The sequence below is a fragment of the Mauremys mutica genome, chromosome 13 (assembly GCF_020497125.1).
Source record: "Mauremys mutica isolate MM-2020 ecotype Southern chromosome 13, ASM2049712v1, whole genome shotgun sequence".
Classification (NCBI taxonomy): domain Eukaryota; kingdom Metazoa; phylum Chordata; order Testudines; family Geoemydidae; genus Mauremys; species Mauremys mutica.
Genome location: NC_059084.1, coordinates 43,049,253 through 43,178,316, shown reverse-complemented (window position 1 = coordinate 43,178,316; position 129,064 = coordinate 43,049,253). Strand labels below are relative to the sequence as shown.

At 43.0% G+C, this 129,064-nt stretch overlaps 9 protein-coding genes and 2 pseudogenes across 9 annotated transcripts; 1 reads left to right on the top strand and 10 right to left on the bottom strand.

The window, feature by feature from the left end:
* Positions 1-8,274: 8,274 nt before the first annotated feature.
* On the bottom strand, positions 8,275-9,216 carry LOC123347403 (olfactory receptor 12D1-like). Its single transcript, XM_044984819.1, has one exon. It carries the CDS (start codon positions 9,214-9,216, stop codon positions 8,275-8,277), a length of 942 nt encoding a protein of 313 aa, XP_044840754.1.
* Positions 9,217-18,857: 9,641 nt separating this feature from the next.
* Positions 18,858-19,799, bottom strand: LOC123348834 (olfactory receptor 12D1-like). The gene has a single exon (XM_044986496.1). The coding sequence runs from the start codon at positions 19,797-19,799 to the stop codon at positions 18,858-18,860; it is 942 nt and encodes a 313-aa protein (XP_044842431.1).
* Positions 19,800-29,724: 9,925 nt separating this feature from the next.
* On the bottom strand, positions 29,725-30,687 carry LOC123347402 (olfactory receptor 11A1-like). The gene has a single exon (XM_044984818.1). It carries the CDS (start codon positions 30,685-30,687, stop codon positions 29,725-29,727), a length of 963 nt encoding a protein of 320 aa, XP_044840753.1.
* A 9,633-nt stretch (positions 30,688-40,320) lies between these two features.
* LOC123347401 (olfactory receptor 11A1-like) lies at positions 40,321-41,262 on the bottom strand. The gene has a single exon (XM_044984817.1). The coding sequence runs from the start codon at positions 41,260-41,262 to the stop codon at positions 40,321-40,323; it is 942 nt and encodes a 313-aa protein (XP_044840752.1).
* A 5,280-nt stretch (positions 41,263-46,542) lies between these two features.
* On the bottom strand, positions 46,543-47,490 carry LOC123347400 (olfactory receptor 10A7-like). Its single transcript, XM_044984816.1, has one exon. It carries the CDS (start codon positions 47,488-47,490, stop codon positions 46,543-46,545), a length of 948 nt encoding a protein of 315 aa, XP_044840751.1.
* Positions 47,491-53,377: 5,887 nt separating this feature from the next.
* On the bottom strand, positions 53,378-55,024 carry LOC123347399 (olfactory receptor 11A1-like). Its single transcript, XM_044984815.1, has 3 exons — positions 54,928-55,024; positions 54,450-54,542; positions 53,378-54,370 (listed from the first exon to the last, which is right to left on the bottom strand). The coding sequence occupies exons 2-3, from the start codon at positions 54,450-54,452 to the stop codon at positions 53,378-53,380; spliced, it is 996 nt and encodes a 331-aa protein (XP_044840750.1). The 5' UTR covers positions 54,453-54,542; positions 54,928-55,024.
* A 21,257-nt stretch (positions 55,025-76,281) lies between these two features.
* LOC123347398 (olfactory receptor 11A1-like) lies at positions 76,282-77,229 on the bottom strand. The gene has a single exon (XM_044984813.1). It carries the CDS (start codon positions 77,227-77,229, stop codon positions 76,282-76,284), a length of 948 nt encoding a protein of 315 aa, XP_044840748.1.
* A 9,530-nt stretch (positions 77,230-86,759) lies between these two features.
* Positions 86,760-87,743, bottom strand: LOC123347397 (olfactory receptor 11A1-like). The gene has a single exon (XM_044984812.1). It carries the CDS (start codon positions 87,741-87,743, stop codon positions 86,760-86,762), a length of 984 nt encoding a protein of 327 aa, XP_044840747.1.
* An 8,220-nt stretch (positions 87,744-95,963) lies between these two features.
* Positions 95,964-96,908, bottom strand: LOC123347396 (olfactory receptor 6N1-like). The gene has a single exon (XM_044984811.1). The coding sequence runs from the start codon at positions 96,906-96,908 to the stop codon at positions 95,964-95,966; it is 945 nt and encodes a 314-aa protein (XP_044840746.1).
* Positions 96,909-111,211: 14,303 nt separating this feature from the next.
* On the top strand, positions 111,212-112,205 carry LOC123347978 (annotated as a pseudogene).
* A 4,995-nt stretch (positions 112,206-117,200) lies between these two features.
* On the bottom strand, positions 117,201-117,918 carry LOC123347395 (annotated as a pseudogene).
* Between the last annotated feature and the right edge of the window lie 11,146 nt (positions 117,919-129,064).

Genomic DNA, 129,064 nt, shown 5'->3' with positions numbered 1-129,064 from the left:
ATAATATCAATTAAATAATTAGAAAATAATAATATAGGGATTGTCTCTTTATATGCACATTTCCACTGAAGGTGGTAAACCTTTGGGTTTTCCAGTTGTGGATTTTTTTCTATATAAAAATCGGAATGTACATGTTTATCTATTTATGCTTTTCATAGTAGGACTTATTTTTGAGGGGTATGTTTTAGGTTTTATTTAAAATGAAAGAATTCCTGACTACATTTTATTTTTGTTTACAATTTGCAATTCAGGATGCTGTGCTCCAGGGACTTCTTGCGGCTAACTGGCAGAGGGTACACAGGGTGCATGGAGATTTATGGGGATACCCTGGTTCGAATATACTTAATAATTCAATAAAGGGTGGCATGTGAATTTCACCAAATTAAATTAATAGGCAGCAGGTTTAAAACAATCAAAAGGAAGTATTTCTTCACAGAATGCACAGTCAACCTGTGGAACCCTTTCCCAGAGAATGTTGTGACGACTATAACAGGGTTCAAAAAAGAACTATATAAATTCATGGAGGCTAGGTCCACCAATGGCTATTAGCCAAGATGGGCAGGGATAGTGTCCCTAGCCTCTGTTTGCCAGAAGCTGGGAATGGGCAACAGGGGATGGCTCACTCAATGATTTCCTGTTCTCTTCATTCCTTCTGAAGCACCTGGCATTGGCCACTGTCAGAAGCCAGGATACTGGGCTAGATGGACCTTTGGTCTGACCCAGTATTGCCATTCTTATGTTCTTATGTCTCTACTGACAGCCAGTAGCCCACAGATCATCATCATCATCACTGTAAAATGTACATACAGACAATATTTAAGGAGTTATGTACCTATACTGAAAATTATGTTCTTAAGGTATGGGAGTTAAGGCAGGTCATAAGGAGGTGAGTGTGGAGTTTGCAGTGTTATATTTCTGGAGCCAGCACAGCAGGAGACAGACAAACATAGTTGTTTTATGTGCTAATTTTATTGTTCCAGGGAAGTGAGACTTTGCACTGGGGAGGGAAGAGTGCTCAAACATTGAAAAGGACAGACACCACATTCCTCCACCTTACTTTAAAAAAAACATTCTAAACACATATACATTATTGTTTACATGGCTAACAATAAACAATCTATAAAGTAACTAAGAGTTGCAGGTGGACTAGGGCAGACTCTTAAATTTCAAGAGATTATTCTGCCCTGGACTAGCAATTTACTACATAAAAAAATATATATTCAGGCACACAACTGCTTTGTAGACTCTCTTGCAGTAACATGGAGATAATGGTGTGGTAGTGTCCTAAACAACAGGAACAGTTGATGGTTAGGAATCAACTGGATTTGGTATAGAATCAGCTGGACCCGGTACAAACATTTCTTCCTCCAAGTCATTAAATTAGGAGTTGTACCATAAGAAGGTTCGATCTGAGAAACAGAGATCCTACTCTAACATCCTCAAATGCTGGTACTAGTCTTGGCTTCAACTGGTCCATATGTCATTTTTGTAAAATACCATTGGATAATTTCACCATGAATGAAACAGATCCTGTTTCACTCCATAATCGTAGCTGGGCAAGTCCACACTAAGTCTCCAACTTGAAAAGGAAATTATGAGTCTCATGTTGTCAATTAATTTAGGATTTAACAGTACGAGGCAATATTAGGACATACCAGGTCTCAACAGGTACACAAAGAGCACTTCAAGAAAAGAATTGCAGGTGACTCCTGGGTAGTAGCATGTGGGGTGTTCCTGTAGATGAGCAAGACATTGTGGTGTCTGCTGATGACTTAGCATAGACTTATTAGCTTTTAAGGCATGCTAATGTTTGTAGAAAACATTCCACTTCTCCATTTGTAGAAGGATGGTACAGAGCTGAGCATATGTTCTGAATTCCATTTGAAGCTGGAGACGTCTGAAATTCTTCAGAACTGAATTGAGCTGCATTCTCACTCACAAACTGTATTGGTAAACCAAATTGGCTAAAGAAGGTACAAAGATGTCCAGTGGTCTTTGGAGCTGTAGCACAAGTCAGTCTGAAAACTTCTGGCCATTCTGAATGGATATTAACTACACCCAAAAATATAAAACCTTCTAGAGGTCCAGCAAAATCCACACAAATACATGTCCCAGGAGTCTGTGGTCACCATTAATGGTATTGATGAACTGGGCTCCTCCTTCTCCCTCCATCTGTCCATGTCCCTGGGCTGCTTCCCCTTTGGCCCCTTGCACCGGCTAGGCTCTTCCTCTCAGGGCCTGAAGCCTGGCAGACACTGGGCTGGAGTTCCCTTCTGCTCCCTCAGGCCTGCCCAGCACTGCGCTGTCCCAGGTGCTAGTCTCCCAGCTTTGGAGACAGACCTTCCCCTCTTGAAGGCCTGGGACAGAATGCCTCTCCTCTCCCTGAGCAGCCTTTTTATAGGACTGAGCCTTGCCCTGATTGGCTCCCTCCAATCTGGGCCCTGATTGGCTCCCAATAAGTCCTTCTTTGATTGGCTGCCTATCTACACAGGCACACTGGCCTGCTTCAGCCTAAATTCTCAGGGAGTGGGGCAGCTGCCCCACTACAGAGGGATTATAGATTGATCATTCACATCCACATAAAATACAACCACGATTCACAGATAATTCAGACTGATGTGACACAAATTGTGCAAACTAGGGATTCTTTGGATCCCACAGTGTACCCTGTAGTACCACTCCTTTCACAAAAGAAAGTACATTATACTTAGATATTTCTTTGTCAATGTCTGTGCTAGTGATGGGTAAAATATCCATCAAATTCAGATAGAACACTTTGTCTGAACTTTCTTCGGGTTGACGAGAACTTGGGCATGACAGGTGCGACAGTCCATCAGCCTTGCTGTGCTGAGCCCCTTTTGGAAAGTGAATAGCATAGTAATGAGCTGAAAGTAACTATGCCCATCTTTGCATACGGGCATCAACTAATGACAAAAACCCAAGTTTTGGTCCAAAATTTCACCAATGTGATGCAGCTGTGAAAAAAGGCTAATGCAGTCCTAGGATGCATCAGGAGAGATTTCCAGTAGAGACAGGAAAGTGTTAATTCATTATACAAGGCACTGATGAGACCTCATCTGGAATACTGAGCAATTCTGATCTCCCATGTTTGGGAAAGATGAATTCAAACTAGAACAGATGCAGAGAAGGGCTCCTAGGATGATCTGAGGAATGGAAAACCTACCTTGCAAGAGAAGACTCAAAGAGCTTGGCTCCTTTAGCCTAACTGAAAGAAGACTGAGGGGAGATATGATTGCTCTATAAATACATCAGAGGGATAAATACTAGGGAGGGAAGGCAGTTATTTTAGTTAAGTGCCAATGTGGACACAAGAACAAATGGATATAAACTGGTTATCCACAAGTTTAGACTAGAAATTAGGCGAAGGTTTCTAACCATCAGAGGAGTGAAGTTCTGGAACAGCCTTCCAAGGAGAACAGTGGGGGCAAAAAACCTAACTGACCACCTTATTTGGGGTCAGGAAGGAATTTTCACCAGGTCAAACTGACAGAGACCCTGGGGGTTTCCACCTTCTTCTGCATCATGGCACATGGGTCACTTGCTGGTTTAAACTAGTGTAAATGGTTAATTCTCTGAAACTTGAAGTCTTTAAATCATTATTTGAGGTCTTCAGTAACTCAACTGAAGCTTAGGGGCCTATGAGAGGAGTGTTTGGGTGAGGTTCTGTGGCCTGCAATGTGAAGGAGGTCAGACTAGATGATCATGATGATCCCTTCTGGCCTTAAAGTTTATTAATCTATGAGGCACATAGAGGTATTTAGGTGCCTAAAAAAGCAGCTGGGTGTCCAGAGGGATATTCAAAAGTGCCCAAGCCCCTAACTCCGACTTGCATGCCTTTAAATCTGGGTCTTATGCTCCTAAATCACATAGGTGCTTCTGTAAATTGCACTTGTTAGCCTCAAGTTTCCCAAGCCCTTACAAAGTCCTAAGGGGGGCTGCAGCTGCAGCTGCCATGATACAAACAATAAATTATAATAAAATATAGCTGTTTGGCTCAATCTGCCACAGTCCCAGTGATTTTCCCAGTGACCATTTCTGCCCAGCAATTCTCAGCTGTTAGATCAGTTGCAGAGCTTCTCAAGGGGCTTTCCCAGTACTTGTATACATTGAAAACACCGTGAATGACCCAGCTCGACTCAAATCGCAGGCGGTGCACAAGGGGATGGTGGTTTCACATTTAATTTAATTACGGGTTCTGGCCAGGCATGCAGGACCCACAGTGAGAGGTTGATTAGATGTGAAATGACAAGCAAAGGGAGTATCAGTCATCGCAGTTACAGACACATCAAAGATGCTCCCAGCTTTGCCTCTGGGATGCCCAGCTGGTAAGAACCCCATTCATCTAGTCTAATTAGACCTCACAGGACATGCACAGCTACATCCCTCCTTGCCATGGGTTCCTACCTTAATTAGCAGGAAGGCAATTATTAACCAGGCTCTAACAAGTCCCTGTAGACCCAGTGTGCTGACTGGGCTTAGGGCCAAGAATATCCTTCACATAATGAAACACTCAGAAAAAAAATTGGCTTTTGATTTTATTCTTTCACAGCTTGGTTCCAAACTAACAAAAGTCAGCAGAGAGACGAATCTCTGTTAACATGCCTGCTTACTACACTAGGTGAAAGCAAGGAGAATAATCACAATACAAACATAAGCCTATTGTCTTCATTATTAATAAATTGGCCACATCTTACAACAATAGTTTACTTTTATAGTCTTATTGTTGCCAAGTTTGTGAGTATTGATGATGATCAAAAATTGACCTATGTTCATATGCCTATTGTCATATAGCAATAATAATAATTGGGATTGTGCTGTCTCTCTGCACAAGGGATGGAATTTTCAAAAGGACCTAAGGGAGTTAGGCACTTTACTCCATTGTGATGCATTAGGATTTTGGTGTTTTAACAGCTTGGGGAATTTCACCCAAAGTGATATCAAATGTGTGTATTAGACAAAGTGACTCAGTTGAGGAAAAGACAATTTTCCTCTTAACTCTTTCCATTCTACCAATCTTAGGCATCTGTCTGACAGCTCTAATAGTTCATATTTAGGCTCAGAATGATTTTAATTTTATTAGTAAAAGTCAATTTCACCACATACACACAAATTGATGTGAGGTCTGAATGGAAAAGTTACAATCCATCAAATATGATTATCCTGGTTAAATCTATGTGTCATCTTTATAGCTAAAGTAATTAAGATTGACTATGTATTTGTATCTCAAATGTGTCTGTTCTTAGATAACCTCTCACAAATAAAAACAACGAGGAGTCCTTGTGGCACCTTAGGGACTAACAAATGTATTTGGGCATAAGCTTTCATGGGCTATAACCCATTTCATCAGATGCATGGAGTGAAAAATACAGTAAAAAGAATATATATTATAGCACATGACAAGATGGGAGTTGCCTTACCAAGTGAGGGGTCAATTCTAACAAGCCAATTCAGTTAAGGTGGCCCCAGAATCTATGAATCGATTAATGTTTTGGGGTTTTTTTTCCATTTTTTTTCAAAACAAAATTCTATGGAAATTGACACATTCTCACAGAAAGTGTCAGTGTCACTGTGTCAGTGTCAATGGAAAAACATTGCATTGGAAAATTTTTGACCAGCTCCAGTCAAAACCGGCTTCAGTGAGGCACTGACTGCACACAAGCCTGCACTATTTTAACTGAAGGGGTGTTTGTAAAACCAATGTCAGGTGAGATTTTCCACGGGACCTAAAGGAGTTAGGAGCAGAAGTCTAATTGAGATTAGCCTCTCTTAAAGCCAAATAAGAACATCCGTACATAGTTTTACACTGGGTCTGCTAAATAGGTTTTAAACCAATTTAAATAGAAACCAATGCAACTCTGAATATGGACAAGGTTGGGCCTTGGCCCTGAGAGAATAACATCAAACAATAATCTCACAAAACGGGCAGTGGTAAACTTAAAAGGAGTGGAGTATATAGATACACATATTCCAAGGCCAGAAGGGACCGTTTTGATCATCTAGTCTGACCTCCTGTAGAACACAGGCCAAAGAATTTCCCCACAATAATTCCTAGAGCAGATCTTTTAGAAAAACATCCAATCTTGATTTAAAAATTGCCAGTGATGGAGAATCCATCATGGTTCTTGGTAAATTGTTCCAATGGTTAATTACTCTCACGGTTTAAAATGTACACATTTTTCCAGTCTGAATTTGTCTAGTATTAGTTTCTATCCATTGGATTGTGTCATACCTTTCTCTGCTAGATTGAAAAGCCCAGCATTAAATATCTGTTCCCCATATAGGTAGTTGTAGACTGTAATCAAGTCACCCCTTAACTTTCTATTTGTTAAGCTAGCTAAATTTGAGCTCTGTGAGTCTATCACTACAAGGCAGGTTTTCAAATCCTTTTATCGTTCTCATGGCTCTTCTCTGACCCCCCTCTCCAATTTATCAACATCCTTCTTGAATTTGGATGCCAGAATTGCTCATAGGATTCCAGCAGCAGTTGCACCAGTGCCACATGGAGAGGTCAAGTAACCTCTCTACTTCTACTCGAGATTCCCTTGTTTATGTATCCCTGAATCGCCTTAACCCTTTTGCCCACCGCATTGTGATGGGACCTCTTGTTCATCTGATTATCCACACCCCACCAAATCTTTTTCAGAGTCACTGTTTCTCAGAATTGTGCCCCCCATCCTATAAACATGGCCTACATTCTTTGTTCTGAGATTTATGTTTACATTTAGCCATATTAAAATGCAAAAGTTCTCCCACATTTGTTCATTGATCTTGGAAGACATCTGCATCCAATTTGAAAAGTAAAAGATTTTCAGTGGAGCCCAAGGGAGTTGGGTGCCCAAATATAATTATAATGTAGAGATATACCTATCTCATAGAGCTGGAAGGGACCTTGAAAGGTCATTGAGTCCAGTCCCTTTACTTCACAGCAGGACCAAGTAAGGCCCCTAACAGACTTTTTCCCCCCCAGATCCCTAAATGTCCCCCTCAAGGATTGAATTCATAACTCTGGGTTTAACAGGCCAATACTCAAACCACTGAGCTATCCCTCCCCATTGAAATTCAGTTGCCTATGATCTCTATTTTTAATCATCTCTGTTGTATAGCCCTTCAGGAGTGAGACCTTGGGAATGAGATGTCTGCATGTTCTATATTGTATATCTGCTGATAGATCACTTGTAGGTAATTATAGACTATGATCAAATTACCCCTTAACCTTCTCTTGCTTTAGCTTTAGCTCCTGATCTATATCACTATAAGGCATGTTTTCCAATCCTTTAATCATTCAGATCCGAAGAGCATATGTGATTTTGTCAACAGGGATCCAAATAAAGGTCAAACATTCCATTCAACATTTATTTTAAAAAGTGGTCAGTTTTGACATCTTCAGCCTGATCTTCACCAAGACAAGATGAAAAATGAAAATACTGTTTCATTTTTAATGCCCATGCTATGTTTTGATGATGAGTGTATGTGATTTTTACATTTCTTAAATCTGAAGGTTTATAAGTCCAGTCAAAACAAAAATCTGTCATGACCTTCTCTATATCATCACTAGCATCCTCGTTAATAAACATAATAATTCATAATAATGGTTCCCAAGTGGAGTTGATCTAAACTTATCCATCTTTTTTTTTAATTCTTTTTAGGAAAAGCTGGGGTTTGACTCAACAAAATTGTTCATGAAATGTGTCTGCTTTCCTTTGAACTGTTCAATTTTTCACCAAAATATTACAAAAAATCATTTGAAATCCCCCCCCAAATTCCCCCCCCCACAGTTTTCAGCTATATTCTTTTCAATATTTGGTTGTGAGAAACAAAAACATTTTTGGTTTTCAGGTTCTCAATGAGCAGTCAAATTTTTCCACTGAAAACTTAGCCAAAAATGACCCCCCCACACCATTTTCACTAAACTTTTCCATGCTGGGGAAAAATAAATATCTGCCCACTGCTATTCACAACAGTAGATGTACTAAGCACAACCATAATAAAAACACTAACATCAATGATATTGTAGAATTCTAGGCATAGCTGTAATACAATTAATAATGACAATGGTCAATTAGAATGGTTCTCTAGAGTATAATTTCTAGGCAATACTGTAATGCAAATAGTAAAATATCCAATAATTAATATGCTTCGATATAGTGTATTTTCAAGTGCATCTTGCAGGATTTTCCCTTACAATATACTGTCCATTTCTCCACTTCCCTTGACAATATCAGAAATACTTTTTGAGTATTGTCTCTACTTTATTCATTTTTTCCCAGGGAGAAGATTACTTTCCAGTGCTTTCCTCAGGGCAGATTTCACCTCCTGGTTCCTCAGGGTGTAGATCAGGGGGTTCAAAACTGGGGTGACGATGGTGTATATGAGGGTGATGATCATCTCCCTTTCTGAGGAGCCTCCCATGGAGTGTGGCATATAATTGAAGAGGACCGGCACATAGAGCAGTGCTACCACGGTGAGGTGAGAGGTGCAGGTGGAAAAGGCCTTTCTCCTGCCCTCCCATGACTGGACCTTCAGGAAGAGGAAGGAGATGATGTAGAGGTAGGAGAGGAGTGTGATGATGAAGGGAGTCAGAGCGATGGTCCCAGTAACGATGTTGAGGAGGCTCAGGTTGAGGCGGGTGCTGCTGCAGGCCAGGCTCAGCAGGGGCTTGATGTCACAGAAAAAGTGGTGGACACGGTTGCGGCCACAGAAGTGCAGTCGGGAGGACATGACCGTGTGCAGCAGGGCATGTAAGAAGCCGATGGTCCAGGTGGCTGCTGCCAGGAGCAGGCAGACCTGTGGGTTCATGACCAGCATGTAGCGAAGCGGGTTGCAGATAGCCACATAGCGGTCGTAAGCCATGACAGCCAGAAGAATGACCTCACTGCTGCCCAAGAAGTGGAAGAAATGGAGCTGAGCCAGGCAGTCAGTGAAGGAAATGGTCTGGTACCCTGAGAGGAAACCAGCCAGCATCTTGGGCACAGTAACTGTTGAGTAGAAGATGTCCAGACAGGAGAGGTTGCCCAAGAAGAAGTACATGGGGGTGTGAAGCCGGGGTTCAGCCATTACCATGGCCATGATGGCCCCATTCCCCAGCATGCTGGCCAAGTAAAGCATCAGGAAGAGAATGAAGAGGAAGCACCGCAGCTCCTGTTGATTGGTCAGGCCCAGGAGGATGAACTCGCTCATCTCAGTCTGGTTCTCCATCACTGGAATATACAGGAAAAGGAGACAGAATAGCTGCAGGGTGTCTTGTATCGCTCCACACGAGGAGTAGAGCTGAAAGTTTTCTCTTTGGGAATAAAAATTTTAAATGAATAATTTCAAGAAAAAAATAATTCTTTTGAAATTTACTTCAGCATTCTCTTAGTTTGATAGAATCAGTTGTTATACTGGAGGCTAGCAAATGTTTTCCCTACATTTTTAAAAGGCCTTAGAGGTGATCCAGGGAATTAAAGACTAGTAAGACTAACATATGAGCCCGGTAAAGGGGTTGAAAGAACAATTACAGATAGATTAATAGAAGACCCAGAGGATCATGATATGATAGTGTCTAAGCAGCACAAATTTTGCAAAGGAAAATTGGGTCTCACTTATCTGTTAGAATTACATGAATGTGTGACTGAAACATTAGATAAAGAAGAATGGGTTGACATTTATTTAGACCTTCAAAATTCCTTTATGTGCCTCACAATAGGCTATGAAAGGATCGCTGAGGTCACAGGGTGAGCAGCAAAGTATGAGAGATAAGAAAGGGCAGCATTAAAGGTCTAATTTTCATTAGGTAACAAACTTAGCAGCTCTTCACTCTTTGGATCCATCCATTGGCTTCCCTTTGGATATTGTATCAAAGCTCAGCTTCTAGGCACTAGTTGAAAAGCTCTAAGTAACTCTGCCTTTCCCTGTATATCCTCCCTTGTCATGCTTTCTGTTGCCTCCAGTTCCTTCCACTCCATCAATGCTCTCCAGTTCATAGTCCTTCTGTTTGTCCTATTCTCACATGTTCAGGTACCATGTATCATAAACCTCTGCAAACTCATCCGGAAATCCCCTATTCTGCCCGCATTTAAGTCCCTCTCACAGCCCCATTTCTGCTGTGTTGCCCGCCATGATCAAAGCTGACTTGTGCATACACTAAAAAGTTGGAGAGGGTGCACAAAATGATTTGAGATGATGCCTTACCATGAGGGCTTCTTTACACTAAAGCTGTATGTTGACCCAAGTTATGCAGGCCAAGACTATAACAGGGTTCAAAAAAGAAATAGATAAATTCATGGAGGATAGGTCCCATCAATGGCTATTAGCCAGGATGGGCAGGGATGGTGTCTCTATCCTCTGTTTGCCAGAATCTGGGAATGAGTGACACAGTATGGAGAACTTCATGATTACCCATTCTGTTCATTCCCTCTGGGACACCTGGCATTGGCCACTGTCAGAAGACAGGATACTGGGCTAAATGGACCTTTGGTCTGACCCAGTATGGCCATTCTTATATATAAGTTACATAACTGAAGTTGACATAACTTAGGTCAACTTACAATAGTGTCTACACCACGCTATGTCGACAGGACACACTGTCCCACTGACTTACCTAATGTCTCTTGGGGAGGTGAAGTACAGACTTTGATGAAAGAAAGCTCTGCCATCAACTTAGCTTCTCTTCATCAGACCCGCTAAATTGATACCGCTGCATTGATCACAGCTGTACCGATTTAGCTGGAAGAATAGACAAATTCTGAGTGACTCGAAGAGCTCAAGACATTTAGTTTATCAAAAGGTAGACTGAGAGATGACTAAGTACTTTCATGGGGAGGGATAGCTCAGTGGTTTGAGCATTGGCCTTCTAAACCCAGGGTTATGAGCGCAATCCTTGAGGGGGCCATTTAGGGGTTTGGGGCAAAAATCTGTCTGGGGATTGGTCCTGCTTTAAGCAGCACGTTGGATTAAATGATCTCCTGAGGTCCCTTCCAACCCTGCTATTGTATGAAAATACTAGGTACTAAAGGGCTCCTTAATTTAGTGGATAAAGGTAGAACAAGAACCAATGTCTGGAAGTTAAAGTCAAAGAAATTCAAATTAGACAGTTAGGCACAATTTTTTTTAACAGTGATGGTGGTTAAAGATAAGAAGAGACTAATAAGGAAATCACTAACAAGAGATGGATTTCCAGTCTCTTGATGTCTTTAAATGAAGACTGGCTACCTTTCGGCAAGCTATGCCTTAGCCAAACACAAATTATTGGGCTATGTACCGAGACAGCAGGGTGAAACGAAATGGCTTGTAATATAAAGATGGTCAGACTAGATAATATATTGGTCCCTTCTGGATTCACACTCAATGAAATTTCCTGTTGTTATTCCCCTTTCTTTGATTTCTTTGTATTCATTTGACCTGAGACTATGAGCTCCTTTTGAGCAGCGACTGTGGTTCTTAAATATAGGAAAAAGCTTTGCACATAGTGAAATAATTTAAGCACCACAAGGTTCCCTAGAGGAGCTGGTGCCATTATTTTATAGAATCATATATAGAGATATATGGAGCTACACCTATCTCATAGAACTGGAAGGGACCCTGAAAGGTCATTGAGTCTAGCTCCCTGCCTTCACTAGCAGGACCAAGCACTGATTTTGCCCCAGATTCCCTAAGTGGCCTCCTTAAGGATTGAACTTACAATCCTGAGCATAGCAGTTGGAAGGGACCTCAGGAAGTATCTAATCCAACCCCCTGCTCAAAGCAGGACCAATTCCCAGCTAAATCATCCCAGACAGGGCTTTGTCAAGCCTGACCTTAAAAACCTCTAAGGAAGGAGATTCCATCACCTCCCTAGGTAACCCATTCCAGTGCTTCACCACCATCCTGGAGAAATAGTTTTTCCTTATATCCAACCTAAATCTCCCCCACTTCAGCTTGAGACCATTCCTCCTTGTTCTGTCATCTGCTACCACTGAGAACAGTCTAGATCCATCCTCTTTGGAACCCCCTTTCTGGTAGTTGAAAGCAACTATCAAATCCCCCCTCATTCTTCTCTTCTGCAGACTAAACAATCCCAGTTCCCTCAGCCTCTCCTCATAAATCATGTGCTCCAGCCCTTAATCATTTTGTTGCCCTCTACTGGACTCTTTCCAATTTTTCCACATCCTTCTTGTAGTGTGGGGCCCAAAACTGGACTCGGTACTCCAGATGAGGCCTCACCAATGTTGAATAGAGGGGAATGATCATGTCCCTTGATCTGCTGGCAGTGCCCCTACTTATACATCCCAAAATGCCGTTAGCCTTCTTGCCAACAAGGGCACACTGTTGACTCATATCCAGCTTCTCATCCACTGTAACCCCTAGGTCTTTTTCTGCAGAACTGCTGCCTAGCCATTCGGTCCCTAATCTGTAACAGTGAATGGGATTCTTCCATCCTAAGTGCAGGACTCTGCACTTGTCCTTGTTGAACCTCAACAGGTTTTTTTTGGCCCAATCCTCTAATTTGTATAGGTCCCTCTGTATCCTATGTTTATTAACAATCCAGACAGGAGGGTGAGCATTGACAGGGACAACATTTTACAGATGACACAAAACTACGAAGAAATGTGGGAGATGACCGTGACAATAATGATGATGATGATTGTGCACTGATACGGCAGTTTCACCTGGAGTCTGCAAGACAGCGGGTTGAAATATTTGGCTGAGAAACATTTTCATACTTATTTAAGTTCTTGGGTAATTTCCTTTGCTTAAGTATCAGAGGGGTAGCCGTGTTAGTCTGGATCTGTAAAAGCATCAAAGAGTCCTGTGGCACCTTATAGACTAACAGACATATTGGATGCATGCATCCGACGAAGTGGGTATTCACCGACGAAAGCTCATGCTCCAATACGTCCAAGGCATTTAAACTCACAGGGTACTCACAGGACAATTATACCTCACCATACTAGTGTACACTGCAATTCATGTCCCCGTAGACCAAAACACGGGGCCATGTAGACAAGTTCTTACTCAGCATCTCCTTTTTTATAATGTACTTGAAAGAAAGAAAGAAAGAAAGAAAGAAAATCAGTAATTCCAAACATCAGGAACATACTTGCATTTGTGGATTTAGAAAACTAGGGGGCACTTTCCTGCTATTTCCTTCCAGCACATACCTGAGTGAGACTGGTCGTCTTTCTAGATGAGTTGTTTCAACAGTGACAGGTGACAAAGTGTGTTGTGGGAGAAATTTCAGGCATTTCAGTCAGCTCAGACCATATGAGAGGAGCGAGCCCTGGTTGTTCTGAAAACCTTTGATGACTGAGCAAGCAAGAAAGCTTTTTATTATGTCCACATTCTATGGAGTACCTGTGGCATCATCAGGGAAGCAAGTTTTCCATTCAGTGGATGGCTCCTCTGGGACAGGATCCATGCACCAATGAAGAGTTACTGAATGAACAAACAAGCCAAGCATTCCTGCAAGAAACTGGGGTCGGCAGAGATGAGCTGGTTGAACAGTAAAAAACAAACCACAAGGTTACAGCCCTGGCTGAGTCCCCCAGGCAGATGCTTTGAAATCAGTTGGGTCTAAGCAGAGTCTAGACACAGTCTCTAGTTCTGACCCTTACTCAGTATCGCTCCAATCTGTTAATAAACTCTTTGTTTCATCAGAAATAGATCTCAGTGCTGTAACATTAAGCAAAATGTGACTGCATAGCTAGATCAAACAGGCTAACGTGTGAACTGTCTCTTTGGAGGCAGAAGACTTGGTAATTACTGTGAGCATCCAGTGGCAGGGACTGGAGACTGCAGAGAGTATTCCAAGGACTCAGAGGTTGAGATGTAGCCTACACAGAGAAGGTGAGGTCTGCAGATACCTGGAAGGCAGAGGCTGTTGGTTTCCAGGAGCAGAACCACAGCAGGCATAGACAAAGATTGCTTCACACTAAGGGCAGGCAGTGGCAAGGCATCTCACAACCTTGAGTACCCTGAGAAGTGCCACACACAAATGTCAGCAGGGGATATGATTTTTTTGGTGAAGTGTCCCATTATACCCAATATCTCAGTGGTTACAGCACTCAGCTGGGATGTGTGAGACCCACAGCCCTGGATCTGCCCCCCCCCCCGCCTAATTTGGAGGTGGGTCTGTGTGATACTAGACCCCATATTCATCATAGCCTGGCCTCTGACCCCTCCCACTTCCCACCTCCTGAATGCCCCCCTCAGAACCCCTGACCCATCTAACCCCCCCAACTCCTTGTCCTCTAACTGCCCTCTCCTGGGAACCCCACCTCTAACCACCCCCAGGACCCCACCTCCTATCCAACCCCCCTGCTCCCACTCCCCTGAGTGCTCTGAACCCTATCCACATCCCTGCCCCTTGACAGCCCCCCCCGGACCCCATCCCCTGATCCCTATGCACACCCCCTCTGCCTGAAAGCCCCCCCGGGACGCCCATGCTTATCCAACCCCCCGATCCCCATCTCTGACTGACACCCAGAACCTCCACCCCATCCAACTGCCCCCTGCTCCTTGCCCCCTAATTGCCCCCTGGGACCTCCACCCCTTATCCAACCCACCTGCCCCGGCCCCTTTACCGGAGCCAGACACGCTGCTGCACTGCTCAGCAGGAGCTCGCAGCCCAGCTGCCCAGAGAGCTGGTGTGGTGACGTGGCTGCGGGGGAGTGGCCAAGGTCTAGCCTCCCCGGCCAGGAGCTCAAGTGCCAGGCAGGACAGTCCCGTGGGCCATGTGTGGCCTGCGGGCTGTAGTTTGCCCACCTCTGAGCGAGACAGTGCTAATGGTCCATCAGCAAAGACAATGGACCATGGAAAAGGTTTGTCCTCACTTGGGAATGCTTCAGCCAGCCTATGAATAATGGGCGCTATGACTCTGCAAGGGCATGTGGCCAGACCACAGGATACTGAACTCCATTTTGGTACCTGTATTTTTCCACAAACTCAGCTGAGAACTTAGCTTGAAACAAAGAGTTCCCGCCATATGGAGAAATTCTAAAAGGTGGGGAGTGACATCATGGTTGTTCTCCCCCACAACTCAACACCTGAAAAAAGTTCTGGAAGATCAAGGTCTTGTAACGAGGGAGGGGAACCCAAACTGCAAGACAAATGACGCTTGTGCCTCAAGAATCTACAAGATTGTTTGTATCATCAGACAGGGTGAGATAATGCTGATTCAAATCCTGTCTAGTTTGTAAAAGACTAAGTTTGCAGTTTTGTTTATCATAGTAGATTAGGGTTGGAAGAGACCTCAGAGGTCAGTTTAGTCCAACCCCCTGCTCAAAGCAGGACCAATTCCCAACTAAATTATCCCAGCCAGGGCTTTGTCAAGCTGGGCCTTAAAACCTGAGGTAACCCATTCCAGTGCTTCACCACCCTCCTAATGAAATAGTTTTTCCTAATATCCAATTTATACCTCCCCCACTGCAATTTGAGACCATTGCTCCTTGTTCTGTCATCTGTCACCACTGTGAACATCCTAGCTCCCTCCTCTTTGGAACCCCCCCTTCAGGTAGTTGAAGTCTGCTATCAAATTCCCCCCTCAGTCTTCTCTTCTGCAGACTGAATAAGCCCAGTTCCCTCATCCTCTCCTCATAAGTCATGTGCCCCATACCCCTAATCATTTTTGTTGCCCTACACTGGAGTCTGTACAGATTCCTGTGCAGTGCAAGATGGTATAATTCTGGGTTTATACTTCAATGGGGGTGCAAGGCTGGGGAGCTGGGAAGCTGGCTGGGAGCCCCCTGTTTGTCCATGAGTGGGTTACATAAAGCACTCAGTTAACTCAGGTGTGTGTGTGTAACCACCTGCTGTCATGCTGGGTGATAACAGGGCCTGGAAAGGCTGGCTGAGTCACCAGAAGAGCAGTGTGAGAAAGGCCAACCCAGCTGAATTGTTAGGGGGCACAATTCCAACTGCTCCCAGACTGCACTCCAGAGTGACAACCTGTCACAGTCTGAAACCCATTTCTCTTGGTTCCCAGTAGAATGCCCTAACCACCAGGCTATTGGGTGGGACGAGGTCTCCTTCTGGTTTTGTTTGTGTGAGGAAGGGCTGAGCTGGTATGACCCACCCAACCTGGATTACACAAGTACCCATGATAATTCCATTTTAGAGCAGGAATGTCTAGCAGGTCCAGTCTGTTTTCACCATGGCACTCCCACCTGTGGATAATACCACAGCAGATAAATATGAAAATTGGGACAGTCGTGGATGCCTGTACCCTGAATTGCTCCAGTTTGGAAGAAAGAAACCACGGTGTAGCAAAGGGGCTCAGACTAAAAAAAATAAATCTAGATATTTAGAGAGGACAATTTGAGAGTTATTGAAGACTCCTCATAAATCTAAACATCATCTTCTTATTACAGCAACACATGGGTACTATGCAAACAAACAAATAATAGTATTTAACACACAGATTTTTTTGGTACCAGACCATACACAGGCCACATATCCTATGCATTTAAAACATGCAGCACTGATTTGGAATTAATGTCACCACACCGTCCTGAGCTGAACAAGCAGCAATGGCCTAGTTCTTTGAATAAGATGGTGTCCTTATCCTTGGGCTCATCTTCTTGCTTCAATTAGTAAAAGCAGGTCTGTGAGCATCAGTCTTCCCTGTAAGCCCATATGCACACACACCCTCTGCCCTGTCCCAGTTGGCATCAAGAAATCCCTGGGTTACAGATTCTTCCACAAAGAATCCATCAGGTACCGAAGGCAAAGCATGCCCTTTGGCTTGCTGCTCCTGGTACTGAATCATTAAGAGACACCTGAGCCATTGACTCTGGTGTCCTCTCAGGGACTGTGGGATCTGGATAATTCTTTGACATAGCAGTCTTTCCTGATCACTGCAGGTCCCCAGGCCACGCTGGTACTATGTCAGACGCTTATCTGTGGCTAACGACTTATTCTGCCTGACGGTATTGCTCTTGCCTTTGCTTCAGCATGAAGACCCTCATCTGGCATGTCTTCTATATTGTCTGCACTGGGTTGCTTGACCATGGCATCATGTTCCTCTGGCTCAGTACCTCCCCCTTCCACAGGACCAGCTCCAGATCCCCACCACCACATGTTACTGGCAGCCAGGAAGATGCCCATTCTGCCACCAGTGCTGTGCTCCTGGCATGGGTTCTGTTCAAGGTCTCCATGTACCCTTCCAAGCATTGCGCCACCCTTGTTCTCCAGGTACTCCGAGTCATCACTGTACTCTCAAGCTGACTCTTGGTTTTCCCAGTACCGAGTGCGTAGAGCTTATTCATAGAATCCTAGAGTCATAGGACTGGGAGGGAACTCAATAGGTCACCTAGTCCATTTCCCAGCACTGTGGCAGGACTAAGCATTATCTAGACCATCCCTGTCAGGTGTTTGTTTAACCTGTTCTTAAAAACCTCCAATGACAGATATTTGACAACCTCCCTTGGTAATTTGTTCTAGTGCTTAACCACCCTGATAGGAAGTTTTTTCCTAATGTCTAACCTAAATCTCCCTTGCTGAAATTTAAGCCCATTACTTCTTATCCTGTCCTCAGTGGTTCCGGAGAACAATTAATCACTTACCTCTTTATAACAACTTTTTACATACTTGAAAACTGTTATCATGTTTCCCCCTCAGTCTTCTCTTCTCCAGACTAAACAAACCTAGTCTTTTTCAACCTTTCCACATAGGTCATGTTTTCTAGACTTTTAGTCATTTTTGTTTCTCTCTTGTGGACTTTCTCCAATATGCCTTTCTGTATCTAGTCCAAAGCCGCCTCTGTGAGGAGCCTCAACTGTAGAAGAAGCTCCACATATCCCTCTTCCTTTTAGATCCAAAATAGCCCTGTTCTGTTGTCCCTCATGGCACATTGCAAGGAACAACTATTTGTGTGTGCTATTGTGGGTGGGGACCTATGGGGGCTTGATATAGGTTAGATCTATGTGGGATCTCGATGTTTTGTAGGGCTTGAGTTCTGCAGTCTGTTGGGGGCTGAACTTGTTATTCAATGGTATGTAAAGGCTGAAATTTTCAAATATACTTAAGGATGTCCAACTCTCATTAATAGCAAATGGGATTTGAGTGTCTTACTGCACCAGACACCTTTGAAAATCTCAGACTCCACCTATAGATGCAAATGAAGAAGGCTTCTTAAAAGGGATGAATGAATTTTTCCATCAAAACTTTTCTGATGGAAAATGGGTTTTTCAACATACTTTTTTTTTGACAAAACTAATTTTTGTGCTAATTGTCTGCTTTTCTAAAAAAAAAATCACTGGGAAAACAACACCCCTGAAACAGAAAAATCCTTGGTTCTAGGCAGCACACTTTTGAGTTTTTGCCATTTTCATTTCTTCCATGAATAATCAAGATTTTCTACTGAAAATTCTGGCAATTGATTTGTTTGTTTCTTTTTGTCAAACAAAAAGATTCCCCATCAATTTCCAGCATATTGTTTATTTCCACCCAGGCTTCTTATTCCCTAAGGTCAACTTTCTGCTGCCCAGGGCACAACTAGTGTCAAGGGTGAATTCTCTGTAACTTGAAGTCTTTAAACCATTATTTGAGGACTTCAGTTACTCTGCCAGAGGTTGGGGTCTATTACAGGAGTGGGTAGGTGAGGTTCTTTTGCCTGCTTTGTGTTGGAGGTCAGACAAGATCATCACAATGGTCCCTTCCGACTTTAACGTCTATGAACTCTCCCTTACTATTAACCTCCATTTTCCAGTTTAGGAAGGTTATCTACAGCCTATTTCCCAGTGCCCAATGCATAATGATTCCCTACAAACTAATGGCCAACTCCCAGTGCACAATAGACTCAATGAGAGAAAGCACATTGTATTGTCCATTACCCACTCTCGTTCTCAGCCTCAGAGACAGAGAAAAACATTCAGTTTTTTTCATGTCCTTCCAGGGAATAGTTTTCTTCTTACCGCTTTCCTCAGGGCAGATTTCACCTCCCGGTTCCTCAGGGTGTAGATCAAGGGGTTCAGGACAGAGGTGACGATGCTGTACATGAGGGTGGCTATCATGTCCCTGTCTTGGGAGTCCCCCTGAGAGGGCAGTACATAGTTAAAGATAACAGGCACGTAAAGTAAAGTCACCACCGTGAGGTGGGCGGTGCAGGTGGAGAAGGCCTTCCTCCTGCTCTCCCGTGACTGTACCTTCAGGAGGAGGAAGGAGATGATGTAGAGATAGGAGAGGAGTGTAAGTATGAATGGGCCTATCACGATGCCTCCAGTGACGATGTTGAGGAGGCTCAGGTTGAGGTGGGTGCTGCTGCAGGCCAGGCTCAGCAGGGGTTTGATGTCACAGAAGAAGTGGTGGACATGATTGGGGCCACAGAAATGCAGCTGGGAGGTCATGACTGTGTGCATCAGGGCGTGCAGAAAACCACTGGACCAGGTGGCCACTGCCAGGAGCAGGCAGACCCGTGGGTTCATGACCAGTCTGTAGCGCAGTGGGTTGCAGATGGCCACATAGCGGTCGTAGGCCATGACGGCCAACAGCACGGCCTCGCTGCTGCCAAGGAAGTGGAAGAAATGGAGCTGGACCAGGCAGCCGGTGAAGGAGATGATCTGATGTTTTGAGAGGAAGCCAGCCAGCATCTTGGGTACGGTGACCGAGGAGTAGCAGATGTCTAGCCAGGAAAGGTTGCCCAAGAAGAAGTACATGGGGGTGTGGAGCCGGGGCTCAGCCAGTACCACGGCCATGATAGCCCCATTCCCCAGCACACTGGCCACATAAAGAAGCAGGAAGAGAGCAAAGAGGAAGCACCGCAGCTCCTGGAGCTTAGTTAGACCCAGGAGGATGAACTCGCTCACCTCCGTCTGGTTCTCCATCTCTGCAGCGGGAAGAGGAAATGCCATAATAGAATGAAATGCAGCAATCCCCGTGGTTTTTATTTCTATATGCATCTTCCATCTAAGGGCCCCACAGTGCCTGCCAGTTATTAATTAACACTTCCCATGGCTGCTGTGGGGTAACATCCCAATTTCACAGATGAAATAATGGGGGCTAAGAGGGATAATGTGCAGTGCATATTTATATCTACATTGTGGTATTGAGGACTGCATTGGAATTGCAAGTTATCTCTTTAAGTGTGTTTGTGTGTGGGGGTGTTTTTCTTGTCATGCTCACATGCTGGGGGAGAGGGTTCAGTAGGAAAGTATAAGAGGGGTAGCTCAAAATACAGTGCGGTGACTTGTGCCTCTCTGCCTCAGGGAGTAGCCTGATTTGGCTCTCTTTGTTTTTAGATTATTGTATGCAGTCATTCTACATTCCAAGAAATAAAATAGTGTTATGTTGCAACCTAAAAAAGCTAGCTAAGGAGGTCACTGGATATCTAATATTGATTTTCCTTAACTTTTGGGACACTGGGTTAGTTCCAGAAGACTGGAAGAAATCTAACGATGGGCACATTCTTAAAAAAAGATAAAGGGGATGATCTGAGTAACTATAGGTCTCTCAGGCTGACATAATTTCCAGGCATGGAGTGGCTGATACAAGACTTGATTAATAAATAATTAAATGGGGATAGCATAATTTATTCCAGTCCACGTGGGTTCCTGGAAAATAGATAGATTGATAGCACAATTTTGGCCGATAAAAGAAATAGAATTCATGCAATATACTTAGACTTCTGTAAGTGTTTGATCTGGTAGTGCAAGACAATTTGATTAAAAATCTAGAAAGAGACAAAATTAATATGGCATATATTAAATGGATTACAAACTGGCTAAATGATAGGTCTCAGAATCTCACAGTAAACAGGGAATTATGATCACATGTGTTTGTAATGCTGTTGAACATTTTTATCAATGACCTGGAAGAAAACATAAAGTTTTCAGAAGACACAAAAATTGGGGGGTGTTGCACGTTTTAATTTAATAATGATTCAAGATTGTCAAATAACAGGTTCAAATGGCATTATTTAATATAAGATTGTTAATCAAAGATTAATACAGTACTATGCAGAATACAGAAAGTATAGACACTTTACCATCCCCTGTAGATGGTGAAAAAAAGGTAGTTTGGAGTCTTCCTCTGTACTTGATGGAATGCTGACAGTGTTCATACCCAATCCACCTTTGCTTTTATAGGGTGTCAGACAACTAAACTCCTTTTTTGGGGGGAAATCCTTTCCTGAGCTTAACTCCACCATGTGCTCTGTTCTGTTTTCCTAATTACTGATAGACTTTCTTTTATGGTTCTCGGTTTACCTGACTGATGAGTAAAAAGGAATCTGTAACCTGTACATTATAACTAAGAGCTGTGACAACCGACAGTTCTCAATGAGTTAAAAACATCTTTCAATGGGTCATTACTTTCCTCCATGACAGAACCCCTGTGCAATTACAAGTATCCCTTGTCAACCAGCCAGTTTTCTTTATAATGTACCTTTGTAGACATTTTCATTAGTTTGAGGGTTTTTTTTTTCCCTAGACACCTGGACTGTATTAGTAAAGACAGGGTAAAAATGTTACATACATTCCATTATAGAGACCATTTTCCCTTCAGGTTAAATTGAAGGACAAGGAACTTCTTTTCATTGAAATATATATAGGGCAATAAATGTATAGATACACAACATGAAAAAGGCTGTTGGCTTTTAAAAGAATTCTCAGGGTTTAACATACAAAAATCATAAAAAGTGGCATTGTAAATAATGAAGAGGACAGGTTGCGGATACAGAGTCATCTGGATCAGTTTGCAAACTGGGTGAATTTTTAAGTTGCAAAGTCAAGCCAGATGGTATACACTTGCCCGTGCAGCCATAATTCTGCCCCTTGTGCATCCATCCTATGCACTGAACTGCACAGCTCTCATGTGGAACAAAATAGCATATGATCAAGCAAGGAAAGAGTGCACCATAATGCATAAGCACAAGGGGGGCAGCGTTAAGGTTGCACAGCCATTGTAGAATCTGGCATTTCCCAGCTGCTGTGTGTAGTGTTTGGCTTTGCAATGTAAATAATGTTCTTTTGTTCATTAACTATTCTGTGCAGCTATAATAGCCCCCCCCCACTTCCTGCCTCCTCAGAAGGGTTTAGCCCTGAATCCCGAACTCTTATCACTTAAACTACACAACAAACTACATGAGCTGGCAGCAGATGGCTGCTAGTCAAGAGATCAGGGGAATGGGAGAAGACAGGAGCTTCCCACTAGCTCATCTGCCTTGGGCTGCTCTTTCTACTCTGCTGTGGATCAAACAGATGTAGGGCATCTGTGGCACAGCCAGGGAGCTACTGGGTGCTAAATATGGATTATGGGCTGGAAGTGAGGCACCCATATCCCTGTGACTTTCAGTTTGAGGCTGGCACCGAGAGCCCTTAGGACTTTTCAAAAGTCCCAGCCTATAAGCTTGTCTGAGTTTTGGGGGGTTATCTAATGCCACATATCATCATAGTTTCTTTTGGTTCCTGTGATTGAACATCTTGGCCATGGCATCAACTGCCTGAAGGCAATGAATGCATCAGATCTGTCTGTCTGACAGCCCCTCTTTGCATGAATTTGTCCCTCATATCCTCCTCCCTTGCTCCCCCACACTCTCTCCTCTCAAACAAAAGTGTAACAGGAAAAAACAAGCCTTGCTAAGAGGGCAAGATGAGAGAAGGACATTATCCACATGCTGCCTTCAGCAAGGCTGTTGCAAACTGAGAGTAACTCCACTCACTGTGTTGGAGGTCAGGTGGGGTTTCCAAAGGAGCCCAAGGGAGTTAGGCTCCCAACTGCTAATGAGGGGGCTATTTTCAAAGACTCAGGCGCTTGGGTGCCCAAATCCTGTTGGAATCCAATGGGAGTTGGATAACAAACTCCACTAGACTTCTTTGAATCCCAGCATATAGCAAAGATAAGAGCCTGAGTTGAAGCAGAGTGTTTCTTCCTTGGTATCTAGAAAATGACCTGGTCAGTAGGATGGGAAAGAAAGAACGAAAAAACAAAAGAAAGAAAGAAAGAAAACCCAATTATTTTACCTATGGTAGCACCTAGGGCCCCGTTGTGCTAGGCACTGCACAAACGCAGAGTGAGACAATCCCTGCCCTGAAGAACCAGCCTAAACAAAGAAGACTGAGAAATGGAAAACAAGTTTTCCAAGGTCTTACACCAGCTAGTCATGGCTGAAGGGGGGAAACAGACCCAGCTCTCCTGATTTGTAACCCTGTGCTCTACTCGCTGAGCCAGGCTGTCTTGCAAGCATTGGCTGTTATGGCTACTTTCCTTTGTGGAGTCAGGAGCTTTTCAAAGGAGTCTGAGGCAGTTTGAAAATCTTACCCTTGGTGACTCTCTCATGCTGTTTCCTTAGAGCTCAACCCGGGTGGTTTTGGTCCTCCTTGCAATGGAAACAATAACAATCGCTGGCATGAAAGGGCACTGAGGAGAAATAGCAGGAACTTCTGTCTGTTCAGAAAGCAAGAGAGATGCGAGCGCCTACTGACTTGAATATCTGGATGGTTGTGCTGAACCTGTGGAACAAACGAGCCTTTTTATCATATTCACACCATGGGGGGAAACCAATTTCCATTCTCTAGATGGCTCCCCTGCGGCGGAATGTCTGAACAACATGAGGGTTACTGGTCTGTGAATAACAAGCCAAGCGTTCCCTACAGAGATGAAAGTAAAGCATTATTGTGCAGACAAGAGGTGCTGGGAAAATAAGTAAACAAAGCAGTGATCCTAAGGGAATTAAGTGCTCAAATCCTTTTGAATATATTCGAATATCCCAATCTAAAAAAAAAAAGACTCTGGTTTGCAAATATTGTACTTTATTTATTTATTTATTTTAATTTTTACTGAAACCACTGAATTTGGTCCACCGTGATTCTGAATGTGGTTCCTTATGATTCATTATCCCATTCAGCCATGGAAGGTTAAAGCAGATGTAGCAAATTAGATGCAGTTTTCAGAGGGTTATAGTATCTATGAACACTGGCTGGAACCCCATCATGGTTCAGTGATGACATGAAGGAAGCAGAAATATTTTTTTTAAATGGAAAAAATGGGGCAGGTGGTAGCAATCGATGTAAAGTGGAAGTTCTGAATGTAGAAATTTGATAAATACAACTGGAAAGAAATTAGAGTAGAGAATAAGTGTAGAGGTGATTTTCCATCTGTGGACTTCATTGGTGAGATCGATATTTGAATTCTGCATACAGTTCTGGTTGGAGTGCATATTTTAAAAAAGGACGTTGAAAATCTAGAGAGGGTGCAGAGAAGACCCCATGAAATATATCTGAGATCTGGAGAAACACCTTACAATGATACACTTAAAGAGCTCAGTTTGTTTAGCTTACCAAAAGGGAGATTGATTGAAGACTTGATTACACTGTAAAAATTCCTTCATGAGGAGAAAACAGCAGGGCTCTTTAAGCTAGTAGAAAAAGGCAGAACCAACCACTGTATCTCAAGTGATACAAATTAAAAGGAGAAAGAAGACACCCATTTCTAACAGTAAGGTTAATTAACCACAGGAACAAACCCTGAAAGGGAAGTGGTGGATTCTCCTCTTTTGTATCTCAATTCCAAAAAACAACAAGTGCTCAAGTGGGGCCTAAACGCTCTACTGGAACAGCATCCAGCACTTTTTCTGAGCGCTACAATGGCATTCTGGTACTTCTTCCAGCGACAAAATGAGGGCTCTGATTGGAATACTGGGGAAGTGTTGGGTCCTCACCTCCCAGTCCACAGCATCAGAACTCTGGCAGGGGCTTCCCATTGGGCAGGGATGCGGATGCCCTGTCCCATTATGTCCTGTGTGGGCAATGGGTCCTTGCAACTTGTTGGGTCTGAGTGGAAGAGGAGGCGGCTGCTGGGTCTCCATTCAGAGCTAGCCAAGGAAGGGGGCCTGCCCTTCATTGTGCCCGTATTCCTGGCTCTCCTGTGGTAAGAACCATAGGCACCCCTTCTTTTACTGTTGCTCAGAGTGAAGGGACATGGAGGGACGGATGAATCAAATCTGAGTGGCTCTGTAATGATGCCATTCAAATTTGGCCCTCTGTCCCTCTGTCTCCATCTGTGGAGGGGTGGACGCACCAAAACTGGGTGGCACTGTGACCACATGGACTTCATTTCAATTCACAATTACCGTGAACACTATGATATCTGTGCCAAAATTGTAGCCTTAATCATCAGGCATGGCTGCTGGCCAGCCAGCACCAGAAAATGAAAACTTTTTGGTACCCTACCTTCCCCATGGATGTTGAATCTAGTTATATTGTGATGTCTGTTACTTAGTGGTTCAGCCACAGTTATACTGAATTAGTTCTTCTGAATTAGTTCTAACAATCAGATTTATTTTAATCCTCAGCATGATGCACCGTCCTTGCTGCTGATGGATGTAAGAATCAGGATCTGCTTTTCACCCTCACGGTGTCACACGCTCACATTTTCTCTGCAAAGATACCTTCAGCTTGCTGACGGGCTGCACTGCTCTTACTTGATTCATGCTCCTGTATATATCACACAGAACGTTAATGCCCCCTGCCCTATTCTTACAGAGTTTGTAGGTTTTTGTGGGCTGTCGGGATATCCCATGAAGCCGCTGGTAGGATCACTTTTAAATTGCCCGCAGGGGGGAATTATCACCAGCTTCCTTGTTAAAACTAGTGTAAACATCAAAGCCATTGCAATCTCCTTACAAACCTCATGGGAAATCTTCCTCTTTGTCATTTCCTCTGTGTGTGTGTGTGTGTGTGTGTGTGTGTGTGTGTGTAGAATTCAATGAGTGAGAAACACGCATCCATCACTGTATTGTACTGACCACCTACGAGCCCAATTTATTTCATAATTCTCAATGTACTTCTCAGCAGCAGGTAAGTGTCAATGTTGCTGTTTTACAGGTGGGTAAACTGAGGCACAGAATGTGGCCCAGATTTGGGATCACCCAGCAGATTGGGGCAGAGCCAGGAGCAGAATCCAGGGGTCCTGACTTCAAAGCATGTGGCATAGCCACACAACTATGTAACACATTAGTTTTGTTAAGAGGTGGTGCCAAGAGAAACAAAAGATAAATAGACATTTCAGGTATGAGCTATGCAAAATACCAATACAAGATGAGGTGGGAAGCATTCAGAAGAAATATTTTGTCCGGCCCTATTCATGTATCCTTTTCACACCATAGTAATTGAAGTTACCCTGCATATTTCTTGGACATTCTCCATCACAGCTGCAGGACTTCAGAAAGCTACCAAGCCCACAGAGCTACCAATGAGTGACGTGAAACTAAGGCATGATGGAACTGGGCACTAGGATGAGGTAATTGACACTGTGACATGTGTACATACAACAGGCCAATTCCATTTGAGTGGAGTAATACGTTTACATTTATTTTATTAATTAAACTTGATATCTGAGTTGTGGATCTGATACCTAACACACTCTCAAATGTTAGCAACAATTCTCTGCTTTGATACCGTGTTGTTGTATTCCAGGCATCAACTCCACTCCTCGGTACAGTCTCATTCTCTCAAAATATCACTAGTTACACCCGTAACATTGATAATCCCCCAAATGTGTAGCCTCCTATATATAGATGCTCTAGAACCCAAGACAAAATTCATACTGAGTAGGATGATACTTCTAGAGTTACTCCTTTGAAATTAATGGAAACATGGATGCAGTTAGGCACTACTCAATCTGAGTATGTTATTAGCACCTGATTCTCAGCTACTGTTGTGATGAAAGCCATGGAAGTACCTAGATTAGATAGATAGATAGATAGATAGATACATTTGAGTATAGAAATATAGGTGAATTGATGTGTATGAGAATAAAAAGAGAGAAAGAAGTGTTTGAGGAACTATTTTATATATATGAACATAGGAACATAAGAAAGGCCATACTGGGTCAGACCAAAGGTCCTTCTAGCCCAGTATCCTGTCTTCCGACAGTGGCCAATGCCAGGTGCCCCAGGGGGAATGAACAGAACAGGGAATCATCACGTGATCCATCCCCTGTTGCCCGTTCCCAGCTTCTGGCAAACAAAGGATAGGGACACCATCCCTGACGATCCTGGCTAATCCTCCATGAACTTATCTAGGTTGTTTTTTTTAACCCTGTTTTGGTCATGGCTTTCAAAACATCCTCTGGCAAAAAGTTCCACAGAGTGAATGTGCATTGTGTGAAAAAATACTTCCTTTTATTTGTTTTAAACCTGCTGCCCCTTGCTTTTTGTGTTATGAGAAGGAGTAAATAACACTTTCTTATTTACTTTCTCCACACCAGTCATAATTTTATATATAGAGAGGTGTGTGTTTACGGTGATAGATAAATAGATTGATGGAGGGCTGGATAGAAGGATGGATGGGTGTGTATGGGAAAAGTGTGAGAGAGAGAAAGAGGTGTTTGTGTATGGATGGATAGATAGATGGCTACGTATTGATGTAGATAGGTGGTTTGATGTGTATGGGATTGGATTCCCAAATATTAGAGGTGAGAAGATACATTATCCTGTAACTGATAACTCCAGGTTTTCATGCACCTTCTTCTGAAATATCTGGTTCTGGCAACTGTTCAAGATAGGCTACTGAGCTAGCTGGACCACAAGTCTGGTCCCATACGTGTAATTGCATGTTCCTTTTAAAGTCCCACCCATAAACTGAAGGCAGAAGCCTACTTACTAAAGGGTTTTATCTTGGCAAGATCACAGGACATCATTGCTCTGGAATCTACCCTGGCTGCCCAGTGTTGTCAGAGTAGGATTCCAGGAGTTAGACGTCAATAGCTTGGGATCAGCCTACATGAGAAATCACCTGTGCCTCTGAACAATACTGTCTGAGTTGTAATCAGCAGAAGCAATTAGTTTGGGCCTATATTGATATGAATGAGAAGGGACTGCTTGAGGAGTATTCTGTATAAGCAGCTCTCTGTTATGAGTAAAATTTGGTAAATTACCTAAATACCTTACGTGCCAGTCTCATGTGTAAAAGTGATTCTCACACTTAGGATTCTAAGTCCCATTGACTTTCAGCAACACTTAGGCCCCTAATTGCCTAAGTCACTTTTGAAAATGGAACATGTTGTCCTTGGTCATTTGTGAATGGCGCTAAGAAGATAAGAATGGCCATGCCATGACCAGAACAATGGTCCAGCTAGCCTAGTATCATGTATTCTGGCAGTGACCAGTGCCAAATGTTTCAGAGATGGGGAGGGATAGCTCAGTAGTTTGAGCATTAGTCTGCTAAGCTTATGGTTATGAGTTCAATCCTTGAGGGGGCCACTTAGGGATCTGGGGCAAAACTCAGTACTTGGTCCTGCCTAGTGAAGGCAGAGGGCTGGACTCCATGACCTTTCAGGGTCCCTTCCAGTTCTAGGAGATGGGTATATCTCCAATTCCTAAACTAAAAGGGAATGAACAGAACAGGGCAATTATTGAGCAATCCATCCCCTATTGATCAGTCTCAGTATCCAGCAGTCAGAGATTTTGGAACATTGGATTGTGTTTCTGACGATTATGGCTAATAACTATTGATGGAGCTATTCTCCAAGAAATTATCTAGTTCTTTTTTGAACCCAGTTATACTTCTGGGCTTCACAACATCCTCTGGCAACAAATCCACAGATTGACTGTGAGTTTTGTGGAGAAATACTTCCTTTGGTTTGTTTTAAACCTGCTGCCTATTAATTTCATTGGGTGAAATTCTTGTGTTATGTGAAAGGATAATTAAAACTTCCTTATTCACCATCTCCGCACCATTCATGATTTTATGGACCTCTAGCATACCCCCCCTTAGTCATCTCTTTTCTAATCTGAACACCAATCTCTTTCATTCTCCTCATATGGAAGCTGTCCCATACCCCTATTCATTTTTGTTGTATTTCTCTGAACCTTTTCCAATTCTAATATCTCTTTTTTTCAAATGAGGGCAACCAGACCTGCAGGCAGCATTCCAAGTGTGTGTGTGTACCATGGATTTGTATAGTGGCATTATGATATTTTCTGTCTCATTGTCTGTCCCTTGCTGTTGTTTTGTCCCCTAATAATCATAGCAGGCCATGAAGTTTGATAATGTATTTAGTGGCTCTTACAGTGTCCTTTGCATGGAATTGATCCATGGTACCAATGTGTCAAATCTGACAAGCATCACTTTACTTATAATGCTGCTTTCAAAAGTATGGGCAGGTGTTGAAGTCCACTACCAACACACTTTGCAAAGTGGATAGATCTTCGCCCCATTCCTATGAATTTTCATTCCTGAGGTGGACCCTCTTCATTATATCCTAAGAATGGAGACTTCTGGCAGTGTCAATAGTCTTACGAATATATATTTTTTAAATACACAAGAAAAGAAAGAGGGGGGGAAACCATGTTAGTATCACTTAATACTTGATTACCTTTTCATTGGACCAAGATGTCACTTTTTACTTGGTTTGTTTTCCTGCAGGATGAGCAGTCAGAATCAGAGTCAAATGTAAACCCCCATTTAGAACCAATATTTTTCAGGTTGGGCATTTTCATTTTTTTGAACAAATAATTTAAAAAAAAGTTTTGAAATTTTTCACAGGAGTGTGTGTGTGGATTGTGTGTGTGTGTGACTGGAATCGTCCACCAGTTCTACTAAACTGATCCCTGCTTTTGTTTAATTTGAGAAAGAGGGAAGTTTTCCTAAGACTGGAACAATTAATGAAGAATCTAGTAAATATAAACTAGAAAGATTTTGTGTTACAACACAAATAGTTATGCTCGGTAGGCCTAGAATTTTATTAGTAAATGTCAATTTCACCATTCACAAAATGGTTCTATCCAGTTCTATGATTCTATGATTTCAATCAATTTCTCAGAATGTATGGGAACACCAGATATTTCTGCTGAGCTCTCCTCAGGGCCTCCTTTACCTCTTTGTTTCTCAAGCTGTAGATGAGGGGATTGATCAGGGGTGTCAAGACAGTGTAAAGCATAGAAACAAATTTGTTCAGGATTCTGACTGTTCCGGTGTTTGATAACATGTAGACAGTTATTAGAGTCCCATAGTAAATTGTCACCACGATAAGATGGGAGGAGCAGGTGGAAAAGGCCTTTTGCTTCCCAATGGTAGAAGAGATTCTCAGGATGGTGGAAACAATATAAACATAAGATGTCAGGGTCAAAAGAAATGGTAGAATGATGTTTGTGGAAGAGAAGACAAGGGTCGCCAGGTTAACCAGACCGGTGTCACTGCAGGAGAGGTTAATCATTTGGGCGAGATCACAGAAGAAATGATCAAGTTCATTAGGGCCACAAAAGGCTAATTGTGACACCAAATATATTATTGTAGCAAGAATGATGAATGAGCTTAGCCAAGATCCAGCTGCTAGCTGCATACAGAACCTGACATTCATAAGTGTTCCATAGTGCAGGGGTTTGCATATCGCTAAGTACCGATCGTAAGACATCAAAGCTAGCAGATAACACTCAACAGTCAATAGGACACCAAACCAATAAAACTGAACCATGCAGCCAGTAACAGAAACAGTTCTGTCCCCAGTCAAGAAACTGGCCAGCAGCCTGGGCAGGATGGTGGAGCTGTAGCAGATTTCCAAGCAGGACAAGTTCCCCAGGAATAAGTACATAGGGTTGTGAAGGTGCTGATCAGCCACAACTAGTGCAACAATGAGCAAGTTTGCAGCCATGGTGACTATGTAGATCCCTAGAAATAGCAAGAAGAACAGAATTTGCAGTCCAGGGAGATTCCCGAATCCCAGCAGGATGAATTCTGTGATAGATGTTTGATTTTCCCCTTCTCCTTTCTCCATTCTCCATCTGATGCAACTAGTGATTGAGAAAAAGAAGTGATCAAAAAAGGAACTTGCTGTACAATGCTGTGGTTTCCCTCTATTTGATTTCTTATAAATTGAGTGTGGTATCTAAGGTCAAGATTTATATTCTCTCCTTACTGAGGAACTACTTCTCACCCAGGTATTGCATAGAGCTAAGGATAGAATTTCTCCACCAAAGAGCAGGGTCCCAGCCAAAGGGCAGAAACACAGTGAATTTCTCACTTTCCTACACCTGTTCTCAACTTCTTTCATTCAATGATTCATAGATTTACTGTCCAAAAGGTACCCTGAAATCATCTCGTCACATGTCCATTACAAAAACACGCCAAAGGATGTTCCTAGACAGATATGCACTCAACTCAATTAATTGTGTACAGCTAAAACATATTTTCCAGGAATGCAGGAAATTCATAGATATCTAAGCAGAAAGATAGACAGAGGGATGTGAAATGGGTTTGGCACAGGGATAGATAAAAAGGACAGGTACAGAGACTGTGTCAGAGGCTTGACACAGGGATAGGTATAAGGGATTAGAAACATGAATAAAGGGTTTATTAGACAGATCAATAGACAAGGAGGGAGAGAGAGCTCTCCTTGTCCCTCATCAATCTCTCTAGAAATAAATCATGATGAGATTTTAAAGTCCTGACTCAGGAAAAGCTCCCAATGAGTGACGACACTGACCAAGAGTAGTGTCCTTCAGTTTGAGGGCTGAGTGAGAGGATTTTCCATGAGATTGGTCACACTCACCTTTAATCCTCAGCATGAAGCAGTGACCTCTCTATCGACAGTGACTGGATCTGGTCTCACAGTCAGTCTTGTCCTCTCAGCTCCTGGGAAAATAGCTGCATGTTGCTGTTGGGATGGGGTCTCTCCCCTGCTGCCCAGCATGCCTGTCTACATGACACAAATCCATAATGTCCCCTGCTCTGCATTCTTGCATCCTTTATTGAGAAAAGAGCCTCCCTTTGGTCACCTCTGCTGCTGGGATCTCCCTTGGGCCCCCTGCTGGTGATCACTTAAAATTACCTTCCTAGGGAAATTAACACTGTGCCTTTTATTAAAAGAGTAACAACAAAACTGATGGCATTGGCATGTGGCAGAGATGTCCCCCTCGGATGCAGTCATTAAAGAAGGGACTCCATATCGTAGTATAGAAGCTAGGTAAAGTAGAGGCAGGTGGTAATGAGGAACAGTCACATTTAAAAATCACACTTAAAGGTAATCAACTGAATATTGACACCATGTACAAGTGCTTATATACCAAAGCTAGAAGTCTAATTACTAAGATGGGTGAAAAGGAATGCCTGGCATCAGGTGGAGATATCGATATAATAGGCATCATGTTGTTGGTGGAAATTTGGAGGAATGAGGATAATCAATGGGACACCTAGTACCAGGACATAAAATATGTAAGAATGGCAGAGTAGGATGCACTGGTATGGGGAGTGACATTATATGTTTAAAGCATAAAGTCAAACAATATAAAAATCTTAAATGGATTGAACTGTACCATAGAATCTCTATGGATAGAAATTCTGTGCTTTAACAATAAGTGTTTAGCAGTGGGAATACACTGCTGACCATCTGACCAAGATGGTGACAGTGATGGTGAAATGCGGAGGGAGCTTAGAGAGGCAAAAAAAAATAATAGAAAATGCAAGTGACCTGCAAGCAGAATGGGGCTATTTAAAAACACCATAATAGAGGTTCAGATTAAATGTATATCCCAAATCAGCAAGGACAATAAGAGGACCAAAAGAATTCCACCACGGCTAAACAGCAGAATAATGGAGGTCATTGGAGGCAAAAAGGCATCCTGTAAAATTTGGAAGTCCAGTTCCAGTAAGAATAGTGGGAAGTAGCACAAAGTCTGGCAGATTAAGTGTAAATGTACCATAAACAGGCCATGAAAGACAGGGGCGGCTCTATGTTTTTTGCCGCCCCAAGCACAGCAGTCAGGCAGCTTTCAGCGGGGTGCCTACGGGCGGTCCTCTGGTCACGCGGATTCGGCAGCATGCTTGCGGAGGGTCCACCTGTGCTGCGCCATCAGCGTGCCCACCGCCGAATTGCCAGAACCAGGGGACCGCCCACAGGAGTGCTGCCGAAAGCCACCTGCCTACCTCCCTCACAGCGACCTGCAGGCCGCCCCCCCACGGCTTGCTGTGTTAGGCATGCACTTGCTGCGCTGGTGCCTGAAGACACCCCTGATTAAAGAATTTGAAAAGCAAATGCTGAAGATGAAAACAAACAAACTATATATATATAATGGAAGTGAATCAGAACCAGGAAGCCTGCCCAAGATGCAGTGGGGACTTTAGATGACCAAGGTGTTAAAGGAGCACTCAAGGAAGACAAGGCCATTGCAGAGAACCTCAATGAACTATTTGCACTGGTCTTCACTGCAGAAGATGTGGGTGAGATTCCCACTATCAGAGTTACTCTTTTTGGGCAACAAATCTGAAATAAGTCCCCACACTGATGTGTCAGTAGAAAAGATTTGAGAATTAATTGATAACACTGCTCTACAGCCAAAATGCTTCTGAAATAAGTGTAGTCTAACTTTACTAATTCTGGGTCACTGAGAACGAAAATGATGCTTAAAATTGTTGATTGGCTCTAGTTTTCAAGATATGCTATTGGGTCAGTATATACGACCCTTGACTTGGGAATAGCGAAGGATAAGTGAGTTATAAAGGGAAGGGATCTCAATTTAAACCAGAAATGACTAAAATACATCTTTGACTGGATCTATGAATAAATCTATGACTGGGTTTGGACAGTACTTGCTTTTTAGGCAAAACAATGAATGATGCAATCGGAAGCCGGTATTGCGTCATACATGATATGAATTGCATCATGTTATTCCTAAAAGTCATGGATGATGCAATCATAACTAAACTTACATCACTCTGCTGAACAAATTGCCCTATATCAGCTCTAGAAATCATACAGTGTCGTGCTCTCTTATTTGTCAGTGTTTGATTTTGCAAAGGGACACATTTCTGTTTAGCCAAAGTGAGCAGAGATGCCTCGTACTTGTGTGAACAGTGCAGATAATTTCTGCTATGTTTGTGGTGAAGTGACTTTTGCATCACAAAAGCGCAGTATAACCACTATGGTTAAGAAAGCCTATCACCTTTATTTTGGCTGCAAAATTGGAGATCAGGACAAGAGGTGGGCCCCACACATATGCTGCAACACTTGTGCAACAAATCTTCACCAGTGGTTGAACAGGAAAAGGAAATCTATGCCTTTTGCAGTGCCAATGATTTGGAGAGAGCCAACAAATCATACCAGCAATTGTTACTTCTGCATGGTGCCTCCAGTTGGGAAAGGTGTGTCAAAGAAGAAAAAGTGGACTGTGCATTATCCAAACATTCCATCAGCTATACGCCCAGTACCCCACGGAGAAGGACTGCCGGTTCCTGATGCACCACAATCATTCTCACTTGAGTCAGACGAGAAAGAGGATGAAACTTCTGGTCCTGGACCATCAATGTCACAGGACCCACATTTTCTCCCATCCTCCTCCTCTGAACCACACCTCATAACACAAGGTGAACTGAATGACCTTGTCAGGGATTTGGAACTACCCAAGAGTAAGGCAGAGCTGTTGGGCTCCAGACTACAGCAGTGGAATCTCCTGGCAGGTGATGTTAGGGTTTCCATGTTCCGTGACCGTCAAAAGGATCTTGTCCCATTCTTCTTCATGGAAGGGGATCTTGTAGCCTGCTACAACATCGATGGTGTGATGGCAGCCCTCAACATCATTCATGATCCAGATGAGTGGAGACTGTTCATTGATTCATCGAAGACGAGTCTTAAAGCTGTTTTACTGCATAATGGCAATGTTTTGCCATCAATTCCAGTTGGTCATGCAGTCCATATGAAGGAAACCTATGACAACATGAAACAACTTTTGAGGTGCATAAACTATGACCAACATCAGTGGCAGCTTTGTGGCGATTTGAAGGTTGTTGCTCTCTTGCTTGGTCTGCAGACTGGATACACAAAATACTGCTGTTTTCTCTGTGAATGGGATAGTCGTGCAAGAGATTCCCACTACATCAAGAAAGATTGGCCACTCCGACAGTCATTGGAGCCTGGGAGGAAAAGTATTCAGCATCCACCACTTGTTGAATCAAGGAAGATTTTGTTACCACCCTTACACATCAAGCTGGGTCTGATGAAGAACTTTGTCAAGGCCATTGACAAAATACAAGCAGCTTTCAAGTACCTCCGTGGAAAATTTCCAAGGTTAAGTGAAGCTAAGATAAAGGAAGGTGTCTTTGTTGGTCCTCAGATTCGTGAACTTTTTCGAGATGATGCATTTGACCATGCACTGCATGGCAAGGAAAAGACGGCATGGAAAGCCTTCCAGTTAGTGGCAATAAATTTTCTCAGAAACAACAAGGCAGACAACTACAGGTTGTTGGTGGAAAACCTTCTCAAGGCATACAAAAGCCTTGGTTGCAACATGTCACTAAAGATACATTTTTTGCATTCTCATCTAGATTTTTTTCCACCGAACTGTGGAGCAGTGAGCGACGAGCACGGCGAGCGATTTCACCAGGACATTGCAACAATGGAGAAATGCTTTCAGGGCAAATGGAGCCCATCAATGCTTGCAGACTATTGCTGGACAGTGACAAGAGAGGCTCCATTTAATGAATAAAAGAGACAAGCCAAGAAGCGCCGAGTAGATACTGAATAGGACTAAACTATGTACATAATAGTTTTTTGCCTTTTGTTTCATAATAAATTTTAGTTAGATAACCCTTTTGCTGATTTTTAAAGTGTTACATAAACAGGACAGGTGAAATATTATCATGTAAAGCAGCCATAAACACATGAAAAGATCTAGGTTTACAATTTATGATTAAAACTCTACTATCTACACAATATACATAGACACAAAATGTAAAAACTTAAATGTCTTAGAAACAGTAGCCAATCAGTTGTTTTAATTGTCATATTTGAATTCAGCACATCAAAATGCATAATAAATAGCACATTTTATCTCTGAAAAAGACGACTTCTCAAACATTGTAGACCAGTGTAAATTAAACAGTAATAAGTCACCAGGACCAGATGAGATTCATCCTGGAGTTCTGTTGGACCTGAGATATGAATTTGCAGATCTCTAACTGTGTGATGTAACCTTCTGCTGAAATCAGCCTCTGTACAAGATGACTGGAAGGTAGGTAATGCAACACCAACTTTTAAAAAGGGGTCCAGAGGTGACCCTGGTAATGACAGGCTGGTAAGCCTACCTTCAATACCAGGCAAACTGGTTGAAACTATAGTAGAGAACTGAATTATCAGACTTATAGATGAACACGATTTGTTGGGGAAGAGTCAATACATCTATTCTAAAGGGAAATCATGCCTCACCAACCTATTAGAATTCTTTGAGGGTGTCCACAAGCATGTGGACAAGGGTACGGACAAGCATGTGGACAGTGGAAATAGGGTACTTGGACTTTCAAAAAGTCTTTGCCAAGGTCTCTCAGCAGAGACTCTTAAGCAAAGTAAACTGGGTAGACTGCATAGACTGTCTATCCTTCATCAGTTAAAATGGAGCCAATCACAGCATGTCTTCCAATCTTTTCTTTCTCTGGCCATCCTTCGCTGTGCTTGTCCATGTCTCCTTGTTAGGAAATCATCCCACCTCTTTGGAGGCCAACCGAGTGGTCTTTTCTGTTCTCACGGATACCTCTCGGATATAGCTGCAGTCCATCTGTTGTCTCTGAGTCAGACAAAGTAAACAGTCATGGTATAAAAGTGAAGGTCCTCTCATGGATCAATGACAGGTTAAAAGACAGGAAACAGAAGGTAGGAATAAATGGTAAGTTTTCACTATGAGACGGACCCCCAAGGATCTGTATGCTAGATAAAATATTAATTAATGATCTGGAAAAAGGTGTACAGTAAAGTGGCAAAGTTTGCAGATTATAAAAAAATATATATTGTGGTTAGTTATTTCCAAAGCTGACTGCAAAAAATTACAGGGAGATCTCATAAAATTGGGTGACTGGGTAACAAAAGAGCAGATGAAATTTAATATTGTTAAGTGTCAAGTGATGCACGGGGGATGGGGAGGAATAGTCCAAAGTATGCATACTTAATGATAGGTTCTAAATTATCTGTTGCTCCTCAGTAAAGAGATCTGGTAGTAATCAAGGATACTGTGGAAAAAGTGAATAAAGAAGTGTTATCTACCCTTTCCCACAATACAAAAACCAGAGGTCACCTGATGAAATTCATAGGCAGCAGGTTTAATACAACAAGAGGGAATACTTATTTTTACACAATGCAAAATTAACCTGTGGAACTCATTTCCATGGGATAGTGTACTGGCCAAAAGTAAACCTGTGTTCAAAAAAAAAGGGGGGTTAATGGGGTTGCCAGTTGTATATCTATATAATATAGCATTCCAAATGTGTCCTCTTGTAAGGCCATTCCACTCCAGTTGCTTTGTGTACACACCGGCCTGGTTTGAGATGGAAAAATATTAGCTATGCCATTTGGTTCCCTCTCTTCTATTATGAACCTTAAGAGATACCATCTCCCTTAAGGAAAAATCCAGTCTTTGCATCTACATGGGGCATCCTGCAGTGTGTGAAGAGCATATTAAGCAATATGGAAACAGAAGTCCCTTTGTAGGAATGACTTGTAGGTGGCTTAATGCTTTGCATTACCCTCTCAATCTCAGTCTTAAAGAAGAAAATGGGGAAAGGAACATAGCCGTACTATCACAAGGGAACACTGATACTTCAAGTTCTTTGTCCTTGCAATTCTTCCAGAAAAATACATTAAACAGGTGCTCCTGGATTCCAGAACATTTGTTTAAACCTAGATTGGCAACAAACACAAATGTTGGAGGTGCCAAGCCCCATGCCAACCTTCCGCATGTCCTCTAAATGTTATACTTAAGAAGCACATGGGATCTTTATAAGGGAGAAGGCAAAAACACCGCATTTATTGAGAATACAGCAGTTAGCATAAGCTTTTTAGTCTTACACACACATACACACACACACACAGAGCGTTGCCAATTGATGTTTATAGTTACCAGTCCAGTGTCTGGATCAATCTAGTGGCCAGCCATATTGGTCACAGAGGGGAGCAGAGATCTGTCAGTCATGATCCGATGCTACTGGAGTATGGCAAGATGAACCCAAAGTCCCATGGCAAAGCACCCTGTTCTTATAGTCCTTTTTCTCTGTTGAAGTCTATGGATTTTGTTGTGTCAGTTTATGACCCGTTACGCCTTTATTGGTGGTATCTTTTTATGTAAATATTCCAATACACCGCGGAGAGGGTCATCCTGTCCTTAGGCGTGCTAGCCTTCACCTCAGGGTCATCAATCTGCCCTTCTTTCATTATGGATCCGCATTGATAGTTCTCTGGTATCCTTAAGTCTCTTCACTCCTTCTTCTTTGACCATCTGGGTATAACAACGGCCTTCACACCTTATTTTTTTTCCTGATGCATATATTCACACAAACAGTCTTTTACAGAGGCCTTCATATAGGAAAAAATTTTGGAAAGGATTATATGGTTAACCTTACACAACTTAGTTTGCAATGCATACAAGAAGCAAAACTTATAGCAAATACTGTAATTAAATCTTACTTGAAAACAAAAGGTGACCATAATCAGCCATAAGGACTATTCTGGTCTATTCCTGCCTTGAAATAAAAAAGGGTGGCTGGCAGGATCAAATCAAGTCACACATTAATTCTCATAGTACAAGTATAAAATCCTGCTCCTACATATACCTCTCAAAAATGTATGTGTTCTGGAACATCCTAACTGTCAGGGTGGTTAAACACTGGAATACATTGCTTAAGGAGGCTGTGGAATCTCCATTATTGGAGTTTTTCAAGAGCAGGTTAGACAAACACCTGTCAGGAATGGTCTATAGTCCTGTCATGAGTGGAGCTCTGAGGTCTCTTCCAGTCCTATATTTCTATGATATAGTGCTCTTGCAAAAACTTAAAGATTTTTCCTTCTGCAAATTTGTTTATTTTGGGGGTGCTGGAGGAGTTCATACTACCGGGCAGTAGTTATTATAGTGACCAAAGAGTTATTCTGAGAATCTGCAATTTCTCCCTCCTACACAGACAGGCTTAGTGAGCTCTCTATGATGGCATTAATGGAAAAATGACTGTCTCATAGGCCATGTCTACACTTACCTCCAGAGTGATCGATCCAGGGGGAGCATTAGCAGTCGACCTACCGCAGTGAAGACACCGTGTTAAGTACCTCTAAATACGTCGACGTCAGCTACGCTATTTTCATAGACCGACTTAGCTCGCCCCCACCCCCTTGTGCCTGTGTAGACCAGGCCATAGAAACACTTGGAAAACATATAAAGGTATGGTCACACATGAAACTATTGCATACTTTTGCAGTGCCTTTCGAAAACCGGTCATCTGCCTTCCACGAGGCCTGAGCAGGGAAGGAGTCGAAGTATGCCCTGCTGGCTGAGACCCTGAGAGCCCAGAGCTATGAAGTCCAGGTACACGCCCTGATCGTGGGAGCCTTGGGCTCATGGGACCCCCGCAATGAGCTGGTTCTGAGACCATGTGGAATCAGTCGACGCTACACCCGGCTCATGAGACAGCTCATGGTGTCCGACACCATCAGGTGGTCCAGAGACATTTATGCCGAACACATCACCAGATACCACCAATACCACACTGAGTAATTGAGACAGCCGACCAGGGAAATAACCCACTTCCTTCTCTGAGGGACCAAGGGACGCACCCCACCCATGTACCTATCTGCTCCACTGATACTGATTTGGACTCCTTATTCATCCCATGGGTGGCGAACCCGAGCCCACTTATTCACTGACACTTTAAAAACCCTTGCACCCCAATCTGTGTCTATGCCAGTTATGCAATATGTATGTATCTTTTCATCCTTGCAAACGATATCTGTGACCCTCCATAACCCAAGCCTGACCCCAGATGTACAGTACCTTCCCTCTCAACCTGTGTATATTTCATTTTAAACATCTACTTTAATAAAATTTTTAAATCTGTTTTTATTAGTCTTCAATACTCAGAGGATATATTCTCACATATTTACCTATTTAGTCACTTTAATAGTTGATGCCCTGGATGACCTCTGCAGGTTCAGGGTTTTTCTTTGTTTACTTGTTTGGTTCCAGGTTTACCAAATAATGAACATTGAATTGAATTATTTATATGCTATTTCCATCTCGGGTACGTATTTATAGATGTTTTGTTTTATCTGTTTATATGTAATGTCAAAACAATAAAATTAAGGGTTAAAGAAGGCTCACTCATTCACACCATGGCTACCCACTATCCCCATTCTTCCTATTTCTCATTGCAAAGGGAGAACCACTGGCTATTAGGGTTAGAGAGATTGAGATAACATAGGGAATAACGACCAATGCAACTGTGTCAATTTACACCTGCTAAAGATCTGCCCAACTTACCTAAATAAATTCAACTGACTAGGAGATGAAAATGTAAAAAATGCTGAGTATCTTCTTGCTATAACTCAGGAGGACTGACAAGGTCATTTCAGACCAAAACTGATTTATTACCATATCAATCACCCTCTCTAAATCCTACATTTCTGGAGAGCTCTCCTCAGCGCCTCCGTGACCTCCTTGTTTCTCAGGCTGTAGATGAGGGGATTGACCAGGGGTGTCAAGACAGTGTAAAGGACAGAAAACACTTTGTTTGGGGCTCTGAGTGCACCGGTGTTGGGTAACATGTAGACAATCATTAAGGTGCCATAGAAAATTGTAACCACAATAAGGTGGGAGGAGCAGGTGGAAAAGGCCTTTTGCCTCCCAGTGGTAGAAGGGATTCTCAGGATGGTGGAGATGATATAAACATAAGATGTCAGGGTCAAAATAAATGGAGGGAGAGTGTCTATGGAGGAGAATATGAGGGTCACCAGGGTAACCAGACTGGTGTTGCTGCAGGAGAGTTTAATGACTGGGGTGAGATCACAAAAAAAATGATCAATTTCATTAGGGCCACAGAATGCTAATTGCGACACCAAAGATATTACTATTGTAATAAGTATGAATGAACTTATCCAAGATCCGGCTGCTAGCTGGATACAGAACCTGCCATTCATACGGGTGACATAGTGCAGCGGTTTACATATTGCTAAGTAGCGATCAAAAGACATCACAGCTAGCAGATAACATTCAGTGGTCAGCAACAGAGCAAAGCAGTAAAACTGTGTGATGCATTGGCTGACAGAAATGGTATTGACTCCTGTCAGGAGACTGGGTAGCATCCTGGGCAGGATGGCTGAGCTGTAGCAGGTCTCCAAGCAGGACAAATTCCCCAGAAAGAAGTACATGGGGGTGTGCAGGTGTTGATCAGCCACAACTAGCACCACAATGAGGATGTTAGCAGTCATAGTGACTATGTAGATCACTAGAAACAGCAGGAAGAAAAGAATGTGCAGTTCAGGGAGGTTCCTGAATCCCAGCAGGATGAATTCTGTGACAGACGTTTGATTTTCCCTTTCTCCTGTCTCCATGAGGTATACGTCGGTTTCCTCTTTCTCCTCTCTCCATGTGACATATCTAGTGATGGAGAAAAAGTAATAATTAGTTAGGATGGATGCTGTACAATGAAGCTGGGTGGATTTCCGTCCCTTTGATTCCATCATAATTCACACTACCAACTGGGTTTATATTCTCTCATAGTCAAAAAAACAAACAAACAAACAAACAAACCCTGTGTCACATTCAAACTTTGCACAGAGTTTTAGAACAGAGAATTCCCCCGCCTACACACACACACACCTGTCCAATAAAGCAACAACACAGTCAACTGATCACTTTCTTCCCTTGTCCACTGGTTTTTGTTTTTTTCATGTATGGATTGATAGATTTTAAGGCCCCAAAGGGCTATTAGATCCTGTATAACACACACCATGGTTTCCCCCAGTTTTCCCCACATTGAACTCTATAACCTGTGTTTGGCTAATGAAGATCTTCTAGAAGGGCATCCAGGGCCAGATCTTTAAGGCTATTTAGCCACTTAGTAGGAATTTAAAAGAATCTAGGCTCCCAAGGAGTAGCAGCTTCAATGGATGTTTGCCATCTTGATGCCTTTAAAAATCTGACCCTCCGTCTTGATTGGACGGCATCAGGAGACAGGGAATCCACCACTGACCTTGGTAGTTTGTCCCACAGGTTAATCACCTGCACTTTTAAAAATGTGTGTTTATTTCTCATTTAATTTGGTCTGACTTTAACTTCCAGCTATTGGTTTTTGTCCTTCCTTTGTCCACTAGTTTCAAGAGCCCTTTAGTACCTGCTCCTTTCTCCCTATTCCCTGTAATCAAGTCAGCTCTCAGCCTTGTTTTTTGATAAGCTAAACAGTGGGGCTCTTTGAACAGTTTCTCACTTTGAAGCATTTTCTCCAGCCCGGCACCATTTTTGTGTCTCTCTGAGTTACAATCATCTGTGATCTTGCAACATTCTTCTTAAAATGCGAACCCCAGAACTGGATGCATTATTCCATTGCCTGTCTCACCAGAGCGGTAGAGAGAGGTGATTACACTTTCCTGCTCCTTATTCCTCTGTTTATCCATCCAAGGATCCATCCGCTCTTTTAGCCATGGCATCATACTGGGAGTTGCTCGGCCAGCTATGACTCCTAAACTTCTTTGAAGGGGGATAGTGTCATATGGACAGACGCTCTAGGACATGAATGTGTTTGTATCCATCTAGTGCCTGGAATGAGGGCAGGATACTGATCAGCAGCATAGAAGATAAGAGACTGTATAGAGGTCCCTGCCAAAAGCACAAAGGAAACTCCCCAACCAGGCACACATGCAGATTCCTCTCACTCTTATTGCCTTAGTGAGAGATCAAGGAACACTAAGCCCTCTTATTAGCTCTCAGCAGTTGTTTGACTGTCATGTGTTAGTTGGGGTGGAGCTGACGACCAGCTCTGTGTAGCAAAAAGGCGCAGCAGTAACTTAGTACACTGGGCCACTCTCTCCGTTCAGTAACATCAGGAGCTCTGAAGGGATATAGCTGGGGGAAGAAAGGAAAGTGCACCCTTATATGGTACTTAGATAACCCCATTACAGCAGCACACCTCATAATATCTCTGTGAGGTACAGCAATGCTGTTATCCACATTTTATGGATGGAGAGCTGAGGCAGAAAGTGAAAGAGACAGATTTTTAAAGGTATTTTGTGCCTAGTGCAATTTTCAAAAGCAGCCAGTGTCTAGCTCCCAGCTCATTAAGTGCCTACATACTTTTAAAAATTGGGCACAGAGTGACTTGGTTGGTACTAAAAGTTTGTTATCCAGGTGTCACTGCTTCCCAAGCTGTCAGGAATGCCAAGCTCCATTCAGTGCATTTCTAATGTGAACCCCTTTCATCGGTGGTGCTCAGCACCTCACAAGAAATGCTGAGCAGCTTCAACTCCTATTGTAATCCATGGAGAAGATTCTCAACAAGAGACATGTAGCATCTCCCAGGACTGGGCGGGGCAGGTGAATCCTGAGAAAATAATGGTCTGCCAGGTAGAAAGAGAGAGAGACAGACAGAAGGTAAAAGAGGAATATATTGATAGAGGGATGTGTAAGGAGAAGGGTGGATAGAGCGAGGTTTTGGTCACAGAGACAGGTACTTGTTCAAAGGTTAGATAGATCTGTAAAGAACTCAAAAGACAGATGAACTCATAAATAAGTAGACAGATAGAGGGATGAGTAATTATATCAGGAGAGAGAGAGAGAGAGAGAGAGTTAAGGAGCTTAACACATAGATCTCCTCTGTGTTTCATCCATTTCTCTTGCAGTATCATGATGAGATGCTTAAGTCCTCATTTAGGCAAAGCTGCCAGGAGGTTATGACCCTGTCTACTAGGAGTCAAGTATCAGAGGGGTAGCCGTGTTAGTCTGGATCTGTAAAAGCAGCAAGAGTCCTGTGGCACCTTAAAGACTAACAGACGTTTTGGAGCAGAGCTTTCGTGGGCGAATACCAACTTCGTCGGACGCATGCATCCGACGAAGTGGGTATTCACCCACGAAAGCTCTGCTCCAAAACGTCTGTTAGTCTTTAAGGTGCCACAGGACTCTTTGCTGCTTCTAATAGGAGTGTTCTTCTTAGTGAGGTAAAGTCTAAGGAAGAGTTTGAGGGTTTGCCCTGAGGCTGGTAACACTCACCTTTAATCCTGAGCATGAAGCAGCGACGTCTCCATCGATGGTGACTGGGTTTGGTCTCACAGTCAGACTTGTCCTCTGCTCAGGAGACACTTATATGTTGTGGGGGGATGTCTCTCTCTCCTGTAGCCCAGCATGATTATTTACCTCACTCAAGCCCTTGTATGACTCCGGTTCTGGATCCCTGCAGGGTTTATCAGGTACAGCAGCCTCCCCCTGGCCCTTCCTGCTGCTGGGATCACCCTGGGGCCCTACTGCTGGTTATCTTTTACAATTACCGTCATAGTGGAATTAACACTGTCCTGTTGGTTAAAACAGTGAAACACCAAAGCTGATGCCACGAACATTCGAATCCCAGAGGAAATCTCCCCTTTCCCCATGTGTGCTGTGTCTGTGCCAAGAGCCCCAGAGAATGGGAAATAAATTTCTATCCCTTTAGTAATAACATTGGGTTCTAACAGACCATTTGCCATCCATAGATCTCAAAGCACTTTGTACCACATGGCCAGTATCTTTATCCCCATTATACAGATCTGGAAACTGAGGCACAGGGAAAGGAAGTGATTCCCAAAGGGTTGTGAAACAGGACATTGGCATAACTGAGTACAGCTTCCAGGCTTCCTCAGTCAAAGTGTATCGCTGTGGCTGCTGGACCAGACTGACTGAGAGCCTTTGTCTATTAACGTTCACAGATTTCCATATGTGTCACATGGATTTGTATTGCTGCCCATCACTGTACCATCTGAGCAAATTCAACATAAAATTGACATTAACATCAAAATACCTCTATATTTAATGCAGACTCTGTATCTTTCCTCTTTTTGGGGTGGGGTGGGGATGAAGCCCTCTGCTTTGGGGTGGAGTTTTTGGTATTGATTTTTTCGATTATATTAATTCTCTTTTTCTGTGTGGAGATTTGGTTGAGGTTTTGGGAGTACAAGGCGAAGTCATTTTATATTGTTAAATACTATAGAATCATAGAATTATAGAAGATTAGAGTTGGAAAAGAAATCAGGATGTCATCTACTCCAACCCCCTGCACAAAGCAGGAACTACCCCAACTAAATCATCCCAGCCAGGGCTTTGTCAAGCCAGGCCTTAAGAACCTCTAAGAATGGAGATTCCACCACCTCCCAAGGTAATGTCCTAGTCAGCCCCTGCAGCAATCACCAAAAGCACAAGGGGTATTATAATTGACTATGGTGATTCCTTAAGGACTCAAATAGAGATGGGACCCCCATTGCGCTGGGTGCTGCACACATGCGAGGAGATAAACTCCCTGCCCCATAATATTTCCAACTGAAATAGACAAAGGGGGAGTTGGGAAAAGAGAGGCCAATGGCTTCACTGAAACTCCACCTGAGATCAGAATAAATAACAGAAAAAAGGTGTTCTGATTTCTAGCCCCGTGCCTTACTCGCTGGAGCACAGTGTAAGACATGATGGGTCACATAAACTCTCCGTAGCTTAAGCATTAGAGCATTGGGCTTGTAAGCCAAGTTTATCTCAACAATTTGGGATATTTTGCAAAGACTAATGGAGAATCCAAGGAACACAGACAACAGGCAGTCACAAATGCAATAGGCTTCTGACAAGGTCAAAAGATTTAGGAATATTATTTAAAATGCATTGGGGGAAAAGTGAGAAGGGGGAAAAAACAATCTATTCTATAATAACTGAATACATAACTTTTTATACTGGGCTGGTTGGTCACTTTTAGCTGGTTTGATTTTCTGCAGGAAAAGTAGATTCTGAAGAGATTACACGTAGTGAATCAGTAGTTTGTACCAGAGCCCACTTAAATCCAGCATTTTTCAGACTGAGGATTTTCAGTTTTTTGGAAAAAAATCCTTATTTTTCTTAAATTTTCTATTAGCAATATATATATATATATATACTTGAGGGGATTAAAGATGATGGATATATATATCATGCATGAGTTATCCTAAACAGACCCCTGCCTGTGTTTAATGTGAGACTTTCAGAACATTTACATAAGACTGGAAGAATTAATGGGGAAATCTAATAAATCCAGAATAGAACATTCTTCTGATTATATCGCAAACTACTTTACAAGTATTCAGAAGAAGTTTGAAGAATTATTTGAAAACACTCAAGAGGAAAACAGAAAAAAAGAAATCACAGTTTATTGCCACTTAATACTGAACAGTTCCTGGTCATGCCAGCTGGTAATTTTTTATATCATTTGTTTTGTTGTGGGAAGGGTTGTGATGCACACAGGAAGAGTAGCCTGATGCAGATCCCTTTAAGGTCAATGGGAACCTTTCCCTTGATCTCAGTGGAAGTTAAACTTGTTCCTCAATTCTTCTTTGAAAACTCTGAAACTCAACGTAGGGTTAATGTAAACAAATCCATAAAGATAGAGGCAGGGATTTTCAAAGCAGCATAGGAAAAGTAGGAACCAAATCCCAATGCAACTAAACAGCTGTTCCCTGGCATGCAGGAGGTGCTGGGAGAGAGGGGAAGGAGTTGATAAGTGGGGCCCACAGACCCCCTGGGGTACCCTCATGGACACCAGGGTCCATGGATCCCAGCGTAAGAAAGATTGACTTAGATGGTTCACTTCTGACTAGTGAGATGATTTATTCCCATTTCAATCAATTTCTCTGAATTCATAGGAAAACCCTACATTTCGGCAGAGCTCTCCTCATGGCCTCCTTGACCTCTTTGTTTCTCAGGCTGTATATGAGGGGATTGATCAGGGGTGTCAAGACTGTGTAGAAGAATGAAAACACTTTATTTGGGGCTCTCAGGGCCCCGGTATTTGGTAACATGTAGACAGTTATTAGGGTCCCGTAGAAAACTGTCACCACGATAAGATGGGAGGAGCAGGTTGAAAAGGCCTTTTGCTTCCCAGTGGTAGAAGGGATTCTCAGGATGGTGGAGATGATATAAACATAAGATGCCAGGGTCAAAAGAAATGGAAGAACAATGTTTATGGAAGAGAAGATGAGGGTCGCCAGGGTAACCAGAGAAGTGTCACTGCAGGAGAGATTAGTAACTGGGGTGAGATCACAAAAGAAATGATCAATTTCATTGGGGCCACAGAAGTCTAATTGTGACATAAAAGATATTAATATGGATAGAACGATGAGTGAACTTATCCAAGATCCAGCTGCTAGCTGCATACAGAGCCTGCCATTCATAAGTGTTGCATAGCGCAGGGGTTTACATATCGCTAAGTACCGATCATAAGACATCACAGCTAACATATAACATTCAGCAGTTGCTAGGAAACCAAACCAATAAAACTGAACCATGCAGCCCGTAACAGAAATGGTTCTGTCCCCTGTCAGGAAAGTGGCCAGCAGCCTGGGTAGGATGGTCGAGGTGTAGCAGATCTCCAAGCAGGACAAGTTCCCCAGGAAGAAGTACATGGGGGTGTGAAGGTGCAGATCAGCCACAACTAGCGCTACAATGAGCATGTTCGCAGCCATGGTGACTATGTAGATCCCTAGAAACAGCAAGAAGAACAGAATTTGCAGTCCAGGCAGATTCCCGAATCCCAGCAAGATGAATTCTGTGATAGATGTATGATTTTCCCCTTCTGCTTTCTCCATTCTCCATGTGCTGCAACTAGTGATTAAGAAAAAGTACTGATTTGTTAAGGAGTTTGCTGTACAATGCTGTGGTTTCCCTTTATCTGATTCATTATAAATTCAGAATGCCAATGAAGACCAGGGTTTATATTCCCTCCCAGCTGAGGAAGGACTTCTCACCAAGGTGTTGCACAGAGGTAGGGACAGATTTTCCCCACCATCCAGGCCAAAGAGCAGCAACACAGTGAATTTCTCACTTTTCTACACCTGTTCTCAACTTCTTTCATTCATCAGTTCATGGAGTTACAGGTTAAAAGGGACCGTTATCTCATCTCATCTGACATCCACTATAACCCACACCAGAGAATGTCCCCAGCTAGTCCTGCATTGAGCTCAATTAATTGTGTTTGACTAAAACATATTTTCAAAAAAGCAGCCAGAGCCAGATATTTAAAGGTATTTAGGGATTTAGTGGGATTTTCAAAGGCATCCAGGCAACTAAAACTCATTGATCTGAATGGGTGTTAGGCAGGTAGCTACTTTTGAAAATCCAAGTAGGCACCAAAATACCTTTAAAATTCTTGCCCAGGGTGACTTGCTCAATGCTATACAGAAAGGTGGTGGTAGAGCAGAGAATAGAACCCAAGTCTAGTCTAGAAACCAAATGACTAGCTAGTGCAGGGTTTCTCAAACAAGAGTTGCCCCTTGCATAGGGAAAGCCCCTGGTGGGCCGGGCCGGTGTGTTTACTTGCCCTGTCCGCAGGTCCGGCTGATCGTGGCTCCCACTGGCCGCGGATCGCTGCTTCAGGCCAATGGGAGCTGCTGGAAGCAGTGCAGGCCGAGGGATGTACTGGCTGCCGCTTCCAGCAGCCCCCATTGGCCTGCAGCGGTGAACCACAGCTAGTAGGAGCCTCCATTGGCTGAACCCGCAGACGGGACAGGTAAACACACCGGCCCGGCAAACCAGGGGATTTCCACACACAAGCGGCAACCCCTGTTTGAGAAACCCCGAGCTAATGTCTTAATCATTGGGCTACCCTTCCTCTTGAGAGCTAAGATGGAGCATTAAATGGCCAGAGAAAGTTTGTCCCATTGGTGCCACTACTTAATCTGTAAGGATTTCCAGTCTCCATGCATTTCAAATGTAGAGCCCTTTCCTGTGTGGTGCTCAGACCCTCCCAGGAAATGCTGAGGTCCCTCCGCTCCCTCTGAAGTCCATGCAGAAGACACACAACAGAAGATACATAGCATCTCACAGGTCTGGGGTGGGCAAGCGCATAGGAATCTGCACTACAGGAAGGGCTGGGTAGGCAGCTGAGAAACAGTTGAGAAACTGAGGAGAAAGGTGGAGAAAGGTTTCTGAGAAAGTGAAGTGATGTCCAGGATAGGGAGACAGACAGCTAGAGGGATGTCTAAGGTGATTGATGAATAGGCAGAGGAGTTTTTATGGGAACACTCAGAAGTTTAAGGAGATAAGTAGATAGATGTGTAAGGGATTCAACAGAGATTTATAGATGTCTAAGTAAAAAGATGGAGGGATGTGAAAGAGAGAGGCTGTAGAAGAGGCTTGATATAGGCATAGATTTAAGGGCTTAGAAAGGTGCATAAATGGCTTATTAGAGAGAGAGAGGTGAGGGGTGGTAGACAGATCTCTTTTGTCTTTCATCAATTTCTCTAGCGATAAAACATTGTCACATTCTAAAGTCCTTACTCATGCAAAGCTCCAGTGACTGAAGACACTGACCAAGAGGAGCGTCCTCTGAGGGGAGTGTCCTCTGAGGAAGAGATTGAAAGTTTGCCCTGTGACTGGTCTCACTCGCCTTTAATCCTCAGCATGAAGCAGGGACCTCTCCATCGATGGTGACAGGTCTGGTCTCACAGTCAGTCTTGTCCTCTCGGTTCTAGGAGACAGAGCTGCATGTTGCTGTTGGGATGGGTCTCTCTCCTGCTGCTCAGCATGCCAGTCTGCATGACACAAATCCTTAATGTCTCCTGCTCTGGATTCTTGCATCCTTTATTGGTGAAAGCAGCCTCCCCCGGCCACCTCTGCTGCTGGTAGCTCCTTTGGGCCGTCTGCTGGGGATCACTTAGAATTACCTTCATAGGGAAAGTATTAACACTGTGCTGTTTTGTTAGCACAGTGTAACACCAAAGCCAATGCCTCTGACATTCTCATCCCAAAGGAAATTTTTATTTCTCCCCATGTGCTTTGTGTGTGTCAAGAACTCAAGAGAATGGAGAATAAGTTTCCATGCCTTTAATAGTAACATCTAGTTCTAACAGGTCATTTTCCATCCATGGATCTCAAAGCACACTACACAGTATATGGTCAGTATATTTAACCCTGATTGACTGATGAGGAAACTGAGGCACAGAGAATGGACATGATTTCCAAAGAGTTATGAAACAGCCACTGGCATAGCTGGAAATAGCCCCCAGGCTTCCTCCACCAATATGTCAGCCCCGGCTGCTGGGCCACACAGATTGAGAGCTTTTGTCTATTACTATTAAAAAAATTCAGTGTGTATCTGAGGGATTTGTATCGCTGCCCATCAGTGTCGTATCTGGGTAACTTCAACATCAAATCAATAAACCTAGTAAAGTCCCTTGTAGATTTAATGAAGTCTCTGTCTCATGTTATTTTTTGGTGTGAAAACAAAACCCTCTGCTTTGGGTTGAAATTTTTCATTTTTGATATTTTTAGATTGTATTCATTCCTTTTTCCCTGAGTTGGCATCTGGTTGTGGGTTTGGGGATAGAAGTGGGAGTGATTTTATATTGCCCCAGCAGAAATCACCAAAAGCACAAGGGCTGTGATTATTTGATGCTGGTGACTCCTTAAGGACTCAAATAGAGATGGGGGGCCCCATTGTTCTGAGTGCTACACACACACAGAGGAAGTGTCTGGCCCTGTCCAAAAAACTCGCACTTGACATAGACAAAGGAGAGTGGGAAGCGGCAGATACAATGGTTTGTCCAAGACCCCACTTCAGGTCAGAGCAGCAAACTGAATCCAGATCTCTTGATTCACTGTCCAGTGCCTTTCCCACTGGAGCACTGTGTAAGAATCAAGACATTTAAAAAGTCTTCAAAACTCAAGCATTGGAGTCCAGCACTTGTAAACCCCAAGTTATGTGTGCTAATCTCACTGAAGTTTCTTGCCTTTTGTTTTTTTAGAAGGCCTTGTGCCCTCACCGGGGGTTGAAATGCCCAAGGACTGTGGTTGGGGGAGTGAAAGATGTGAAGGTAATTATCACTGGAAAAATTTACCGAGGGTTATGATGGATTCTCTATTGCTGGAAAATTTTAAATCAAGATTGGATGTTTTTTTCTAAAAGACCTGCTCTAGGAATTCTTTGAGGGACTACGTCTACATTACAAACTTTGGTTGATGCAAGTTACTTCGGCATAAATCCTTTACAGACACCTGAAGGGGTAAAATCCATGCACATTTTATATAACAACCTGGTTTATGGATTGTGCCAGCTCTTTTCCAGACCCAAAGTCCAGAGTATGGTCAAGGGACCAGAGGCCTAGCAAATAATGATTAGCTAAGCGAAATAAACAAGATAACATTGCCTTTGCTAAAGATATTCTTGGTCAGTAGAAATGCCAGATTTTGAAGCAATAACTCAATAATTATCTTTCAAATTGAACAAAGAATCCCTGTTCCTATTGTGTTAGTTTCTTCTGAAGGGAGATGTTCTTCCCACAGGTCCAACCTGGAGTTTTTAAAAAGTTGGCACAAGTCAGTATAAGATGTGGCATCCTCCCACTTCCCCTTCCAAGGGACCAATGCCTGCCTTTAGACACACAGAAGACCACCTGTATTGCCATATACTTTCACTGTTTCTTTGTTTTAACCCCTAGGAATGTATCTGCTGGACAATCAGAGGAGCTACCCAGTCCTATGGACCCCAAATCAGAATTCAACATATATATTTTATACTAATAACATTTTATCAAAGTATTAATTAAATGTTAACTTGCTAACTTGAGGCCATGGGCGGAGACATTATGTAACCCGTTAACTATTGGCTACTGTGCTATCTTGTCTTGCTGCACAACCTATCCCAGGGTGTGGAACTGCCTACCTCATCACTTTCCCCAGCCCATGGAAAATCTATATATTCTATTGTAATCAGTTGATTGACAGTGTCGCTGAGCCTAATAAGCCAGGTGACACCCCAAATAAATCTATTTTACCCTGTATAAATCTTATACAGGGTAAACGCATACATTGTTCACTCTCTATAGCACTGATTGAGAGACATGCACAGCTGTTTGCCACGCCAGGTATTAACACATAGTCTGAGTCAATTAATAAGTAAAAAGTGATTTTATTAAATACAGAAAGTAGGATTTAAGTGGTTCCAAGTAGTAACAGACAGAACAAAGTAAGTCACCAAGCAAAATAAAATAAAACACGCCAGTCTATGTCTAATCAAACTGAATACAGACAAGATCCTCACCAGTTCCAGAATGCTCCCTTTAACAGACTAATCTCCTTTGAGCCTGGGTCCAGCAATCACTCACACCCCTTGCAGTCACTGCCCTTTGTTCCAGTTTCTTTCTGGTATCCTAGGGGGTGGGGAGGCTCTCTCTTTAGCCAGCTGAAGACCAAATGGAGGGGTCTCCCACAGGCTTAAATAGACTTTCTCTTGTGGGTGGAGACCCCTTCCCCTCTTCTATGCAAAGTCCAGCTCCAAGATGGAGTTTTGGAGTCACCTGGGCAAGTCACATGTCCATGCATGACTGAGATCCTTACCAGCCAAGCCACATTCCTGTTAGTCTTCAGGTGACACTGAACTGTCTCTTACAGAATTAGAAATCTCTTGTTTACAATTCCCCTGCTGGTCAATGACTAGTCATGGTCAGTTAAAGCCTGTTTGGGTGTGGGTCTCCACCTTTGTTGTCACTGGAGAGTTAGCAGTGGGCGTCTCCCAGATTCACAACATACTTCAATAACAACCATATAGCAAAATCTCATAACTTCATACACACTAACGACATACATATTTTGAAAGAACAATGAGTTTCAGCAGATAATGACCCTTCATACGGTATCTTACGTGGTGTGCTTTGTATGCAGGGGCGGCTCTAGGAATTGCGCCGCCCCAAGCAGGGAGGCACGCCGCGGGGGGCGCTCTGGCAGTGGCTGGTCCCGCGGCTCCGGTGCACCTCCTGCAGACATGCCTGCGGAGGGTCCACTGGTCCCACGGCTCTGGTGGACCTCCCGCAGGCACGCCTGCAGATGCTCCGCCGGAGCTGCGGGACCAGCGGACCCTCCGCAGGCATGCCTGCGGGAGGTCCACCGGAGCCGCCTGCCACCCCAAACACGCGCTTGGGGTGCTGGGGTCTGGAGCCGGCCCTGTTTGTATGAAATATCACAACCATATACAAATGATGAATATGGAGGTTACAGCTTGCTACTTTGACGTACAGTGCAACACACCACTCAAACCCATCATATTATAATTTCATACATAACCATCTTTTGACTGGGTCAGTTGGTCAATTGCTAGCTGGTATGATTTTCTGCAGAACAGGTAGATTTCTGAAAGGACAAAAAAAAGTGGACAAATAATCAGAACCAGAGCCCCTTTGAAACAACATTTTTTCAGACTCAGGGTTTTCAGCTTTTTGAAAATATTCTAAAAAAATTTTCTTTAAAGTTTTGAAAATTCATATAGGTTAAAAAATACCCATCAACCACCTCTCCTAAATAGATCCCTAGCTTTGTTTAATTTGAGACATTGAGAACATTGTCCTAAGATTGCAACAATGAATGGGAAATCTAATAAGCACAGACTCAGGATGCTTAGATTGATAAGAACTTGGACCATGTATATGATTCTATTCTGACTAGTGAGTTGATTTATCCCCATTTCAATCAATTTCTCTGGATTCATGGGAAAACCCTACATTTCGGCAGAGCTCTCCTCATGGCCTCCTTGACCTCTTTGTTTCTCAGGCTGTAGATGAGGGGATTGATCAGGGGTGTCAAGATAGTGTAGAAAAATGAAAACACTTTGTTTGGGGCTGTGAGTTCACTGCTGTTTGGTAACATGTAGACAGTTATTAGGGTCCCGTAGAAAATTGTAACCACAATGAGGTGGGATGAGCAGGTGGAAAATGCCTTTTGCTTCCCAGTGGTAGAAGGGATTCTCAGGATGGTGGAGATGATAAAAACATAAGATGCCAGAGTCAAAAGAAATGGGAGAACAACATTTATGGAAGATAATATGAGGGTTGTCATAATAACCAGATTTGTGTCACTGCAGGAGAGGTTAACCACTGGGGTGAGATCACAAAAGAAATGATCAATTTCATTAGGGCCACAGAAGGCTAATTGTGACATACAAGATACTAATATGGACAGAGATATGAATGAACTTAGCCAAGATCCAGCTGCTAATTGCATACAGAGCCTGCCATCCATATGTGTTGTATAGTGCAGGGGTTTACATATTGCTAAGTACCGATCATAAGACATCACAGCTAACATATAACATTCAGCAGTCGCTAGGAAACCAAACCAAAAAAACTGCACCATGCAGCCTGTCACAGAAATGGTTCTGTCCTCTGTTATGAAACTGGCCAGCATCCTGGGCAGGATGGTGGAGGTGTAGCAGATCTCCAAACAGGACAAATTCACCAGGAAGAAGTACATGGGGGTGTGAAGGCGGTGATCAGTCACAGCCAGTGCAGCAATGAGGATGTTCACAGCCATGGTGACTACGTAGATCACTAGAAACAGCAAGAAGAAAACAATTTGCAGTTCAGGGAGGTTCCCGAATCCCAGCAGGATGAATTCTGTGATGGATGTTTGATTTCCCCTTCTCCTTTCTCCGTGAGGTGTACGTCGGTTTCCTCCTTCTCCTCGCTCCATCTGAAGTATCTAGTGAGAAAGAACAAGTAATCATTATTTAGGGAAGTTGCTGTACAATTAAACTGGGTTGATTCCATCCATTAGATACCATAAAAAATCACATTGCAGACTGAGATCAGGGTTTGTATTCTTTCATACTCAGGCTTTGCACAGGGTTTTGGAACAGAGAGTTGTCATGCACCTATCCAAAAAAAAAAAGCAACAACATGGATAATTTATCACTGTCAACCCCTGCCTCCTTTCCATTTATTTATTGATAAGTAGATTTAAAATCCTAAAAGGGCCATTTGATCATCTAGTCTCACATCCTGTATAACGCACACCATAGATTAGCCCTGGTTTCCCCAATGTTGAACTCAATACCTTGTGTTTGGCTAAAAGAGTTCTTCTAGAAGAGCATCCAGGGCCAGATTTTTAAAGGTATTTGGGCACCTAGTGGATTTTTAAAACATCTAGGCTCCTAAAGGGCAATAGCTTTAATAGGTGTTAGATTGTCCTCACAAATTTTCACCTTGAATCTGGTCCTATAGACTATAAAATCCCATGAAGATGGCCAAGGTACCAACCTAGGGCTCAACCAACCAACCAGTCACCTCTCTTAGCTATCATATGAAGATAATTGTAACCGGGTCCTTTCCTGGCCTGCCTTCCTGCTGCTCTGGGCTCCTTCAATAAAGCACTCTCAGGCCTCAGGCTTTTGCAGCACCCGTGGTTTTTATTTACAATTAGTACCCACCACCAGCAACACTATATACAAGGTTCATGAGGCTTTAGTCTCCTCATTACAGGGGTTCTCCCTTCCCTCTGGAGACTACCCCTTGCCTGGCCACTAGCCCCCTTGCACTGGCTGCCAGCCAGCCTTTATAGCTCTTCCACAGGTGCAGCCAGTTCCTGAGGCCAGGCACCAGCCTTTTCCCCAGCCCCAATCTATTTCCCCTGATTGAGGCTGGCTGAGCAGGGGCTAATTAGGTGCTTGTGCACCAGCACCCTGCTACATACCTCCCCCCTCAAGCTGGTGCCAGGCCTGGCCTCCCTCGGCCTCGTCTTCCACGGCCTGGGATCATATTCGGTTGTTGCGCCCCCTGCCCAGCCAAGGGGTCCCCTGTAACAACCCCTTGGGGTGTTTGTACTCCCCAGCCGCAAAAGGCACATTCGGTCGGGGGTGAGGCACCCCAGCGGTCCACACTGAACCAGAGGTCCTCACACCATTTGCACGGCTGGGCCGGCCGCGCCAGAGGCTCCCCTTTCTTCTCCAGTGGGGGTGATAACTCAGAGCCTACTGCCCCGAGTCAGCTCCCTGCCTCTGGTTCCGGTCCTCTGCCCCTGTGTTGTTGGGCCTCGCCCTGCTGGACGCCTTCTATCTCCCCGAGGGCTCCCTCCCCCAGGTGGTCCTGCCCAGGGAGCTCCCTGGGCTCCTCAGACATTCCCTCTCGCTTATTCTCTTGGCTTTGTTGTCTAGGCTGTCGCACGCTTCCCCCCGGAGGTTGTGGGGACTTTTTTTGCTCCTGATTCACCTCCGCCGGGGCCTTGCTCTCCCTTTCTAGGGTTCTTTTTCTCCTCCTCCTGGGTTGCTTCCCCCCAGCCGCCTTTCCCTTCAGGGGAAAGCTCCAGTCCTGCCCTAGGACCATGGGGTATGCTAACCATTTGATTACCCCCACCCGCTTCCAGGTAAACCGCCCATCTACCTCTAGGGGTACCTGGGCCACGGGACAACATTTTCTATCCCCATGGATGCAGTCAACCCACATCCGTCCCCCAGGGATAAACCAGTGCGGCTTTACTACTTGCCGCTGTACAAAGGAGCGGGCGGAGGCTGTGTCCATCAGACCCCTCTGGGTCCTTTTCCCTACCCACACCGGGATGGTGGCCAACCCATGCCTCTTTTCCCCTGCCCCAGTCCCAGTCCATCCACAAAAGTCCGCTGCTCCGCACTCCATCACCGGGCAGTCTCGACTTTTGTGTCCTGGCTGACCACATCGCCAGCCCACGAACTGCCCCGGACGGCTAGGGGTCCCCTTGGGCTCCTCACATCGCCGGTCCGGCGGCTTCCCCCCGCTGTGCTCCGGGGTTTCCTGCTCCCCTCTGGGCCTCGCAGGACTCGGTGCTCCCCCACCGGGAAGTCAGCCTCTGCGTACTCTTCGGTCCTTTGCACGGCTGCTTCCAGCGTGGCCGGCTGATGTCGCTGCACCCACACCTGCACGCTGTCAGGGAGGCCCTGCAGGAACTGTTCCAGGACCACTTGTCCACTATCTGGCCTACAGTGTGGGCATCGGGCCTCAACCACCGAGTTGCCCAGTCCATTAGTCTTTGTGCAAAGGCCCGGGGTCGTACACGCCCTGTCCATTGGGCTGCCCGAAACTTCTGCCGGTACTTCTCGGCCGACAACCCAAGGCGATCTAAGATGGCCGCTTTTACCGCCTCATAATCCCTGGCTTGGGTCTCTGTCAGGGCCATGTACGCGGCCTGTGCCTCCCCGGTGAGATAAGGGCCGAGCCGTAGGGCCCAGGTGGTCCGATCCCATCCAGCTCCCAGGGCCACCCGCTCAAAGGTGCCCAAAAAGGCATCGGGGTCATCGGCGGGGGCCATTTTACACAGGCTAAGGCCTGGAGACCGGGCACCATCCCCCACCACAGCAGGACTCACCAAACGCTGCAGGAGCTGCTGCTGTACCACCGACTGCTCCTTGATGAAATCCTGGAGGGCTTTCTGCTGCTCAGTTTGCCAGGCGAGGAGGGCTTGCCGCTTCACCTGGTGGGACTCCTTGAAAGACTGTAGTGTCTTCCCTAGTTCGGTCTGCTGCTCTGCGAGCCATTGCAGGGTGCCTTCCATGCTCAGGCTGCCACTCTGTGTCTATGGCGTGGATAAAGGATCCCGGACAAGCCCCCACGTGTAACCGGGTCCTTTCCTGGCCTGCCTTCCTGCTGCTCTGGGCTCCTTCAATAAAGCACTCTCAGGCCTCAGGCTTTTGCAGCACCCGTGGTTTTTATTTACAATTAGTACCCACCACCAGCAACACTATATACAAGGTTCATGAGGCTTTAGTCTCCTCATTACAGGGGTTCTCCCTTCCCTCTGGAGACTACCCCTTCCCTGGCCACTCGCCCCCCTGCACTGGCTGCCACCCAGCCTTTATAGCTCTTCCACAGGTGCAGCCAGTTCCTGAGGCCAGGCACCAGCCTTTTCCCCAGCCCCAATCTATTTCCCCTGATTGAGGCTGGCTGAGCAGGGGCTAATTAGGTGCTTGTGTACCAGCACCCTGCTACAATAATAATGAGGAATTCTCACACATAAATAATTCCTTAGTCAACTAGATGTAAAACTATAAAGACACTAAAATGTAACAGTTCTCAACCTTTCAACATGCACTTGATCCAGCACCAGCCATTAGTAGTGGTTTCTTTATATAATCATAGGATCATAGAATATCAGGGTTGGAAGGGACCTCAGGAGGTCATCTAGTCCAACTCCCTGCTCAAAGCAGGACCATCCCCAACTAAATCATCCCAGTCAGGGCTTTGTCAAGCCTGACATTAAAAACCTCTAAGAAAGAAGATTCCACCACCTCCCTAAGTAACCTATTCCAGGGCTTCACCACCCTCCCAGGGAAAAGGTTTTTCCTAATATCCAACCTAAACCTCCCCCACTGCAACTTGAGACCATTATTCCTTGTTCTGTCATGTGGTACCACTGACAACAGTCTAGATCCATCCTCTTTGGAACCCCCTTTCAGGTAGTTGAAAGCAGCTATCAAATCCCCACCCCACCCTCTCGCCCATTCTTCTCTTCTGCAGACTAAGCAATCCTAGTTCCTTCAGCCTCTCCTCATAAGTCATGTGCTCCAGCCCCCTAATCATTTTTGTTGCCCTCCGCTGGACTCTTTCCAATTTTTCCACATCCTTCTTGTAGTGTGGGGCCCAAAGCTGGACACAGTACTCCAGATGAGGCCTCACCAATGTCAAATATAGGGGAATGATCACGTCCCTCAATCTGCTGACAATGCTCCTACTAATACAGCCTAAAATGCTGTTAGTCTTCTTGGCAACAAGGGCACACTGTTGACTTATATCCAGCTTTTCGTCCAGTGTAACCCCTAGGTCCTTTTCTGCAGAATTGCTGCCTCGCCACTCTGTCCTAGTCTGCAGCAGTGCATGTGATACTTCTGTCCTAAGTGCAGGACTCTGCACTTGTCCTTATTGAACCTCATCAGATTTCTTTTGGCTCAGTCATCTAATTTGTCTAGGTCCCTCTGTATCCTATCCCTACCCTCCAGGATATCTACCGCTCCTCCCAGTTTAGTGTCATCTGCAAACTTGCTGAGGGTGCAATCCACACCACAATTAGCTGATCTGAGGACACATTCATCATTGTCTAATCTGGTGCCATCAGAAGCGATATATTTTTATTAATATTTATGAAACAATTTAACTCTTTAATATGACAAAATCTATAGCAGTTAACAAAAAATATTGTTTTACCAAATCATATCTCTTATGTGCTTAAATTTGCAGCTCTAAACTGAGAGAGTGTGTCACATTTTGGTCCAATAGGGATGCGCATAAAAACAAGTAGTGAAACATATCAAATGACAAAAAATTAAGAAGTGTCTAAATTTAAGGCCCCCTTTGAGCTTCAGACTCAGGCCAAATGGCCCTTCTATCCTCCCTCCCCCAATTGGCCCTAAATTGAGATAGATAGATAGATAGATAGATAGATAGATAGATAGATAGATAGATAGATAGATAGATAGATAGATAGGGTTTGATTCATAGTTAACAATAAGTATGATCTTGTGGTTAACAGACTAAAATATGACTAGGAAATACTGGCTTCCATTCCAGTTCTGTCTCAGACTTCCTGAATGACCATGGGCAGGTCCCTTGTAGTGTGATGGAGCTGGGGGATGACACAGAACCCATCTGAACATTTAAGTGACCAGATTTTGCACAGTGCTCATCACTAGCTACCTATGGTGAGATGAGATGCTACAGTCCTTACTCAGGACACTAAATGAGGACACTGTCAAACAGGAGGGTCTTTCAAAGTAAGGGCTAAGTCAGAGAAAGAGTTTGAGGGTTTGCCCTGTGACTGGTAACACTCACCTTTAATCCCGAGCATGAAGGATCGACTGCATGGTGTTTGGTCTCACAGTCAGACTTGTCCTTTTCTCGGGAGATACCTATATATTGGTGAGGAATGTCTCTCTCTCCTGTGGCCCAGCATGAATGTTTGCATCACACAAACCCTCATATGACTCCGACTCTGGATCCTTGCAGGGTTTATCAGGTACAGCAGCCTCCCTCTGGCCCTTCCTGCTGCTGGGATCTCCCTTGGGCCCTCCTGCCGGTGAGCACTTAGAGTTACCTTCACAAGGGAATTAACGCTGTATTGTTCGTTAAAACAGTGTAACCCCAAAGCTGATGCCATGAACATTCGAATCCCAGAGGAAATCTGCCCTTTCTCCCCATGGTCTGTGTCTGTGCCAAGAGCCCCAGAGAATGGAAGATAAATTGCCATGCCTGTAGTAATAACATCAGGCTCTAATAGACCATTTCCCATCCAAATATCTCCAAGCACGGGCTTTGACTGACAAAAACTTGGGACACCTTGATGCTTCATTTGTAGCCAATGAATAATTATTACCATTCCAATCAACCTCTTGTTAGAGGCTTATTCCCTCACCGTCTCACTTCCCTGGTCCTTATCGCATGGACAGAGAGCAACAATACCCGAAGTCCAAAGGTGCAAACAATTTGATGTTTATTGGGGTGAACATCCAGCAAGCACGATTCCAGTTTCCTTCCTTAGTGTCCCCTTTCCCAGCTCTGACACCACAGAGCCTTGCCTGTGTTCCTGTTCCTGTTTCTGTTCCCATCCCCCCCTTTAGCAAAACATGATCCCAATTCTCCCACCCCCATCCCCAGTCCCTGTTCCCACATCCCCCCCTTACTTCCTGATTGACTGCAGACTATATAGTAAAACTTGAGTTCCACTTAGGCGGCATGCCTTAACTAATCATTTTACTGAAATTTAACTAACCAATCCTAACATATTGTAACATGGTTATTTAATCAAATATATCCCACCACCTTAATAGGTTTACACCCAACAAAATAAATTATACTGCAGACAGAAACAATCACAGAACCAGACAGAGATTATACTGACAAACAATAGGAAAGTGGATACTACAGTGACAGAACAATACAGAAATGAGGATTTCACATCCCAGCTATTGATAAGTCAGTTCTTGCCAGAGAGGATGCTATCAAACTAAGTTTCCTTTTACATCTTCTAGGCTCTTCCCTTTCTCTGGAGGTGATAGGAATATCAGGACAGGATTGTATTCCTAACAGCCCAATAGCACCTTATTTCAATGTGACTAGTTTGGAATGTGAGGATGTGACCATACATTTCCCAGTTTATGGCTGGCCTCTTCTGCTTAGCTGAAGAATCAGGCCTCAGACTGTCACAGTAAGAGAAGACCATTACACAGACAGACAGTGATTTTTTAATTGTTTCTTGTATACCTCTATAACTAGCTAAATGATAAGAATACACCTAAATTCTTAAAGTATAGGCCTTTGCAGACAGGCCTGAATATCTATATCCTAACACCTCTCTCAACACCATATATTTCCATAGAGATCTTAGGGTCTCCTTGTTTCTCAGGCTGTAGAAGAGGGGATTGATTAGGGGCATGAAGACAGTGTGAGGGACAGAACACACTTTCTTCAGGGCTCTCTCAGTGCACTGTTTAGTAATATATAGACAACCATTAGGATCCCATAGAAAACTGTAACTATGATAAGATGGGAGGAGCAGTTGGAAAAGGCCTTTGCCTCCTGGTGGTGCAAGGGATTCTCAAGATGGTGGAGATGATACAAACAGGGTCAAAAGAGATGAGGAAATGATGTCTACAGAGGAGAAAATGAGGGTCACCAGGATAACCAGACAAGTGTAACCATAGGAGAGTTTAATCATTACGGCAAAATCACCAGAAAAATATCTATTTCATTAGGGACACAGAAGGCTAATTATGACATTAAATATATTAATATAGGAAGAACTATGAGTGACCTTAGCCAAGATCCAGCTGCTAGTTACATACAGAACCTGCCATTCATAAGGGCTGCACTGCGCAGGGCTTTCTATATTGTTAAGTATTGATTATAAGCCATCAAAGTTAGTAAAAAAACACACAACTGTCAATAGGAAACCAAACCATTAAAACTGCACAGAAACAGTTTTGTCCCTAGTCAGGATTCTGGCCAGCGTCCTGGGCAGGATGGTGGAGGTGTAGCAGATCTCCAAGCAGGCCAAGTTCCCCAGGAAGAAGTACATGAGGGATATGGAGATGCTGATCAGCCACAACTAGTGCAACAATGGGCATGGGCTCAGTCACGATGACAGTGTAGGTCACTAGAGATCAGGAAGAGAAGAATGTGCAGGTTAGGGAGATCCCTGAATCCCAGCAGCATTCATTCAGTGATTGACATTTGATTTCCCCCTTCTATTTTCTCCATTCTCCGTGTGATGTAGCTACTGATTGAGAATGAGTAATGCTCAGTTAAGGAGTTTGCTGTACAATACTGTGGTTTTCCTTCTATTCAAATCCATAAAAATTCAGAGTCTCTGGTTCTTTCCCCTTCTTGGTGTAAACTAATAAAATGAACTTCTGCTTTGGGATGGGGTCTATTTTTGATTTTTTAGATTGTATTTAGTATCAGAGGGGTAGCGGTGTTAGTCTGGATCTGTAAAAGTGGCAAAGAGTCCTGTGGCACCTTATAGACTAACAGATATATTGGAGCATGAACTTTCATGGGTGAATACCCACTTCACTATAAGGTGCCACAGGACTAGATTGTATTTGTTGCCTTTCTTTGGGGTAAGGATTTGATTGTGGACTTGGGAGTAGAAAGTGGAGTCATTTTATATTGTTCAGTAATATCCAGGTCAGCCCCATCATAAATCACCAGAAGCACAAGGCCTATTATTATTTTACTATAGTGAGTCCTTAAGGACTCAAATAGAGATGGGGTCCCCATTGTGTTGGGACATTGCACACATACATAGGGAAAGAAAGTCCCTAGTCCACAAAATTGACAGAGTGTTCAGAAAAAGTTAGATTTTTTTTAATGAAAGAGGAAAACCTACATTTTATTAATGCTTAATACTCAACAGTTCCTGGTCAGGCCATCCAATACATTTTTTGTTCGGTTGTTTTGTTGTAGGAGAAGTGGTGAGGCACAGAACATGAATAACCAGATGCAAAGCCCTTTAAGATCAATGGAAGCCTTTCCCTTGATTTCAGTGAGAACTGGACTTGTTCCTCAAATCTTCTTTGAAAACTCTGAAACTCAACTGAAGGTTAATACCAACAAGTCTATAAACACGTAGGCAGGGATTTTCAAAACAGTTTAGGAAAAGAAGGAACTACACCCCAGTGCTTTTCAATAAGGTTTGGAAGCCCAGCTGTCCAACCCCACCTTTGAACATTTCTCCCATTCAGACTCGTGTTATACACTTACCCCACTCTTCCTGTTTCCCATTGTGGTAGGAGAACCCATGGCAGTGAGTATTAGAGATATTGGAATAATATTGGGAATAAAAATAAAAAAGTATTAATTTCCCATCATGCACTTGACTGTATTTTTCATTGCCACAAAGAGGCTGGAGCTCAGGAATGGAATTTTTGAAATTTATTTTGGGGCAGATGATCATATGGTTCAAATTGCATCTCATCATTAAATCAATGCACCTATGACAATTTACACCAGCTTAAAATCTGTTTTTACCTAAATAAATACAACCAAATGGGAGATACAACTCTAAAATATCCTCTGTATCTTCTTCCTATAACTCAGGATGCTTTGACTGGTAAGAACTTGGACCACTTTGATGGTTCCTTTGTGATTAATGAATTGATTTATTTACATTATTAACATGACTTATGGGAAAATTAAATGTCTTCAAGTCACCAGGGCTTGATAAAATGCACCCTAGAATACTCAAGGAGCTGACTGAGGAGCTATTTGAGCCACAAGCAATTATCTTTGAGAAGTCATGGAAGATGGAAGAGATTCCAGAAAAATGCAAAAAGGCAAATATAGTGCTCATCTTTAAAAAGGGAAATAAGGACAACCGAGGGAATTACAGACCAGTCATCTTACTTCTGTACCCAGAAAGATAACGGAGCAAATAATTAAGCAATCAATTTGCAAGCATCTAGAAGATAATAAGGTGATTAGTAACAGTTAGCATGGATTTGTCAAAAACAAATCATGTCAAACCAATGTGATAGCTTTTTTTGACAGGGTAACAAGTCTTGTGAATAAGGGAGAAGTGGTGGACTTGGTATATCTTGACTGTAGTAAAGCTTTTGATACTGTCTCACATGACCTTCTTATAAATAAACTAGGTAAGTGCAACCCAGGTGGAGGTAGTATAAGGTGGGTGCAAAATTGGATGGAAAACCGTTCCCAGACAGTAGTTATCAGTGGTTCACAGTCACACTGGAAGGGCATAATGAGTGGGGTCCCGCAGGGGTCAGTTCTGGCTCCGATTCTGTTCAATATCTTCATCAGTGATTTAGATAATGGCATAGAGAAAACACTTATAAAGTTGGTAGATGATACCAAGCTAGGAGGGGCTGCAAGTGCTTTCGAGGATAGGATTAAAATTCAAAATGATCTGGACAAAATGGAGAAACGGTCTGAAATAAATAGGATGAAAGTCAATAAGGACAAATGCAAAGTACTCCATTTAGGAAGAAACAATCAAATGCACACATACAAAATGAGAAATGACTGCCTAGGAAGGAGTGCTGCGGAAAGGGATCTGGGGGTCATAGTGGACCACAAGCTAAATATGAGTCAACAGCATAATTCTATTGCAAAAAAAGCAAATATCATTCTGGGCTGTATTACCAGGAGTGTTGTAAGCAAGACACAAGAAGTAATTCTTCACTACTCTGCTCTGATTAGGCCTCAGCTGGAGTACTGTGTCCAGTCGTGGGCACCACATTTAAGGAAGGATGTGGATTAATTTGAGAGAGCTCAGAGAAGAGAAAAAAATGATTAAATGTCTAGAAAACATGACTGAAAGGGAAGACTGAAAACAAAGGGTTTGTTTAGTCTGGAAAAGAGAAGCCATGATAACAGTTTTCAAGTATGTAAAAGGTTGTTACAAGGAGGAGGTTAAGAAAATTGTTTTTCTTAACCTCTGAGGATAGAACAAGAAGAAATGGGCTTAAATTGCACAACTTCCTAACTGTCAGAGTGGTTAAGCGCTGGAAAAAATTGCCTAGGGAGGTTGTGGAATCTCCATCATTGAAGACTTTTAAGAGCAGGTTAGACAAACACCTGTCAGGGATGGTCTAGATAATTAGTCCTGCCACAAGTGCAGGGGACTGGACTAGATGACCTTTTGAGGTTCCTTCCAGTTCCATGATTCTATGATTCTATGATTTCAATCAATTTCTCAGAGTTTATAGGAACACCCGACTTTTCTACAGAGCTCTCCTCAGGGCCTCCTTGACCTCTTTGTTTCTCAGGCTGTAGATCAGGGTGTCAAGACAGTGTTAAGGACAGAAACAATTTTGTTCAGGACTCTAAGTGCTCTGATGGTGGAGATGATATAAACATAAGATGCCAGAGTAAAAAGAAATGGTAGAATGATATTTGTGGAAGAGAAGATGAGGGTCGCCAGGTTAACCGACCGGTGTCACTGCAGGAAAGGTTAGTCATTTGGGTGAGATCACAGAAAAAATGATCAATTTCATTAGGGCCACAAAAGGTTAAATGTGACACCAAATATATTATTGTAGCAAGAATGATGAATTAACTTAGCCAAGATCTAACTGATTACTGTGTACAGAACCTGCCATTCACAAGCGTTGCATAGCGCAGGAGTTTACATATCGCTGAGTACCGATCATAAGACTTCGAAGCTAGCAGATTACACTCAACAGTGAAGAAACTGGGCAGCATCCTGGGCAAGATGTTGGAGGTGCAGCAGATTTCCAAGCAGGAAAAATTCCCCAGGAAGAAGTACATGGGGGTGTGAAGGAGCTGATGAGCCACAACTAGCACCACAATGAGCATGTTCGTAGCCATGGTGACTATGTAGATCCCTAGAGACAGCAAAAAGAACAGAATTTGCAGTCCAGGGAGATTCCAAGTATTCTCACACCTTCTTGTCAACTGTCTGAAATGGGCCATCTTGATTATCACTACAAAAGGGTTTTTTTTGCGGATACAGACGAACACGGCTGCTACTCTGAAACCCGTTAAAGGAGAGTAATACCAAAGCAGAGGGCACTGGCATGGGGCAGAGATGTCTCACAGGGATGATTTCATTAAAGGGGGGACTCTATGTCCTAGTAAAGAGGATAAGTAAAATAGAGGCAGTTGATAATGAGGAACAGTAGAAAGAAATAAAGTCCCATTTAAAAATCACACAATGTAAGGTAATCAGCTGAATATTGACACAATGTAAAAGTGCTTATATATCCAGGCTAGAAGTCCAATTACTAATATGGGTGAAAAGAAATGCCTGGCATCAAATGTGGATATCAATATAATAGGCAGCATTTTGTTGGCGAAAAGTTGGAGGAATGAGGATAATCAATGGGATACAGTAATATCAGAGTACAAAATGCACAGGAATGATAGAGTCGGTCACATTGGTTTGGGAATGGCATTATATGTTTAGAGCATAAAGTCAAAGAATGTAAAAATCTTAAATGAATAAACTGTACCATAGAATTCGTTAGGACCTCAGCTATGAACTTGCAGATCTCTAACTCTGTGATGTAACCTTCCGCTAAAATCAGCCTCTGTACAAGATGACTGGAAGGCAGGTAATGCAACACCAATTTTTAAAAAGGGGTCCAGAGGTGACCCTGGTAATGACAGGCTGGTAAGTCTACCTTCAATACCAGGTAAACTGGTTGAATCTATAGTAGAGAACAGAATGATCATATATATAGATGAACACAATTTGATGGGGAAGAGTCAATACATCTATTTTAAAGGGAAATCATGCCTCATAAATCTATTATAATTCTTTGAGGGTGTCAACAAGCATGTAGACAAGGGTGATCCAGTTGACATAGGATACTTGGACTTTCAGAAAATCTTTAACAAGGTCCCTCAGCAGAGACTCTTAAGCAAAGTAAGCAGTCATGGTATAAAAGGGAAGGTTGTCTCATGGATCAATGACTGGCTAAAAGACAGGAAATGAAGGGTAGGAATAAATGGTTAGATTTCACAATGAGACAGATAAACAGCAGGTTCCCCCAAGGATTTGTATGCTAGCCAACATATTAATTAATGATCTGGAAAAGTGAGTGAATAGTAAAGTGGCAAAGTTTGAAGACGATAAAAAATTATAGCAGATAGCTATTTCCAAAGCTGACTGTGAAAAATTACAGGGAGATCTCACAAAATTGGGTGACTGGGTAACAAAACAGCAGATGAAATTTAATATTGCTAAGTGTAAAGTAATGCATAGAAGGAAAAATAGTCCAAAGTATGTATACATGGGTTCTAAATTAGCTGTTACTCCTCAGGAAAGAGATGTGGGAGTCATTGAGGATAGTGAAGAAAAGTGAATAGAGAAGGGTTATCTACCCTTTCCCACAATACAAAAACCAGAGGTCACCAGATGAAATTCATAGGCAGCAGGATTAATACAACAAGAAGTACATTTTTTACACAATGCAAAATTAACCTGTGGAACTCATTTCCATGGGATAGTATATTGGTCAAAAGTATAGCTGTGTTAAAAATTAAGGTTAATGAGGTTGCCAGTTTTGTATCTATATAATATAACATTACCAATGTGTCCTATTGTAAGGCCGTTCCACTACAATAGCTTTTTATACACACTAGCCTGGTTTGAGATTGAAAAATCTTAGCTATGTCATTTGGTTCCCTCTCTTCTATTATAAATTTTAAGAGATACTGACTTCCTTAAGGAACAGTCCAATCTTTACATCTACATGGGGCATCCCACAGTATGTTAAGATGATCATAGCATCTGTTTTTACACATTCTCTTCTCGTAAGACTATGGGCTAGCCCGTGCGTAAAGATCAAACCACACTTAAAACAATTTGGATAGAAAAAATATTAACAAAAATGAAAGACATAATACAAGATGAAAGACTGGCCTCCTTTGATTACATATATAACAAATATCAGTTATCGCTGTCTCAAAGTTCCTTCTTTCAGTGGCAAAGCTCAAGGATTCATCCAAGGATGTCCGTGGTCTGTTTCTATTCAGATATTGGTCTGTTTCTATTCTTTCACCTTTAAGAGCATGTTAAGAAATATGGAAATAAAAGTCCTTTTATAGGAATGACTTACAGGTGGCTTAAGACTTTACGTTACCCTCTCAATCTCAGTCTTAAAGAAAAAAATGGGAAAAGGAACCTAGCCGTACTATCACAATTTCTCCCTCCTACCCAGACTGGCTTAGTGAGCTCTCTATGATGGCATTAATGGGAAAAATGACTCTGTCTCATAGAAACACTTGGAAAACATATGAAGGTATCTGGTCACACATGAAACTATTGCATACATTTGCAGTTTAGTATTTATTAGTCTTCGATGCTCAGAGGATATGTTCTCACATGTTTACCTATTTAGTCACTTTAATAGTTGATGCCCTGGATGACCTCTGCAGGTTCAGGGTTTTTCTTTGTTTACTTCCTTGGTTCCAGGTTTACAAAATAACAAGCACTGAATTTGGTTATTTATATGCTATATCCATCTTGGACATGCATTTACAGATGTTTTGTTATGTATTTATATTAAATGTCAAAACAATAAAATTAAGGGTTAGAGAAGGTTCATTCATTCATACCATGGCGTTCCACTATCCTCATTCTTCCTATTTCTCATTGCAATGGGAGAACCATTGACTACTAGGGTTAGAGAGACTGAGATAAGATGGGGAATAATGACCAATGCAGCTGTGTCAATTTACACCTGCTAAGGATCAGCCCAATTTACCTAAATAAATACAACTGACTAGGACATGCAAATGTAAAAAATGCTGAGTATCTTCTTGCTATAACTCAGGAGGACTGACAAGGTCCTTTCAGACCAGTATTGATTTATTGCCATATCAATCGCCCTCTCTAAAGCCTACATTTCTGGAGAGCTCTCCTCAGCGCCTCCTTGACCTCCTTGTTTCTCAGGCTGTAGATGAGGGGATTAATCAGGGGTGTCAAGACAGTGTAAAGGACAGAAAACACTTTGTTTGGGGCTCTGAGTGCACCGGTGTTTGGTAACATGTAGACAGTAATTAGGGTCATATAGAAAATTGTAACCACAATAAGGTGGGAGGAGCAGGTGGAAAAGGCCTTTTGCCTCCCAGTGGTAGAAGGGATCCTCAGGATGGTGGAGATGATATAAACATAAGATGTCAGGGTTAAAAGAAATGGGGGGACAGTGTCTATTGATGAGAATATGAGGGTCACCAGGGTAACCAGATTGGTGTTGCTGCAGGAGAGTTTAATGATTGGGGTGAGATCACAAAAAAAATGATCAATTTCATTAGGGCCACAGAATGCTAATTGTGACACCAAAGATATTAATATGGTAATAAGTGTGAATGAACTTATCCAAGATCCGGCTGCTAGCTGGATACAGAATCTGCCATTCATACAGGTGACATAGTGCAGCGGTTTACATATTGCTAAGTAGCGATCAAAAGACATCACAGCTAGCAGATAACACTCTGTGGTCAGTAGCAGAGCAAAGCAATAAAATTGTACGATGCATTGGCTGACAGAAATGGTCCTGTTTCCAGTCAGGACACTGGCCAACAGCCTGGGCAGGATGGTGGAGGTGTAACAGATCTCCAAGCAGGACAAGTTCCCCAGGAAGAAGTACATGGGCGTGTGAAGGTGTTGATCAGCCACAACTAGTGCTGCAATGAGCATGTTCGCAGCCATGGTGACTACATAGATCACTAGAAATAGCAGGAAGAAAAGAATGCGCAGTTCAGGGCGGTTCTCAAATCCCAGCAGGATGAATTCTGTGATAAACGTTTGATTTCCCCCTTCTCCTTTCTCCATGAGATGTATATTGGTTTCCTCTTTCTCCTCTCTCCATGTGACATATCTAGTGATGGAGAAAAAGTAATAATTAGTTAGGGTGGATGCTGTACCATGAATCTGGGTGGATTTCCCTCCATTTGATTCCATACTAGTTCACACTACATTGTTTATATTCATTCACAATAAAAACAAAACAAAAACAAAAAACCTGTGTCACACTCAAGCTTTGCACAGAAGTTTGGAACAGAGAATTCCCCCCACACACACACACTTGTCCAATAAAGCAAAAACCCAGTTAACTGATCGCTTTCTTCCCTTGTCCACAGGTTTTTGGTTTTTTCATGTCTGGATTAATAGATTTTAAGGCCCCAAAGGGCTATTAGATCCTGTATAACACACACCGTGGTTTCCCCCACATTGAACTCTATTACCTGTAGCACCTTAAAGACTAACAAATTTATTGAAGCATGAGCTTTCGTGAGCTACAGCTCACTTCTTCGGATGCATAGAATGGAACACACAGACAGGAGATATTTATACATACAGAGAACATGAAAAGGTGGAAGTATGCATACCAACAGGAAGAGTCTAATCAATTGAGATGAGCTATCTTCAGCAGGAGGAAAAAAACTGTTTGAAGTGATAATTAAGATGGCCCATAGAAGGTGTGAGGAGAACTTAACATAGGGAAATAGATTCAATTAATGTAATGACCCAACCATTCCCAGTCTTTGTTTAGACCACAGGTAATTGTGTCTAGTTTGCATATTAATATCACTTCAAACAGTTTTTTTCCTCCTGCTGACGATAGCTCATCTCAATTGATTAGACTCTTCCTGTTGGTATGCATACTTCCACCTTTTCATGTTCTCTGTATGTATAAATATCTCCTGTCTGTGTGTTCCATTCTATGCATCCGAAGAAGTGAGCTGTAGCTCACGAAAGCTCATGCTTCAATAAATTTGTTAGTCTTTAAGGTGCCACAAGTACTCCTGTTCTTTTTGCGGATACAGACTAACACGGCTGCTACTCTGAAATCTATTACCTGTGTTTGGCTAATGAAGATCTTCTAGAAAAGCCTCCGGGCCAGATCTTTAAGGCTATTTAGCCACTTAGTAGGAATTTAAAAGAATCTAGGCTCCCAAGGAATAGCAGCTTCAATGGGTGTTTGCCATCTCGATGCCTTTAAAAATCTGACCCTCCGTCTTGATTGGACGGCATCAGGAGACAGGGAATCCACCACTGACCTTGGTAGTTTGTCCCACAGGTTAATCGCCCGCACTTTTAAAAATGTGTGTTTATTTCTCATTTAATTTGGTCTGACTTTAACGTCCAGCTATTGGTTTTTGTCCTTCCTTTGTCCACTAGTTTCAAGAGCCCTTTAGTACCTGCTCCTTTCTCCCTATTCCCTGTAATCAAGTCAGCTCTCAGTCTTCTTTTTTGATAAGCTAAACAGTGGGGCTCTTTGAACTGTTTCTCACTGTTAAGCATTTTCTCCAGCCCAGCATCATTTTTGTGTCTCTTTGAGTTACAATCATCTGTGATCTTGCATCATTCTTCTTAAAATGTGGACCCCAGAACTGGATGCAGTATTGCATTGCCTGTCTCACCAGTGCGGTAGAATCATAGACTATCAGGGTTGGAAATGACCTCAAGAGGTCATCTAGTCCAACCCTCTGCTCAAAGCAGCACCAATCCCCAGACAGGTTTTTGCCCCAGATTCTTAAGTGGCATCCTCGAGGATTAAGATCACAACCCTGGGTTTAGCAGGCCAATGCTCAAAGCACTGAGCTATCCCTCCCACCTGTATAGAGAGGTGATTACACTTTCCTGCTCATTATTCTTCTGTTTATCCATCCAAGAATCACATCCATGGCATCATAGGGGGAGCTTATTTTGAGTTGCTTCTCCACCTCTGACTCGTACATTTATTTGTTGGGGGATAGGGTCCTACGGACAGACACTCTAGGACATGAATGTGATTGTATCCAGCTAGTGCCTGGAATGAGGGCGGGATACTGATCAGCAGCACAGAAAACAAGAGATTGTATAGAGGTTCCTGCCCAAAGCACAAAGGAAGCCTCCAACCAGGCACACATGCAGACTCCTCTCACTCTAATTGCCTTAGTGAACGATCAAGGAACACGAAGCCCTGTTATTATCGGTCATAAATTGTGAACTTAGTTATTGATCAACTATTCAAGGAGTTATAAAAACATACAACCAATTATTAGCTCTCATCAGTTGTTTGACTATCATGTGTCAGTTGGGGAGGAGCTGACGACCAGCTCTGTGTAGCAAAAAAGCGCAGCAGTAACTTAGTATACTGGGCCACTCTCTCCGTTCAGTAACATCAGGAGCTCTGAAGGGATATAGCGGGGGGAAGACAGGAAAGTGCACCCTTATATGGTTCTTAGATAACCCCATTATGGCAGCACACCTCATAATATCTCTGTGAGGTACAGCAATGCTGTTATCCACATTTTATGGATGGAGAGCTGAAGCAGAGAGCGAAAGAGCCAGATTTTTAAAGGTATTTTGTGCCTAGTGCAATTTTCAAAAGCAGCCAGTGCCTAGCTCCCAAGTCACTAAGCACCTAAATACCTTTAAAAATTGGGCCCAGAGTAACTTGGTCGGTACTACACATTGATGCTGTGGCAGAGCAGAAAACAGAAGTCAGGTCTCCCAAACATCAACATAGTGCCACAATCATTGGACTATCCTTGCTCTTGAGTGCAAGGTTGGAGCAGCAAACAGCCAGGCAAAGTTTGTTATGCAGGTGTCACTGCTTCCCAATCTGTAAGGAATGCCGAACCCCATTCAGTTCATTTATAATGTGCAACCTTTGCGTGTGTGGTGCTCAGCACCTCAGAAGAAATGCTGAGCGGCTTCAACTCCGATCGTAATCCATGGAGAAGATTCTCAACAAGAGACATGTAGCATCTCCCTGGACTGGGCAGGGAAGGAGAACCTTAAGAAAGTGATGGACTGCCAGACAGAAAGATAGAGAGACAGATAGAAAAAAGGGAAAAGAAGGATATATAGATAGAGGGTTGTGTAAGGATAAGGGTAGATAGAGCGAGGTTTTGGTCACAGAGACAGATACCTGTTTAAAAGTTAGATAGATCTGTAAAGAACTCAACAGAGAGATGAACTGATAAATAAGTAGATAGACAGAGGGATGAGTAATTAGTATAAATAGATAGATAGGAAGATAGATAAGAAGCTTAACATATAGATCTTCTTTATGTTTCATCCATTTCTCTAACACTATCATGATGAGATGCTTAAGTCCTCATTTAAGCAAAGCTGCAAGGAGGTGAGGACCCTGTCTACTAGGAGTGTTCTTCTTAGTGAGGTAAAGTCTGAGGCAGAGTTGGAGGGTTTGCTGTAAGACTGGTAACACTCACCTTTAATCCTGAGCATGAAGCAGTGACGTCTCCATCGACAGTGACTGGGTTTGGTCTCACAGTCAGACTTGTCCTCTGCTAAGGAGATTCCTATATGTTGCTGGGGGATGTCTCTCTCTCCTGTAGCCCAGCATGATTGTTTGCATCGCACAAATCATTATATGACTCCGGCTTTAGATCCTTGCAGGGTTTATTAGGTACAGCAGCCTTCCTGCTTCTGGGATCTCCCTTGGGCCCTGCTGCTAGTTATCTTTTACAATTACCTTCATAGGGGAATTAACATTGTGGTGTTGGTTAAAACAGTGAAACACCAAAGCTGATGCCACAGGTATTTGAATTCCAGAGGAAATCTCCCCTTTTCCCCCATGTGTTGTGTTTGTCTCAAGAGCCCCCGAGAATGGGAAATAAATTTCTGTGCCTTTACTAATAACATATGGCCATCCATAGATCTCAAAGCACTTTATACGGCATGGCAGTATCTTTATCCCTATTATACAGATCTGGAAACTCAGGCAAGGGGAAAAGGAAGTGATTCCCAAAGGGTTGTGAAACAGGACATTGGCATAGCTGGGTGTACCTTCCAGGCTTCCTCAGTCAAAGTGTATCACCATGGCTGCTGGACTAGACAGACTGAGACCCTTTGTCTATTAACGTTCAAAGATTTGTGTATGTGTCACAGGGATTTGTGTTGCTGTCCATCCCTGTAGCATCTGAGCAAATTCAACATAAAATTGACATTAATAGCAAAATCCCTTCTATAGTTAATGCAGACTCTGGCTCTTTCCTCTTTTTGGGGTGAGTTGGGGATGAAGCCCTCTGCTTTGGGGTGTGTTTTTGGTATTGAATTTTTCGATTATATTCATTCTCTTTTTGTGGGTGGAGTTTTGGTTGGGGTTTTGGGAGTACAAGGTGGAGTCATTTTATATTGTTAAATACTATAGAATCATACAATCATAGAAACTAGAGTTGGAAGAGACCTCAGGAGGTCATCTAGTCCAACCCGCTGCTCAAAGCAGGAACTACCCCAACTAAATCATCCCATCCAGGGCTTTGTCAAGCCGGGCCTTAAAAACATCTAAGAATGGAGATTCCACCACCTCCCTAGGTAATGTCCTGGTCAGCCCCTGCAGCAATCACCAAAAGCACAAGGGGTGTTATAATTGACTATGGTGACTCCTTAAGGACTCAAGTAGAGACGGGACCCCCATTGTACTGGGTGCTGCACACACACAAGGAGATAAACTCCCTGCCCCACAACATTTCCAACTGAAATAGACAAAGGGGGAGCTGGGAACAGAGAGGCCAATGGCTTGGCTGAAACCCCACCTGAGATCAGAATAAATAACAGAAAACAGGTGTTCTGATTTCTAGCCTCATGCCTTACTTGCTGGAGCACAGTGTGTCAAGGTTCCTTCCCCACTCTGAACTCTAGGATACAGATGTGGGGACCTGCATGAGAATCTCTAAGCTTAACTACCAGCTTAGTTCTGGTTTTGCTGTCACCACCCAAATTATTTATGAGTCATTTGGGAAACTCTGTCTATCTCCCCCCTCAGAATATCTCCCTCCCAAGTACTATAACCCTTACCTGAGTAGCCTTGAGAGATTTCTCCACCAAGTTCCTGGTGAACACCGATCCAAACCCTTGGATCTTAAAACAAGGAGAAATTAACCATTCCCCCTCCTCCCCCCGCCAATTCCTGGTGAGTCCAGATCCAACCCCCTTGGATCTTAAAACAAGGAAAAATCAATCAGGTTCTTAAAAAGAAGGCTTTTAATTAAAGAAAGAACTGTAAAAAGCATCTCTGTAAAATCAGAATGGAAAATAACTTTACAGGGTAATCAGATTCAAAGGGCCCAGAGGAACCCCCTGGTTCAAAGTTACAGCAAACAGAGGTAAACCCTTTAGCAAAAGGAACATTTACAAGTTGAGGAAACAAAGATAAAACTAACGTGCCTTGCCTGGCTGTTACTTACAAGTTTGAATTATGAGAGACTTGTCCAGAAAGATTTGGAGAGCCTGGATTGATGTCTGGTCCGTCTTAGTCCCAAGGGCGAACAATCCCCAAAACAAAGAGCACACAAACAAAAGCCTTCCCCCTACCAAGATTTGAAAGTATCTTGTCCCCTTATTGGTCCTTTGAGTCAGGTGTCAGTCAGGTTACCTGAGCTTCTTAACCCTTTACAGGTAAAAGGATTTTAGTGTCTCTAGCCAGGAGGGATTTGATAGTATTGTACACAGGAGGGCTGTTCCCTTCCCTTTATAGTTATGACACAGTGTAAGACATGATGGGTCACATAAACTCTCCGTAGCTTAAGCATTAGAGCACTGGGCTTGTTAGCAAAGGGTATCTCAACAATTTGGGATATTTTGCAAAGACTAATGGAGAATCCAAGAAACAGGCTGTCACAAATGCAATAGGCTTCTTACAAGGTCAAAAGATTTAGGAATATTATTTATAAAGCATTGGGGGAAAAGTGAGAAGGGGGAAAAACAATCTATTATATAATAAATTAATACATAACTTTTTTTACTGGGCTGGTTGGTCACTTGTTAGCTGGATTGATTTTCTGCTGGAAAAGTAGATTCTAAAGAGATTACACATAGTGAATCAGTAGTTTGTACCAGAGGCCACTTAAATCCAGCATTTTTCAGACTGAGGGTTTTCAGTTTTTTTGGAAAAAAATCTTGATTTTTTTTTAAATTTTCTATTAGCAATATATTTTATATATATACTTGAAGGGATTAAAGATGATGGAGATATATATCATGCATGAGTTTAATGTGAAACTTTCAGAACCTTTACATAAGACTGGAAGAATTAATGGGGAAATCTAATAAATCCAGAATAGAACATTCTTATGATTATATCTCAAACTACCTTACAAGTATTCAGAAAATGTTTGAAGAATTATTTAAAAACACTCAAGAGGAAAACAGAAAAAAAGAAAACACAGTTTATTGACACTAAATACTGAACAGTTCCCGGTCATGCCAACTGGTAATTTTTTAGATCATTTGTTTTGTTGTGGGAAAGGTTGTGATGCACACAGGAAGAGTAGCCCGATGCAGATCCCTTTAAGGTCAATGGGAACCTTTCCCTTGATCTCAGTGGAAGTTAGACTTGTTCCTCAATTCTTCTTTGAAAACTCTGAAACTCAACGTAGGGTTAATGTAAACAAATCCATAAAGATAGAGGCAGGGATTTTCAAAGCAGCATAGGAAAAGTAGGAACCAAATCCCAATGCAACTAAACAGCTGTTCCCTGGCATGCAGGAGGTGCTGGGAGAGAGGGGAAGGAGTTGATAAGTGGGGCCCACAGACCCCCTGGGATACCCTCATGGACCCCAGGGTCCATGGATCCCAGCTTAAGAAAGATTGACTTAGATGGTTCCCTTCTGACTAGTGATTTATTCCCATTTCAATTAATTTCTCTGAATTCATAGGAATAACCTACATTTTGGCAGATCTCTCCTCAGGGCTTCATTAACCTCTTTGTTTTTCAGGCTGTAGATGAGGGGATTGATCAGGGGTGTCAAGACAGTGTAAAAGAATGAAAACACTTTATTTGGGGCTCTCAGGGCCCTGGTGTTTGGTAACATGTAGACAGTTATTAGGGTCCCATAGAAAACCGACACCACGATAAGATGAGAGGAGCAGGTGGAAAAGGCCTTTTGCTTCCCGATGGTGGAAGGGATTCTCAGGATGGTAGCGATGATATAAACATAAGATGACAGGGTCAAAGGAAATGGAAGAATGATGTCTATGGAAGAGAAGATGAGGGTCGCCAGGGTAACCAGAGAAGTGTCACTGCAGGAGAGATTAGTGACTGGGGTGAGATCACAAAAGAAATGATCAATTTCATTGGGGCCACAGAAGTCTAATTGTGACATAAAAGATATTAATATGGATATAAAAATGAGTGAAATTAACCAAGATCCAGCTGCGAGCTGCATACAGAACCTGCCATTCATAAGTGTTGAGTAGCGTAGGGGTTTACATATCGCTAAGTACCGATCATAAGACATCACAGCTAACATATAACATTCAGCAGTTGCTAGGAAACCAAACCAATAAAACTGAACCATGCAGCCTGTAACAGAGATGGTTCTGTCCCCTGTCAGGAGACTGGCCAGCAGCCTGGGTAGGATGGTGGAGCTGTAGCAGATCTCCAAGCAGGATAAGTTCCCCAGGAAGAAGTACATGGGGGTGTGAAGGTGCTGATCAGTCACAACTAGCACTACAATGAGCATATTCGCAGCCATGGTGACTATGTAGATCCCTAGAAACAGCAAGAAGAACAGAATTTGCAGTCCAGGCAGATTCCCGAATCCCAGCAGGATGAATTCCGTGATAGACGTATGATTTTCCCCTTCTGCTTTCTCCATTCTCCATGTGCTGCAACTAATGGTTGAGAAAAAGTACTGATTTGTTAAGGAGTTTGCTGTACAATGCTGTGGTCTCCGTTTATCTGATTCATTGTAAATTCAGAGTGCCAATGAAGACCAGGGTTTATATTCCCTCCCAACTGAGGAACAACTTCTCACCCAGGTGTTGCACAGAGGTAGGGACAGATTTTCCCCGCCATTCCGGCCAAAGAGCAGCAACACAGTGAATTTCTCACTTTTCTACACCTGTTCTCAACTTCTTTCATTTATCAGTTCATGGAGTTACAGGTTAAAAGGGACCATTAGCTCATCTCATCTGACATCCACTATAATCCACACCAAAGAAAGTCCCCAGCTAGTCCTGCGTTGAGCTCAATTAATTGTGTTTGACTAAAACATATTTTCAAAAAAGCAGCCAGAGCCAGATATTTAAAGGTATTTAGGGATCTAGTGGGGTTTTCAAAGGCATCCAGGCAACTAAAACTCATTGATCTGAATGGGTGTTAGGCGGGTAGCTACTTTTGAAAATCCAAGTAGGCACCAAAATACCTTTAAAATTCTGGCCCAGGGTGACTTGCTCAATGCTATACAGAAAGGTGGTGGTAGAGCAGAGACTAAAACCTAAGTCTAGTTTAGAAACCAAATGACTAGCTAGTGCAGGGTTTCTCAAACAGGGGTCTCCACTTGTGTAGGGAAAGCCCCTGGTGGGCCGGGCCAGTGTTTTTACCTCCCCCGTCCACAGGTCCGGCGGATTGCTGCTCCAGGGCAATGGGAGCTGCTGGAAGCGGTGCAGTCCGAGGGATGTATTGGCTGCCGCTTCCAGCAGCCCCTATTGGCCTGCAGCGGTGAACCGCGGCCAGTGGGAGCCGCGATCGGCCGGACCTGCAGACGGGGCAGGTAAACACACTGGCCCGGACCACCAGGGGCTTTCCCCACACAAGCAGCGACCCCTGTTTGAGAAACCCTGAGCTAGTGCCTTAACCATTGGGCTACCCTTCCTCTTGAGAGCTAAGATGGAGCATTAAATGGCCAGGGAAAGTTTGTCCCATTGGTGCCACTACTTAATCTGTAAGGATTTCCAGTCTCCATGCATTTCAAATGTAGAGCCCTTTCCTGTGTGGTGCTCAGACCCTCCCAGGAAATGCTGAGGGCTCTCTGCTCCCTCTGAAGTCCATGCAGAAGAAACACAGCAGAAGATACATAGCATCTCACAGGTCTGGGGTGGGCAGGCACATAGGAATCTGCACTACAGGAAGGGCTGGGTAGGCAGCTGAGAAACAGTTGAGAAACTGAGGAGAAAGGTGGAGAAAGGTTTCTGAGAAAGTGAAATGATGTCCAGGATAGGGAGACAGACAGATAGAGGGATGTGTAAGGTGATAGACAGAGGAGTTTTTATGGGAACTCTCAGAAGTTTAAGGAGATAAGTAGATAGATGTGTAAGGGACTCAACAGAGATTTATAGATGTCTAAGTAAAAAGATGGAGGGATGTGAAAGGGATTTGGTAGCGGGAGAGATAAAAAGACAGAGAGAGACTGTAGAAGAGGCTTGATATAGGCATAGATTTAAGGGCTTAGAAGGGTGAATAAATGGCTTATTAGAGAGAGAGAGGTGACGGGTGGTAGACAGATCTCCTTTGTCTTTCATCAGTTTCTCTAGCGATAAATCATTATCACATTCTAAAGTCCTTACTCAGGCAAAGATCCAGTGAGTGAAGACACTGACCAGGAGGAGTGTCCTCTGAGGAAGAGATTGAAGGTTTGCCCCGTGACCAGTCTCACTCGCCTTTAATCCTCAGCATGAAGCAGCGACCTCTCCATCGACGGTGACAGGTTTGGTCTCACAGTCAGTCTTGTCCTCTCGGTTCTAGGAGACAGAGCTGCATGTTGCTGTTGGGATGGGTCTCTCTCCTGCTGCTCAGCATGCCAGTCTGCATGACACAAATCCTTAATGTCTCCTGCTCTGGATTCTTGCATCCTTTATTGGTGAAAGCAGACTCCCCCAGCCACCTCTGCTGCTGGGAGCTCCTTTGGGACGCCTGCTGGGGATCACTTAGAATTACCTTAATAGGGAAAGTATTAACACTGTGCTGTTTTGTTAGTACAGTATAACACCAAAGTCGATGCCTCTGGTATTCTCATCCCAAAGGAAATTTTTCTTTCCCCCATGTGCTCTGTGTGTGTCAAGAACTCAAGAGAATGGGGAATAAGTGTCCATGCCTTTAATAGTAACATCTAGTTCTAACAGGCCATTTTCCATCCATGGATCTCAAAGCACACTACACAGTATGGCCAGTATATTTATCCCCACTTGACTGATGAGGAAACTGAGGCACAGAGAATGGACATGATTTCCAAAGAGTTATGAAACAGCCACTGGCATAGCTGGAAATAGCCCCCAGGCTTCCTCCACCAATATGTCAGCCCCGGCTGCTGGGCCACACAGATTGAAAGCTTTTGTCTATTACCATTCAGAGATTTCTGTGTGTATCTGAGGGATTTGTATCGCTGCCCATCATTGTAGTATCTGGGTAACTTCAACATCAGATCAGTAAGCATAGTAAAGTCCCTTGTACATTTAATGGAGTCTCAGATTGAAAGGTAACTCTGGCGTTTTTCTCAGATCTAGTCTCCAAGAACACACAAAGAGCAAGGAAAGTAACACAAGCCATTCACAAGAACAATGTCTAGTCTGCCTTAACCATTTTATTAAACTTACCAGCACGGTTATGATTATCTAAGCATATAAAATTCCTAACAAAAATATCCATGCATACGTCATGCTCACATCCTCCTAGAAAGTCTTAGGGTCTGGGGGTTTCCTCAATAATTGATCATCAGCAGACAGATGGTTCCTGCTGGAATTTTCCTGAATTTAACTCATTTTTACCATTCAGGGCACTGTCTTTCATAATGTAATTCTGACTATAGATAATATACTGTGCATGTGAATCCAAGGGTCAAACCTCTTTTTCCTTATCTGTATTGTGTCCCCCAAGAATATTGGGGTATCCTGTTTTTCACAAGAGGTTTAAAGTCCTTTTTATTCTCATTAGCATTTATGCACAGCATGTACCCTGCGGTTAGGGCATGTGTTAGAAAAATGTGACTACTGGGTATCTTATAATCAAAAATGAATCTTGCAGTTAATTTTTCACAATACCACCCATTGGCCCATCTTTTCCCATAACCTTATGGCCTCAGGATATACTTTGGTCACTTACTTATGTCAAGCATTTCTTAAACCTAAGGCCTTCTGTGGCTAAGCTAAAATCTTGCAGGCCTCAGCCTGTAGGCTAGGCATTTCAGCCATATTCACTTAGATACCTAATGCAAATTTCTCGCTTCTGACTACTGATCAATCTTATCCTTCTATAATCCTACAATTTAAATCTATTTAATGTACAATGATTACATATGACATGCCAAGTTAGTTAATCATCACATCACACAATAAATGAATGATCAAATGAAGCAATTGACTACAGATTGCTTCATAATGCAGGTTTGAGGTGACAAGCAGTAGCTGTAGAACTTACAGAAGCAGAAGGCCACATTCTAAATCTGTGCTGAGCTTGCCCAGCCCTCAGCCACCAGAACGAATGCTGCATTGGCAATTGAGAGGGGACCGCACTCTGGTTTGTTACTGGCCGGTGGGCAATTATTTTGGAGTTGGAAAATACGCAGTGGGGGCCATTGTTACGCAAGTGTGCAAGGCCACAAATCATCTCCTGCTACGCACGAGTGTGACTCTCAGTAATGTGCAAGACATTGGGAATGGATATGCAGCAATGGGGTTCCTGAACTGCAGTGGGGCAATAGATGGCGTATGTATCCCTGTTTTGGAACCAGCCTACCTTGCCACATAGTATAACAACAGAAAGGGCTACTTGTCTATGGTCGTGCAAGCATTGGCAGATCACCAGGGATGCTCCACTGACATTAGTGTTGGCTAGTCAGGGAAGGTGCATGATGCTTGTATCTTTAAGAACACAGGACTGTTCAGAAAGTGCAAGCAGGGACTTTCTTTCCCAACCAGCAGATTACCACTGGCAAGGTTGAAATGACAATAGTGATCCGGGGATCGAGTCTGCCCCTTGCTCCCCTGGCTCATGAAGCTGTCCAGTGGCCACTTGGACAGCACCAAGGAAAAATTCAACTACCAGCTCAGCAGGTGCAGAATGACCGTTGAAGAGCTTTTGGTAGATTGGAGGGGCGATGCCACTGTTTGCTCACAAGATTGAACCACTATGAGAAAAATATCCCAACGGTTATAGCTGCCCGCTGTGTCCTGCATAATATCTGTGAGGCAAAGTGGGGTGAGGGGGATGCCACAGGGGTGGTGGGCAGATGTGGAGCGGTGGTCTGCATAGTTTGAACAGCCAGACACATGGGCAATTAGAAGAGCACAGTGCAGAGCTATGAGGCGGAGGAAGACCTGGAAAGAGCATTTTAACAAGGAGCCACAGTGACACATTGTGGTGATTCTTAAGTTCCGACGACTGTTCGGAATTGTGTGGCGCCTGGTGCGTATTTATGATTATAAGACTGTTTGTTAATGCAACTATTCATTTGGCAGTGCTTCCTGTACTTTTATAATGATTACCCTGTGTTTGTCCCTGGCCCCAGGAGATCTGTTGTCCTGTACAATAATAAATAGTGGGTGTTCTCAGTAGAGCTAAGTGTTCTGGATTACATGTGGTGAACTAATAAAGATAAGCTATTTTTCTCACAAGCCAAAACCAGTGCATAGAATCTTTGTGCAACTAAAAAAAAAAATACAATGAAAACATCTGAAATAAATTAAAGAAACAGAACTTTACATGTGGAAAGAACATCCTTGTACATTTTGGCTTCATATACAGCAGCTGTGGCTCTCACAGATCAGTGTATGTGAAGCTGTGGGTGTCCTCCCAGGTAGAGCAGTAGGGGTATTAATGCGGCTTCTGATGCCATATGTAAAAATTGAGCTGGGAGTAGGGAGGTTTGCAATGGAATTCTCAGTTGACTGCAAAGGGAGGTCAGACCATGACTGTTGAACCTATAGGTCCACAAGAATCTGCAGCATCTGTATTTGCTGCTGGATAAGCCCCATTGTGTCTTGGGGCATCTCCCTCTGCTTTTCCTGCTGGGACTCCTGTGCCTTGTAGCCTTTTTAATTTATGTAGCAGTAATGCAAGGAACCGACAGGACTCTCTCCCGTAAGACATTGGCTTAGGCAGTTTAGCACAAGTAAAGTAGGCCTACCACCCTTAGCATGTATCAAATGGCCTGGCTGTTACCCTAGATTCTGGGGAACTGGGAATAGCTTGCTCAAGAGAGGGAACTGGTACATAACGATACCAGGCAACCACAGGAACATTGAATTGATACTGGGCTTGGATATTTTAGGATAGAATAATTGGCTGATGTTTACCCGCAAACTTGCTTTCGCAATAGGTGACATATATGACAATGAACTAAAGGAATATGTTAACTTATAGGATACAGGTATTCCAAAATGACGAGAGTGGGGAAGTTAGATATGGACATGGGAGTTTAGGCATCTGAATGAATAGTCATTCATGATAATATCCAGGCCCTCTAACAGGCCAGGCAGGGGCTAGATTTTCCATCACTGACTCTTCGTGCTTAGTATCTACCACCCACCTTTGGCACTGGGTGTCTGGCCCATCGGACTCATTTGTCTTGCCAGGGACAGGGCTGACCCTGTGTCTCCTACCACCAGGTCCCCGAGGAAGGGTGTGAGTATATATTGAGCAAGGGATGACACCAAAGACATTCCTCATTCTATATTACTGCTTTTTGTTTATGTGGTTTGGCGCTTCCTCGTCTGTACTAAGGGTGTTAATAAAAGTGGCTAAGGCATTGCTTTGCTCTCAGTGCCAATGTCTTTGCTGTACAACCCAGAGTTCCCCATACAATAATGAACTTCTTAGCAATTAGCAACCAATACAATTATAAACCGTTAACAGGGCCGGATTAACGCAGGGGCTCTGGGGGCTGCAGCCCAGGGCCTCGGGTTAATAGGGGCCCTGCAACAGGCCTGCGGATGGGGGGGGGGCAAAGGGGACAATTGCCCAAGGGCCTAGGTGATTTAAAAGGGCCCGGGGCCCCAGCCGCTGTTGGCAGTGCAGAGGGACTAAGGCGGCTTCCTGCCCACCCTCGCTCCACACCACTCCCGGAATCAGCCAGGGCATCCCTGTGGCCCTGGGTGGGGTGTGTCTCTGCGTGCTGCTGGCAGCAGCATGCTGTGGAGGCCCTCCTGCCTCCCCGCCACACACACCCTCCCAAGCCACTTCCAGAGGGGTGTGCCGGTCGCTTTCGGAAGCCACACGAGTTAAGGGCCAACCCCCTGACTCCCTCCTGCTCCTCCACCCCCTACCCCCACCTAAAGCCCACACACCCTCCCGCGTCCAAGCTCACACACATATGTTTGAAATTTGGCCCTGGAAGCCCAGAGCCCGCATCCCCTTGGACAGGGCCCCACAAAATCTAACAGCCCTGGGCCCACAGGAGAGTTAGTCTGGCCCTGACGGTTAAAGAATCAGGCTACATCCTTTCTCCTGTCTGTTTTTTTCCCCCTTCTCCAGGCTGTCTGCAATGTTCACCCTCCAGGCCCTCTGTACCCGGGCCGATGCAGCCCTGGCTTGCAGGATCTCGCTGGATGTGTCATCCTGAGTCCTCTTCTTTCTCCTCCTTACCTGCCCCAGGTGTTCTGAGAATCCCTAGTGACCATGCACAGCCCCACACACCAGTCCCAGCCAGGAGTGAGTATGGCCCACCGGGGGTGAGAAAGTGGGAGGGGGGAAATGTAGTGGGAATTGTTTGGTTGCATGAAACTATGTGTACAGGGCAAGGGCACTGAATACTGGCACCATTTTCAACAGTTGGCAGTGATTTTAGCCTGTGGTAAAAAGGCTCAGATAGCACAGCTGCTGCTGGCATGCTGAAGCTACCCAGGGCTGTATGCTGCTAGCCTATTAACGCAATGGCACCTGCTGAAGTTATCGCCAACTGGGGTGGGAAAGTGTCCTAGTGCTGGGGAAGAAATGAGGCCACCATCCCTAGAAACCTTCAGGAGAGGGTTGCAGAGTACCTCCATGAATGTTGCCTTGAGATCTCTCAAGAGGGTTCAAGGGACATCCCTGTGTACATAAACAAACAGATCTGCATGGTCTGCCTTGATCTAACTCTATAGGTAAATACGAAGCAGATAACAACTCTACCTTCCTTGGTTGTACCACTACTTCTTCTAGTCCAAGGAAATTCATAAAAAGTCAAAAGCTGTATCCCGCTAAGTGAGGGGCAGGGGCATCATCAATACATGATTGTTATAGGAAATCCATTCACACACTTACAGATGTGCAATATTTCACCAGTTCCCAGGGGTGTGCTCGACCCCCGCTCCGCCCCAAGTCTTGCCCCCTCTTCACCCCTTCTCCCATCCCAGCCCTGCCTCTTCCCACTCACATCCCATTCCACCCCCTCCCTTCGCTCTTTCTGCCTCTGCTCGTCCCCTTTCCTCCCTGCCCTAACGCCACCTGACTGTTGCTGAACAATGGGCAGGAGGCACTGGGAGGGAGGGTGAGGAGCTGATCGGCAGGGCCCACCAGCGGGTGGGAGGGCAGGGGAGGGGAGGAGATGATCCAGGGGGCTGATGGTGGGTGCTGATCACCCACTATTTTTTTCTGTGGGTGCTCCAACCCCAGAAGACACACAGAATCATTGTCCATTCACACTTCCTTGAGATGCCTTCATCTGCACTGCCAGCACCGACTGGACTGTGGTGGGGTTTCAGACATGTTCTGGCTCACAGCATAGCTGGACCCCCTGTTCATAAGTCGCCCCATCATCCACCTCCTCTTCCTCCTTGCTGTTTATGACAGTGCCCTGTGACTTTGGCTCCTCTGAGGTATCCACGGTGGTGTGTAGGGTAGTGATGGGATTTACTCCAAGTATCTCATGTAGCAATTTGTATAAGCAGCAGGTCAGTGGCTTAGTCTTGGATTGGCTGTTGACCTCCCTGGTCTTCTTGTATGCCTGGCACAGTTCCTTCTTTCAATATAAGGAAGAGTTGCAGATATTAGCTGGCTTATGTTGGTGAAGTAGAGATATTGGCTTCTGTCACAAGAATTCCAAACAGTTTGTAAACTTTGTGTCATCTCAGCAATCTGGGATCATTTCCAAAGACTAAAACTGCTAATGGTGAATCCAAGAAACGCAGAAAACATGATACCACAAATGGAATAGGCTGGTGACAACGTCAAAAGGCTTAGATTATTATTTCAAAAAATATGCAACACAGAAAATAGTAAGAGACAAAACTCAACCCATTTTTTATGACAATACATAACCGTATTTTGAATGGACCAGCTGATCATTTGTTAACTGCTTTGTTTTTCTTAGGAAAAGTGGATTTCTGAAAATATTACACATAGTAGATGAATAATCAGAACTAGAGCCCATTTAAAATCAACAGTTTTCAGACTGGGGGTTTTCACTCTTTTGAACAAATCCAGAAAAAAAAAAAGAAACTTTCCATAGGGGACAAAAATTATCTGCCTTCTCTACTAAACAGATCCTGCCTTTGTTTCACTGGAGACATTCAAAACATTTGTCTGAATGAAATAATAAATGGAGAATATAATAAATGTAGATTAGGAAGTTCTCATAGTTATAGCTCAAACAACGTAACAAGTGTTCAGAAAATGTGTGAACAAGTACTTAAAAATGCAAGAGGAAAACAGAAAATAAAATGTATTATCGCTTAATACTCAACAGAAAACGGTCAAGCCAACTGGTAAGTTACTGGTATATTTATTTTGCAGTTGGAAAGGTGATGATGAACTGAGGATGAATAGCCTGATTTAGACCCACAGAGGCCAATGGGAACCATTCTGTTTACTTAAGTGGGCGTTGGCTTTGTTTCTTAAATTTTCTTTGAAAGCCCTCAAACTTAACTGATTATTAATGTCTACAAATCAGTAAAGATATAGGCTGGGGTTTTCAAGGCATCTTATCCAATTTAGATGCTCAGCTCTCACTGTCTTTCAACAAAGATTGGATGCTGAGCTGCCAACCCCACCTTTGAACATCTCTCCCATTCACAATAGGGTTATACACTTTCCTCACTCTTCCTGTATCTCCTTGCAAAACAAGAACCCTTGGCAGCCAGAGGTAGAGAGACTGAAATAATATTGAGAATAAAAAAAGAATGCTTTAATCTCCCATCATGCACTTGACTGTATTTTTTATTTAGGCAAAGAGCTGGAGCTCAGAATGGGATTTAAAAATATATATTTAGAGGAAGATAATGATCTGGTTCAAATTGCATCGCACTGTAGAAATGAATGGCCCTCTAGAAATTGACACTGGCTGAGGATCTGCCATTGTTTAACTAAATAAATACAACTCTAAAAATAAAACCCTCTGTATCTTCTTCCTAAAACTCAGGATGCTTTGACTGATAAGAATTTGGACCATGTAGATGGTTCCTTTCTGGCTGATGATTTGATTTATTCCCATTTCAATCAATTTCTCTGAAACACCCTATACTTCTGCAGAAATTTCCTCAGCGCCTCCTTGACCTCTTTGTTTCTCAGGCTGTAGATGAGGGGATTGATCAGGGGTGTCAAGACCGTGTAGAAAACAGAAAACACTTTGTTTGGGGCTCTGAGTGCACCAGTGTTTGGTAACATGTAGACAATCATTAAGGTTCCATAGAAGATTGTTACCACAATAAGGTGGGAGGAGCAGGTGGAAAATGCCTTTTGCCTCCCAGACGTGGAAGGGATCCTCAGGATGGTGGAGATGATATAAACATAAGATGTCAGGGTCAACAGAAATGGGGGAACAGTGTCTATGGAGGAGAATATGAGGGTCGCCAGGGTAACCAGACTGGTGTCGCTGCAGGAGAGATTGATCACTGGAGTGAGGTCACAAAAAAAATGATCAATTTCATTAGGGCCACAGAAGGCTAATTGTGACACCAAACACATTAATATGGTAAGAACTATGAATGAACTTAGCCATGATCCAGCTGCTAGTTGGATACAGAACCTACCATTCATACGGGTGACATAATGCAGGGGTTTACATATCGCTAAGTATCGATCATAAGACATCACAGCTAGCAGATAACACTCAGTGGTCACTAGGAAACCAAACAAATAAAACTGCACAATGCAGCCTGTAACCGAAATGGTCCTGTCCCCAGTCAGGAAACTGGCCAGCATCCTGGGAAGGATGGTTGAGTTGCAACAGATCTCCAAGCAGGACAAATTTCCGAGGAAGAAGTACATGGGGGTGTGAAGGTGCTGATCAATCACAACTAGTGCTACGATGAGAGTGTTTGCAGCCATGGTGACTATGTAGATCACTAGAAACAGCAGGAAGAAAAGAATTTGCAGTTCAGGAAGATTCCCAAATCCCATCAGGACAAATTCTGTGACAGATGTTTGATTTTCCCCTTCTCCTTTCTCCATAAGGTGTGTGTAGGATTCCACTTTCACCATTCTCTGTGTGATGTAACTGGTGATTGAGGAAAAAGCAATAATCATTGAGGGGGTTTGCTGTACGGTTAAAAGTCAGTCAATTTCCTTCCATTTTTTTCCATAAGAATTGAGATAGCAAATTTGATTGGAGTTTATATTCTGTGTCAGCCAAGGGACTGCTTCACACTTAGGTACTGAATAGGGCAGTGGCTCTCAATCAGGGGTACCAATCCCTTGGGGGTATGCAGATGTCTTCCGGGGGTACATCAACTCATCTAGATATTTGCCTAGTTTTACAACAGGCTAAACAAAAAACTAGTGAAGTCAGTACAAACTACAATTTCAAACAGACAAAATGAGAAAGTCAGCAATTTTCCAGCAATAGTGTGCTGTGACACTTTCATATTTTTATGTTTGATTTTGCAAGCAAATAGTTTTTAAGTGAAGTGAAACTTGGGGTATACAAGACAAATCAGACTTCTGAAAGGGGTACAGTAATCTGGAAAGGTGGAGAACCACTGGCATAGGGTATTGGGATACAGATTCCCCTTCAGCCCACCCAAAATAGCAGAAAAACTGTTAATTTATCACTTTTCTACTAGATTATTTGCAGTTAACTCGAAAAATTAGTCGGAATTAATTGCCATTTTAATTGCAATGTTAAACAGCATACCAATTAAAATTTATTAAATATTTTGGATGTTTTGCTACATTTTCAAATATATTGATTTCAATTACAACACAGAATACAAAATGTACACTGTTCACTTTATATTATTATTTTATTACAAATATTTGCATTTTAAAAATAAAATAAATGGTATTTTTCAGTTCACCTATTACAAGTACTGTTTATCATGAAATTGCAACTTACAAACATAGATTTTTTTTTGTTCCATAACTGCACTCAAAAACAAAACAATGCAAAACTTTAGTGCCTACAAGTCCACTCAGTCCTACTTATTGTTCAGTCAATTGCTAAGACAACAAGTTTGTTTACATTTATGGGAGGCAATACTGCCCACTTCTTATTTACAATGTCACCAGAAAGTGAGAACAGGCATACACATGGGACTTTTGTAGCCAGCATTGCAAGGTATTTACATGCCAGTTATGCTAAACATTGATATGCCCCTTCATGCTTCAGCCACCATTCCAGAGGACATGCTTCCAAGCTGATGACACTGGTTAAAAAAAATATATATGTTAATTAAATTTGTGACTGAACTCCTTGGGGGAGAGTTGTATGTTTCCAGCTCTATTTGACCTGCATTCTGCCATATATTTCATGTTAGAGCAGTCTTGGATGATGATTTAGCACATGTTCATTTTAAGAACACTTTCTCTGCAGAGTTCACAAAACACAAAGAAGGCACCAATGTGAGATTTCTAAAGATAGATACAGCACTTGACTCAAGGTTTAAGAGTTTGAAGTGCCTTCCAAAATCTGAGCGGTACGAGGTGTGGAACATGCTTTCAGAAGTCTTAAAAGAGCAACACTCCAACACAGAAACTACAGAATCCAAACCACCAAAAAAGAAAATCAACCTTCTGCTGGTGGCATCTGACTCAGATGATGAAAATGAACATGTGTCGGTCCGCACTGCTTTGGATTGTTATTGAGCAGAACCCATCATCAGCATGGATCCTCTCGAATGGTGGTTGAAGCATGAAGGGACATATGAATCTTTAGCTCATCTTGCATGTAAATATCTTGCTATGGAGGCTACAAAAGTGCCATGATAATACCTGTTCTCAGTTTCAGGTGACATTGTGGACAAGAAATGGGCAGCATTATCATCTGCAAATGTAAACAAACTTGTTTGTCTGAGTGATTGGCTGAACAAGAAGTAGGACTGACTGGAAATGTAGGTTCTAAAGTTTTATATTGTTTTATTTCTGAACGCAGTTATTTTTGTACGTAATTCTACATTTGTAAGTTGCACTTTCATGATAAAGAGATTGCACTACAGTATTTGTAATAGGTGAACTGAAAAATGCTATTTTTTTAAATGTAAATATTTGTAATAAAAATAAATATAAAGTAAGCACTGTACACTTTGTATTCTGTGTTATAATTGATATAAGTATATTTTAAAATGTAGAAAATATCCAAAATATTTAAATAAATGGTATTCTATTATTATTTATCAGTGCGATTAATGGCACGATTAATCACAATTAATTTTAATTGCTTGACAGCCCTATTTTCTACACCTGTTCTCAACTTCTTTCATGCATCGATGTATAGATATAAAGACCAAAAGGGATAATTATATCATCTCGTCTGATGTCCACTAGGACACATGGCAAAGAATGTCCCCAATTAGCCCTGCACTGAGCTCAACTAATTGTGTGGGGTTAAAACATATTTTCCAGAAAGCTTCCAGGGCTAAATTTCAAACATGTTTATGTGACTTGTGGGAGTTTCAAAAGCCTCTGGGAAACTTGATTTAAATTCATTAATTTATTCATATTTATTTTATTATTTATTATTATTATTAATTAATTACTTAAATTGAGTTATATGGGTTTTAGACAGCTAAATGCTCTTAAAATCCCATTAGTTGACTAAATACTTTTGAAAATCTGGCCCAGACTGACTTGCTCAAGGCTATATGGGAAGATTGTGGTAGATCAGGGAAGAGAAACTAAGGGCTAGTCTACACTAGAATCTTTACAGCGATGCTGCTGTACCGATGTAGTTGCACCGCTGTTGCGTTGCTAGAATGTAGATGCTCTATGCCACCTCCCCAAGCAGTGGTAGCTATGTCGTCAGAAGAGCGTCTCCTGCTGACATAGTGTTGTCCACACTGGTGCTTAAGCATGGGCGGTGCATGATCCCCCTCATTTGGGGATGCTAGCCCCCTGCCCTGAGACTGGTAACACTCACCTTTAATCCTCAGCAGGAAGCAACGACCTCTCCATCAACCGTGACCGAGTCTGGTCTTCCTGTCAGATTTGCCCCCTCAATTCCTCCAGAGACTCTTACATATTGCTGTTGGGTTGGTTCTCTCCTGCGACCAGCATGACTGTTTGCATCACACAAACCGTTATATGATTCCTGCTGTAGGTTCTTGCAGGGTTTATAAGGTACAGCAGCCTCCTCTGGCCTTTCTTGCTGCTGGGATCTCCCTTGAGCCCTGCTACCGGTGAGCACTTAGAGTTACCTTCACAAGGGAATTAACACTGTGGTGTTTGTTAGAACAGTGTAACACCAAAGCCAATGCCAGCGGTATTCAAATCCCAAAGGAAATCTCCCTTTTCCCACATGTGCCATGCATGTGTCAAGAGCCCAAGAAAATGGGAAATAAGTTGCCATGCCTTTAATGATAACATTTAGGTCTAACAGATCGTTTGCCATCCATAGATCTCAAAGCACATTACACAGCATGGCCAGTATCATTATCCCCATTATACAGAGGCACAGAGAAGGGATGTGTTTCCCATTGTGCCATGAAACAGGGCATTGGCATAGCTGGGAATAGCCCCCATTGAAATGTAGCATCATGGCTGTGGGACCACCACACAGACTGAGAATCTTGTCTTTTGCAAAGATTTCAGTGTGAATTGCAAAGGATTTATATTACGGCCCCTCACCATAGTATCTGGGCAACTTCAACATAAAATGTACAGGAATAGCTACGTCCCTCAGATTTAATGGAGTCTCTGGCTCTTCTTCCTTTTGGGGTTTAAAATCAAAACCAACTCTGTTTTGGGTGAGGGATATTGGTTTTGAATTTTTTAGGTTGAGTTCATTTTCTTTTCTGGGGTGTGTATTTGGTTGGGGGACTCAGGAGAGAAGGGGGAGTCATCTGACACTGTTATGTAATATCCAGGTCAGCACCAGAAGAAAGGACAAAAACAGAGAAGATGTTAATAGTTGACTGTGGTGATGCCTTAAGGCCACAAATGATCTAGGAAATATTTTGGGGCAGATCCCTGCCCTGTGTTCTACAGGAGGTCAGAGTAGATAATCAGAATGCTCCCTTCTGGCCTTGGCTTCTATGAATCTGTGAAATAGAGACTGGGGGTGGACACTGGCTGGGCACTGCACACACACACACACACACACACACACACACAGTGAGAGATTGTCCCTGACCCCCAAAACTTACAACTGAAATAGAGAAATTGTGGGTGGTAAAAGACAAGCAACAGAACCCAGGTCTCCTTGCCCACTGGAGCACCATGTCAGACTATGCAAAGTCTCCATAGCCCAAGCATTAGAGAACTGGCTTGTAAACCCAGGGTGAAATTTCACTCTGCCCTGTTAAATCATGTTTTGCTGGGTCTCTAGGATAGCAGTCTGTCCTTCCACTTGTGGTGCTAAAGGACATGGGTTGAAATGTCCAGGGGGTACAGCTGGGGGAGAGAAAATTGTTTACCTTTTTGCTAGTGACGGCAATGAACCATTGGTACAATTTACAAGGAGTCGTGGCAGGGTCCCCATCCCTGGCCATTTTAAAATCAAGATCGGATGTTTTCCTAAAAGATATGCTGTAATTCACAAAGGAATTATTTTGGGCAAGGTCTATGTTCTGTATTATACAGGAGTTCAGACCAGATCATAACAATTGTCCCTTTCAGACTTGGAATTTACAAATTTATGATTAAGGCAATCATGTGCCAAGTGGGCTTGGCAGGGCTCCTTGGAGGAGCTAGAACTAAAATCACAGTTCTATTTCTCCTGCTTGCCTCTGACAACTTCCTGGAGCTCAAACAAACTTGCCTGTTCTGCAACATTATCGGCAAACTTCCGCTTTCTGAGTTCGGAACTAATTCCTGTCTATCTCTCTGGTAGCATACTCCACAGCACCCATCACTGCAGTGACAAAGTCATTTCAATGTCTGAAACGCAGTGCATTCATATCATGGACTCTACTTGCATGTCAAAGGGTGGGAGACGGGGATGGATGCTCTGATAGAGTCATCTTTCCCAATTCAAATTATTGTAAACCAATTTTCATATCTCAGCCTCCCTCAAATGCTCCTCCCAAACATCACCTCTCAGTATAAGATACTAATGATACCCCAATAGAACAAGCAATGTCTCCGCCCTCTCATCTCAATGCTTCCCAAACAGCTGGCTAAACAAATTGGCCTTTGAGAGCACCCTAGGAGTTGATATATCATGGGGTTATTTCAGACCAGGAGTGGAGGGCATTCCATAGCTCCCATGCTTTTGCAGAGAATCCCCATCCAGCCACCTCTTCCCTGCTACACTCAGGGATATCTAGCATGAGAATTCCTGTTGTTCACCGTCATTGCAGTGGTTCATGGGGGGAGAGGTGGACTCTCAGATAGGCTGATCCCAGGCCACATAGTGATAAGGAGGTCAAAAGCAGTATCTTACAGTGCAACCAGGTTCTCGGGTCTGTCTATAGGGTACACAAATCATGGAGTGAATATCCATCTTGTACACCAGTTCCAACTTCCAACAGGCTTGGAGGAGGCCCCTTTGTGGAGAGTCATCTGGGATTTTCAAAGAGGTCTAAAGGCCCAAATCCCACTGAATTTCAATGCCTTAAAAATAATCTGGTAGGGAGCAGCAAAGGATGATACAGGGAAAAAGGTTTATTGTAAGTGCAAATACCCAGGAGGTAGTGGGAGGACGGGAGATAGGACCAGGTTCTAAATCCTTGGAAACCAGACACTGTTCAGGAACAAAAGTGTATTCAGGCAAAAGCCCAATTTTCATTCAACAAACAGTAAAGTAGGAACATTTTCAACCAGCCCTACTTCAGTGACCTTTGGATCAGGTCCCAGTTTCCAGGAAGCCTTGCCCTCTTGGGCCCCTTGGAAAATCCCAGTGCCAAAGGTCATACAAGAAATCTGTGGCAGAGGAAGGATATGAAAAGAGCCCCCAGTCTCCCATATGCACCTTTGGAAATCCCAGCCCCAGCCTCCAAATGACAAAGGCATGGATTCCTAGATTTTAAGGCCAGAAGGTGTCATGTGATCATCTCATCTACCCTCTTGTATAACACCAGGCCAGAGAGCTTCACCCTGTAATCCTTGTGTTGAGCCCCATAATTTGTGTTTGCACCACAGACGCATCCAGTCTGGATGTGAAGACACCAAGAGATGGAGGAATCCAGCACTTCCTTTGGGAGTTTGTCCCATGGTTAATCAACCTCACTGTTAAAAAAAACAAAAAACTTTGCTTTGATATCCAGCCATTGGTTCTTGTTTTGCCTTTCTCTGCTAGATTAAAGAGCCCATTGGTATCTGGTATTTCACCCCATGAAGGTATTGGTAGCAGGATATGCAACTAGAAAATAAGGTCAAGGCCTTTCTGGCCTGGTGTAGGCCTTCCTGACCACTGTAGCTTCAAAACACTGCTGTTGGTCTAGTTACACTCTCAGATAATACACACAGGAACTTCACCTGTCCTCTCTTCAAGAGAGATCTTGAAGATAATCTCTAATGGTTCAGAGATTGCTGTAACTAGTTCCAAGAATGTGTTAGGGTGAATTTAATCAGCCACGGCTATCTTAAAAACAATTGATGTATTTATATGCTAGTACGTGAAAGCTCTTTCTCTAAGAATTCTGGCAGTTGGTTTAAGTAATCCACCATCTATACAGTCTCGCTAATACAACCCATGAAATTGTTGCCTGCAAATTAGCTGCAGAATAATGGTGATAATTGGTTGAATTACCTTTGATATCACAATGGTCTGGGACTCTTGGCATAGCATAGATACTTGCCTTAATGTAGCTGAAAGCCTGTGCTATCACACAGGTGTCCTTTGTAAATGACTGAGAACTTAAACACTGGAGGGTAACAGACCACAAATCCCATTGATGGTTGAACTTGCTGATATTTGGACCAAAAAAGTGCTTATCCATACTTATAGCAGTTTCGTTTGCTTCACACTGACCCCACAGACAATCTAGGTTTCAGAGTGACAATCATGGAATCGGCTTATATAGATTCTTTATTCTGTTCTTTTGTATTACAACCCAAGATCCTTCCCCTTGGTGTTAATATTCATTGCTGGACAAAGTCCTAACAGTGGTGTAGTGGTAAAAAAAGAAGTGAGTAAACTAACTTAAATTAAACTCCATATACTCCAAATAAGAAGTGGGTAAACAGAGTTTACCCATCTTTACCCTGGACAACGCCACTGGTTTTATTTAGTTAAATGTGGTATTACTCATTAATATGCATATATTATAAATTCATGAACTTATAATTCAGTGTGTTGATAGTAAAAATTATTTAATTACAAGAATATTAAAAGGAGACAGATAAATAATACAAGGTTTAGATATGGTCACAATATTTCATTTGAAACTTTATTTTCAATGAAAAATTGCCTTTCTAAAAAACAAAACCGTTTGTGATTTTTTTTCATATTTTCTTTCCTTGACAAAAACAACAGCAAACAACTAAAAGCTCTGAACATTTTTGTTTCTTGCAAATAAAATATTGATTAGTTTGAGGTTTTCCTCCTTTCTGGCTATTGATTTCCTTCTTTCTTCCCCACTTTTCCAATGGCAAAATGGAAAAAAAGATAAATAAAGAGAGAAATGAAAATGGACATTTTTGAGGGGAAAAAAGGGGATTTTGGTTTTTGGCATTTTTTATTGAAAATACTTACCATTTTCCAACCAGCTCTAGGAAGGGGACAGAGCAGATATGAAGCATTCAAGGTTAAGAGTTACAATGAGCATGGCTATTGTAAAAGTTACAACTGTTTTTTTTTAAGATACATTTGATCCTATGTGGCCCATTTTCATCACATGAGATCTGTGCCAAAGTCTACTGAAATCAATGGAAGACTCCTAGGCTGTGATTTTCAAATGAGGGGTTAGGTGAGACTGATTAGAATTGGGCACATGATTCTTTTAGGCCATTTAACAATATCCCCACCAAGCCAGTGTTTTATTCTGCATAACCACATTTCTGCACATGGCATTTGGTTTTGCAAATAATAGAGCCAGTTTCTACTACCGTTGCCCATACTGAGTAATAACTTATTTGGCCAAGAGGCTCATTGATCTGAATGATATCAGTTCAGGAACAAGGCTCTGATTATCACACTACATTGTGGAACCTTGAACCCATGAGATGCAGCCAGTGGGATTGGGATTAAGGTAACACTCAGGAGGAGCAGTGGTAAAAAACTTCGCCATACTAACTCCACAGCCAAAGTTGCTGTCAGAGGCCAGAGTTAGAGGTGTCCTAAATGATACCATGGCTAATAAATCCAGACCGATTTATTCCAATGCATTAAAACATATGATACCTAGAGCAAACTTTTCTGAGGGCCTCCTTGACCTCTCTGTTTCTCAGGCTGTAGATGAGGGGGTTGACCAAAGGAGTTAGAATGGTGTAGAAGACAGAGAACACTTTGTTCAGGTCTCTCAGTCTGTCGGTGTCTGGTAACATATAGACAATGATTATAGTCCCATAGAAAAGTGTCACCACAATGAGGTGGGAGGAGCAGGTGGAAAAGGCTTTTTGCCTCCCAGCAGTAGAAGGGATTCTCAGAATGGTGGTGATGATACAAACATAGGATGTCATGGTTAATAGAAATGCAGACAGTGCATCTATGGAGGTGAGGATGAAACTCAGCAGCGTGATCAGGTTGGTGTCGTTACAGGAACGTTTTATGACTGGGATGAGATCACAAAAGAAATGATCAATTTCCTTAGGGCCGCAGAACATTAATTGTGACATCAAACATACTATGGTGGTACTGGCCACAAATGAACTTATCCAAGATCCGGCTGCTACCTGAGTACAGAACCTGCCATTCATTAAGGCTGCATAGTGCAGGGGTTTGCATATCGCTAAGTACCGATCATAGGACATCACAGCTAGCAGGTAACACTCAGTGGTCACTAGGAAACCAAACCAATAAAACTGCATTATGCAGCCACTAACAGAAATGATTCTGTCCCCAGTCAGCAGACTGGCCAGCAGCCTAGGCAGGATGGTGGAGGTGTAGCAGGTCTCCAAGAAGGACAAGTTCCCCACGAAGAAGTACATGGGAGTGTGAAGATGCTGATCAGCCACAACTAACACAATGATGAGGATGTTCCCAGCCATGGTCACAACATAGATCATTAGAAACAGCAGGAAGAGGAAATTTTGCAGTTCAGGAAGACTTCCAAATCCTAGGAGGATGAATTCTGTGATGAAGGTCTGATTTCCCCCTTCTTCTTTCTTCATCACATATACCTAGCAAGGGAGAAGAACAACAAACAGTGGAAGAATTTGCTCTCTTCTTAAGTTAGATAAAGGTTCATTTGTCCAATTACATGACTGTTCAAAGAGGAAAATTATCTTCTAGGATTGAGTAACTGAAACATTTGAGACTCTAAGGAACACAGGAATGGCCCCAGAGCAATTGATTCATAGATTCCGAAGCCAGAAGGGACCATTGTGATCATGTGTCTGACCCACTCTACAATACAGGCCATAGAAATTCCCCAAAATAATGATCCATCAATCTTGGGTTCTTGCTATATCAGAGAATTTAAACTCCCCTAATAGACATTTTTTTCAATATCATTGTGATGATTTGGAGACTCTCTCTGTACAGTGTGTGAATTCTATGTGAGATGATGAACTCTCAGTTTGTATCTTTACCAGGCTTCAAAATTCACTTTGAATTTGCAGCCCTTTGCCTTCTCACTTGTTGGTTTGCCGCCACGTTAGACTGAAATTCCAAAGGTGGCTGGTAAAAAGGTAAGAAAAGGGTCATTGACTTAAGTGCCCGGCCATTGAAATATAATCACCCTAGACAAATTATTGACCACTGCCCAGGGGAATTAGTTTAACAGGGGAGTGGTCTGCTGGCAATGGGGTCACCTGTTGAGGATGAGTATGGAGTCACCTGACAGAGGATACTAGATGGTTATAAAGGGGAGAAGCTGCTCTACTTCCTCTCTCTCTGTGGCCATTTTTCACCATCTCAAAAGATGCTGCAGGAATGGGATGAGGCAAGGGGGAAAAGGGATGCCACCTAGCTGAACACAGATGGTCCCCTTTGGGAAGGATGACCTGGAGTGAGGGGAAATGCATCTAGGGTTCATTATATTTGTCTGGATCTGTGTATATCATGTATAATACAGTAAAGGACAACAGTGTTGTAAAATTCTCTACAGAGGGTCTCTGCATGTTATATGCTTCAGCTGTCACACAGCCCCAAAGAAAGTTAAACTGGCTCTGGAAAAGGGTGTTCTTAAGCAACAGGCGGCTTTGGAGGGGTCAGCACTTGTCATAAACATACAGCTAAGGGTAGCATGAAATCCCTCCTTTACCTGTAAGGGGCTGAGAAGCTCAAATAACCTGGTTGGCACCTGACCAAAAGGACCAATAAGGGAAGAAGATCCTTTCAAATCTGTGGGGGGAGGTTTTGCTTGTGCTCTCTTGGATCAGAGAGAAGGAGCAGGCAGGAAAAAACACTCTCCTAAAACCCTACCTGAAATAAGCGTCTAAGATTACAAAAATTGTAAATAAAGCAAGGAAATGTGTTAGATTATCTTTTGTTTTAGCTTGTGAATTCTCCCTGTGCTAAGAGGGAGGTTGATTCCTGTTTTTTTGTAACTTTGAAGTTTTGCCTAGAGGAGAATCCTCTGTGTTTTAAACCTTATTACCCTGTAAAATTACCTTCCATCCTGATTTTACAGAAGTGCTTCTTTTACTTTTTTCTTTATAATAAAGTTCTGCTTTTAAGAACCTGATTGGTTTTTAGTGTCCTAAAAACCCAAGGGTCTGGTCTGTGCTCATCTTGTTTACTTATTTGGTTGGTATATTATTCTCAAGCCTCCCCAGGAAGGGGATGAAGGGGCTTGGGGGGATATTTGGGGGAAACAGGAACTCCAAGTGGTCCTTTTCCTGAATCTTTGTCTAACTCACTTGGTGGTGACAGCAATACTGTACAAGGACAAGGAAGAATTTGTGCCTTGGGGAAGTTTTTAACCTAAGATGGTAGAAATAAGCTTAGGGGGTCTTTCATGTGGGTCCCCACATCTGTACCCTAGAGTTCAGAGTGCGGAGGGAACCCTGACAGCACTGGAGGCAGGGACTGGGCAGCTGGGCCATATGGTTGCAGCTCTCAGGAGAGAGTTGTCATAGTTCAGGGTAACTGCACCTATATTCCCCTCTCTGTGGTCCACCAAGGACATCCACTTAAAGGTTCCCAGATATCACCTCTTTTGGACAGAGACATTCACCTCACTCTGTCTTTAATGGGGTATTTCCAGGTTCAAAGTTTCCTGCCTACACTGTGATATCCCCAGCAAGCCAGACTGCCTAAACAGGCCAGTGTCTGTGCTTTGTTTTCTCTCCAAAGGCTATGAAAGGCCGTAATTGTCAGCAGTTACAAATTACCACAGCTCTTAATAAGCAAGCACATTACAGAAAAACATAATAATAATAATAATAATAATAATAATAATAATAATCCCTACATGCATGTTAAAAAGCCTATCAGAATCTTCCCTAACCATGGGTTCTGGTATGTGTCAGTCCTTCAGAACCACAACTGGATGTTCCCAGTGGTTATGACTCACAAAACTGTTTGAGATTCAGAACCTTAATCCCAACTGGGCAGCTCAGTTTTTATTTATCTCAGGCCTTTGATCTTCAACAGACTAGGTAATCAGCAGATCATCACCGTTTCCTTGGACATAGCTTCAAATGGCTGGGGTTTTGCATAACCAAAAGTGGAGAATTTTCATTCTTTCCCCCCTCACTATTCCCCAGGAAAACCACTTAATGTTTTTGGTCCCCAAAGTCCATTCTTGTCCAGCCTGTTGTTCAATACAGTCCTTTGAACCCCCAGGGCTCACAGCTGTCACATCTCCCCTCCACCCGCTGAGAGGTTACAAACAAGCCCAGCCCACGACAATCCATAATTTATTCATTTCATACAATGGACTCCGAAGATACTTAAATTTAATTCAATAAGGTCTCTCAAAGACATGTCGGGAAATAGCCATATCTTTTCATAGGAGTCTCAGATGGAGGGTCCCCCAGGCCAGGATAGTGCCAAGGCTTTGTCTAGACCCATGAGACTTAAAATTCCCAGGGATCCAGTGACTGGATTCCTTCCCAGCAATTTGGTGGTCTGCCTGCATGGTGAGCCTGACCAGGTCTGTGACAATCCTGTGTATGAGGTATTTTTTCCCCTCATGTAGTTAATTGTTGGCCTGTTTCATGTAGCAGAAAAGCTGATCTCTCTTGTACATTGGTAACCTCACTAGTGTAACTGTGTGTATTTATTCATTCTTATATGGCCCTCACAACTGTAGTTCTGACCACCTGTCACAGATATGGTCAGGCACCCTCTGCCAGCTGCCCACCAGCCTGCTGTGAGGGGAATCCAAGCCCCGGACCTGTCTGGAGTCTAGCCACCACCCCAGCTTTTGGGGTCACTAGGCCCACTCTCGGAGTGAAGACCGTCTATCTCACCTTTCTGAATGCTGGCACCTCCTGTTCAGTGCCTGAGCTCCCTGTTGACCCTTCTAGATTCCCTCAGCACTTGAATAACCCTCTCTCATAAGTCCACACCAGAGCATGAGCCTTCTGTTTTTCCATTCAGCTCTCTCAGGTGCACATGGCCATTGTGAAGCAAATAACACTCATAGGCATAGACATGCTATGTTGTTCTTTTATATTTAGTATATATAAAGGGTTTGAACAGGGCGATTCCCATCTCTAAGGATAGTGCCCTAACTGCTCGATTACGGCAAAGAGACAAAGGGTGGCTTCCCTGCTTCCTTATTTCTAAAGTTTTCAACTCATCATTACAGTGCACTGGTCCTAGGAGCGGATGGATGCCCACCTGAATGGTGTTCAGAGCCCTCAGCAATCACAGAGGTGGGAACAGGAGACAACCCAGACCTTATATTGCTGGGCTCAGGAGAGCATGAAAAATCTTAGCTCCTCCATTTGAGAGGGTCTGGAGACAGGCCTGAGAAAGAGCTGAGAAAGTGAGGGAAGGCACCTGAGAGAATTATGAGATGTCAGAGAGAGAGAGGGAGAGAGAGAGAGAGAGAGAAGGCCTTGATGAGGTGAGGAAAGGGGAAAGAGATAAAACAGGAACACAATCCACCCCAAACTACAGCCCAGTGGATGTGTGTTACTGTGGAACTGCAGGTGACTTCTGTGCTGGGTCCTTGCTCCGAAGTGAGCTGTTGTAACTCAATATTCCCAGACAGTCTCTACAAGGCTTCACCTCGGGGGAGAATGGGCTGTGATACAGAAAGGTGACTGCCCCCGCAAATTGCATTCCTGCGGGGCAGATCAGGTTGGTCTTCTTCCCAATACATCAAGTTTTCCTTCATAAAATTTCCAGGGCTTTACCCAGAAATGAGCCAACTCACCTTTAATCCTCAACACGAAGCAGCGATCTCTCCATTGATAGAGACTGGGAGTAGAGAATGGGATCTGATTTCCATCATCGCTCTGCTATCTCAGACAATCTCATTCACTCTGCAGAGACAACTACATTGCAGGGATAGGATGGGCTGCTCTGGGCTGATTCGTACCCCTGCTCTATTTTTACAGGGTTTATAGGGAAAAGCAGCCTCAGGCTGGCTCTTGCTGCTGCTCAGATCTCCCTGGAGGCAGCTGATAATGATCACTTTTAAATTCATGGGAGAATTAACACCATGTTGCTTGTCAAAACAGTGCGAACATCATGGCCATTGGGAAAAAAATTTAAAATTACTTAGATAAGTTAGATGTCTTCAAGTTGCCAGGGCGTGATGAAATATATCCTAGAATACTCAAGCTGACTGAGCACGCATCTGACCCATTAGCAATTACCTTTGAAAAGTCATTGAACATGGGGAAGATTCGAAAGGAGTGGCAAAGGGCAAATATAGTGCCCATCTATAAAAAGGGAAATAAGGACAACCCAGGGAAATACAGACCAGTCTGTTTAACTTCAATACTCAGAAAGATAAAGGAGTAAATAACCAAGAAAACATTTAGAAGATAATAAGGTGATGAGTAACAGTCAACATGGATTTGTCAAGAATAAATTTTATCAAACCAACCTAATAGCTTTGTTTAACCGGATAACAAGCCCTCTGGATTGTGGGAAGTTGTAGATGTGGTGCATCTTGACATTAGTAAGGCTTTTGATACAGTCTTGCATGACCTTCTCATAAACAAACTAGGGAAATACAACTTAGATCAGGGTTTCTCAAACAGGGGTCGCCGCTTGCGTAGGGAAAGCCCCTGGCGGGCCAGGTCGGTGTGTTTACCTGCCCCGTATGCAGGTCCAGCTGATCGCGGCTCCCACTGGCCGCAGATCACTGCTCCAGGCGAATGGGAGCTGCTGGAAGCGGCGTGGGCTGAGGCACTTACTGGCTGCCGCTTCCAGCAGCTCCCATTGGCCTGGAGCAGTGAACTGCGGCCAGTGGGAGCCACGATCGACCGGACCTGTGGACGGGGCAGGTAAACACACCGGCCCAGCCCACCAGGGGCTTTCCCTACACAAGCAGCAACCCCTGTTTGAGAAACCCTGACTTAGATAGAACTACTATAAGGTGGATGCATAACTGATGGAAAAACTGTTCCCAGAGTCATCAGCGGTTCACAGTCAAGATGGAAAAGAATATCAAGTTGGGTCCCAGAGGGACTGGTCCTGGTTCCAATTCTGTTAAACAGCTTCATCGATGAATCAGATAATGGCCTAGAGAGTACACTTATAAAGTTTGAGGACGATACCAAGCTGGGAGGGGTTACAAGTGCTTTGGAGGACAGGATTAAAATTCAAAATGATCTAGACAAAATGGAGAAATGGTCTGAAGTAAATAGGAAGAAATTCAATAAGGAGAAATGTAAAGTACTCCACTTAGGAAGGAATGATCAGTTTCACACACACAAAATGGAAAATGACTGCCTAGGAAGAAGTACTGCGAAAAGGGATCTGGGGGTCATAGTGGACAACAAGCTAAATATTAGTCAACAGTCTAACACTATTGCAAAAAATCAAACATCATTCTGGGATGTATTAGCAGGAGTGTTGTAAGCAAGACACAAGAAGCAATTCTTCTGCTCTTCTCCACAATGATACGGCCTCAACTGGAGCATTGTGTCCAGTTCTGGGCACCACATTTCAGGAAAGATTTGGAGAAATTGGAGAAAGTCCAGAGAAGAACAACAAAAAATGACTAAAGGCTTCAGAATACAGATACCATGTCCACCCAACTATCTATGAGTGGAGGGAAACTGGGGCACCTTGTCATCCAGATCCTAGGATGAGGAAATCAACATTGGCACACATGGACATACAACAAGCCAATTCCATTTGAGTTGAGTTAGATGTTTACACTGATTTTGTCCATCGTGCTGAATGTCTGTCCTGACACAGATGTCACCTCCAATTCCCCGCCTTGGGGCCATGTTGTATTTCAGGTTGCCATCTCCATATCCAACATAATTCCTCTTCCCCAATACATCACTAGCTGCACTGCTAACTCAGAGTACAACAATAGATAACAGCCTCCAAAGGTTTAACCGCCTGAAGATAGTTTCCCTAGACACTTATGAAACTATTAACTCTGAGTAGGACCGCACTCCTGGAATTATCCCTTTGAAATCAATGTGAGCCCAGATGGAGGTAGGTGCTACTCAATGTGAGGCCTGGTCTACACTACGCGTTTAAACTGAATTTAGCAGCGTTAAACCGATTGAACCTTGCACCCGTCCACACAGTGAGGCCTTTTATATCGATATAAAGGGCTCTTTAAACCGGTTTCTGTACTCCTCCCCGACGAGAGGAGTAGCGCTGAAATCGGTATTGCCATGTCGGATTAGGGTTAGTGTGGCCGCAAATCGATGGTATTGGCATCCAGGAGCTATCCCACAGTGCACCATTGTGACCGCTCTGGAAAGCCATCTGAACTTGGATGCACTGGCCAGGTAGACAGGAAAAGCCCCGCGAACTCTTGAATTTCATTTCCTGTTTGCCCAGCGTGGAGCTCTGATCAGCACGGGTGGCGATGCAGTCCCAAATCCAAAAAGAGCTCCAACATGGACCGTACGGGAGATACTGGATCTGATCGCTGTATGGGGAGACAAAACTGTTCTATCAGAGCTCTGTTACAGAAGACGAAATGACAAAGCATTTGAAAAAATCTCTAGGCTATGATAGACAGAGGCCACAGCAGGGACTCAGCACAGTGCTGCGTGAGAAGCATAACAGAAAGCCAAAGAATCAAATGGACGCTCATGGAGGGAGGGAGGGGGTACTGAGGACTCCAGGTATCCCACAGTCCCCGCAGTCGCCGAAAAGCATTTGCATTCTTGACTGGGCTCCAAGTGCCTGAAGGGTCAAAAACATTTTCCCGGGTGTTTCAGGGTGTATGTCGTCAATTTACACCCTTCCCCCCCCCGAAAGAAAAGGGAAATAAATTGTTTCTTGCCTTTTTTCAATGTCACCCTATGTCTACTGCATGCTGCTGGTAGACAGGGTGCTGGAGAGCTAAACAGCAGCATCCTCTCCCTTCCCCCCCCCCAGACGGTACAGTGCAGAAGGACTGGTATCCGTTCTCATCATCAGCCCATGAGTGCTCCTGGCTGGCCTCGGTGAGGTCGGCTGGGGGTGACTGGGTAAAAATAGGAATGACTCCTGGTCATTCCCAGCAGATGGTACAGAATGGCTGGTAACTGTCCTCATCATAGCAACTGGGGGCTGAGGTCCATCAGCCCCCCCGCCCCCATCATGTCTAAAGAAAAGATTCTGTACTGCCTGGACTACCATAGCAACGGAAGGCTGGTCTCCTCTCCTGCCCCTACACTTTAATGTCCTGCCTGAACTATCATAGCAGCTGGAGGCTTACTCTCCCTCATTTTATCTCACTAAAAAGTCAGTGTTTCTTATTCCTGCACTCTTTATTACTTCATCACACAAACGGGGGGACACTGCCATGGTAGCATCTATTACTTGTAAACAGGACAGGTATAAAAAAATTGGGCATAGCAGTATAATTTTGAGAGCTCACCTTCTCCATCAGATGAATGTAACATGACAGCAAGTGATAGCTTCCTTGGAAATTGGTATCATACAGAACCTTTTCCCTGTACTTTACTATTACTGGTTTATAGCAATACACTTGACTAACATTGATTAATTGGTCTCCTGAATGTAATTTTAATGAACCAAAGTGGGTGAAACAATTGATTAAAAGATAAATAAACACTAAGTAACATTGTACTGGTTGCAATATAATAAAAGAGCAAATGGTGTTGGTTGGACTGGTTTGTGAATGTCATCAGATCAATACCTCCCCACGAATCAACTTCCCATTAAGCTATCATGGCAGTGCTTTAACATGACTATGTAGTCGTGGCACCAAAGCTAGGAGAGAGCTCTCCCAGCAGTGTAAAAAAACACCCCCATGAGGGGAGTAGCTACCAGCACTGGTGCATTGTTGTGATGGGATCCCCCTGGGGTGCAGCCTGGGACTGTGGAACCACTGTTCCCCTTGAATACTCTCTAGCCTGGGCTGTCTCTCACAATGCCGTGCTAGTGATCAGCAGCAAGCCCCTCCAGGTGCGGTGATCACTCAGCACAACAGCATGTGGAGTCCTACACCCAGGTAGATTACATGAATGCTCCCGGAGCCACTCATGCATCTCATAGAGAAAGGCACCAGAGCCAAATCCCCCCAGCTCCCAGCACCATACCCCAGGAATATACTATCTTGAACTGCTCAAGGCCAACTAAAATGATTATGGGTTTGGAACGGGTCCCATATGAGGCGAGATTAAAGAGGCTGGGACTTTTCAGCTTGGAAAAGAGGAGACTAAGGGGGGATATGATAGAGGTATATAAAATCATGAGTGGTGTGGAGAAAGTGAAAAAGGAAAAGTTATTTACTTGTTCCCATAATATAAGAACTAGGGGCTATCAAATGAAATGAATTGGCAGCAGGTTTAAAACAAATAAAAGGAAGTTCTTCTTCACACAGCAGACAGTCAACCTGTGGAACTCCTTGCCTGAGGTGGTTGTGAAGGCTAGGACTATCACAGGGTTTAAAAGAGAACTGGATAAATTCATGAAGGTTAAGTCTATTAATGGCGGTTAGCCAGGATGGGTAAGGAATGGTGTCCCTAGCCTCTGTTTGTCAGAGGGTGGATATGGATGGTAGGAGAGAGATAACTTGATGATTACCTGTTAGGTTCACTCCCTCTGGGGCACCTGCCATTGACCACTGTTGGTAGACAGGATACTGGGCTAGATGGACCTTTGGTCTGACCCAATATGGCCATTCTCATGTTCCTATGTTCTTGTGTCTTCTTCTCAGTGGCTTGGTTCCTTGCAGCATAGCTGGGGGCAAGAGAAAGGCCCAGTATGTGTTCACTCCACCTGTTTTATAACCCCACTCCATGTGCTTGGGCAGCACAAGTCCAGGCATGTCTGGGGGCATTGCTGAGCCACCCAGCAAGGTTGAGCAATTCCTCTGGTGTGGCCTCATTCAGGTGAGTCATTGCATTGTAGCTTCCTTACTGGACAACGGCTATTGATGGGTTGTTTGACACCCCACCCGGGCGCTGGTTACTTTTCTTGCTGTTGCCTCTGGGAAGCTAATATCTGGCTGATTCCCCAACTAACAGTATATTTTAATGACAACCATACAATGCAATTCTCATAACTTCATATGCATTAATGATATACACATATGGTTAGAGAAATGACTTTCAGCAGATCTTTCCCCTGATACCTTACAAGGCATGCCTTATAAGTAAGATTAAGATTATATAAAAATGAAGAATATGGGGTTACAGTATGCTCCTCCCAAGGTATAGAATGTCACAATTATTGACACTGTTTTTTCACACCCCTGAGTGAGAAAGTTGCAGTGCTGTAAAGTGGCAGCGTAACCAAGGCCTCAGTCATTTGTTACAAGGGGGTTTGTATCAGGGGAAAAGGCAACAGTTATTTTCTCCATGTCTCGTATGGGCTACATTCACGTTTTACAGAACAGTAATCCACCTCCTCCTTTCCCATCCCACATCCACAGTATAGTCCCTCACACTTTGGGAGAAGCAGCCCTCTGCTCTTTCAGCAAAGACCAGAAGGATGGGTGTAAATTAGGCCATTTGGCATCAAAGTGGGGATTTTCAAAAGAGCATAGAAAAGTTAGGTGCCCAACCCCCTTTGACATTGAAAGGCAGTTGGGTGCCTAACTCCCTTAGGATCCTGCAAAAACCACAGCCAATGTTATCAAGGAATTAAAACTTTGTTCAGACGGCAGCTTAGGGGTCTTCTTGGCCTGCTCTTTGGAGTTCCAGTTCCAGAGATCAGACTGACCTGGGAGCTTTATCCAAGTTTTTTTTTTTTTTCACTTGGGAGCATTTAATTTTCTTCTTCCTATAAAAATGAATTGATATTGGTTCCTTTTTTCCCTATTAGTCTTAAAGATCTACTCATCTACTATATAATATAAACCCAGATTTCCATTGAGATCAGAAGTTCCGTCTGCATTAATTTCCTTGGAAATTAGACATTCCCTTTTTTCTATTGCTTTGTCTTTTGAGTCAACACTTCTCCTGTCTCCATTATTTTCCCTCTGGAATCACTTGTTTTCCATGACTTCCCCTTTGAGGTTAGTAATAGGACTGTCTTTGTACCATTGTTTTTCCTTTCCAAAAACAAATATTAACTTTCCTCTAGGCAATAATTTCAAATTCCCAATAGGAGAAATATCAGGGGAGATTACATCATCTCATCTGAAGGAGAAATTGCTAACCAGGAGAGAAATTAATTTCTGTGAAAGGGAATAATAACAAAAGACACCAAGAAGCGCTCTAAAATCCGGGCATCCAGATAGGAACCCAAAGCTCAGTTTCCTGAGATAATTTAAGAGTGTCAATAGTAGAAGAGAATGGAAAACGTAGTGCAAAGATTACAATCTTGTCTCAGAAAATCTGAGGGAAGGGTTAGGGTAAGGGTGCAGCTGGCAATAGGTCATCAGTGTGAAAGTTAAAGCAGCACAGTCAAAATGAAATCTGATTTAGAAAAGAAAAATACCTGCTCAGGCACCCCCCATATAAAACAGAATAGAATTGCTTGTTCAATGCAGGGGGAAATTAAATAAAGGTAGATGTTGTGACACTGCCCACCATATTCTTCCTAGTGCTATTATTATGATATGGTCATAGCATAATTATTATGCATTTTGTGCAAGATGGGTCATTTAAACTGTCACTGGAAAAGTTATGATTTCCTGAAAATGATTTTCCTGTTAGTATGCAGGTGTCATTTTTGTATCCAAAGTTATGAATATTGACTATATATCTGTTTCAAATGTAGTGGGTAACTCCCACTAGGCAAGATGCTAACAGTCTAGATAGTTGGCTGGGAAGGGTCTATTCAGGCTAATGACCCATGAGGGAAAACAATAAGCCTGAAGAGAAGCTTATCTCCCACCTGGTGAGTCTTCCTAAGAACACTCCAGAGAGCCTGTAATTAATGGTTGCTATGACTCCACAAGGGCAGGAGACCAGGCCACATGACTCTGGGTACCATATTGAGCTCTCTGTGTTTTTCCACAAATTGTTCTGTGAATCAAATCTTGAAACAAAGGGTCCCGACCCTATGCTAAAGCTATATAACCCAGGGAGTGATACCCTTGGTTCTTCTTCACTGCCCACACAAGACGACAGCTGGAAACAACTGAGGAACAAAGACTGAATTGGGCAAAGTGCTGGACCCAGGCTAAAGCACTTTCTAGCCTGAGAAACCCAAGCGGCAAAGCAAATGCAGCTTGTGCCATGAGAATTGCCAGACTGCTGGTATTATCAGTCAGGGTGAGAAACTGCTCATTCATAGTCAGTCTAACCAGTGTTTTATGCTTAGTTTGAGTTTTTCTCTATTTGCTGGTAATCTGCTTTGGTCTGTTTGCTGTCCCTTATAATCAGTTACAGTCTCTCTTTTGTAGTTTATAAACCTGTCTGTAGTTTCACCTAAACCTGTGTGCCTTTAAATGAAGTGTCTGCGAAAAATCTCAACTGGGTTAGAACAAGTATGCATATTTCTCTCCACATTGAACTGATAGGTGAACTGGGTAACAAATTTGTACCAGTCAGTGTTTTGACCAGGGCAGGGCGGTACAGCTCTGGGGTCTTTGGCTGGGAAACTGGTGGTTATCTTGACTGTAGATTCTCTATTCTTGGTTCATGCAGTGGCTGGTCAGAAAGCTGCATGTAACTGCAGCTGGGTGTGTCCCTACCTGTGTTAATACTGGAGGAAATGTAGGACCAAGAGTGAGCCTGAAGCTTGCCACAGCAGCACAGTGTGAGAGGGAGCCCAGACTGGTGGGTCAGAGTGCTCAGTGGAACTCCAGTTCCAAATAGCGCCCCAGGGTGAATTCATCACAGATGGGTTATAACAAAACATGCCTAAGAAAGAGCAATGAATGACTCTCAGATTTAGAATACAAGTATGGCCATACTGGGTCCGACTAACAGTTCATCTAGCCCAGTATCCTGTCTTCTCATAGTGGCCAATGCCAAGTGCTTCAGAGGGAATGAACAAAACAGGTAACCATCAAGTGATCCATTCCCTGTCACCTATTTTCTTTTTCCTGTATCATATTATTACTGGTTTATAGCAATAAACTTGACCGCCATTGATTATTTGGTCTCTTGAATATTTTTTATAATGAACCAAAGTGCGTGAAGCAATTTACTATACAATTCATCAACACTAATTAACATTGCATAAGTTGTAATTTAATAAGAGAGATAATGGTATCTGTTGGACTAGTTTGTGCACATCATCAGAACAATTCTTACCCAAGAGTCAACTCTCCATCTAACAGTCATTGATGGACCTATCTTCCAGGATTTTTTCTAGTTTATTGGCTCCTTGTGTGTGTGTATTTTATTTTATTTTTCCCCACATGAGTTTTATTGCTTTTTAAAATTTTGAAACAAAAATATAGTCTCACTTCTCTGTGCATATGTGTCTTTCTGCATTTCCATTTTTGTGTCACATACACTCCTGTTGCACCAGTGTCAATGTACCGTTGCCACTCCTGGTGTAGACATAGTTTATATGGGTGCATCATAAATCAGTGGATGAAGAGCTCAGAAGCTAGGATATATCAAGAATTGATATATGAAGATATACCAAGGAGGCCACATCTGGAGTAGTGCATCCAGTTTTGGGTCCCCCATTACTGGAAGGGTGTGGACAAATTGGAGAGAGTCCAGCGGAGGGCAACAAAACTTATTACGGGGCTGGGCACATGACTTACGAGAAGAGGCTGAGGGAACTGGGCATGTTTAGTCTGCAGAAGAGAAGAGTGAAGGGGCATTTGATAGCAGCCTTCAACTACCTGAAGGGGGGTTCCAAAGAGGATGGAGCTCAGCTTATTCTCAGTGGTGGCAGATGACAGAACAAGGAGCAATGGTCTCAAGTTGCAGTGGGGAAGGTCTAGGTTGGATATTAGTAACACTATTTCACTAGGAGGGTGGTGAAGCACTGGAATGGGTTACCTAGGGAGGTGGTGGAATCTCCATCCTTAGAGGTTTTTAAGACCTGGATTGATAACGCCCTGGCTGGGAAGATTTATTTAGGGTAAGTCCTGCTTTCAGCACGGGGTTGGACTAGATGACCTCCCAAGGTCTCTTCCAACCCTCATCTTCTACGATTCTGAGTCTAAGTGTGTAGGATAAAAAACAGGAAAAATTTTCAGAGTTATTGAGTCTCATACTTTTTCTTTAATAGCAAGGATCTGCTAATTCTCTTTAAACTTATCTATATTTTATTGCTCATAAAATTTTGAGAAATAAACTCTCTCTCTCTCTCCATATATTCACCTCATTATGTCTATATATCTCTGTGATTCTCCAGTTTTTCATTTTTCTACAGGCACATCATTCTCCCTTCTGGATAAATATGACTCTCTACTTTCTTTCCTGATGCATTTTCATTTTTATTTCCTTAACATTCCTTTATTTGGGGTTGGATTCTGATCTCAGTTGCACTTGTGTAAATCCATATGATGCTGATGTAATGTACCCTGGTGTAAATGAGATCAGGAAACAGCCCATGATGTGTGTTTAGGTTTATTGGTTGTTTGTTTGTTTTGGTGAGGGCGGATGTACCCGTGGTTGAACTCTAAACAGCTTTCATTTCCAATCTATTAATTTTTTATTATGTCACGTAGATTTGTTGATGTGACACTGATGTGATAAAGATACTTCAAAATTGGAGCTTAAAAGTCTTTATTTAGAGTTCAAGAGAGCTTACGGGACTTAGACAGGACATTTCTGTAGTTCAATACGGTTCCATGCTCTTGGTTCACCTTTATTGGAAGCTCAACCTCTTAACGATATGAGTCTTCCTCTGTTTATTGACAACTTCATTTTTCCAGTGGAGAGATGCAGTGGCACGAGGTTACCTACTCCAGCTTTCTGCCAGTGTAACTGACAGAACAACCTGACTGCGTGTACTCCTCCATTAATATTTAATGGTGTTGTGTTTCTAGGTACATATTATGGAAAAAGCGGAAGGAAGAAATGAAACCCTGGTCGTGGAATTCATCCTCTTAGGATTTGGGAATGCCCCTGAACTTCAGCCCCTTCTCTTCCTGCTGTTTCTACTGATCTACATTGTGACCATGGTCGGGAATATCCTCATTATTATGCTCGTTGTGGTTGATCAGCACCTTCACACCCCCATGTACTTCTTCCTGGGAAACTTGGCCTGTTTGGAGATCTGCTACACCTCCACCATCCTGCCCAGGCTGCTGGCCAGTCTCCTGACTGGGGATGGAACCATTTCTGTTAAGTGCTGCCTTGTGCAAACATATTTTTTTGCTATTATAGCAACAACAGAAAATCTGCTGCTCGCGGCAATGTCTTACGATCGGTATTTAGCAATATGCAATCCACTCCGTTATGCTGCTCTGATGAATGGCAGGGTTTGTTTCCAGCTAGTGGCGGGGTCCTGGGTATATAGTTTTCTGGTCAATGGCACACTAAATTATTTCCTGTTTCCATTAACATTCTGTGGTTCCAAAGAAATTGACCATTTCTTTTGTGATTTTTTCACCCATGATAAAGCTGTCTTGTGGTGACACCCAGACTCTGCAACTGGCGACATTTACTGTCTCTACCATTGGGACACTTGTGCCTTTGCTACTGACACTGACATCCTACATTTATATCATCACCGCCATTCTGAGAATCCCTTCCACCATAGGGAGGCAAAAGGCCTTTTCCACCTGCTCCTCTCACCTCATTGTGGTGACAATTTTATATATGAGCGTGATTACTGTCTATGTGTTTCCAACAAGCAACACTCCCAAGGTCCTAAACAAAATATTCTCTCTTTTCTACACAGTTCTGACTCCCATGATCAACCCTGTTATCTATAGCCTGAGAAACAAAGAGGTCAAACAGTCCCTGAGAAAAACTATTCTGAATCGGATTGCTTTCAGAAACAGGCATAGAACCTTAAAGGAAAATTTTTAGCCTATAGTAAAATAGAGATGAACTGATATAGTTTCTTAGACATGGCCATTTCATTCCTTCAGAAAAGGGTTACCCATTATTGACCTTACAATTTCTTTTTCTTTCTTTCTTTCTTTCTTTCTTTCTTTCTTTCTTTCTTTCTTTCTTTCTTTCTTTTACTCTGCTACTTTTTGAGCATTCATCTTTCATCACACTGGTCAGGCATGACTTGCCCTTGGTGAACCCATGTTTACTGTTCCTGATCACTTTCCTCTCTTCCAAGTGCTTCAAAATGCATTCCTTGAGCATCTGCTTCACAATTTTTCCAGGGACTATGGTGAGGCTGACCGGTCTGTAGTTCCCCGGATTCTCCTTCTTCCCTTTTTAAAAGATGTGAACGATATTTGCCTTTTTCAAGTCATCACCACAAGTTTTCAAAGATAATGGTTAATGGATCTGCAATCACATCAGTCAATTCCTTCAGCACCCTTGGATTCATTATCATAGAATCATGTAATATCAGGGTTGGAAGGGACCTCAAGAGGTCATCTAGTTCAACTCCCTGCTCAAAGCAGGACCAGTTCCCAACTAAATCATCCCAGCCAGGGCTTTGTCAAGCCTGACCTTCAAAACCTCTCAGGAAGGAGATTCCACCACCTCCCTAGGTAACCCATTCCAGTGCTTCACCACTCTCTGAGTGAAAAAGTTTTTCCTAATATCCAACCTATCTAACCGCTCCCATGGACTTGTGCATGTCCAGCTGTTCTAAATAGTCCTTAACCTGTTCTTTCTCCACTGCGGGCTGCTCACCTCCTCCCCATACTGTGCCGCCCAGTGCAGCAGTGTGGGAGCTGACCTTGTCTAGCTGTTGTGAGTCATTCTGCAGCCAGCCAGCCTAGACTTGTGCCTCTCTGTTTTAGGGAGCAGCCTACTTTGTCTCTCAGTTTTTGTGTTCTTGCATCTTATGGGTCTGAAGAATTCAAAGAAATAAAGTAATGGTACATTGTAACATTTGCCTGTATTTTCACTCTGCCTCCTTTCCTCTTAATTTTAATATCCTATATCTGCATCATCTCCCCCCATCCTATGAATACCTTCCACCACTGGCAGGAAAAAGGCCTTTCCCCCCTGCTTCTCTCACCTCATCTTTGTTACACTATTGTATGAGACTTTGATTATTGTCTAAATGTTACCAAAGTCTAAAACACTGAGAGACCTGAACAAAGGGTTCTGTCCCTTCTACACAGTCCTGTCTCCCCTAGTCAATCCCCTCATTTATAGCCTGCGAAATACCAATGTTAAGGAGGCCCTGAGAAATTCTTTGGGTAAACTGCACATGAATTCAGAGAATCCAAGTAATTTTTTTTTCAATTTAAAGGAATGTAGGATAAATTCTGCTGGTTTAATGAATCAGAGGGGTATAGATTAGTGCCTTCTGACTTCTTTGTTTTCCTCTTTTTTAATCAGTCTGTGGTGATAGAAACTGAGGATGATAGGAGTGGTTTGCTTCATGAAGATCTGTCAATACACAATAAACTACAGCATGCATATCTCCACATCTGGAACTGTCCGAGTTAGCTGAGAAAATCAGTGTGTAACAATGAAAAACAGCATCATTATTTTGGGTAGATTGTTTTTGAATATGGGTTTCTAAGCTAATTTCCACAGCCAAATAAAAATATAGGAATCTAAATATCATGAATCAAGGATTGAAAATTTTGGCCCAAGTTATTCTTTCTTTCATTCTTTCTTTCTTCTAGGAACACTTGTATCTATCACTTCAGCATAGATTCAGTATACTCGTATTTTCAATTAAGGATAGGCAAAAATTCCCCTTTTCCCCCCTCCAACAGAGGGGCAACTTGAACCAGGGATCTCTGACATCCCAGCTGTGTACCCTAACCACTAGGCTAAAAGTGACAAGCGAGTCCTTACTTCCACATCAGCCTTTTTCTCTGAGCTCACCTACTAGATTGGACCCCTCAGGTGAGTTAGGTGGAGAGACTCTGGGATGTATGTGTCCAGATGCCTTTTCTCAGGCTGCAGTGCGCCTGCCAAGAGACAGAACTCTAAGCCCGCTAAGGAATTTGACTGCAAAAAGTAGGCTGCAAGTTGATTTTCGATGCCTATAGACTTCAGGAGCAGCTGAATGGAGGTTTAGAGAATCCCACTGAGGCAGGATTCTGGGATTTAGGCACCTATAGTAGTTAGGAGCCCAAGTCCATTTTTTTGTATCTCGTCCCCTGCTGCTTTTGAATATCTCACTAGGTTCCTATCTGCATTTTTAGGCAAATAAATACCATTAAAACTCTGGCCCAGAGTGTTTGGACATAAAGGACCAGGACTCTAAATCCAGTTCTCCAGCTATGTTTGTGTCTTTTTACAGTCTCTGCTGTGTCTGTTATCAGAACCAAGCTCAGTATCTCAGTGATAAAAACTCACTGGTTCAGATGCACCCCTGGTGTAACCAGTGAAAACAGAGGAGTTACACCAGGGAACAATTTGAACTTTGCTGTTGAAAACCCATTGAAACTTCTAGCAATATTTCAGAGGACATGACTCAATCAATGTTGCTGTTAATACCTAAATGTCCTAACTGCAAACCCTCCATTACCAATGGGATATATTAGTGAAGACACAGTTTAAAGTCCATCAAGGTGTGTTGTGTTTCTTTGTCAGTTATTTAAATCCCAAATTCCCCAGTTGTTGCAAACAGGCTAGCTCATCGGGAGCAGTCAGCTGGGCTTTCCACTGATATGAATCCAGGTGCTTCTGCTACTCTCTAAATGCTGGTAAAGCATGATGACAATCTGGTATCTTTGGCCCATTTCCTAGTTGACACATGTCAAAACCGTGCCTCAGGTGATCAATTCCCTGCATGTGGGTCACCTTGGTTTGTCCTGTTCTCTGCCTTTGGCTCACCACAGTGCAGTCTCCTGAGGACTTACATTCTTAGTTTAGCTAAAGTCATTGGGCTCAGCATAGGGGTATCTGGGTGAACTTTCACTGCCTAAGAGATACAGGAGGTCAGACGGTTGAGCTCATGTCTCTTCTGGACTTAAATGTGATGAAACTGTGAAAACCATGAGGCATTTCAGTTGTCAGATGTTGGCTGCATGTGTGTTCTCTCTGTGTGCTTCACTGACTCACTGACTGTACAGCAGGATCCAGTCGAACTGCCCAGTGACCAGAGACCTGTTAGTAGTGAAGGCACCTGGTCAAGTTTATTACTGACAAAGCAAAGTCCTAAAGTTAGGCCAGCTGAAGGTTTAAAGCGACGTATCCCAACATTTATAGACTGAGACAACCAATCTGGAATAACCAATTTATATATAACCTTACGTATTTCATGACGTGTTTGTTACTGCCCCGTTTTTCCCCCATTCACCACCTGTCTTTGTACGTTTCTTCTGATGTTTCACAAAAAAAATGGCTCTCTTCATAGCTTTTGTCAAACTATGCCATTGTGTGTTAGATTGGGGTGTTGCTGTGCTGGCCTGCTGGAATGTGTTTATGCATTAAGTGTGTTTTAGGAATGTTAGCAATACTGGTGCCGAGTTTCAGGCAAGCATCTGCTCTTGACAGGGCTTGACTGTTGCTCATAGCATAAGTTTTTCTGCCTTTGGTTCAGGCCTCAGGCTTTGCACCAGGCCCATTCTTCAGGCCTTCTTTCTACTACAATCATATAATTAAATTGCATTAAAAAACCTGTCTTAAACAAACAGACAAAGGCAATATTTGACTTGCAAAGACAAGGACTTGAATGTTGGAAAATGCCTGATGTGTGGTTGCCTGCACCTTCTTAATTTTGCCCCCTGTGCATCCATACTGTGCCTCAAGTAAAGCATGGTTCCCAGTGAATCATCCTGCCAGGGAATCAGCACATTATGAACTATCTTCATTGCTCAAGTGCAATTGAACTTGAAATTCGAAACTGGCTTTAGATTGTGGTTGGCATAACTGTAGTTGACTCTTTCCGGCTGTGCTGTTTCTGCAGAAGTAAGGGAAGAAAAGTTCAATATATGAATGACACTGAGTGTATGTTTTACCACCTTTACTCATGTTTTTTTATAGCCTTACATTAAGGAGTTCCATGGGTTTCAATGGGACTGCTCACGAGAGAAAGAAATACTCAACATGAATAAGGAAGTCGAACTCTGTCACTGGGTATATCAGCTGTAGGGGGAATGGAAAGTCCAGACATTCACTGAGCTGACTCCACTGTCATAGGCATATATGTGCTAGTGTAACTACAGACATTGATCCAGGGAGCTAGAACCATGCTTCATCTGCAATAAACCTGGCCAAAGTTTATATAAGGTCAGATGGGATCATGATGATCATCTAGTCTGACATCCTGCACAACGCAGGCCAGAGAATCTCACCCTGGTAGACAGGATACTGAGCTGGATGGACCTTTGATCTGCCCCAGTACAGCAGGGTTTCTCAAACAGGGGTCGCCCGCTTGTGTAGGGAAAGCCCCTGGCGGGCCAGGTTGGTGTGTTTACTTGCCCGTCTGCAGGTCCGGCTGATCGTGGCTCCCACTGGCCACTGATTGCTGCTCCAGGCCATTGGGGGCTATGGAAAGTGGTGCGGGCCAATGGACTTACTGGCTGCCACTTCCAGCAGCTCCCATTGGCCTGGAGTAGCGATCGGCGGCCAGTGGGAGCTGCGATCGGCCGGACCTGCAGACGGGGCAGGTAAACACACCGGCCCGGCCTGCCAGGGGCTTTCCCTACACAAGTGGCGACCCCTGCTTGAGAAACCTGCTGTACAGCCATTCTTATGTTCTTAGCAACATTTTTCATACTTTGCTTATCTATACATATGAGTTATTATGGAAATAATATTTTGGCCACTTTGTGCAATCAGCGTTTACCAACACTAATCTAACTCTTCACAACACAGTAGCTGAGTGTGGGACCCAATAAACTTATCCCCATTTCATTTGAACCTAAAAGTTAATCTAGTAATTTTTTTGCCTCCTTATAAAGGCAACAAATTTCCTGACAGATTTCCTCAGGGAAATGTCTACTTCTTTGTTTCTGAAACTATATATGAGGGGATTGACCAATGGGGTTAGAACAGTGTAGAAGACAGAGAAAATTTTCTTTAAATCTATTAGAGTGTTGACGGGTGGCACCATGTAGACAATTATCAGGGTGCCAAAGAATGTGGTAACCACAATGAGGTGGGAGGAGCAGGTGGAAAATGCCTTTTGCTGCCCGGTGGTGGAAGGGATTCTCAGGATGGTGGTGATGATACAAACATAGGATGCCAGCGTTAATAGAAATGGGGGTAGGGCACATATTGTAGAGAATGAGAAATCTGCTAGGGTGAGTAAGTCGGTATCACTGCAGGAGAGTTTGATCAGTGGGGTGAAATCACAAAAGAAATGGTCAATTTCCTTAGGACCACAGAACACTAACTGGAAAATCAAATAGACAACGATGCTGTTGAGGGCAAAGCTGCTTATCCAGCACCCTGCGGCCATCTGGATACAAGCCCTGGTGTTCATTATAGCTGCATAGCGCAGTGGATTACATATGGCTAAATACCGATCATAAGACATTATGGATAAGAGGAAACACTCGGTACCAGCCAGGCAACCAAAGAAGTAAAACTGCATGATGCAGCTGCTAACGGAAATGGTTCTGTCCTCAGCCCAGAGACTGGCCAGCAGCCTGGGCAGGATGGTGGAGCTGTAGCAGGTCTCCAAGCAGGACAAGTTCCCCAGGAAGAAGTACATGGGGGTGTGAAGGTGCCGATCAGTCACAACTAGCACAACAATGGTGAGGTTCCCAGCCATGGTCACAATGTAGATCACTAGAAACAGCAGGAAGAGAGGAAACTGCAGTTTCTGGAGATCCCCGAATTCCAGAAGGATGAATTCTGTGATGAGTGTTTGATTTCGCCATTCTGTATTTGTCATGGGATGTGTCTAATCAGAAATATAAACAAAGAAACAACAAGAAATCTAAGCATGTAATCATATATATATATACACACAGGCACAAAACACCAATATTACAAGAATATAACTGAGTCTGCTAAGTCAAGGTAGGAAATGTTCAAGGTCCAGCTAAGGTTCAGCCCTCTGTTTGTATGCATCATGATACGGGGACCTTAATCCCTGATCACTCACCATTTTTCCAAGGGACTCTCTGTGAAATTTAGTTGTGGAGCTCTAGCAGGTTTCTAATAAGCATGTGTGAACTGCAATTTGTCAAAGGCTTATAGCTTTGTCAAATTTGGGCAGATTTTCAGAAGGAAGACAAAAGTCACATTCCTGAATCAAAGCCACAACCTGCCAAATTTCAAATCCTTGAGCCACAGCCTGTGGGCACCAGAGCGTCTCAACAAAAAGGTCATCAGAATATTTTAACATGGGCAAAGCAATGTGCCTTTCTCTACCCTCGTTACTGAAAATGCATAAATCATTTTGGCTGAAAATTAAAAAACAAAAAATAAATACAGCTTGAGGTTAGACACTTGGCATTTAAAGTTTAGCAAAGTTATAAGCAAATGAAAACATGGTCTTAATAATGGGAAGTGTTAAGTCAGAGGTAGTGCTAGCGTCCTCACCTATAGGGTCACGTACATTGATGTACATTAGAGGTAACTCAGCAATAGATAGCTCTGGATTCAGACTGGTTTTAAAAAGCTCACAACATAAAATAATTTAATAATTATGAATACGCCCTTATATGAGGAGATGACTGTCAGTCTATCTATCTATCTATCTATCTATCTATCTATCTATCTGTCCTTTGAGAATCCCAGCCTTCCTGTGCTTAATATAGCCTTACATTAATTTACTTTGGTCCTGGTGCATCTCCACTGAAATCAATGGAGTTTAACTTTTGTAAATGTGGAGTAAACACAGTAGTTAATCACACCCACACTTCCTTCATGTCCCAGGTATCCTCATGGAGTTGATCACATCACTGTGCCGAGCCATGCAATAGAAATGAAATCTGGATCCTATGAAGTGAAGGGAAATCACTGAACTCTCACCTGGTATAAGCTGAGGTAGGGCACGAAGACTTCAGTGGAGTTATGAAAACTTATCAAAGCAGAAGAGGTAGCCCTTTCTCTAAACACAAAGCAACAGTCCCTTTGCTTTTCAGAAATCTTCTTTCTTTCTTTCTTTCTTTCTTTCTTTCTTTCTTTCTTTCTTTCTTTCACTATTCCTGTACAGAGAACTTCAAAAGTAGATTCCCCGCAGGTTACAGTGAATATACAGCAAGGATACTGAACCTTGATCTCTAGTCTTTCCCACAAACATTGATGCACGTTATGTTTCTTGTGATTAGCATCAGGATAGCCCCATTCTTCACAATTAATCCTCTGTGCTTTTCCACTTATTCTGTAGCCACATCTGTGGTGCTTCCCATTCCTTCAAACTTCTGCAGTGCAATTTTCTTTGTTTCCCTTGCTTTTATCCATAATGGCTGTGCACTGAAATCACTTTTCCTTGGCTGTTCAAATTGATCTGCAAAGGGATTTATTAAATGCAGCTTTTGTCAGAGCTGTTTTTTTTAAAAGAAGATATTTAGCCCACTTGCTTTACTCAAAGGGAATATTTGTCTTTAGCTTGTGCATCCAGTGTGTCCTCTGGTGGCTAGTAAGAGGTAACAGATCGCAATTATTCCTTTGAGGTCATGGATTAGTCAAGGAAAGTAGAGACGAATTAGGTGGCCCATGCTAGGAGATTCCCTATGCATCTACCAGAGGGGAAGAGAAGTGATGGGGCAGGGAAGAAGTGGGTTCACCCTGCTCATGGAGCTACAGCAATAACTGCAGTTGTGTATCAATACCCCACACTCTATCACTGAATTGTTTTCTTCCTAACCAGGAGTCAGATTCTATTCTATTCATGTTCTTAAAATGATGCTCATCTCTGATTTATGTGAGCATGGGGCCTTGACAATTTGTCCCTTCTGGACTAAACTCATTCCTTGGCTTCAGCCAGAGGAGGCTGGTGGCACATGGCACTGAAGCTGCCAGTGCTGTCAGATCAAGATTTGGTCTGAGCCATTTTACCGACGTGGACAGACCCACAATGAATCTTCCCACCCTGACTCTCCATCCTTCAAGGAACAAAGAGAAAGAAAGAAAGAAAGAAAGTTTTCTTATATGTTTTGCCTGAAGCTTGAACTGGATAACAGGGGATGAATCGCTTGATGATTACCTGTTCTGTTCATTCTGTCTGGAGCACCTGGCATTGGCCACTGTCAGAAGACATGATACTGGGCTAGATGGACCTTTGCTCTGACCCAGTATGTCCATTTTTATGTTTTTATGTGAGACTTGAACACAGATCTGTTGCCTTTACTTAGAACCAAAGAAAACTTTGTGCAATAAATAGTTGTGTGACTGTAATCCCATTGGAAATTATGACCCAATTTAAAGTAATCAGAGGAGCTGATTCTCCTCTCACACTTACATCCTGTTGTAAAAATCAAGAGTAACTCCATTGGAAAAATTGGAGCTAACTGTTTTCTCACTCGCCCATTTCATGTTCTCTACACTCATGGTTATAACAGTGTTTCTCAAAGGAGGGTAAATATTTTTATTAGGCCGTGCCAAAAATGGATTTTTCATGCTGTGAGCAAACCTGAAATTTTGAAATTTGGTTTCATCCCAAAGAGCTGAAATGTCAGATTTTATAAGATATTAAATATCCCAACACATTTTGTTGCAAAAGTGCAAGGAACCTAACCCAAAACTAAAATATGTTCAGTAATTTCCCATAGAAAATGTCAACAAAATCAACATATGGTCCCATGAACTGTTCTGATTTGTCCTAACTGCATTTTCCGATCTAAACTGTTCCAAAACTTTTCAACAGCTCTATTTTTTTTATTATTATTCACAGAAAAAAAGACCAAAGGACTCAGAGAGAAAGTAACTTAATCCAATACCACACAGAGTATAGCAGATTGAGCCCCATATATCTTGGTTCATTTCTGAAGCAATGCCCTGTCTGCTGGATTATACCCTTTCCTCTGGAAAACACACACCCTGCCCTCTGAACACCAATAATCCCTGGGAGTGGGTGGCACCCTGACAGTCATAATGAGAGCAGAGATTTGCCAATATCCCATGTTGCACCTCACCTAGTGGCTTGCAGTGTTGTTAATGCTGCTACTGCTGGTCTTTTCTTGAAGCTCTGCTGTTAGCTGCACAAGCAGATAGTAGTGATCAGTGGACACTGATCTCAGGCTACCCCGGTGTCATTCCAAGGTCACCTATTGACTTTGAGTGATGTTTACTCACAAGTTATGTTAAATGTCACATCAATTTAAATTTTAAGTTTTATGGGTGGGGTAAACATAGGCGTGCTGTTAACTTTCTATAGCACTTTATGCTCTAAAGGTTGGTGCCTAACTCCCTTAGTGGCTACTACTTCACAGAGGCTTACACACTTTGTTGGTTATGTTGACTGAACTGTAAAACCCAGCAGCCCTTTTTGGCCCCTACACCAGTCAGCTGACTCCTGGGACAAGGGACCCAGCTGGAACAGAGGTGCTGGGACAATTTTTATAGTGGGGTGCTGAGAGCCATTGAACCAAACTGTATAGGATGGAACCACTTCAAGCCAGGGGGTGCGCTTCAGCACCCATGGCTTGGAATGGTGGGGGTCTGGCTGAATTCGGGGACAAAGAGACTTGGGCTGGGGCAGCGCATGTCTACCATGATAGGGTGAGCGGCCTAGCTGAAGATCCTCACTGGAGTGAGAAGCTAGGAGCACAAAGGAGTGGACAACAGAGTATACGATTCACATAAAGTAGAATAACAAAAATAGAAAAAATAATACATTGATAGAAAGTGCAAGTAAATGTAAAATAGTAATAAATAAAATACAAAAATATTAACAGACTTAAAAAGTAAAATAATAAAAACTGAAAAATAAATAAATAAAAAATTTGTAAAATACATAAAAAACAATAAAAGGGGAAATAAAATAAAATGAAACTTAAAATATATATAAGCAACAATAAAATAAAACAGAAAATACAAGTAAAATATATTTAAAAGGGTAAAAAATATAAATATTAAAAAAACACACACAAAATTAAGAAGAAAAAAAAAGGAACGTTTTAAAATGGAGGGCACGAGTCCATGGGACTTGTGCTCCTATATCACAGGTTAGGAGCTTTAGTGAGTGCCCCGCCCACCTGGAACTGCCTGTGCTGACCCCGCTGGGATCAGAGCTCATTGAGACTTCCAGAGCCCGGCCCCGGTGCGGTCACTCCAGGAGGGAGACCAGAAACACCAAGGACAGACTTTCAGAATGTGCTTAAGTTGAAATATGTTCTTTTTAAGTCCTTTTTAAACAAATTCAGTGACTATTTAAATCAAGAGGAGTTTTGCTAAGATTTCACCCATTAACTCCAGTGGACTTAAACACATGATTAAAGTCAAGTGCATAGTAAGGGATGTCTTGAATGTAATCATGATTTTTTTAAAAAATCAGGATCTATGTACGTGTTTTGCTAATTATCTTATTTTCTTCTTCTAATGGGATAATGCTAAAGATACTGAATAGACAATGATAACTTCTCTGAGTAATTTTTAAACCAGCCTAGCAGAGATTTATATTACTTAGGTTGGTTTAACAATTTTAAAGCAATGATTTTATTCCCTATTGAATTCCATAGGCTTTTAGAGTTTTGTGTTGTTTTCTTTAAGAGAAGCTTTACTAGTTTCATCACTAGGCTTTTATTGTAAATGTTTGGGGGAAGGGTATTTTAATAGCGATTGCTTTTTACACAATTGTTTATAATATTAAGATGCAGAGGAAATTCCATTATAGCCATAAAATGGGATTCTCAAAGTGTCCCTGAAGGATTTAGGCTGGCTACTGCTACGGAAATTAAATGGGAATTAGGGGTAAAATTTTCAAAAGCAACTAAGCATCTTAACATCCTAAATCCCATTTTCAAAAATGACTTAGGCACTTAGAGACACTTTTTAAGGGTATTTAGGTGCCTAGTGGGGTTTTCAAAAGCACCTACATGCCCAACATCTACTGATTTCAAAAACCTTTAAAATACCTCAATCCCTTTAAAAATCTGGACTTCAGCCTAAGTCTTATTGACAGTCAATAGTACTAAGGTTCCTATGTCACTTGGGCTTTTAAAAATGTGACTGTAAAGTAGATGCAAAAATATTACCACTGCTGTTGGAGAGTAGAAACATCCAGTCTGGAATTTCCCCCTTTGCAGAGAAAGGAGAGAATAAGGCTCTCATATACCAATGTAGAATTCAGTGCTTTCACTCTGGATGTTTTGATTGGAAGGGCTATCAAAATATTAGTTTAGACTGACATAATTTCAGTCTTGAAAGCAAATTAGATGCCATTGATGTTATTTTTATTAATATGCATTGTGCTGGGCTAGTAAAATGTTGTGTAGACAGGATACTGGGCTAGATGGACCATTGGTCTGACCCAGTACGACTGTTCTTATGTTCTTACATTCTTATTATGTAGGGAATTAATAGAACAGGGAAATTATCTAGTGAACCATCCCAGTTTCTGGCAGTTGGAGGCTAGGGACACAAACAGCATGGGGTAGCTCTTGATGGATTTATCCTCCATCAATTTATCTAATCCCAGTTAAAATTTTGGCCTTCGCAACATCCCCTTGGTGATCCCTGGGTCTTGTGTTATGCGAACGGGTAATAATGACAGCAAAGTGTTAGGTGTAGTGAGTGTGTCAGGTGTAATTTGAGTCACCGTACATTGGTTCCTCTGCCAGTTGGCACCGAGGGGCTCTTAGCACCCAAAAATATACTGCACTTGGCCAGTCTAGAGGTAAGAGATATGACAGAGAAGAGAAGGCAGCTTACAACTTTTCCCCACTGGATGCAGATAGAAAGACCCACCTTGGTCAAGGCAGTTCTTTAGCGAGCTTAAAAGCACATAGGAAACCAGCTAGATGCCCTCCATGCCCACACACCAGCATACTGTGAACTCAGATAAAATCAAAGTGCAAAATGAAGGGTGGATGGTTCTGAGCTTAAATGAAGACAGTGGAACTTGAGATACTCGGGCATTTTACCCTATGGCTGGAGAACTGCAAATATAGAAACTATATAAGAAAAGGCGGGGGGGGGGGAATAATTCAGGATCTACAGGCCTGTTAGTTTGATCTCAATTGTTTGCAAGCTCTTAGAACAAATATTGAAAGAGAGGGTAATGAAAGTCATAGAGGTAAACTGTAAATGGGATCAAATACACTATGGTTTGAGTAAAGGTAGGTCATGGCAGACTAACCCAATCTCTTTCTTTGAGAAGATAACCTATTTTTTCTGTCATAGTCTGTGAGTTAATACAGAGAATTCTTACCCAGGTGTCTGACTGGTCGGTCTTGCCCATATGCTCAGGGTCTAATTGACCACCATATTTGGGGTTCAGAAGGAATTTTCTCCCAGGTCAGACTGGCAGAGACCCTGGTTTAATTTGGGGGGGTGGTTGGTTTGTTTTTTTTCTTAACCACCTTCCTCTGCAGCCTGGGGCATAGTCACTTGCTGGTTTTAACTGGAGTAAAGGGTGGATTCTGTGTAACTTGAAGTCTTTAAATCATGATTTGAGGACTTTAGTAACTCAGCCAGAGGTTATGGACCTCTTGCAGGAGTGTGCGAGTAATCTTCTCTGGTCTGTGATGTACAGGAGGTCAGACTGGATCAGGAGTTCTCAAACTGGGGGTCAGAACCCCTCAGGGGGTTGCAGAGGTTCTTACATGGGGAGTCACGAGCTGCAAGCCTCCACCGCAAACCCCGCTTTGCCGCCAGCATTTACAATAGTGTTAAATATAAAAAAGTATTTTTAATTTATAAGGGGGGGAGGGGGTTGCACTCAGAGGCTTGCTATGTAAAAGGGGTCACCAGTACAAAAGATTGAGAACCACTGGACTAGATGATCATTATGATCCCTTCTGGTCTTAAAGTCTGCAAGTGTGAGACTCTACTTGGCTCTCTCACACATTCACTGTGTGACTCTGAGACGCTGTTTAATCCCCCCTTGCCTCAGTTTCCCCTGTGCATAATAATAGTCCCCTACCACACTTGGACGCTGGGAAAATAAGTCCATGAATGTGTGTAACACTCCCAGATGCCACACTGATAGGCATATTAGAGCATAGATAATGAAAAATGTGAAGTCACTAAGATGTGTGTAGACATTTATGTCTCCATGGAAGTCTGGGACCTGAGGCTGGGTGTTTGAAATGTGCCTAAGGGAGGTAGACACTGAAATGCCATCAAAAGGCATTGGAAATACAGGGCCTAACTCACTGAGGCCCCTTCAAAACTTTCAGCCTGAATGTCCTCTCATCCTTCCCAGAGTGGAACAAAGAATACAATATGTGAGCTTTTCACAAGTGTCTACATGATTTAAGAGCAGAAGTCCATTTGAAAGTCAGCAGCATGTCAGAAAATCCCAACTATTATCTGATATCTTACACTGAGTACATGATCAGGTGTCACACCCTCCCTTTCTCTGTCCACCCTGAAAACATGGGTGAGGGACCCCACTCTGATTTTTTTTTAAAGAGTCTCCTAAATAGCAATTGGGTGGGAAAATGTGCAATAGATTTTTTGTAAGTATCTTTTCTTGGACTGTAGCACCATAATTGGAATTATCACATGCATGTAGTAAGGAAGGCCATTTCCTCGGAGGGTAGAAGTTTGTCTCCGTTCCCTCTGGTGTTTGTACCATCTACAGCACTAGTGTGTTATTGAGTTTTCCTTCTCATTAATCAAGGTAAGCATCAAGGGAGATGTCGCCTTCCCACAGAAGGGATAAAAGAGAAATCTGGAGAGGGTCTGTCTTGTAGGAACTGGGCATGAGGCAAATAGCACCATATAGAACACTCGTAGTAGATCTCTTTCCTGGCACTGTTGAAGAACGTGAAGCAGATGATGGAAGACGATAAACTGAAGAACCAGTATCCTGGTCTCTGAATCACTGGGGAAAGGGACGGCATCTGAAAATCAGCCTTGTTTAGAACAGATTTAAAGGTAAAACATTTCCACCATTTCTGTTTCAATTAAATCATGGGATTTTGAAGTGGCAAAAGTGAGCTAAGGCTTCGCTCACTGGGGTGGTGGGGGAAGAATGGTCTTTAACAGGCCAGGAATGGTCTTTAACAGGCTAAGAATATTCAGTGTGTTGTGTCAAAGCTATGTCTTATCATGCTTCTTCTCCGGAATCACTGTGTGTTGATGAATGTGAACAATTGACTGATATGAATAATTTCATGGACCAAACTAAAATGAGGAATAATTCCATTATTATATGAAATTGAATTAAAAGACGATACACGTGTCAAGCAGGTCAGTAAAAAATACAGAAGGGTTCAGAGTTAGATAGATAGATAGATAGATGTGTATGAGGATCTTTCTTTCTTTCTTTCCCCATATACCTTATCTATCTATCTATCTATCTATCTATCTATCTATCTATCTATCTATCTATTTCTATACACCTCTCTGCTCCCCCCTTTCCTCTATCTGTCTGTCTTTATTTCTGTCATCACTATAGACTCCCTGCAGAGTCAAAATATTTTTTTAAATCCAGAACACTGAGCTGAAAACTCTAGCTATAATAGCAGACTGAGTGCAATCCCATTTAATCAATGTGTGAGGTTCTCTCGTTGAAATCGGTGTGAATCAGGAGTGACTCATTTCTGCTTGCATTCACACTGGAACTAATTGGGTTATTCTCAGGACAGTGACGAAGAATTTGAAAACTGTCTAACCATTCTGTGGTACCTAAGTATTAAGGAGACTGAACTGAGACAAAATGAAGATGCACATTCTGAAAACCAGGTGCCCTTAACATATTTCAGGCAGAACACCCAAAACCTCTGGTCCCTTCTGGATATCTTGACCCTTGGATGGAGACACAACCCTGAATGTTTAGAGAAAAAAGAAAAAAAAAAGATACAGTAACTCCTCACTTAACATCGTCCGGGTTAACGTTGTTTTATTGTTAAGTTGCTGATCAATTAGAGAACATGCTCGTTTAAAGTTGCGCAATGCTCCCTTATAACTTGTTTGGCAGCTGCCTGCTTTGTCCAAGGATCACAAAAAGAGCAGCCCGTTGGAGCTAGCTGGTGGGGGCTTGGACCCAGGGTGGACTGGCAGTGCCCCTATCAGCTCCCCACTCCCCTGAGTTCCCTGTGTGGCATCCATCCAGCAGGCTATTAATTGCAGGGCAGTTCAGTTTTCCCTCCCCGCACTGCTATGTGCTGCTCCCGCCCTCTGCCTTGGAGCTGCTCCCGGGAGCCTCCTGCCTGGGGAGGAAGAGGGGTGCTAATGTCAGGGTTTCCTCCTCCCCCCACTCCTGCCCCCAGCGCCTGTACCTTATCTCCACAGAGGGGCGGGGGGGGGCAACACAACAGGGCTCAGGACACTGGGAACTTGCTGGCGGCACCTGCTGTTTCAGTGTGCTGATCTACTTTAAAATGCAGTGTACTTAGAGCGGGGTCAGCATACTTACAGGGGCAAGGCCTGTCTGTCTCACACACATGGTGTGTGTCTCTGCCTCTCTCTGCCGTGCTGTCTCCCCTCCCTCTATCATGCTACCTTGTAGAGTGTGAGGCTCCATTAACAACAATGTGTTAACCCTTGAGGGCTCAGCCAAGTGCTAGTTCATCATTTAGCAGTAAGGCATTCCCTGGGAAATATCCCACCCTCTTCCACGCTCTGACTTCACCATCTCAACCAAGCTTCACAATCATCATTTCTGTGTACAGTATTCAATTGTTTGTTTAAAACTTATACTGTGTGTGTATATATATATATATATATATAGTCTTTTGTCTGGTGAAAAAAAATATCCCTGGAACCTAACCCCCTTCTCCCCCCCATTTACATTAATTCTTATGGGGAAGTTGGATTTGCTTAACATTGTTTCGCTTAAAGTAGCATTTTTCAGGAACATAACTACTATGTTAAGTGAGGAGTTACTGTAAAGGCAAAATGCAGGAAAGGGCTAACATAAATTTGTCTGGGTTTTCTAAAAGATCTACTCTAGTTCAAAGAAGAATGGCTTCAGGGAAGTCTTATGCCTGTATGTCCAGACTGCACATGATTTCAGGCCCAGGCATTGTAAGCAATGCAGTCTGGATGCTCAAGTGCAGGCATGGAAACACAGAGTCCACAAGCCCAGGTCCTACACACCCAGGTTTACAATTCAGTGCAGATATATCTTATGAGCTGCAAGGTCAGACTGTTTGATAGTGGTCAGTATCAAATGCTCCTGAGGAAGCAGAGGAATTATATAACACATTTCTTCATTATCCCAAACAGATATTCATCGCTTTAAACCCTGAAACGAAAGTATTTATTTCTCTTATGAAACTATAGATGATCTAATGTACTTGGATGTATTCTGATGATTCAAATCAAAATCCAAGTCTTGTGTTGACATTAAGACTGGTCCAAAGTTTTACATCCAAGGTTTTCTAGAACAGAAAACTGAGCTTTCTCCAACAGGGTCTGCTTTCCTGCAAAAGTCTTTCCTTTTTACTTGGAACAGCAAAAACACAAAATAAGAGAGAACATTTTCAGGCAACAACAGAAAATATTTTAGTTTGGGTTGAAAAATGTTCAGTAATTTTCAGCCAGTTCAGTGCCCAAAGCAACTGACAATAAATATTTTTTTAAAAAATGTTTTGAGGTTTTAACTTTTTTTCAACTAAAAAACAGTATTTCCTTGAGAGAAAATGTCCGTTGACATTGTGAGGGATGGGACACTGTTCAAAACACTCCTCCAATCTTCTTTAGTATGACAGTTCTCATGTTCCATTTTATAATGTCTAGGTATAATTATGATCAACACATCACAAATGGTGAAGAGAGAAATCAGTGTATTAAAA

What these genes read in the sequence shown, in the direction of transcription:
- LOC123347398 (XM_044984813.1), bottom strand. Translation starts at nt 77,229, where the DNA reads ATGGAGAAAGCAGAAGGGGAAAATCATACGTCTATCACGGAATTCATC.
- LOC123347396 (XM_044984811.1), bottom strand. Translation starts at nt 96,908, where the DNA reads ATGAAGAAAGAAGAAGGGGGAAATCAGACCTTCATCACAGAATTCATC.
- LOC123347397 (XM_044984812.1), bottom strand. Translation starts at nt 87,743, where the DNA reads ATGGTGAAAGTGGAATCCTACACACACCTTATGGAGAAAGGAGAAGGG.
- LOC123347402 (XM_044984818.1), bottom strand. Translation starts at nt 30,687, where the DNA reads ATGGAGAAAGGAGAAGGGGAAAATCAAACATCTATCACAGAATTCATC.
- LOC123348834 (XM_044986496.1), bottom strand. Translation starts at nt 19,799, where the DNA reads ATGGAGAACCAGACGGAGGTGAGCGAGTTCATCCTCCTGGGTCTAACT.
- LOC123347401 (XM_044984817.1), bottom strand. Translation starts at nt 41,262, where the DNA reads ATGGAGACAGGAGAAAGGGAAAATCAAACGTCTGTCACAGAATTCATC.
- LOC123347403 (XM_044984819.1), bottom strand. Translation starts at nt 9,216, where the DNA reads ATGGAGAACCAGACTGAGATGAGCGAGTTCATCCTCCTGGGCCTGACC.
- LOC123347400 (XM_044984816.1), bottom strand. Translation starts at nt 47,490, where the DNA reads ATGGAGAAAGCAGAAGGGGAAAATCATACATCTATCACAGAATTCATC.